The sequence below is a fragment of the Hylobates moloch genome, unplaced genomic scaffold (assembly GCF_009828535.3).
Source record: "Hylobates moloch isolate HMO894 unplaced genomic scaffold, HMol_V3 SCAFFOLD_17, whole genome shotgun sequence".
NCBI lineage: Eukaryota > Metazoa > Chordata > Mammalia > Primates > Hylobatidae > Hylobates > Hylobates moloch.
Genome location: NW_026652292.1, coordinates 33,270,772 through 33,398,341, shown reverse-complemented (window position 1 = coordinate 33,398,341; position 127,570 = coordinate 33,270,772). Strand labels below are relative to the sequence as shown.

The 127,570-nt window shown below is 34.7% G+C and overlaps 1 protein-coding gene across 2 annotated transcripts; it reads right to left on the bottom strand.

The window, feature by feature from the left end:
* Positions 1 to 6,052: 6,052 nt before the first annotated feature.
* Positions 6,053 to 119,248, bottom strand: NIPBL (NIPBL cohesin loading factor). Of its 2 annotated transcripts, XM_032135776.2 has the most exons (47): positions 118,374 to 119,248; positions 115,731 to 115,873; positions 113,859 to 114,024; positions 111,269 to 111,396; positions 107,922 to 108,021; positions 107,233 to 107,384; positions 98,451 to 98,611; positions 97,443 to 97,539; positions 93,080 to 93,706; positions 83,210 to 84,835; positions 73,175 to 73,357; positions 68,413 to 68,610; positions 68,090 to 68,161; positions 67,900 to 67,989; positions 66,378 to 66,481; positions 65,789 to 65,875; positions 62,262 to 62,493; positions 61,380 to 61,531; positions 60,764 to 60,844; positions 60,133 to 60,233; positions 58,647 to 58,785; positions 56,257 to 56,339; positions 54,840 to 54,972; positions 53,846 to 53,989; positions 51,609 to 51,698; positions 50,337 to 50,551; positions 50,134 to 50,236; positions 48,865 to 48,963; positions 48,624 to 48,770; positions 46,296 to 46,430; positions 44,686 to 44,784; positions 43,610 to 43,663; positions 35,702 to 35,810; positions 33,463 to 33,599; positions 27,731 to 27,871; positions 27,489 to 27,582; positions 26,615 to 26,769; positions 26,017 to 26,107; positions 23,552 to 23,725; positions 22,886 to 23,076; positions 20,297 to 20,404; positions 19,613 to 19,813; positions 14,858 to 15,004; positions 13,028 to 13,302; positions 11,179 to 11,353; positions 7,894 to 8,082; positions 6,053 to 7,347 (listed from the first exon to the last, which is right to left on the bottom strand). In XM_032135776.2, exons 2-47 carry the CDS (start codon positions 115,792 to 115,794, stop codon positions 6,982 to 6,984), a joined length of 8,415 nt encoding a protein of 2,804 aa, XP_031991667.1. In that variant the 5' UTR covers positions 115,795 to 115,873; positions 118,374 to 119,248; the 3' UTR covers positions 6,053 to 6,981. The 2 variants fall into 2 exon arrangements, with proteins under 2 accessions (XP_031991667.1, XP_031991670.1); XM_032135779.2 differs by lacking the exons at positions 107,233 to 107,384; positions 107,922 to 108,021; positions 111,269 to 111,396; ... (1 more) ...; positions 115,731 to 115,873; positions 118,374 to 119,248 and adding an exon at positions 97,632 to 97,734 and having other exon boundaries at positions 98,451 to 98,538.
* Between the last annotated feature and the right edge of the window lie 8,322 nt (positions 119,249 to 127,570).

The window sequence follows — 127,570 nt, the reverse complement described above, 5'->3', positions numbered from 1 at the left end:
TTGTTGGGAGCTGAGTACTACTGGAGAAAAACAATACAATCATGCAGTTTGACATCACCACAATTTCTCTACATTGTAGCCAATTAAAGATCTTTCTGAACTACGGCCCTTAGTATTATCTTACCCCATTTAAAGCTCTTCCAAATTCCTGAATGTGACATTTTAAATGCTTTATTATTTGCTTCCCTCCCCAGCTTCCCTTCTCAGAATTTCAGTACTCTATATAGTCATAACTTAGCCGTTGGTAGCCTCCAAGATCTTCCCCTTGCTCTGTGCTGCTCCTACTCTACAGCTTACATGCTGTTGACTCCAATAGGGTCCCCACCCTGGCTACCCTACTCAAGTGTCATGCTTGTGTATATTCCCACCTCTGGACATCACCCGAATGTCCCACAGGCACTATCAACATATTTAAAATTGAACCTGGTGACTTAAGCCAAAAAAATCTGATAGCTATCCTTGTCTTGATGTTTTTATTTCCTAAATACATTTGCAAATCACTCCAATCTTCATCCCTACTGCCATCATCATCCTAGTTCAGTCTCTATTTCTGAGACTATTGCATTAGTGTCCTCTTCTTGACATCCTTGTCTTTCCTCTATGTAGCAGAGTGAGCGTTCATCAATCCCTTGAGCCCTTCAATTGCCTATACATTAAAATGATCAAATTACATTACTAAAGTTATCAAAATTGCATACTTCTCCTTTCTATAGCTTCATCTTTTGACGTTGTACTACATGCACGCCAGCTCCTCTACTGACTATGCTGCTCCCACTTTCAGAATTCCATCCCCCATCTCCCCACTTAACCCAGCATTCTGATTCTCTCTCTCTACACAAAACATAAGTATAGATTTCTTTAAATAAGCTTCCACAAAATAAGCTAAGTGATTTTGTTTACATTTCATTTCACACTTGTTTCAGAAACCCATGGCTTTGTCTATGGCTATGACTGTCTTCTGACTTCAAAGTTAATACTCTTTTTCACTAACCTAAGTTTTAGTCTTCTGCATCAAGCCAGGTGATGTAGAAAACAATTAAAACACAATAAAATATCACATTTTCCCTTCTGTACCTAACAGGATGGTAGGCATCACAAAATCTGAGAACACAAAAAGTGGATCTTTTGAAAAGGTATAGAAAAAAAATCAGTAAAATTTAGTCATTAAGTCGCCTACATTCAAATCTTAACAGGAGACTGAATAAGAACTTCCCAAGATTAAATCTTCCTTATGGGAGATAAGAACCCAGTTTTGCTTTTGACTCTAGCATAAGTAGGTATGCAGCTTGGTGATATCAATTCACCTCTTTTGAGCCTTAATTTCACCTTCTTAAACCTGTAGTCAGTCCACAGATTCCCAAGATAGGCCAAAGACGGAAATGGGATGGGGATGTCCATGAACCCCTGGAAATTTTATGCACAATTCTGAATATGAACTTATTCTATTTTCTAAGGAGAGAGATTTCTCAGCTTTCATTATATTTTCAAAGGGGTTAGTAAATTCCAAAGTGATTAAAAACTTCAGATTATTTGTCATCTCTCATATGACTGTATAAATATTTTTAAAACTATGGAATTGGAGATCCATTATTGGTTTAAATTTTATAACAAACTTAGACCATAATGACCTTTTTCTGTTCTTTGCTCCAGGATCTAAATCTAGTAAGGTTAAGGCTAAATTACAATTCTAGGCATGTTATAATCAAGAAAAGCTTACTCTGCTATTTCTTAGCAGAAGAAAGGTCAATGTAAAGGGTGAGGCTACTATGTTTGATAAAGTAACACTAACTTTTCATTTCAAGTTCTATGTGATTGAGATTTAAACAATGACTGAAAAAAGTCACAAAAGGGCAAAATTCCATTCAACAAAAACTGTAACACCCTGAAAGATATATCATTAAAAAAAAATCATAGCCAGCAATCCACTTATTTCAAGCAGTATGTATTACAAAATTACTGACCAACAAAAGGAACTCTGATTATAGGGCATCCTCTGGCATCTAGTTCAACTTCCATTTCCTTACTTTAAATCTCTATCTCCAACTGCCTGCTTGGTTATTTGCCAACTCCAAATCAAAGGATTAAACAATGCTTATCACCATCTTCCTGAAAAGCGGACCTATCTCCGTACTTCATTATCTCTGTAGTGGTACTCTGTTCTAGTTATGCAGGCTCAAGCTACTTATGAATTTGAAAGAGATCCAGTATCTCTCAAGCCTACAATAACTTCAGGTAAGAAAACTGATTAAAAATCAGAAAACAACTAGACTCTCCATTCAGAATCAACTACTTTTTTTTTTTTTTTTGAGACGGAGTTTCGCTGTGTTGCCAGGCTGGAATGCAATGGCGAAATCTCGGCTCACTGCAATCTCCGCCTCCCGGGTTCATGTGATTCTCCTGCCTCAGCCTCCCAAGTAGCTGGGACTACAGGTGCGTGCCACCACACCCAGCTAATTTTTGTATTTTTAGTAGAGAGAGGGTTTCACCATGTTGGCCAGGCTGGTCTTGAACTCCTGACCTCTTGATCTGCCGGCCTAGGCCTCCCAAAATGCTGGGATTACAGGCGTGAGCCCCCAGCCCCTAGAATCTACTTAAGAACCCAAGGAAAAATACTTGTGTTTTCAATATAAAAAATTTGCAAGGAATAAAGACATGAGAAAGCCTACAGAAAGGACCTAAAAAATATGACATTTATGAGAAAATAAAAAATTTAAACACTTACTAGATATTTGATAGCAAGGAAGAATATTTAAAGATAACCTATTTATGGGGCTGGGCGTGGTGGCTCACGCCTGTAATCCCAGCACTTTGGGAGGCTGACGTGGGTAGATCATGAGGTCAGGAGATCAAGACCGTCCTGGCTAACATGGTGAAACTCCCGTCTCTACTAAAAATACAAAAAATTAGCCGGGCATGGTGGCAGGCGCCTGTAGTCCCAGCTACTCGGGAGGCTGAGGCAGGAGAATGGCGGGAACCTGGGAGGCAGAGCTTGCAGTGAGCTGAGATGGGGCCGCTGCACTCCAGCCTGGGTGACAGAGCAAGACTCCGTCTCAAAAAAAAAAAAAAGATAACCTATTTATGGATAAAATAAAATGATGCCTGTGCCTGAGACTTGTTTCAAAAAGAGTGGAAAGGGGTGCATGGAGTACAGCTCAAATAAGTTTGGTCAGAAACTCAGAATGACTGAAACAGAGGAATGGGTAAATGGAGATTCTCTTAAAAAAAAGTAAAAATAATTTACAAAATTCTTATAAGAAAAATAATTGTGTACACTGTACCACTCTCAGCAGTGAAGCCATATACAATTGGGGTCTTAAAAAGGAAGGGTGGGTTGGTGGTACTCACATCATCATGCAAAACACACAGGAACTTTATGACCACTTAGTCAACAGAGTACCAAACTGAATTTGTTTAGTCAGTGACTTTCTATTACACTAAATTTGCATGTAATTGTTTCTCGGCCAGCACCAATAGGACAGAGTGTTTTAAAATGAGCAAGGCAAACAGCAAAAGGTTCAAACACGCAGGATTTTTATGGGGCAAAAATTACTATCAAGTGTTTCAAATTACATTATTTCAAGTGGGTAATCTGATGAGTTTTATATTTGCAAAAGTAATCTTATTCCAATTATCCATATCCACAGTTCTGGAGATGCAGACCACCTGGACACAGGTAGTGACAAGGATGAATTTTTCTGTGCAACTAAAAGTGGTGTGTAAGGGAGGGAGAACCACATACTTCCCTGGTTAATTTATTTCTAAATAAAAATACGGTAAATTTGCTTGCTGATCATGAAATCTGTATTGAACAAACATCAGCTTGACTTACCTGTTTTCATGAGACAGACTATGGCCATAAAAATCACCTGTGTGCTTCAGTTACCTGAATAATTCAAATACTCAACCTATCAACAGAGTAAGCTATATATTTCTCTCTAAAAAAACTCTGCATTTCTTCCATTAGAGATTACTACATCTAGAAAATTCTAGAGATCACTGAATTTTCTGCCATGTGTATTTTGGTATGAATATATTTTTAAAACTAGCCATTCTTTCTTAATAAACAATTTCAATAAGGCTAAAATTTCATATTAATGTACTTAAAAAGTGAAGATACTTGAAAATTTTTATATCAAATATAACCTATTTTTTCAAGTCAATATAACAAGATTAATCTATAGTAATTAATCAACACACTATAGAGTAAGACTGAAGTTTCTAAATACTTAATAGAACTTTGTAAATCCCCAATATACTTAAAGTTTGATTTTGTATATTTGACTACCAAAGCTTTATTTTAATAGTGTTAAGACCTAAAAATTCATCTTGAAGAATCTTCAACTTTCTGAAAATTTTGATTTGTATATTTAAGAGTTAAGGCTTTTATTAACATTTGGCTATTAATAAAATAGGAGCTTAGAATATATAAAAAATTTCAAAACTGATTCCTAAAATTCCTGAATTTCTTTTTCTTTTTTGAGATGGAGTTTCGCTCTTGTTGCCCAGGGTGGAGTGCTATGGCATGATCTCGGCTCACTGCAACCTCTGCCTCCCGGGTTCAAGCGATTCTCCTGCCTCAGCCTCTCGAGTAGCTGGGATTACAGGTATGCACCACCACGCCCGGCTAATTTTGTATTTTTAGTAGAGACGGGGTTTCCCCATGTTGGTCAGGCTGGTCTTGAACTCCTGACCTCAGGTGATCTGCCCGCCTCGGCCTCCCAAAGTGTTGGGATTACAGGCGTGAGCCACCACGCCCTGCCTAAAATTCCTAAATTTCTAATGAATGGCAAACACAGAATTCCATCTATGGCCAACTGAGGCAACAGAAGACTTACTACTGTGTACCTACTTCCTAAAAATTACTCTAAACAGAATTCCCAAGTATGTATACTATAAGGATCCTTTAGGAACTGGTTTACTTCAATAAGGATCATCTCTCTTAATGTCTGATGTTCAATTAGCTTAGAGTAGTGAGACACAATTACTTCAATTCCAGATTTAAATCCCTATCAAGGTATTAGTAAATTACCAAATCCTTCTAAGCCTGCTATCCTCATCTACAAAATGATGATAAAATATATAACGAGAGTTTTTGTGAGAATTAAATGACAGCATGCATCATTGTCATGTAACTAGCATTCAAAACTGGCTTTTTACTCACATTTACATTCTTAGTACTCTCTCTGGGCTGGATTTTATTCTTATATTTTCTCTAACCAGTACTCTTTTTGATTTATTATTCTCAGAAGTGACCTCAAATCCTTTGTTGATATACATAAAACTCCAAGAACAACCAACCAACCAACCAACCAACCCAATCTACTTTTGTTCCAGAGTTCACAGTATAAGGAAAAGAGAAACATGTAAGTAAAGGGAAGAAAACGAAGAGTGAGAAAACATTTCCATGAAGAAAGCATTTGAAAGAATTCCACATAGGAAATAGATCCTGAAAAGTTATTTTCGTAGTGGTTTAATAGGTGTCACAAAAAGGTATTTTGTGGCAATGTCATTCTCCCTCAAAAATTGAATACCTTCATTTATTTGCCAATTTCATAAAACAGCATTCTGGAGGTCAGTTTTTTCAAAGTGATTTAAAAATAACTAAAACATTTTTAAAACGAATTAAACTTGAAACAGACCTCATCCACTGTAAATTTTAGGCATTACTATTCCTGAGTGTCAACTATACATATCAAATGATTAAACACCTCCCTCCTGATTTAGTCAAGATATCTGCAGTAAGTAATGTGTAAATGACAACTGTTCCCAAGACTTATGATAAAAGCTTTTAGTATAGAATTATTAGAAAATGAATAAACATCTCAACAAGTAAAATTACTCTTTTCAACATTAAAAAATAATTTGTGAAAAATGTAGTGAGTGTAATTATGAAGTGTCATACTCATCTCAACTCTAGTTCTAAAATAACAAGACATCATTTTAACTAAGAGAAATACTGGTTTTCCAAATAACAGGTTACCTTTACCAGAGGTTTAAAGAATAAATATCAGCATCATGACATCACTAGAAAGAAATTGAAGCATACAAGGAATAAACTATAGTTTCTTTTTATATCAAAATGTACTCTTGAAAATGTGTTTGGCACAGTGCTAAATCATATATAGTTAATACTAAATATTGCAGGATACAATAAAACCCTGGAGTTAATTGTTTACACCCTCTTATGGGAATGAAAATAATAGATACCAATTATTCAGAAGTCAGCCTATACAAACTGTATAAACAATATTTTATGTTTTGCTTTGAAAACCAGTGATATAATAAATTTTACATAAAAGACTGTAAAATAATATAAATGGATTTAAACAGATTTTTACAATAAGAAATTCAAATGGAAACAGACAAGTAACAAAGAGAAGTAAAAAAATTTATTGCAGTATTCGCTCCACCAGATTACCTGGGGATCCCTTTTCTTGTATTGTTTTCAGGGTGACCTAATACATCAAAATCTACATTTACAAAAACTCCTTCTGCAGATAGGTCATAGATACTGCATGCTTTTTTTTTTTTCAACAGAATAAATTATATATCCAGGAGATTCTGCCATTTTACAGCCTGGAAAAAACAATGCTTCCCTGGAAACTGGGCTAAGCTAAAGAAAGCCATCCGCTGCTAGGTTAAACTCCAAGAACACTTTATTAAGAACATTAACAGACTAATTTCCAACATTCACTTGTTTATTTTTTTAAACAGAAAGTTTTTTTCCAAGATATAAACAATTTTTGTTAAACTATAATACAGTGGGAGTAAAAATGAACTGAGAATCTGTTTCTGCTGCACAACAGCGAAGGGAGCTCCCACAAAAATGTTTGCCCAACATTTCCTTCTTTTGTTCCTGCATCCCAGGTTCCACTTACTCTTCATAAAACTGATTTTTTTTTTTTTGCCAGAATGTTGGTATTTCAAGTTTTTCTGCCTTTTAAAAAAATTCCTGTAAATTTGGCTGCATGTACAAATTCATTAGCTGGAAGTCCCATCCTTGGCGGCATACAGGGATCGTAAAGTCTGAACAACTTTATTAGTCAGCTTATTAGCACTCGTTAGAGCAATTTTTTTGTAAATAATGTCTGACTCTTTAATAGTGTCTACCCAAGGCACCAGTTTGCGGCCATCACGGCGCTTAGCCTCAGTCCAGGAGCCACTGTAGGAGCCTGCCATCCACTGAACACTGAAGCCACTGCTGGTTTTCTGTACTACTCTTGCAATTTGTGGTCGATCTTTGTACTTTGGACAGCAAATAGCGATGACATCCATGACGTCAACACTTTCATTCATCTGTGCTGCCAACTCCGTAGAGTCTGAATTTCGTTTTGACCTTCTCAATGACTAAAACATTGGGAGGGGGGAAAAAAGACCAAGTGTTACACAAAAGAATTTTAGTGAAATTATTGTTTTTATTGCTTTTAATCCCTTGACGCCGGGAGTTGGGATTTCCCAGCACACTTCCATTGCCGGCAATGAGACGCACCGTGACCGCCAGCGCCAAGGGGTTAACATATACTTGTAAAACCATATAACTCTTAATTTGTACCCGTGTCTGTACTCTTATTGATATATAAAATAATATATACATATGAACCATAAAGCTACATAAAACTTAGCAACAATAAAAATAACACACATTAATACAATTCAAAGAAAAATTAACCCTTTATGCTGAATAAATCTCATTTCTGTTTTTTTATTGTCTTTTATGTTAAACTTTCTACAAAAGGATGTATAAATGGGTAAGTAGACAATCTATCTACAAAATGTTTTCTCCTTTAAGTATTACATTACTTGGTGTACATTTAATAGACTGACATATATAAGCACATAAAAATCATTTTACGTAATACGCTGCGAAATACGTTGACTCCTCCTCCGCCTCACCCCTGAAGTGCCTCCTCCTCTATCCTCCCCATCACTTTCATCATCTTCTGTCTCTGCTGCTGTATTATTTTTAGGGCTGCCTCCTCCAAGCAGTGAGGTAATTGCTTTGTTCCGAGCATTTGTGCTAGCTGAAACCTCCCCTTCTTCTTCTTCTTCATCAGGGTCCAGATGTTCCATGAGAAGTTTGAACTACAAAAAACAGATATTATTTCAGAATTTTAAGTAAATATTTCAAGCAAGATTGTCAAATTCCTAAATGTTTTCTATGGCAGTAGTTTGGTGTGCGTGAAACAGACATTAGCCATCATCTAAGTTAGGGGCTAGTAAACATTTTCTGTAAACAGCCAGGTGGTAAATATTTCTCATTTTGAAGGCCAAATAGTCTGTCACAACTACCCAACTCTGCCACTGTAGTATGAAAGCAGCTACAGACAAATAAATGAGTGGGCATGAATGTTTTCAGTAAAACTTTGTTTGCAAAAACAGGCAATGGGTTAGATACAAAAACAGCCAGAGTTTTCAGACCCTTGGTCCAAGTCATCAAGCAACCAGGTGATAATTACTGATAGACATTTTCTAGTTATCTCCCCTTTGCTCTCTGCTAAGACGATCCAAGAGAAAGCAAAGAATGTTGAAAAATTTTAAATAAGAACTAAAATATTTTTAAATTTGAGTGTGTAAGGTTTGCAGTCCATGAATAATATGAAAAGCCACTGTGTAGATTATATTCTTAGTTCAAAAAACCTTATTTTTATGTTCAGCTACTTGCTTTAAAGTAGATTTTAAAAAATTTTTTAAGAAAAATAGAAATGGGGTTTTGCAATGTTGGCCAAACTGGTGTCAAACCTCTGGCCTCGAGTGATCTGCCCACCTCAGCCTCCCAAAGTGCTTGGGAGCCACTGCACCTGAAATTAAGTAGATTAAAATATAAAATTTTATTTTTATTTTTTAGGATAGTCCTCTAATTTCGAAAATATTTTTAAAAACTTTTATATTGTGGTAAAATAGAAATATCATAAAATTTGCCAGCTTAACCCTTTTTTTTTTTTCTTTTTAAATTGAGACAGGGTCTAACTCTGTCACTCAGGCTGAAGTGCAGTGGCGCGATCATGGCTCACTGTAGCCTCCACCTCCCAGGCTTAGGTGGTCCTCCCACCTCAGCCCTCCCAGTAGTTGGGACTACACGTGCACACCACCACGTCTGGCTAACGTTTGTACTTTTTGTAGAGACAGGGTCTTGCCCTGTTGCTCAGGCTGGCCTGGACTTCCTGGACTCAAGCAAACCTCCTACATAGGCCTCCCAAAGTGCTAAGATTACAGGTATAAGCCAGCATGCCCAGCCTACCAGTTTAACCATTTTAAATGTATAATTCGTTGGCATGTTGTACAACTATCACCACTATCCATTTCCAGAGCTGTTTCTTTTTTTTTTTTTAAATCACTGGAAACCGCAGCTCTGTCCTCATTAAACAGTAACTCCCGGTTCTTTCCTTCCCCGGTCCTTGGTAACCTCTAGTCTATTATCTGTCTCTATTTTAAAAGCACATTTTATAAACATACATTTGCATACTTGTTAAGTGAGAAAATCTACAAATATATATATTGGCATTACTCATATAAGAACATACGAAAAAGTAATAATACTGGTTATCAGAAAAGAAAGGAACAGAATGGCCAAACAGGGTAAGAGAATGACTGCTTGCAGTTTTACCTTTTATGACATATAAGCCATGTATTTTTCTGAATTAAAAACATAGCCCTCTGTATCCCCGGATTCCGCACCTGCGGATTCAACCCACAGTGGATCAAAAACTATTTGGAAAATGCCACAATAAAAAATAACAGCACTGGCTAGGTATGGTGGCTCATGCCTGTAATCCCAGCACTTTGGGAGGCCGGCGGATCACCTGAGGTCGGGAGTTTGAGACCAGCCTGGCCAACATGGTGAAACCCCATCTCTACTAAAAATACAAAAATTAGCCGGGCGTGGTGGCAGGCGCCTGTAATCCCAGCTATGCAGGAGGCTGAGGCAGGAGACTCGCTTGAACCCGGGAGGCAGAGGTTGCGGTGAGCCGAGATCGCGCCATTGCACTCCAGCCTGGGCAACAAGAGTGAAACTCCGTCTCAAAACAAAACAAAACAGGCTGGGCGCGGTGGCTCACGCCTGTAATCCCAGCACTTTGGGAGGCCGAGGCGGGCGGATCACAAGGTCAGGAGATTGAGACCATCCTGGCTAACACGGTGAAACCCCGTCTCTACTAAAAATACAAAAAATTAGCCGGGCGAGGTGGCGGGTGCCTGTAGTCCCAGCTACGCGGGAGGCTGAGGCAGGAGAATGGCGTGAACCCTGGAGGGGCAGAGCTTGCAGTGAGCCGAAATCGCGCCACTGCACTCCAGCCTGGGCGACAGAGCAAGACTCCATCTCAAAAAAAAAAAAAAAAACAAAACAAACAGCATTACAATAAAAAATAATACAACTTAAAAAAACAATGCAGTATAACAATTATGTATATAGCATTTACACTGTATTAGGTATTGTAAGTAATCTAGAAATGATTTAAAGTATATGGGAGGATGTATGTAGGTTATATGTAAATACTATGCTTTTTAAATAATTTTTTTTGAGACAGGGTTTCACTCCTGTCACCCAGTATGGGGTGTAATGGTGCAATCTCAGGTCACTGTAATCTCCGCCTCTCAGGCTCAAGCACTTCTCCTGCCTCAGCCTCCTGAGTAGCTGGGACTACAGGTGCACACCACTGCCCCCAGGTAATTTTTTGTATTTTTTATAGATATGGGGATTTGCCATGTTGCCCAGGCTGGTCTCAAACTCCTGAGCTCAAGTGATCCACATGCCATGGCCTCCCAAAGCGTTGGAATGACAGGTGTGAGCTCCCTCATGCAGCCTACTATGCCATTTTTTTATCAGGCCCTTGAATATTGGAGGATTTGGGTATCCATGGGGGGACTGGAACCAATTTCCCGCGGATACCAGGGGACAACTACAAAACACACACACAGGTTTTCCTATAATCTTTCATTTCTACTAAAATAAAATTATTCGTGGGCTGCTGTTTTCTAAGAAAAAATAATTAGGATGCCATGGGTGCAATGGGAAAGACAAGCTTAAAGTAACTCATTAAAACAACACAGAGAAAAATTATCTTGATAGTTCATGAAGCTTATATTCAGTGTGAAGGAGATAGTTATCTCCCCACCGGCCCCCCACATTTACCTTCAAAAAAGCCCTTATGAGAAGTAAAAACTTTTGGTTTTACTACTCACATCTAGATACTGTTTTACTATACTCCTTTTCACTTCTTCTGTGATTTTGGAATTAGCCATGTCACTCCGCAGGAAGTCCAGTGTTTGTTTTGGATGAAAATGAACTCCTGTTTTTCGGTTTATCGCTTTATCATATACTTTTGCAGATTCAGATGGAGAGTACTTCTGAATTTTACTGTTTTGGGAAAACAAAACCAAAAACTTTAAAACTATGGAAACAACATATTTGGAGAAATCCAATTATAGGTAGGAAGCACCATATTAATGAAATTAGTTTCTCATGTCTATTTTTAATACTATTGATCCTAGGACAGCTTCAATACAATTACTTAATACCACCTAACTGGTTTACCTCTTTCTACTAGTTGCTCCCCCACCCCCAACCTATCCATCCTCTATATAGTGGCCAGAATGATTGTTTATAAACCTGTTTCAGGTTATTAACAACTCTGCTTAAAAATCTTTCCAACTCTTTAGCATTGCCTCGAAACCTTACAAGATTTTAAATTATTTTGCATCTTGCCAACATTTAACATCAAGATATTCCTTATAAGGCCAGGAGCAGTGGCTCATGCCTATAATCTCAGAGTTTTGGGAGGCCAGTGTGGGAGGATCACTTGAGGCCAGGAGTTCAAGACCACCATAAGCAACACAACTAGACATCATCTCTACAATTAAAAAATAAAAAAAATTAGCTGGGTGTGGTGGCATGCATCTGTACTCCCAGCTACTCAGGTGGCTGAAGTAGGAGGATTACTCGAGCCCAGAATTATGATTACATAACTGGACTCCACCTGGGCATCAGAGTGAGACCCTGTTTCAAACAAATACAGACATTCCTCTTAAAAATCTGGATTTCTAGTGTCTCCTGAAAAAGTGGGAGCTCTGGCCACATTATGCCCACCCTCTCCTTTGGCAACAAGCTTATGGAAACTTGAGACAGGTCCACTTAAGTGACCTCTTTACATGAAACACACTCTTTCCAGTTGGCCATTGACCAGGTGGCCTATTAACATTTTATTTTGTGATTCCTAATCTTAGATTTCAATGAATGTAAAAAATGACCAAAATTCCATGGTTACAGGCAGAAAAGAGGTATCTTTAATGACTACTGGTGGGTAAAACTACAGGGTGTTTATAATAGCTGTACCTTTTCTATCTCTTACTTTATAGAGTACTTTAAATACTATTTGCGTTCTACTGGAGCTCAGTTTAGTTGGTTTACATCTGTTACTTCAGAGCTCTTTAAAAACTTAAATTTGTAATCTACTTTAAGGTTAGCTTGAGTCTTTTTAAGGAAATCAACAAAATAAGTCCTTCAATTTGCAATGCATTATCACCAAGTATAGGAAAATGTTTCTTCCCTTTAATAAAAATAAATTATGGCATATTACACAACAGAATACTATCCAGCAATAGAAGAGAATAAACTCCTTTTTAAAAAAGGAACATTTCTAACATTAAAGTAAGCATGCAAACAAAACTGGGTTTCATATTTATTATTTTTTTAGACGGAGTCTCGCTCTGTTGCCCAGGCTGGAGTGCAGTGGCGTAATCTCAGCTCACTGCAATGTCCGCCTCTCAGGTTTAAGTGATTTTCCTGCCTCAGTTTCCCGAGTAGCTGGGGTCACAGGCGTGCACCACCACACTCGGCTGATTTTTGTATTTTTAATAGAGATGGGGTTTCACCATGTTGGCCAGGCTGGTCTGGAACTCCTGACCTCAGGGGATCTGCCTGCCTCAGCCTCCCAAAATGTTGGGATTACAGGCATGAGCCACCACACCCAGCCCAAATATTTATTATTTGAACAGAGTGAAGTTTTTTCTCTCACTGCTTATGTAACCTTACCTATCAGAAAATCCACAAAGATTCTTCAAATGTTGTTTTAACATTAGAAGTAATAAAATACCCTGGGACACATTTGCAAATTCAATTAAAGGAGCTGAATTTTCTGGCAAACATTTCATCACTGAATTTATATCGTCTTCTGAATCTGAATCTGAATCTGAATCTACACGTTTCCGTGACTTCCGAGGCCTGGAAACTTCTTCTTCACTGTCGCTTGACTCATTTTCCTTACTAGGTGATGATTTTCTCTCTTTCCTTTTGTCCTTTACCATAGACTGAAAGAAAAAATTGTTTGATAAACAATAAAAACAAAATGCCACTAGTAAATATAAGTATGCTCCATTCAACAGCTTGAAAAAGCTTCCTTAAACTAATATTTTATAAACCTCTTGACTTTATATCAACAACTGGATATGTAATCTTAGGGGATAGTTTCTAAAACTATATAAAATTATATATAATATCCACCCCCTCCCCCACAACCACTCCTTCAAAAAAATCCTTCTGAAATATCAAAGGGAAATAATTTTCTTCTAAGGATAGTAATAAAAGATAGTTATAAAAGTATCAATTTGGTGCATAGGTAAGTCATTATAGAGGAAAAGCAGTAATTATAATTTAACTGAGGAGAATAAAGTAATCTTGGACATCCCAGCTTCTAGCAAACTCTCCTTTTCAAGAACATTTCGGCAAGATAATAAGCAATTTTCTCTGAAGACTTAAATCCTGTTTCTTCGTATTTTATGAAAATGTTAGCTCTTAGAAACAAAGTCAACTGGATTTAAGCAGGTTGTGTGGTGAGTGTATGTGGGGCATATTATAACAATATTTATTCAAAAGTGGAAGAAACATTTACAAAGATAGCCATACCAGTAAGTAGGTAAAATAAGAGAACATGAGGGCTAAAGCTCCTGGGAAATTATTAACTTCTCAAACTTAAATGTGCATATTAACATCTGTGGATTTTGTTGAAGATGCAGATTCTGTTTCAGCAAATCTGGGTGTGGCCTGAGGCTCTACGGCTTTAATAAGCTATCAGGTGAAACCACTGCTGCTGGTGTGTGGTCCACACTTCAAGTAGTAAGGGTTTAAGACACCTCTGTAATTCCGGCCCTCGGGAGGCATCTAAAATAATCTGTCTGATTTACTAGTCTGACAATGCTGAGTTGTGAGCAATACAATTTTATAAAAGGAGATCTACTTGGATCATTAGATACATGAGAATATTCAATTTGTAAATAATTTACTGAGTGCTTACTATATGCCTAGTGCTACACCAGGTACTTTTATAATTAAATAAATTATATTCCTCCTAAAAGTCAAGACAGAAACGATGGAAGGTTCAACAAGAAATTTAGTAAAGATTTTGGGCACACATATGCAAACTCTATTACAGTGCTGTAGTTGAGGAATAAGAAAGTCAATGGTGTCATAAATTTTCTGTAAAAGTGTAAATAAGCTATATATTTTCATGTGTAATGTTGTGATTACAGCATTACAAGATTTACAGAATAATGTTTTAAAATGGGGTTTAAATGAATGTATGAATGGAAGCAAACACTTAAGGTCAGTGCTTAAAGTGAGAGAAATAAATGTGATGGCTTATCAACAGAACACTCCATATATGTATTTTAGATGTTTCTAAATAGAAGTAAAGTGGCAACGTACATCCTCTCCCAAGTCAAGTACTGCCCAGATTTCATTAAGTTCACTTAGAAAGATTTTATATACTCGTGAAGAGGATAAAAAGAATAATGAGAAACAAAACAGTGAAAACAGCATGCCTGCACTTTGACAGATGGATTAAGAATAGTAATGTGTGTAACTTACCTCCTTGAATGACTGCAGTAGGTTACTACCAGAAACTGAGAGTGTAATGTCTATATGATGCATTATAAACAACGGCTCTTCCTGTGTCTGGTATGGAAAACAGGCTAGATTGTCTGCTATATACAAGAGCATAGTCACGTCTGTTTTCTGTAAATTTTAAGAAAAAGCACACATGTTTAGCAGATAATCTAGAAACCCAACCAAAAAACCTTTTTTAGAAAAAATACAGGGCGCTTTCCACCTCACTTAATGTTAGACAGAGATAAGCAGACACACACGGAGAGAGTGGGGAGAGACACAGAGAGACAGAGGGAGAGGAGGAGGGAGAGAAATATAGAGGGGGAAAAAGGGAAAGGGAGAGAGGTGTAAGAAAAAGGGAAAAGGGGGAACAGAAATGGAATTTTATAAAATAATCTTAGGCCCATTTTTTAAATTTTATAATGACTTACACTATGCTATCTCAAGAGAAGAGGTGAAATTTTTTATTGCATCCATGTGAAATTCCTTGAAGTTTTCTTAGAGTATATGGAATCTTTATGATAAATCCATACCATATCAGAAAGTATACATGAAAGTTCTAGTTATATCATTGTGCTACTAAGAGTTTAACCTATATGGAGATCAGTTACACACAGTTACTATTCTGCCCTCAAAATAACTAGTAATTATAGTACTAATACATAGGTTAAAAGAAAAAACCCAAATCCATGTACTCATAAACATTTGTCAGTTTCCTGTGTATATGTAATTCAGAATGTCAGAGTTGTTTTGACAACGCTATCGGTTTCACACTGTAAAAACTGTGAGGCAGGCAAAATTTAAGAGAAAAATTATGATTATTTAGTTGCTTGCTTTAAAAAGAAGTAACAGAGAATTCAAGCATGTCATGATCATAAACAGAAAGGCATATTAATATTCAAATTTCTTTTAAATATTTATAGCTCAAGGAAAAAAAAAGCTCACAACTAAAAAACACTCCCTCCTACCATCTACCCTCCCCTGCCATGGAAACAACATAAAACCCAACAGCAGCAGCACCAAGATCCCATAGCACAGATGGAATAACCTTGCTATTAATATTCATAAGAGTATCACTCTCATTCTATTTTTACTTTACAATATGTATCAACACCCACGTTACAGATGAAAAAATGTAGACATAAAACCCTACCTCATCTATTAGTTTTAACACTATAATTCATATATATATTTTCAAAACTCATATATATATTGAAGAAAATATATATATTTTCTTATCCATAAAAGCCCTGTATTTCTCTTTCCATTCAAAGTTCTTCAAAGAATAGTTTAGACTGCTCCTCCCATGTCTTCCCCACTATTTTTTTTTAAAGGAGACATGATACCGCTCACTGCCACCTTGAACTCCTGGGCTCAAGCAATCCCTTTGCCTCGGTCTCTTCAGTAGCTAGGTAGCTAGGAGTATAGGTGCATACCACCAGGCCTGGCTAAGTTTTTATTTCTTAATTTTTGTAGAGATAGGGTCTCACTATGTTGCCCAGGCTGGTATGGAACTCCTGGGCTCAAGCGATCATCTGGCTTGGCTGCTGGGATTACAAGCCTGAGTCATCTCACCTGGCCCTGCCTCTTTAATTACAATCTGCTTTTGTCCCTCACTGCTTGACTGTTTTTGTCCACGAAGTTCACCATTCTACTCTATTTTTCACTTCTTACTCTCCTTGACTTCTCAGTAGCATCTATTATCCACACTTTCCTTCATGAAATCTCTTCCTAAGTTTTCTCTTCCTAGCTCTTTGACTACTCCCTTTTTACGTACTCCTCAAGCCAACTCCTTTGCAATCTGACTTTGGCAACAATCCTATTATTCTTTCAGGTGCTCAAGATAAAAATATTCCAGTTGTCCACTGACTATTCTTTTCACACAGTCTCATTTAATTCTTTCCTCAACTTTCTTTTCTACTATCCATTCTTTTTTTTTTTTTATATTGAGATGGAGTCTTGCTCTGTCGCTCAGCTGGAGTGCAGTGGTGCGATCTCAGCTCACTGCCAATCTCTGCTGCCCAGGTTCAAGTGATTCTCATGCCTCAGCCTCCCAAGTAGCTGGGACTACAGGTGTGCGCCATCATGCCTGAATAATTTTTTTGTATTTTTAGTAGAGACGGGATTTTGCCATGTTGGCCAGGCTGTTCTCGAACTCCTGACCTCAGGTGATCCGTCCGCCTCGGACTCCCCAAATGCTGGGGTTACAGGCATGAGCCACCGCACCCAGCCTCTACTATCCATTCTTTTTCTCCCCTACTGTTATCATAATAGATTAATTTCTTTTTACCTCCAGTGTGACCACAATGCTAAAAAAATTCATCTTCCTAAACTACTCTTTGGCAATTGTCCTCATTATTTTATTCACACACTTCCAATGATTTTTTTTTGCCATCTACAGGATCCTCTATATACTATTCCTCATTATGACCTTTCTGCCCCAGTCAAATAACAAACTATTCATTATTTCCCACACGTTCTTATCTTTGTATTTTTAATTAATTTTTTGGCCCTGACTGGAACATCTTCCTTCCCTGGTTTATATAGCAGATCCCTCTCATTCTATCCCTCTGGGCCTTCAGGCATTTGTTCCTTCTCTGACATTCTTTGTTGGAGGTAGTCAGAAGAAAGCATTGCATTGTGAGAGCTGGGTTTCCAGTTTAGCATTTCAAATGCTGAGATGACAGAACATCTAGTCAATGACATAAAGCAGGCAGTGAAATCACATAGAAATGAAGTTCTTTTGGAAAGAAATAAGGACTGGAACAATATTATCAGTACAAACCATCAGGGCACTCAGGATATACTAACCATAATCACTATTAATTTTGTATCCTATCCACACAACTGGAGGGAAAATCCTTTCAGGGCAAAAGCACTACATTATATCATCTGGCACTCCTAGTATAGTGTCCTATACACAATGCAAACTTAATACTGATAATGATATGATGATAATGTTGATGATAAATTTCATGTAGTACTTAAAAAGAAGAGGTCTAGTAAGATATCTACACTATGGTAATTATAATTTTGCTTTATTGCAAAAATCTGCTGTCAGGCTAACAAGTAATTAAAGTATTTCTTTTGTTCTTTTCTTTTCTTTTCTTTTTTTGAGACAGAGTCTCGCTCTGTCGGCCAGGCTGGAATGCATGATCTTGGCTCACTGCAACCTCTGCCTCCTGGGTTCAAGCAATTCTCCTGCCTCAGCCTCCTGCGTAGCTGGGATTACAGGCGCGTGCCACCACGCCCGGCTAATTTTTATATTTTTAGTAGAGATGAGGTTTCACCATGTTGGTCAGGCTGGTCTCAAACTCCTGACCTTGTGATCCACCTGCCTTGGCCTCCTAAAGCGCTGGGATTACAGGCGTGAGTCACCACTCCTGGCCTCTTTTGTTCTTTTAAAAGTTGCTATACACATAGACTCACGTGTGCTCTGTGTGGGCAGAAACCATATCTGTCTTTACTATTTTATGCTTGTTAAACTTCTTAGCACAATGGCTGGTACATAGCAGATGCAGAATAAATATTATGTGAAATACATAAATTAAAAGGTAAACTTAAAAGAATATTTGGTTTTCTTGGCCTATGGTCCTGGCCAATGCAACTAGTGCAACAGCCAGAAGTGTCAAAATTGTAATTATGGTAATCCCCCCTTATTGCTGCTGTTTTGCTTTCCACAGTTTCAGTTACCCTTGGTCAACCATAGTCCAAAAATAGGTGAGTAAACTACAACAGGGTATTTTGAGAGAGAGAGAAAAGCAAGATCCCATTCACATAACTTTTATTACAGTATATTGTTTTAATTGTTCTATTTTATTATTATTGTTAATCTCTTACCGTAACTAATTTATAAATTAAAACTTTAACATAGGTTTGTATGTATTGGAAAAACCAGTACAGTTATGTGCCACATAACATGTTTCAGTCAATGACAAACCATATATATGATGATGGTCCCATAAGATTATCCTATCATATTTTTACTGTACCTTTTCTATGTTTAGGTATGTTTAGGTACATGAATACTTACCATTGTGTTATAGTTATCTACAGTATTCAGTACAGTAACATGCTGTACAGGTTTGTAGCCTAGGAACAATATAGCCTAGGTAGGCTACAACATCTAGGTTTGTATAAGTAAGTTGTTCACCCCACAAAGAAATCACCTAACTATGCATTTCTCCAAATGTATCCCTGTCATTAAGTGATGCATGACTGTATATATAATAATTAGTACTATCCATGGTTTCATGCATCCACTGGGGGTCATGAAATGTATCTTTAATGATAAGGGAGGACTACTATACACAAAAGTGGACTACTATACAGAAAAGTGACTTCCCTTCATTAAGGGAAATCAAGTTGAACAACTAGGGATCTCAATAGCCAAAAACCTAGAACAGTTATTCTCTAACAATATTTGAGGTAATCGATTCCCAAAGCGATTAGTTTAGTGATGTTGCTTATTTAAAGATATGCTTACAGAAATTGTTACCAAAGTTTATAGGATATTCAGTATGGAGGCAAAATTATACACTATTCCTCATTACACTTATACAAAATTTCCCCTTCACTTCTGACTGTGTACTTTGTAAATAACTTAGAAGATTAAGAAAACATTTAATGAAGTTACTATCATATACTAATAAAATGGTAATATTTAAAAAATGATGACTTTATCCATAAAATTTCTAGAGCATTTACTTTCTTAAAATAGTAAGTTTTTGTGCTTACTGCTGTGTCATCAAAGAGGTTGAGTAAAGAAATAAGAAAGGCTCGTCTGTGTTGGCGGTTTCCACGGATCATGGAGTAAAGGTGTGAACACAAAGCGCTAGAGGACTCGTCTTGTCTGAAACCCCTTACAGGATCTTTTAGGCATGTGTTGATTGCCTGTTGTACCTGGTAAGACATCTTCATACCAGCCACTGCTTTCATCTGAAATCAATAAAAGTCTCATTTTTGTCAGGGAAATTAAAAGACACAAATTAAAAATATACTTAGAGCATTACATTCTGAGGCTAGCTTCATTATTTGTTTTTTTTAATTAAAATAATACGAATCACAGAATGAAGTGCTAGAAGGAACATTAGAGATTATCTCTTACAATTCCCTCATTTCAAAGAAGAAAAAAAAAAATGAGGCCCAGGAGAGTCACTGCAGCCAAGTTCACATAGTAGGATATAAAATCCAGGTTTCCTGATTTTTAGTCTGGTGTGCTTGGTACTGTCACCTCTAGCCTGATCTTAACTTTAAACTAGAATAAACACCTTGGAAGACTAACTTAGTTGCATGTTTAGAAGATAGGTACTAAGTAAGACATTTTATTCCAATTATGAATGTGGGCAGGGCATTTATCAAAGAAATGCTTTACTCAAGAAAAATGTTTAAATTTAGGTTATAAAATGTTAAAATACATACATGAATGAATCCAGCATATTTTTTGTCTATTTCCACAAGTTGCTGATCAGCCTTGTTCCGCATAGCAGGTTCTGGGTCTGTGCCCATAGCAATTAAATATGGCACACACTGGAAATAAAAAAAAAATTATGAGATATCACGGTAGTAAAAACTCTCTATTCAGACATATGTCAAAACTTTTTGTATATCTGAGATATATGAATTTAACCTTATAGGCTTTCCTATAAAGTCTATGTTTTAGTGTTCTTTTTAAAATGACAGATCTTTTGAGATTCAGCTTCAATCCAGAAAGCACTGGAGCACCAGAAAAAAATACTGACGTGATAAAATTTAAACAATTTCATTGTAAATTTAAGGTTCTTTAAACATAAAGCATTCTCACACTAAGAATATCTATTTAAGATTATGATATAGACTGCAAATGTATAATCCAGTAGTTTTTAAAGCTTGACTGAATTTGCCTTGTAAAGATAATATAGGGCAAACAGTAATTTGTTTTCCATACTCATAGCTACGAAAATATAATTGTTTTTCAAAGTTGATTTCAGACGTCACTTTGAGGAAGAGATAGTTGATAACAGTCATATTCACTGAACTTCTAGAGTCAAAAAAACAGTACTACTATGTTAAGCGAGTCTGAATCAAAAAGCAATGTGGAGGCCAGAAAAACAACAACAAACATAACTTTAAAATACAGACATGGCACTAAATGAAAGAAATGATCATGTTAAATCTCGAATCAGAAAAGAAAAAAGGCTGTAAGGTGGATGCGGTGGCTCATGCCTGTAATCCCAGCACTTTGGGACACTGAGGCAGGCAGATCACTTGAGCTCAGAAGTTTGAGACCAGCCTGGCCAACATGGTAAAACCCCGTCTCTATAAAAATGCAAAAATTAGCCAGGTGGTGACGCACACCCATAGTCTCAGCTACTTGGGAGGCAGAGGTGGGAAGAGTGCTTGAATCCAGGAGGTGGAGGCTGCAGTAAGCCGAGACTGCGTCACTGCACTCCGGCCTGGGAAACAGAGCAAGATCTTGCCTCAAAAAAAAAAAGAAAAGAAAAAAGGCTATAGAGAATGCCCTTGGTTAACTAGCAGAATCTACAAATGGACTGTATATTAGATAATATTGTATCAGTGTTAAACTTCCCAAATTTAATGATTATGTTATGGTTTTGTAACAGAATGTCCTTGTTCTTAGAAAATATATGCTAAAGTGTTTAGTGGTAAAGAATCATAATTATCTGAAACTTCCTACCAAATGATTCAGAAAAAAGCAGATGCATAAAGGGAGAGAGAGAAAGCAATCGTGGCAAAATGTCAACAAATGGTGAATATAGGTGAAGAGAATAAAGGAATTCATTATATCACTTTTGCAATTTCTTTGTGTGAATTTTTTTTTTTTTTTTTTTGAGATGGAGTCTCCCTCTGTTGGCCAGGCTGGAGTGCAATGGCATGGTCTCAGCTCACTGCAACCTCTGCTTCCTGGGTTCTCTGCTTCCTGGGTTCAAGCAATTTTCCTGCCTCAGCCTCCCATGTAGCTGGGACTACAGGCATGTGCCACCACACCTGGTTAATTTTTGTATTTTTAGTAGAGATGGGGTTTTGCCATGTTGGCTATACTGGTTTTGAACTCCTGACCCAAGTGATCCGCCCACCTCCGCCTCCCAAAGTGCTGGGATTACACGTGTGAGCCACTGCACCTGACTTGTTTGTGTGAAATTAAAAAAAAAGTTTAAAAGGCATATATAATAAAAAGCACCCAACAAAGAACCCTCAGTAGTTTAAAAAGGTGACAGTCTCAATGTACTACTGTTACATTATAATGTATGATTCTTTATGGTAATAGCCCGGAGTCATGAAGAACAGGATAAATATTTGTTAACATGTTTTGTTTCAGGACATAGGGAAGACCACAGTATGTTTAAATATATCATACTTTTAAAAAGTTCCATGAAAAATACCGAAAATAAAAATCTCAAAGGGTATAGACTCTGCTTACTTAATACATACACTTTTGTAGCCTATGGTGCTCTCTTGACCATCAGATGGTATATACTACTACATCAGCATTGGCTGCCAATCTTCACTAATACTAATGTCTTTATTACATCGTTGTGTCCTCATATCAATGCTATGAGGTGTCGAGTAGTTGGTGTTATCCCCAACTTAAAGATGAAGGAATTGAGTTTATATAATTTACTTTCTGTGGACTAAGACTCCACCCTGTTGAACAGATTATACTTTTAAACCCAGTTAACTCTCTTCACATTATAGATTGCTGGATCTTAGGGACAAAAGTAAATATGAATTAAGACAAATATATCATCCCTACTTAGAAAAATAATTTGAGTTTATGTTCTGCCAATAGAAATTACAAGTTTGTTTATAACAGAGACAATATTATGAATATATGGGTATTTTGCAGTAATCATAACCCAAGAGATTATCTAAAACTGCCAGATTCTTAAGAGTTTAGTACAAAGAAGAGTAAGAAGAACAAAGAACTACTTATTCTCTATAATCACAATGTATCAAATTACAACTAATCTTGCTCTTTTAGTAAGTGCTGCTGCCATAAAACATGCTTACCTGAACTGGATGAATAAGACCTTGATTTAGAGTCAATGCAATGACATTTAGGGCAAAGTGGCGTACACTTGACTGGGTGTGAAAAAATGCCTCAAGCACCTGTTTGAGATAAAGCTGCATGATGGAACTACTCATCCCTGAGGAAACATCACCCATTTCTTTTAAGTCTTCCTGTTTTGCAACTTTCTTCCCTACAAAAGAAAGCAAAGGATAAACACACATTAAGAGCACCTATACTAACTTTACTAAATATTTCAAAATTAGGCCATAACCAAAACCACAAAATGTTAGAGCTAGTGTTCTGGCTCAATGGTTCTTAATGTGTGTGTGTGTGTGTGTGTGTGTGTGTGTGTGTGTGTGTGTGTGTGTGTGTGTGTGTGTGTGTGTGTGTGTGTGTGTGTGTGTGTGTGTGTCAGAGGCCCCTTTGAGAATTATAATCTCTTTCCTCCCTCAAAATGTTAATGTTTACACACATATACAATTTTAAAACTATTTTAGAGAATTTAAGAATATGTATGCTAAAGCCTAGCTATAGACCTCAGCATAAGGACTGCTATTTAACTGAATTTCTTCATCTAACAAATAAGGAAATTTAGATATTTAGATTAAAGAAGATAAAGCCATTATAACTGTAGCTATGAAATTTAAAAATATATTTTCACTTACAGTCTCTATCTGCCTGCTGCATACGTGTATCTTCTTCTTGTAGGTAGGTCTGGAGGTTTTTTAACACTTGTATTTTTAAATTGACTGAGGAGTTCTTATCAGATAAAATATTATTATATAGATTCTTCACTTCTTGCTCGAACATTAGACTTGGATGCTGAATAAAGGCAAATCCTATGGGAGAGGGGAAAAATCTCATATTCATATTAAAATTAAATAAAACATTTAATAAATATGTTAATAAATTATATAAACGGCTCCTTATTTCAAAAAATTAAAACTTAAAATGACTGGAAGAATATGCTGGTGGCCTTACCTAGAGAAGCATTAGAGCAGGTACTTCTTTCCCCATGAATTAAAAACAAGAAATTGCATTTCAAAGGAGAATTTCACACAAGAGGAAACCTTGAGGAGGGAGCAGGGCCTAGTGGCTAGGGGAGTGGATTAGGAGTCAGGAGTCTTGGGTTCTATTCCTGGCTCCATCACTGACTTGTAGTGTGACCTTGGGTGAGTCACATAATCTCTCTGTGCCTCAATTCTCCATCTGTAAAATGGGGATAATAATATTTACCACCCACCTACCTCACAGGGATGTTTTCAGGATTTAAGAAGTAATGTCTGCAAACATTTTTCAGATCCCCAGCAGAAGGTACTACATTGACATTATTTTTTAAAAAAAATTAAAATATATTCATTTGATGAAACAACATAATAAACCAGAGCTAAAAATATCTTCCATTTCTTTCTCATATGGCATTATAATAAGGCCACAATGCTGAATCCTATAACCACAGGTTAATAAGTAGTAATATATCATCCATGTTTATTTGTATATAATGTTTATTTGAAGAAAAAATGAAGATCTCTGATGATAGCAAGTATTATTGATAACAAACAACAAACTAAACTCAAAGCATAGAGTGATCAGATAACTAGCCCAAGGTCACTCAGGATAACTATGGCCCAGGCAAGATGTCTTTTATTAACTGGTCTAGAGGCAATATTTTCTGAATAGTGCTGCTTAAGTTAAAACTTCATCTTTTTGTACTCTGAAATACTTGTAACACTATTAGTTTTGCCACTCCATATAAATTATGTCCAGACTGAATATTTAAAGGTACGCATTGGCTTGAAGTTAATATCGCACCGATTTAACTCCTTAGTAAATGTCTGAATTTTTACTCTATGTACTATAAGTAATTTTCAAAAAGGGATGGAGGAGGAATAAAATGATAAGGTTTCAATTTATTTACAGAAATCATAAACATGATTTAAAAAGGTTTGGGTAACTTAGAATCTTTTCTTACTCATTTTTGTTCAAAAGACTAATATAAATAACTACTCACGCATATTAAAGTATAAACCTTAATCACAATACCACAATAAAATTTCCAAATAAGTTATTAATCTCATTGGGTAGCTTTACGTGTACAGTCATTGCTCGGTACCCATGGGGGACTGGCTCCAGAACTTCCCAGGGATACCGAAATCCGTGGATTCTCAAGTCCCTGATATAAAATGGGGTAGTATTTGCATATAATCTATTCACATCCTCTCGTATACTTTAAATCATCTCTAGATCATTTATATCTAATACAATGTAAATGCTATGTAAATTGCTATTGTATTGTTTAGAGAATAATGACAAAAAAAGTCTGTACATATTTAGTACAGGTGTAATTTATTTTTTCTCAGTATTTTTGATCCTTGTTGGTTAAATCCACAGATGTGAAACCCATGGATATGGAAGGCCAACTGTATTTGTACCAAAAAAAACAACAACAGAAACCAAAAACCTGGACAGACTGTTCTTGTATTTTTTTGAAGTGCATTCAATTCAGGTACTTTAATGCCATTGCCTATTTCCTCATATTCTAATTCCTTCCTAGCTATAAGCCACATAGACCTGCCTAACAATTACAAAACATGTTTTTATTACATCAATCCTTCCTGGAAAAATAATATAAAACAGGTATATATCCAAATTGTTCCTTCTGGGTTGCTTACTATTTGCTTTTATATAAATAAGTCAGTGTAGATTGATCATTGTTTTAACTAGATGTGGCAGCTTCCTGTAGTGACAAAGCTTTGCAATGAAAAAGAACAATTAAAAAAATGCAAAGAGCACAGAATTCTTCTACATCATTTTTCTTTATCAAAGGGCTTTAACAAATGTTCTTAAGATACCCTATGGAGGACGGGTAGAAGAAAGTATTGTTATTTCTATTTTACTAATGAAGAAACTGATGAACAGACAAATGGCTTGTTCAAGGTTACCCAGGAAGTCAATGGCCATGACAAGAATGGAACCCAGTTGTTTTAATCCTCAGACCTACATTCTATACACCAAATCCTACTGCTAAGAGAAACATATTAAAGTAAATCAACAATTTAGATTCACAATATTTAAAAATGTGCTCTATCCCTCTCAAATAGCTACAAATTATAAAGAAATTTAGACTTACCTAGACCAATGATAGCTTTTGTTTGTACTTCTTCATCTGAATGTTTTGTAAAATACATCAATAGTTCAAGTACTTTATCTTTTATGTTAACCTAAGGGGAGGAAAACACATTAAAGTATTCATGAACAGTAACTTCGATTAATTTTCAACTATAAAGGAAAAAAATACCTAAAGAGAATGAGAATTTGTGGGAACTTTATCAAAAAAATAAGTAACCAATTCCATTTATTTTAGAACAGTGGCATTCAAAGTATCAGTCTGTGACAAAGAAGCTTGTTTCGGAATGTAAATCAGTGCATTGTTTCCTTCATTGAAAAAAATTTAAAAAGTCAGCTGTTGATGTGAACAGTGTGCATACTGTTACAAAGCTGATATAACTTGTCAGGGAAATTTCATTATTTGGTTACACACCAGTAACAAAAAGTTGATGGATTAGCAGCCAGTCTGAGGACCATGCTTTGAGTAGCACTGTTTTCAGAATTTTCATTAAACCAGACTACTCTAATGTTGTCTTCATCCTGGGTCATTACTGTCATTCTCAGATCACAGTGCCATATAATTCTATGTTTTATAGCATTTTAAGTATTACTATCTTTACCTTGCTGTTGCCTTTAAAATCTTCCAGATCAAAATCAAAATGCCGACATAGTGCTCCAACGGTGAAAAGGGATCTAAGAAGTGCTGGTTTGTTTGTTAGAAGTGAAGTGTTATTTGGGTCCTCTTGGTGTTGACTTTTTAATTTTGAAATGGCACCTAATAAAGATAAGTAATATTTATTTATAATATTTATCTTTGAATTACTAAGTTCAAGTAATTACTACTAATGAATTACAATTTTTTTTTTTTGAGATGGAGTCTCACTCTGTCACCCAGGCTGGAATGCAGTGACGTGATCTTGGCTCACTGCAACCTCCGCCTCCCGTGTTCAAGTGATTCTCCTGCCTCAGCTTCCCAAGTAGCTGGGATTACAGTCATGTGCCACCACACCTGGCAAATTTTTGTATTTTTAGTAGAGAGACGGGGTTTCACCATGTTGGCCAGGCTGATCTCGAACTCCCAACCTCAGGTAATCCACCCGCCTTGGCCTCCCAAAGTGCTGGGATTACAGGCATGAGCCACTGTGCCCGGCCAATAATTTTTACTAATGGTTCTAAATATTAAATATGTCTAGAATTATGAGAGTGCTCTTCAGAGTCAAAACTAATTAATGTAAGAAAATTTAAATTTTACTTTTCACAGTGCGCAAAAAATTTACCAACCTTTACTTATCAGAAGATAAATTTCTGAAGTAATCACAGTGGGTTCTTAAGGAAATACAAAAGACACTAGAAAATATTGTTTCTGAGAGGACCACGGTGGATAATCACATCTCATAATTTCCTTGAGTCTAGCCTTTAATCAAATGTGTTTAAAATGAGCTGACCCCTGCAGGACCTAGCAGAATAATTTTAAAACCCTGGTATTGAACTTACCATAGTATCTATTGAAACAAGCCCACACAAATTTAAAATTTTGTGTCACTTTATTTACAACAGCTCCAAGACAGCTCACACAATGTTGCACTACCTAAAAGATATAGAAAATGTTTAGATAAAAGTTAAAAATATACTATTTTAAAAACTTAGCTTTTTACAAATATTTGCTTTAAAAATTTTAATAAAACACTTTAGAACTTTACACTAATGAATAAAGAAATGGTAAACTGAGTGCTTACAGTCATGCCATATTTGATGATGAGCTTCATTAGATCTTCCTCAATAGTGGCAAGAAAAGTTTCACTTGGATGCTCCATCAGTGGTACAACTAGCTCTAGGATTTTTGCAACATTGCAGATAACCATGAAATCATTTTGTGTCTATAAGAATAAAATAAATGCTTTATGAATATCCAAAACCTGAAAAGAAACTATATACAGCTTTACGTATTTGGGGGCGGAAATAGGGCATTTTGCATGTAAAGGTCCAGTTAAAAAAAAAAAGTCTAATAGAGTTTTTTTTTTCAAGGTATGGAAGGAGAAACACCAGCATGTCAGGAATATGGACTGACAACTAACTTACCAAAATGTGACTTTGGGGGTCACTTAATCACAATGTTAAAGTTATATTTTTTCCCTAAAATGTAACACAAGTCAATTCTAAACAAAAGTATTTACATATTGACAGCATTATACAAAGACTGGTACAGTTTTTACGATTAGTATTTTCCAAACTGTGTATGTTAACCCAGTAGTTCTCAATCAGGAATAAGCTTCTTCCCCCGTATCCTGACACAGGAGTATTTGGCAGTATCTGGAGACATTTTTGGTTGTCACAATGGGAGCCACTACTGGCATCTAGTGGCTAGAGGCCAGGGATGCTGCTAAACAACCTGCAATGCACAGAACAATCCCTGACAACAAAGAATCATCTAGTCCTGTCAATAGTGCTGAGGTTGAGAAACTCTGTGTTAAAATTTTCTATGACAGATAAACATGTAGAATCCCAGAACTAGGCAAAACGCTTCTTTATTTCTAAGAAACAGTCTTGCTCAATTGCCCAGGTTGGAGTGCAGTGGCACACTCATAGCTCAATACAATCCTGCTCCTGAGCTTGAGCGATTTTCCTGACAGTCTCTCAAGTAGCTAGGACTACAGGCGCATAATATCACACCCGGTTAATTTTTCAATTGTCTTTTTTTTTTTTTTTTTTTTGAGACGGAGTCTTGCTCTGTTGCCCAGGCTGGAGTGCAGTGGCGCGATCTTGGCTCACTGCAACCTCTGCCTCCCGGGTTCAAGCAACCCCCTGACTCAGCCACCCGAGTAGCTGGGATTACAGGCGCCCACCACCATGCCTGGCTAATGTTTGTATTTTTAGTAGAGATGGGGTTTCACCATCTTGGCCAGGCTGGTCTAGGACTCCTGACCTCGTGATCCACCTCCCTCGGCCTCCCAAAGTGCTGGGATTACAGGTGTGAGAAACTGCGTCCGGCCTTAATTTTCATTTTTGTAGAGACAAGGTCTCACTATGTTGCCCAGGCTGGTTTTGAATTCCTGGCCTCAAGTGATCCTCCTGCCTTGGCCACCCAAAGCACTGGGATTATAGGTGTGAGCCACCATGCTCAGCCTAGGACTTCTTTATTTTAAACTTAAATGTGTATTTCTTTGATTAGAAAAACTAATAAGCATGTTTAAAAAAACAGGTAGAGACTTTTTAAAAAAAACCAAAAGGTAGAAAAGGATTTACAATAAAAAGTCTTGTTTCTATCTATCCTCCAGCCACCCAGTTCATTTCCCCAAAGGCAATCAAATGTGTGTGTGTGTGTGTGTGTGTAGTAAGGCTTTCAATGCATGTTTTTAATCTAGTTTTTTTTTTTTCCTTTTTGAGACGGAGTCTCGCTCTGTCATCCAGGCTGGAGTGCAGTGGCGCAATCTTGGCTCACTGCAACCTCCGCCTCCTGGGTTCAAGTGATTCTCCTCAGCCTCCAGAGTAGCTGCAGGCATGGAAGGAGAAGCACCAGCATGTCAGGAATATGAACCAACAACTAGTCTGCCACCACGCCTGGCTAATTTTTGTATTTTTAGTAGAGATGGGGTTTCACCATATTGGCCAGGCTGGTCTTAAACTCCTCACTTTGTGATCTGCCTGCCTCGGCCTCCCAAAGTGCTGGGATTACAGGTGTGAGCCATCATGTCCAGCCTTAATCTAGTTTTTAAGCTACTAATCCTCATTGTTAGTAATGGATTACTGGCATAGATTTTGGACTTTTTTTTTTTGACACAGAGCCTCATTCTGTCACCCAGGTAGAAGTGCAGTGGCGCAATCTCGGCTCACTGCAACCTCCGCCTCCAAGGTTCAAGCAATTCTCCTGCTTTAGCCTTTCGAGTAGCTGGGACTACAGGTGTGCACTACCATGCTTGGCTAATTTTTGTATTTTTAGTAGACACAGGGTTTTACCATGCTGGCCAGGCTGGTCTTGAACTCCTGACCTTGTGATCCGCCCGCCTCGGCCTCCCAAAGTGCTGGGATTACAGGTGTGAGCCACTGTGCCCAGCCCATTTTGGACTTTTTGAGCGCATTAACACACTAGTTAAAAACATTCCCACCACTTGGCTTGTAAGAGTATTAATTACAAAAAAAAAACAAATTCCCACATCATATTCATCCTTCCTTTTAGGATCCCCACAGGATTAAAAAGATAAATTCTTTTTAAGTAGCATAGAAATCCTGTTGTTTCCCGTAATGAGTTAAAGTGGGTCTAGGGATAGAAGAATTTTTGTTGGGTAAGATAAATTCATTTGCGAACCAGTGCCAGCATTTTACTTAAAAAAAAAAAAAATGTAGTGGCTGGGCACAGTGGCTCATGCCTATAATCCCGGCTCTTTGGGAGGCCAAGATGGGCAGATTACTTGAGGCCAGGAGTTCAAGACCAGCCTGGCCAACATGGCAAAACTCTGTCTCTACTAAAAGTACAAAAATTAGCCGGGTGTGGTGGTGCACACCTGTAAAATCCCAGCTACTTGGGTGGCTAAGGCATGAGAATCGCTTGAACCTGGGAGGCGAAGGTTGCAGTCAGCCAAAACTGCAGGACTGTACTCCAGCCTGGGCAACAGAGCAAGACTGTGTCTTAAAAAAAAAAAGAAAAGAGTGGGCCGGGCAGTGGCTCATGCCTGTAATCCCAGTACTTTGGGAGGCCAAGGCGGGGCAGATCAATAAGGTCTGGAGTTCAACACCAGTCTGGCCAACATAGTGAAACCCCATCTCTACTAAAAATACAAAAAATTAGCCAGGTGTGGTGGTGTGCACCTGTAATCTCAGCTACTCGGGAGGCTGAGGAAGGAGAATCGCTTGAAGCCAGGAGGCAGAGGTTGCAGTGAGATCACACCATTGCACTCCAGCCTGGGAGACAGTGCGAGCCTCAGTCTCAAAAAAACAAAAACAAAAACAAAAACAAAAACAAAAACCACACAACAACAAAAAAGTAGCATTTTCTGAACCTTCCCTTAACATACTGGCCTGGAAAATCAAGTAAAAGAAATATCTTAAATTCTAGAAGAAAAATTTAAAGAAAGATGGAAACCATTAAGTAAAAGAGCAACAGAATAGAACAGGAAAAAATATTTGTAATGAATATACTATAAGATGGTTTAATATCTAAAATATTTAAAGAGCTCTCCTAAAAAAAAAAGCCTATAATTCAAAGGTAAAATGGATGAATGATACGAAAATGATATAGTGAATTAACAGGAAAGCAAGCCCTACTGGTCAGTACCATGAAAAGATGCTCAACCTTCTTTGCAGTCAGGGAAGGAAACTGAAGCAATAATGAATTACTCCTTACCACCTGTTAGACTGGCAAAGAATACTAAATAATGACAATGATTGTCACATACAGCTTTCCAAAAGGTTGTATAAAACACATCCACTGCAAAATGGCAAGATCAATTAAAAATGAAAACCAAAATAACCATTGTTTCAACCTTGCAAGTCCACTTCTCAGAAACTGTTCCAACAAAATAAAGTCACCAGTACTTAGGTATTTAAATTGGAAGGTTTACTTAAAAATTGTTTGTAGTGGTGATCAAAAGGAAATATGTAAACACCTGCCAAATAGGGAAATGATTAAATAAATCATAGGACATCCATAAAATGGATAATACATAGCCATCTAAAACAAGGAATTAGATATATACCAGGTAATGTGAGATTACCAAATATGCCTAACAAATATCTATATAATATGATTCAATTTTTACAAAACCCAGTCAACTATTTATATACACCTGTGTGTCCACAACTATAAAAGTATGTTAAGGATACTCTAAGATGTTTATTCTGAAGGGAAGATGAATAAAGATGGAGATAGGATATAAAAACAAAAACCAAAGCCACAAAACATTAAAAAAAGTTTACCATGTATGAGATACTCTTATTTATAAACAATTTTATATTTGTGTACATACATACATAAAAAATGTACAAGACATTTTAAAAGTGATTTTGTTTTAAAAAATTACTGGTTCAAAATTATGCAAGGACTATTTATAATATAAATAACATATAACAGGTTTCATCATAGTCCAGACTCTACTGGCAGACATGGGGCTGAATTCTAACTTTGGGACTGCTTAGCTATGTGACATTGGGCCAGTTATTTATATTCTTTAAGCTTTAATTTCCTTATCTGTAAAACTGAGATCATAATAGTATGTACTTCACAAAGTAAATGAGATAATACATGCAAAATTTTCACAGTGCTTGGTACTGTGCTAAAAAATTATTAGCTATTATTATTAGCCACAATATTAAACAATTCATTTCTGGATCTAATACAAACCCTAAAGATAGAATTAGTGTCTCAGAAGTAAATGCATGTTGTTTTTAGGTATTTATTATCCTTTACTACTCTCCTCAGTTCTTAAAGTTTTCTCAGGAAGTCCTGAGGTTTTCACCTAGAGCTTGTAATTTAGATAATCAAAAAACTGACTATAGCAGCAAAACAAATGCAGTAGAGAAAACAGTTAAAATTAGCTTCTTAGGAACATTAGGAACACAGTATGTGAGAAACCTTTATATTTGTTAAGTTTTTAGAGTATTTTAAAGTTTTGAATTTTTAGCAGTTACTTATACTCTAAGCTTCAGTTTCCTTATCTGTAAAACAGAGATAATAGTACCTACTTCATAAAGTAAATGAGATTATACATGTAAACCACATAACTCACTATGCTGTCATATATACTTTAAAATCTTTATTTGCTGGATAATTTTACTTAAGCAATGTCTTACTACTCACACCTTATTTTAGAAAAACATAGTGTATGTTAATATTAACAGCCTAACATCTCTGGTATGATATTATAGATTTTCCATATTTAATATATTGTTCTATTCTAAAAAATAAAATATATTTATAAAATATAAATAAAAAATTAAAAGACTGTATGAAAAATATAAAGCATATCAACAATTTCCTTAGGTGCCATAAATGGACCTCTGTTAGAGGCTACTGGCTCTCAATTTTGGAGAATGACCGAGGTTGATTACTATTCCTTATTAATGTGCATTAGATGGGAAGTAATACTAGTCTTTGTGTGCTTCAAGCAACGGGTATCAATTTTTATATTTATTGTATTATAAATGACAGACAAATGAAAAGTAAATTCAGGACCCAAAAGATAGTAAATTTCTCAAAGAGAGGAACTCTGCTTCATTCATTTTGAGATCTTAACAATAGCTATACCATTTAGTAAGCATCTATTGAGAGTTTGGCTTGAGGAGTTTACAGCAAAATGGAACCTGAACTTTACGTCAGACTTGATGTTTATAGATCACTTGCTACAAATAGAACATATATCTAAGTAAATGACACAGTTGATCTGTCAGTGAGAATGTGGTTGACGCATGTGAACTCTAAATTTAAAGCACTTAATGTTTTATGTAAGATACAAGAATAAGACAGCTCTATACTTACACTACATTTAGTGGTAAGGTATGGTTGCATAGTCATTGCATGTTTAACCATGAGCTGGGGTCTTATTTTGCTGAATAAGAACAAAGTGGTTATGCAAGCTACCAATCTTCCAGAATTCACACCTTTATTGTCAGAGTCTGGAAAAACAAACAGAGAAATAAGACACTAAAATATGACAAGGCAGTGGAAATTATACAGAATATTATTTAAATTACTTAATATTATCCCCTAAATAGGTCCAGTATAGGCCTCAATATAATGAATTAGTAGTTCTTATGATACTAGACTTTCTCCATCTCATTTTTTCTTTGATATAGAAATCACATATACTCAAGATAAAGAACAAGAGGCCATGCTCTCTATAGAAGGCAAGTTTTATACTAATGGAAATTGGGAAGCTTAGGAATGGGCTTTTGGGAATAAATGTCGTATTGGTTATATCTAAAATCAATGGGCTGGGTGTGATGGCTCACACCCGTAATCCCAGCACTTTGGGAGGCCATCACAGGAAGAAGGCTTGAGTCTAGGAATCTGAGATCAGCCTGGACAACACGCAAAAACTGCATCTCTACAGAAAAATGAAAAATTAGCCCGGTGTGGTGATGTGCTCTTGTAGTCTCAGTTACTCGGAAGGGCGAGGTGGGAGGATTGCTTCAGCCCAGGAGTTCTAGGCTGCATTGAGCTATGATTGCACCACTATACCCCAGCCTGGGTGACAGAGTGAGACCCTGTCTTTAAAAAAAAAAAAAAAAAAAAGGAAGTGAATATGGGAAAAAAAGTTAGCAATTTAGCTGAGGTGAAACTGTGTTTAAGGGTACTGGTACAAAAAGAGACGTTGCTGCGGTAGAAGAATGTTAAAAAATGGGAGCAACAAACAGAAATTGGAACAATGCTATAAGACAGCTCTAAACAAAATGCTGTTCAGGTGGGAAGAAAATGTTGCTAATCAGGAAATACACTGGTTCTTAGGAAACAAGTTTTTAGAGGAAATTAGTAACTTTTTAACATTAAGGGACATCAGTATCACCCCTAAATTCCAGGACGGGGAAAAATAAAAAAACGGAACAAGGAGATAAAAAGAAAAAAAAAGAGGTACACATGGAAAAAAAAAGACTGCGTAAAAAATATAAAGCATATCAACAACTTCCGTAGCTGCCATAAATGGACGGCTGTTAGAGGCTATTGGCTCCCAATTTTGGAGAACAACTGAGGCTGACGTTCCTCACTAATGTGCATTAGATGGGAAGTAATGCTAGTCTTTGTGCGCTTCAAGCAATGGGTATCTATATCTATATATGTATGTATGTATGTATGTATCTATCTCTTTTTTTTTTTTTTTTTGAGATGGAGTCTCACTCTGTCGCCCAGGCTGGAGTGTAGTGGCGTGATTTTGGCTCACTGCAAGCTCTGCCTCCTGGGTTCGTGCCATTCTCCCACCTCAGCCTCCCGAGTAGCTAGGATTACAGGTGCCCGAAACCATGCCTTGGCTAATTTTTTTGTATTTTCAGTAGAGACGGGGTTTCATCGTGTTAGCCAGGATGGTCTTGATCTCCTGACCTCATGATCCGCCCGCCTCGGCCTCCCAAAGTGCTGGGATTACAAGCGTGAGTCACCACGCCTGGCCCAATTTTTATATTTCTTAAGTAATCATTTATTTATAATCGATTAAAAAATTTCAGATTTGTGATTGGTAAATAACGTGAGATAATATAAAATATTAAGTACTTAATTTGTGGTTTTAAACATTTTAATAAATTTCTAGCTCAAGATTAAGCAAACTTTATGTAACAATTATAAATAATAAATATTAGGAATGTAATACAAATCTTCAAAAAACATTTTTATAATAGCTAAAACAATTTCATTTTGAGAGATAATTTTATATGACTTAGAAGATATCAGTTTTGTGATGACTATCATTAGCTAGATACATATTAGCCCCTGGATTTTTACTCCTATGCAATATGACATCTAAAATTATAATATGCTATTAAAAGATATGTGGAAGACTTGAGGCCCATGCTTTTACTACAATGCTCTAGATAAACTTAGTCAATCTTAATATAATCTAGGATGCAACATCAAACAGATATCTATATAACAAAAATGTTATTTCATTTAAAAGTGAAGTAATGATTAGACAAGCAGAGCCAGAGGCAAAAATGAGAAATTTGCTCAAAATATTTAAAAATATCTTATAAAATCAACTAAAGATCAATATATATATAAAATGTCTTACCAGCTAGAGATTCCTCATATTTAAGAATGTGCTCAACTAGGTTATCAACAAGTTGAGTACAAGCTTTCTTCACAGGTTTATATGAGGAATCCTCTTCGGACTTCAACAACTATATATATATATATATACATATACACAAAAAAGAAAAAAAAATCCCGGTATAATTATTCATTAGGCAATAATATTATAAACACATTAAAAGTGTCCATAAGTAATATACTTTTCAATTTGTCATTAACAATTTAATACTCAAAGTGCAAATTAATAAAACAAAAACATATATGTTTAAAAATATCTTATAAACCAGTACTTTACCAATACTTTCAAACAATTTTACTACAAAGTACTTAAATTGCTGTGTAAGACCTAAGGTAATATGTGAAAGATGCAGAAAAGATGACCTTCCCTTTCTCCCTATTCCAATCAAAAACACAGTATCACATAATACTAGTTGAATTATTTTAAATAATTAATAACTGCATCTGAATTGCACCTTAAAAGGCAATTATAAAACATAAGGGCAGATTTCTTTTCTGCATTATCCTTTGCAAAATCACAAACAATGCTACAAAAGTGTTATGAATAATGAGATGAGGATAGAGATCATCCTAAATATAGCTAAAAAGTAAAACCAATCTTTCATAATCAAAGGTCAACAGAAAAGTCATAAGGTATATCTGTTTTGCTAAGAAAAGCTAGCTAATCTAATTCTGGGGATATTGAAGGAATCTAAATGTGTATTTGATTTCTGTGAAGAGTTCCACTGCTGTTAAATACAACTTTCTCTGCAATAATGGAAATGTTCTATATCTTTGCTGTCCAATATGGTTTCCAAGAGTCACATGCAGTTATTAAGCACTTGCAATGTACCTACTGTGACTGAGGAATTAAAATTAAATTAAATAAAAATTGAAATTAAGTTAACATTTAAAAAAAAAATGCATGTGGCCTATAGTTGGGCACAAGCTTGGGCATCACAAGCTTAAACTTTCCCCACAAGATGCATAAATGATTAAAACAACTGACAGCAACCAGAGTAACCTAACACACACACTGCCCCTTTTCCTCCAATTTGAATAAATAAATAAAGCAGATAGCTTCAATGTACTAGGTTTCAACTATGAACCGCAAATTCTTCCTGCCCCACTCTCTAATTTCCTTAAAGCAGCTATTAATATCACATTCTAGTTTGATCTTTTCTGAGACAGGGTCTCATTGTCACTCAGGCTGGAGTGCAGTGGCACAATCAAAGCTCACTGCAGCCTTGACCTCCCAGGCTCAGCCTCCCACACAGCTGGGACCACAGGCATGAGCCATCATGCCCGGCTTATTTTTGTACAGTTTGTAGAGATGGGGTTCTCTATGTTGCCCAAGCTGGTCTCAAACTCTTGGGCTCAAGCGATCCGCCTGCCTTAGCCTCCCAAAGTGCTGGGATTATAGGCATGAGCCACCATGCCCGGCCTAGCTTGGTCTTTTATTTAACGGCAGGAGTAGAAAACTATCCTCTCTCATCCTTGGTTTTCCTTTTTCATTTCCAAGGCTTCAGGTACACACAAAAGAATTAATCATAAATTTTGATTCATGACACACCATTGCCACTCGTATATGCCCTTTTAATTTACTAATAAATAATGGCATACTTTGAATCCAAATCAAGAACACAAATAATTTTAATATCTTGTATCTCCCAATGTGCTCCTTCCCTTATCCCATTTTCCTGTTTCACACTTAAGGTAACCACTATCAGAAATTTATCATCTCCTTGTTTTTTAAAAAAGTATAAGCTGTATGCTATTTATATTTTTCTTTGATTTTCCACTTTCTAAAAAGGTAGTATACTTGATGTAGTCCTCTGAGATTTGCTTTTTTCACTCAACATTATGCCACTATGATCTAGGTTGTTGCATACAGCTGTATTTTACTGATTTTCACTGCTGTACAACACCCCACTGTGTGCCTATACCTTAGTTCATTTATCCACTCTTTTGTAGATAGGTTAATCCCAATTTTAGTACAATAAGCACTCTTGTATATGCCTCCTGATGCAAATATGCAAATTCTTTTGTGTGTGTATATACTTGAAGTCGAATTGCTGAGTCATTGGATATATGCATTGTTCAACTTCACAAGATAATGCTTTTATAATTTTATGAAATCATTTTTCAAAGTGGCTGTAATACTTTCTCAATTATTGTCTGTGTTAAAAGATCCTATCTGATCCTTCTTTTCCATCACTTGTGATTGTCTGACTTCTCCATTTTTGTCAATAAAATGGTATAGAATGTGGTCTTGATTTGTATTTCTTACTTTACTAATGGGGTTGAACACAGTATAGGCCCTATATGCTATTTTCTCCATGAAATGCCTATTAATGAACTTTACCTATTTTTCTACTGGGACTCTTGACTTACACTGGTTTTGTAAGAGAGGAGTTCTTATGTATTTATTCTCGGTATTAATTGTTGGTTATATATGTGCCAAATATCTTTTCCCATTTTGTGACTTGTATTTTCACTTTCTTCAATCTTTTAAGGTTAATGGTTTTTGTGACTTGTTTAAGGCATCCTTTCCTATCCAGAGATCAAAAATATATTCAGGCTGGGCATGGTGGTGCATGCTTGTAGTCCCAGCTGCTCAAGAGGCTGAGGTAGGAGGATCACTTGAGCCTAGGAGTTTGAGTCCAGCCTGGGCAACACAACAAGACCACACCATTAAAAAAAAAAAAAAAAATATATATATATATATATATACACACATACACACATACACACATATGTAATTAAAAAATTTTTCTCCTATATTTTCTAAAAGTTTTAAAGTTCTCCTTTAATCTATATGGAGTTGATTTTTAAGCTAAGTAGGAATCTTTTTTTTTTTTTAATTCTTATGGACAGTCAAATATCCCAACCCCATTTACTAAACAGTCTATCTTTTCTCCATCATCTGCAGTGCCACTTCTGTTTTATAGCAAGCATATTCTATATGTGTAAGCCTGTTTTCTGGGATCTCCATCTTGTTCCATTGTTCTATTTAGTACTAATCCACTTATTACTGCTCTTAATTATGTAATGTATCTTTGAAAATAAGTCCCAATATTTTGTAAGGCAAGTCAGTGCTTCAGCTTTTTTCAGAAATTTAGTTATTTTTACCTTTTCTCTGCTTTTCCATATACATTTTACAATCACCTTGATATATTTAAATTTTTTTATTCATGATTTTGAAGAAAGCTCACAGTTTCCCATTTTGCATTATTTTCATTTTAGGTTTTGTAGTTTTATCTGTCAGATTAAGGAATTTACATTGTATCCTTGTTTATTGTAAGTAATCATTCAAGGATATTGAATTTTATCAAAATTTTTTCTTGCCTACTCTGAAATGATTTCTTCTACTTTAACGGTAACCTACACACAAATATTAGCCATGCACTCATAATATAAATAAGAACTAATCAAGGTGCATAAAATTTTTTTAAAGTATAATTTAGTTTGCTCATTTAAAAAATATCTTTTAAAGGTACCAACATTCTCAGTGATGTAGGTACATTTTTTACACCATCTTAATATTATGAAAAATTTCAGCCAAACAAAAGAGTTGAAAAAAGTTTTATCATGAACACTCTCTAACGACCATCATCTAGATTCTACCATTAAAACATTTTTGGCGTGTGAGACAGAGTCTCACTCTGTTCCCCAGAAGAAAGTGCAGTGGCACAATCATAGTTCACTGCAGCCTATAACTCCTGCGCTCAAGTGATCCTCCTGCCTCTGCCTCCCACGTAGCTGAATCTACAGGCACAGGCCACAATGCCCAGCTAATTTTATTTATTTATGGTTTTCAGAGATGGAGTCTCAGTACGTTGTCCAGGTTGGTCTAAAACTCCAGGCTTCAAATGATCCTCCTGCCTCAACCTTCTGAGAGGCTGGGATTCTGGGTGCAAGCTACTGAGTGTGGCTCCTGGATCCTACCTTTAAGATTTTATTCTGCTGGGATGAACACACACACACACACACACACACACACACACACACACACCTATATCCATTTTACTTTCAATGCATTTCAAAGTAAACTGGAGACTTCAGTATACTCCCCGTTTTTTCCTTGAGATAAAATGTACATGCAATAAAATGCACAAATTTTTAGTGTACATTTGCTCAGTTTTGTCAAATGCATTCACCACTGTAACTCAAGTCCCTACACCAATATACAGAACAGTTGTTCTCAATCGTTAACCTATATCTGAATCATCTGGAGAGAGACTGTTAAAATACAGAATGATGGGCTCTACCCTCAGAGTTACTGATGAGTTAAGTCTGGAGTAGGGCCTAAGAATTTGCATTTCTAATAAAACCCCAGGTAATGCTGGTAACTTTTAGAACAACTGATAGGAACCATTACTATCATCCCTGAAAGTTCCCTCATGTCCTTTCCCAGTCAATCCCCAGCTCCCTGCAGCTACTCTTCTGTTTTTTTTCCAGTACAGATTAGTTTGACCTCTCCTAGAATTTTGTATAAATGGAATTATAATATGTACTCTTCTATGTAAGGCTTCTTTTACTCTGCACAATGTTTTCATTATTTATCTATGTTGCTGTATGTATTAATAGTCTGTTCCTTTTTGATGTGGAGTACTATTAAATTGCATGGGATTGTCATAGTTTATTTATCCACTCACTGGTTGATAGAGATAAAATATTTTATTGTAAACTCAGAAAGATCTTGCTCTGGATTACAAAGGACAGGAAAAGATGAAACAGGTTACTCTTAACTGTTTTTTCATTGCCTGTATTTTCCTTACAAACTAAAAAAGGGTCAGTCTTAGATCTTAAGTAATTAAAATGAATGGCATTGTAAAATCTATTTAATTTTTGTGTACCCATCACAGGGCTATCAATGTGTTTTTTGAAGAAGACTGTCATAAAGGGCTACTCAATTTATGGTAGTGGTTTAAACTAACTGGAGTACATTTTAGAAATAAAAAAAATGTAAGGAACTTCAGGACAGCAGTTGTTCTTCCACATGCTACTGAAAAATGCCAAAAAACTATGAATTGTTAAAGGTTATAAAGGAATGATAGCACCATACATTTAAAAATGACATACTGGCCAGGCACGGTGGCTTGTGCCTGTAATCCCAGCACTTTGGGAGGCCAAGGCGGGCAGATCACCTGAGGTCAGGAGTTTAAGATCAGCCTGGCCAACATGGTGAAACCTCGTCTCTACTAAAAATATAAAAAAATTAGCCAGGCGCGGTGGGTGCCTGTAATTCCAGCTACTCGGGAGGCTGAGGCAAGAGAATCACTTGAACCCAGGAGGCGGAGGTTGCAGTGAGCGGAGATCACGCCACTGCACTCCACCCTGGGTGACAAGAGTGAAACTCCACCTCAAAAACAAAAACAAAAGATATACTAAAAGCTTGAGTAATACAGTGACATCCTGTCTCAAAAAAAAAAAAAAAAAAAAAAAAGGCTAAACATGGTGGTGCATGCCTGTGGTTCCAGCTACTTGGGAGGCTGAGGAAAGAGGACCGCTTGAGCCAGGGAGGTTGAGGCCACAGTGGGCCATGATGGTGCCACTGCACTCCAGCCTGCACAACACAGCGAGACCTTGTCTCCAAAAAAAAGAAAAAAGACATACTAACATAATTATTTAGACAATGAACAGAGTTTAGTACATGTGGGAATACACTGATGGTGGAAATGAAAAATGGTTTAGCAATTTTGGAAAAACATTTTGGCAGTTTCTCACTCACCATATGACCCCGTAATCACATTCCTGGGAGTTTACCCAAGATAAATGAAAACATACATCTACACAAAACCTTACACACTAATATTCACAGAAGCATTATTCATAACACCCCAAACTGGAAAGAACCCCAAAGTCCACAAAATGGAGAATGACAAAGAAATTATGATATATCCACACTACTGAAACGACTCAGTAATAAAAAGATATGTTAATATATTAGCAACAAGAATGAATCAACATTCTAAGTTTAAAAAGTCAAACACAAGATTACATACTGTATGATTCCATTGAAAGGAACAATGTACATGAAAAGGTACAACTATAGTGACAAAAAGTAGATCAATAGTTTTCTAGGGCCAGGAAGAGGATCAACTGCAAAAAGGCACGAGGAAGTTTTTTAGGGTGATATCCTGTATGTTCATTGTGTTGGAGGTTACATGACTGTATATCATCACTTAAATTCATCAAAGATCAATCACTGAAAATGAGACAACTAGACATGTGCTTCCTGCTGTGAAGCAGTAACATTCAACACCACCTATGAGGTATTTGTCTCCTAGATTAAAAATTGAACTTTAATCATATTAAGCCTCTAGATTTCACTAAGAGTTTACTTGAAAACTGGTGGATAGAGGAACAACTTAAATGACACCAGAAAAAAAGTGAACTATTAAATCCAGAATGTGGGAGATTCTATAGAAAAACATACAAGTCTCATGAGAAAAGGGAGGTAAGGGGCAAACTAACATAAGAGACTTAAGAGTATATCAACCAAAGCAACTGCAAACCAACTATAAAAATACATTTTTGAGACAGGAAAATATGAACACTGAATAGGTATTAGTTATGGAATAATGCATTATTATTTTGATATAAATGATAATATATATTTTTTTAAGTCATCTGCTACAGATAGATAGATGCTAAAGTATTTATGAGTGAGATAATATAAAGTTTGGCATTTAAGTATTACAGGCTGGGCATGGTGGCCCACGCCTGTAATCTCAGCACTTTGGGAGGCCGAGGTGGGCAGATCACCTGAGGTCAGGAGTTTGAGACTAGCCTGGCCAACATGGCGAAACTTCATCTCTACTAAAAATACAAAAATTAGCTGGGTGTGGTGGCAAGTGCCTGTAACCCCAGCTACTTGGGAGGCTGACGTAGGAGAAACCCTTGAACCCAGGAGGTGGAGGTTGCAGTGAGCCGGCCGAGATGGCGCCACTGCACTCCAGTTTGGGCGACAGAGTGAGACTGTCTCAAAAAAAAAAAAAAAAAAAAAAAAAAAAAAAGAAAGTATTACTAAAAATGAAAGAAAAGGAGAAAACCAGATAGGGGAAGGATAGCTATAACAAGACTGGGAAAATGCTGATAATTTTTGAAGCTGGGTGATGGATATTTCTGCCTATGTGAAATTTTCTAAAATAAAAAAATTAACAATTCATAGGGAGATAAACATTTCTATTTATGAAACTTAAAAAAAAAACCACTAGTTGTGGTTTGATTCTGTACTACTAAAGGAAATTCTATGCATAACATACTAAATCATGTAATTATATTTTTAATGCAATATACTGATCCATTTATAAATCTTGTATCTATTAATCACAGAGATTAAAGAAAAATATAATTATCTGGAAAGAAAGTAAGATAGAATTTTAGTTAATGATTCAGAGAACTTACTTCTATAATAGACAACTGAAGGCCAGGCGCAGGTCACCTGAGGTCAGGAGTTTGAGACCAGCCTGGCTAACATGGTAAAACCCCGTCTCTACTAAAAATACAAAAATTAGCCGGGTGTGGTGGTGGACACCTGTAATCCTAGCTACTCTGGTGGTGAGGCAGGAGAATTGCTTGAACCCAGGAGGTGGAGGTTGAAGTGAACCAAGATTGTGCCACCACACCCCAGCTGGGGTGACAGAGAGAGCGAGACTCCGTCTCAAAAAACAACAACACCACCACAACCAGGCAACTGAATTAATTATAGAAATTAACAAAATCATCCAGCCTAACATATTGAAATAAATTTTCCCTACCAAAAGAACTAAAAAGGTTCTTTTAAATCACACAGTCAAAAAAAAAACAACAAAAAAAAAACAAACACACAACAAAAAATGAACCTATTAAATTTTAGGTTATCAGGAGTCAAAAGAACACTCACGTTTTGAAGGAGTTGCTCAAACCAGTCATATCCAGTATCTCTGCATGCTGCAACCTAAGGGGTGATGAAAACATCAAAGTTAGAAGTATATTTAAAAATCTGAATAAAATATACTTTTGTTATGCTTTAGCCTGAAACATGTTTCAATTTTCTCAGTTCAAAAGTTTATTTTTAAAGTAAACTATTTTTTCAGTAACACAACCATTTACCAGCGTTACAGAACCTTATTCTAAAAATATCTTGGAAAACATTGAAGAAATTAGTTTAATGTATTGAGGTTTAATATGGCACTAAATGTTTAAAGTGGCATAAGTTTAAAATGGCACAATACCTTGAACTACGCTCTGTGAGGAAAATCTGTAATATCTTAAACATTAAGAACAAAAATATTTGTTTCTTATCACTCTTCTAGATGGCACATTTTAAAGACATCAATAGAAATGTAGAAGATGATGTAATTGAATATACAGAATTTTTCTTTTTTTTTTTGAGAAGGGATCTTGTTATTATATTGCCCAGGCTGGAGTGTAGTGCCTATTAACAAGCATGATTACAGTATACTGCAGCTTTGAACTCCTGGTTCAAAGATCTCTTGATCCCCCATCTCAGACTCCTGAGCAGCTGGGATTATAGGCATATGCCACTGTGACTGGCAAAAATTTCTTATATTAAAAACACAAAATGCATAGCTTATGCATAATAAAAAATGTAGCTAATCCATATTCATAATTTCTGAAAAAAGTAGGCATTACTATCTTTGCAGATTATTACCCTTGGGCGATTGTATCTGTTCTTCCATTTCTCCTTTCCCTCCCTGTTTTTAATTGCTGGAGGAATAGGAAAATCTCAGTATCAGTGTTTACATCAATTAATGCCAAGAAGTAGGGCTATATGGAAACATCAACGTCATGTTACTTGCATCCCTTCAGCATCTCCAGAAATATAAAGTAAAGGCAGCAGTACGAAATGTCAAGATTAATGAAATATCTCATTATTGTCTCTTCCTTCATAAGAAATGTAGGCCTCAATTAGGTCTGAATCAACAGTGACCACACCCTTGTTCCAGTCCTTCTTACCACATCGGTAATGTTTAAAATTTTCCTTGTCATTGCTTCTTTGTCATTGTGTGGAGTTGGAGTAAACCAGAGTTTCTGGAATGTTTCATTTACTAATTTCTAGAAGAAAGAGAAATTTCAAATTAACTAATTATAACAAATACGGCAATTTCACAATTCCAAATTCTCATCAGGCCCAACACAAAGCTATAAATAACTCATCAAAACACAAATTGCCAGGAATTTCTGGTATTAATTTCCTCTGTTTTTTCTAAAACTACTAATTTCTCAAAACTATAAAAATTTTCAATTTGGTAAAGATTTTAAACAATACGAATGGGTGATACTATCCCTAGCCTAGAACTTCTTCATACTATACACTCAAATGTTTACGATCAAACTAAAAAATATATTTACTGCTTTTGGAGAAGAAGTTATTACAGTGTTTGCTAAACTTAAAAAAAAAGGGACAATTATATATATTATTATATATAAATGTAAATTTACTAATGAATTTAGGACTAAACTTAAAATTTTTTTATGGATACATAATAGCTGTACACATTTATGAAGTATATTTGAACTTTTGATACAAGCATACAATGTATAATGATCAAATCAGGGTAACCGGGGTATCCGTCGCCTCAAGCACTTAGCATTTCTTTGCGTTAGGAACATCCCATTTCCATTCTTCTAGTTATTTTGAAATGTACAATAAATTATTGTTAACTATAGTCACCCTATTGTGCTACTGAACACTAAATTTTATTCCTTCTAGGTGTATTTTTGATAACTGTGAACCAACCCCTCTTTATTCAACCCCTCACAATCCTTCCCTCCCTCTGCTAACCATCTTTCTATTCTCTATCTCTATGAGATAAATTTTTTTTAAGCTTCCACACGAGTGAAAATATGTGCTATTTTCTGTGTCTGGCTTATTTCACTTAACATAATGAAACAAAGTATTTATTTAATAATTTAGAAAAGTAAAAACATAACATTTGAAAATCAAAATAATCCCATGAGAAACCTTTGAATATAATGCAATCTCTTATAATAACAATCAATAAATCGGTCAACACAGACATGCACATTTTTTGAGATGGAGTCTCACTCTTGCCTGGGCAGGAGTGCTGTGGCAAGATTATAGCTCACTGCAGCCTTGAATTCCTGGGCTCAAGTAATCTTCCTGTGTCAGTCTCTAGAGTAGCTGGAACTATAGGCATGCTCTACTATGTTTGGTGAAATTTTTAAACATTATTTTCATCATTTTATTTTTTATAGAATTAGGATTCTTACTATGTTGCCCAGGCTGATCTCCAACTCCCAGCCTCAAGCCATTCTCCTGCCTTGGCCTCCCAAAGTGCTTGGATTATAGGCATGAGCTACTATGGCCAGTCTTAAATAAATATTACCACTGAGGAATTGGTTGGTTAAAATCAGATTATAATAATTAATACAAAAATCTAGAAACAAAAAAGTATTAAAGTATGTATTTTTCTTAAGTTTATAAACTAAAAACGATTCATTGTAAAGTTTTTGGATATATTTAAAATCAACATTTAGGTGCAATAAACATTTAACTTATTTTAAACATTAATGAAAAATAAATTTAAAACAGTCAACACTACCTTAATGCCCTCTTCATCGTTGACTCTGCGAATCATTTTTACACACATTTCTGTGATTTTTGGAAATGTTGGTTGTTCAATACAAATGTCTCTGAGAATCTTTATTACTCTTTTCCTGACACTGATACCAGTATCCTAAAAATAGAAAGGTATTTTTAAGTGTCAGAAAAATTGAGATGCCTTGTGTGTGAAATTAGAAAATAAGTATCCATACACAGTATATTCGCTATTTGTTAACATGATAAACACGTTTGACATATTTGCTTTTTACATGCTTTCTTACTGCTACTATAAATGTGTTATTTTATTATATTGTCTTTACTTTTAAAGTATGATATCTAAGACATAGAAACATATTTTATAGTTAAGCCCTGGACACAAGACTAGAAGTATACACTTGTCAAAATTAAATGAGCAAACAAACATAAGCTTTAGAATAGTGTCTGGCACTTAAACAGCACATGAAGTATCACTTAAAAGTAGACTTCATAAAAATGTTTAAACCTGAATCTAATCAAACCTTTGGCACAATCTTATGGTTACTTTTTTTTTTTTTTTTTTTGAGACAGAGTTTCGCTCTTCTCGCCCAGGTTGGGGTACAATGATGCGATCTCAGCTCACTGCAACCTCTGCCTCCCAGGCTCAAGCAATTCTCCTGTCTCAGCCTCCTGAGTAGCTGGGATTACAGGTGCATACCACCACGCCTGGCTAATTTTTGTATTTTTAGTAGAAACAGTGTTTCACCATGTTGTCAGGCTGGTCTCAAGCTCCTTGGGTGATTCACCCGCCTCAGCCTCCCAAAGTGCTGGAATTACAGGCGTGAGGCACTGAGCCTGGCCTATCTTAGGGTTTATAAGAGATACAAAACACAAGTTAGATTAAACCAAGCATGGGAAGATAACAAAACTGGTAAGACCTTTTTAATCAGTCAATGTCATATGGGATGTAAAAAAAAAAAAAAAAAAGAATTAAGAAAATAGTCTTCAATTTTAAGACATTACCCCCAAATGCAATGTATTACCTTTGACTGAATTCTGATTCTTAAAAAAGAAGAATGAAAAAACATTTTTAGGACAATGGAGGATCTAAGAACTAGTATTCAGATGATACTAGAGTGTTAATTTGGGTGAGATAATGGTTTTGTTTATACAGCAAAGTATCTTTTCTTGGTGTTACAAACTGAAGTGTTCACAAGAAAAGTAGTAAAAAATGTTTGACTTAAAATAATTTAGCAGAAAATACAGATGAAGTATGGAGGTAGGTACAAGGGTGTTCACTGTACTATTTTTCTGTAACAAACTCTCATATTAAAGAGTTTTAAAAATAAAAAGCATCGGATATGAAGTGTGCAAAATTATTAATCTCCATTATGTGATTTTAGCAATCCCCAAAATATTTTAGGATATTTTACTAGGGTTACCAATATCAGAGTTTATTAGATATTTGGGAATCCTGTTGATTTTACCCTTCAAAAGATGGAAGCCCTAAGAAGGAAAAAAATTTTTCCAGCTTTTCTTTAAATTATTTGTTTCTCAACCAAGATTTATGCCTAGTTGAAGCTAAAAATTATTCTATACTTCTGTCACACAATGTTCTGATACTAGGCCAAGGGTGACAAAATAAACTCTTGTCATTGAGGTAGTACTTAATTTTGTGCACTACTGCATCTATGTTGAGTTCTACAATAAGTCATATGTCTGCAATGGGTAGTATGGAGATTCCACAGATATTTCCTAATGCCAATGTTTCCTTTCATTTTTCAGAAAAATGCTTCAGAGCCAGAGAATTCCATGATGTATGTAGAACCTCTTTAGTTTGCTCTTAAACCTCAACGAACTTTTGGGCTTAACTTGTAGGTATCTGAGCTCATCATTACTCAGTTTTAAGGAAACAAGAAGATGCACATAAAGGATCCAAAAATATTGTTAGATACCAACGTTCTGTACGTGTCTCTCACTGAAATAATTCTTCCTGTTTATATATATACGTACATAAATATATACATAAAATCACTCTAGATTCTTGTTCAAAAACATTTAACTATCCCATGTGGTTCCTATCATCTACTCATTGTAAACTGGTACAATGAAAAAGAAACAGCAACTGAAAAAAGGAATCCAATTATTACCAATGATTTGTTTTATGATATTGCAAGGGCTATTCCTGAAAATATGTACTTGTTTAGAAAGTGGCAATAGTTCATAAATTAGACAATATAAATATATAATTGGTACATTTATTTTGCTAGCTTAACACTTTAAAACAAAACATGATGCTTGAAAGGCAAAATTATATTCATGAATCATTACAAAAAAATGACAAACATACCAATATTCTTTCAATCAGCATATCATAATACTGTTCAGCAAGCTGAGGTCGACAAAGGACAAATCGACCTAGTAATTCTACTGCTGCTTCTCGGACACTAGTCGAATTATCCATCAATCGTCCATGAACACCTCGTTGCATATCAAGCTAAAGAAAAATGAAGAGAAAAAAACAATTTATACCTAAATAGAGTGAATATTCCAATTCGAATAGAAAAGAAAGAATCATTTTTGCTCTTTACCCTTGCTAGAATACTGGGGTCTACAGCAACAACCTCAGACAAACACTTCATGGCTTTTGTTCGAACAGCAATTGCATTTTCACCAAGAACTCGTAGGATCTGCCAAGCAAACGTTGACATTTTTGTAAATTTTAAAATACATAAAATTTAATTAAAAATAGCATGAAAACATGCAAAAGAAAACAAATCTATTATTTACCTCTCTTTAATCTGTATATAAATGAGTAAAGGATCTTTCCTACTGATTCAAAGTTTAACTTAAAGATCAGTACAGGTGTTAAGCGTACAGTCCATACTTTGGAGACTTTCCTTTATCCAATTAAACCTGTTTTTTAATTGTTATGCTTCATTTGCAGAACCTGTAGCCCCACTAAAACCTTGCTATGTGTAACTTCAATCAAAGATATTTAGTATCATTTAAATCATAATTTGGTAGTTGAATGTTTTGTATTTTATTACTTTATTTTTTGGGATGGAGTCTCTCTCTGTCGCCCAGGCTGGAGTGCAGTGGCGCAATCTCAGCTCCCTGCAACCTCCATCTCCCAGGTTCAAGCGATTCTCCTCCCTCAGCCTCCTGAGTAGCTGGGACTACATGCACGTGCCACCATGGCAGCTAATTTTTTGTATTTTTAGTAGAGATGGGGTTTCACTGTGTTAGCCAGGACGGCCTTGATCTCCTGACCTCGTAACCTGCCCGCCTTGGCTTCCCAAAGTGCTGGGATTTAGTTGAATGTTTTTATAATGTCACTTACTCTACTGATACCGTATGTGTGTGCATTCATACAAATATATATTTGTAAAACAATAATATGTAAAAGGGATGTAGAACAAGGACTTTTTTTTTTTTGAGATGGAGTTTCCCTCTTGTCGCCCAGGCTGGAGTGCAATGGCATGATCTCGGCTCACTGCAACTTCCACCTCCCAGGTTCAAGCGATTCTCCAGCCTCAGCCTCCCAAGCAGCTGGGATTACAGGTGTGTGCCACCATGCATGGCTAATTTTTGTATTTTTAGTAGAGACGGGGTTTCACCATGTTGGTCAGGCTGGTCTCGAACTCCTGACCTCAGGTGATCCACCTGCCTTGGCTTCCCAAAGTGTTGGGATTACAGGCGTGAGTCACTGCACCCGGCCGGAGAACCTAAAAACAAATACTACGTCTATGATCTTTTAAGTATCTGTACTCAACAATGAATGATATTATATACTGCTGACAAGCATCCAGAATCAGAAAAATCAATATCACTGTATAAGGAATTCTTATCCAGTTTACCTGTGTCAAATAAATATCAAAGCTCTGGGCAAACGGCCTCATGGAGGCCAAGTATCGAACAATCAAGCAAGCATCATCATAGTCCACAGTATCAGAGTTCATCCTGCAACAAAAAGTCATTAAAAATTTATTTTTATTTTTTGTAACTTAGGTAAATAGATATCAAGGAGATAAATGTAAACTGTTTTCTCCTTGGATCTTACTTTAACGTGCTAAACTGAGAAGGTGTGGTTTTGATAATGCTTCTAAGAAACTTTTTTCGGTTTTCAGCTCGATGCATAATTTGGCCAGTTGTCTCAATTTCCTTTGCATGATGTGTTCCTTCAGATGATTCTTCATCTTTTTGTGATTTCATTGCTTTTTCTGTTTCCAGAGTCGTGTCTCGAAACCACTGGGCTATATAGAATTTACGAGAAAACTGGAAAGAAATTAGATAGACTTGAGCTTGATGAAATTAGCAACAAGATTTCCAAGTTAAGTAATAAAGTTAGAGTGCTCACATTACAGGAATACAAATATTAAAGTTTACTTTAAAACAACTTCCATGTGATAAAAACAGATTTTAAGAAAGCCAGAAAATATAGAATATCCTAAATGTTAGAAAACTTATTATTTTACTATGTTCCAATACTTACATTAATGAAGTCAAGATAATTTGATAAACACAACTGTATTAAATATAGAATACTATTATCAACTACTTAATCAAGGACAATATCATGACAAAGTTAAACAGATGATGGGTCAACTAGGAAAGTTTGTAACAAATGGATAAAATGCTGAAGGTAGAAGACTTCCTCTGTTTTCAAATTTTGCCTTAGTTCTCCAAGGAACACACAAGACAATTGTCACTGAAATAGTTTAACACTGAGACACACCTGTAAATCTGTTCCTTTGAATACAAACTGAAAACCTGCAGTATATGGCTGAAGAGCTTAGTAGTATCCCATTTCTTTCAATTGCATATCCCAGCAGTTAAAAAATAAAATAAAATATCTCTACGTATAATGTTCTCAAATAATAGTTTATAAATTTTGTACATGAACCTCTTATACTAATATTTTGGTTACGCTGTGTAACATAAATAAAATAGAAGTAAAATTATATTTAAAAATACACATATAAAAATCCAATAGTTTATTTTTACAGGCTTATAGATCATCTCATGTACCACTCGGCCCATACTCACTCTGAGAACCAAGGACCTAGCCTAGTCTCAAAGATCACTTATGGAGAGACTTCCAAATATTTCTCTTGTCACACAATTTTAGTACAGTACAGTATCTGTAACCAGAATTCCATATAAGACAAATCAACCCAAAGCATTCTTTTCTGTTTAGATTATCAGGTATCCCTTTGTTTCGAAAATCAATATTCCAAACAAGTTTTCCTCTTCATCATGCTACCTCCCAATTTTCTGAAACCCAATTTAAATAAACATGTAGTATCTCCAAAACAGGGGAAAAGAATCCTACCACTAGTGAAGGATCAGTCTCAGTGTTTTCATCCAAGTAATCAAGCAATGCTTTTTGTAATTGTTGGATTTCATCTTCCCCTCCTGAAACCTATAGAATAAACCAAATAAGAACAAAAAAGTTATTACTGTTGTGCTTTAATAAATCATCTAATTGTAAACACAAATCTGAAGGAAAAACTGATATTAAAAATGAAAATACAACCACAGTAACTAAAAGGAAAAAACAGAAAAATATTATTTCTGAAAAATATTATATATTGATAGATGAAGTTTGCCTTTTTTGTTTTACTTTTTTTGAGATGGAGTTTCACTCTGTTGCCCAGGCTGGAGTCCAGTGGCACTATCTCGGCTCACTGCAACCTTTGCCTCCTGGGTTCAAGCAATTCTCCTGCCTCAGCCTCCCTAGTAGCTGGGACTACAGGCGTGGTCCACCATGCCTGGCTAATTTTTGTATTTTTAGTAGAGACAGGGTTTCACCATGTTGGCCAAGCTGATCTCGAGCTCCTGACCTCAAATAATCCACCCTCCTGAGATTACAGCTGTAAGCCACTGCGCCCGGCCATTATTTTTATGAACCATATGTCATTTTTTAAAAAAACAGCTCATAGGTAGTTGACATAAAAATGATCAGAAAAATGTGTTAAATCTTCAGAGGTAGGAAGAATTTCCTTTTGGAAATATGTGTTGAGAGCCATAAAAATTTACAAATGATCCTTCCCCTTGAGTTGCACAATGTATAATCAACATAGCCATACATGGCAATAAGAGGTTCCAGGCCCCCTTTAAGAAATACAGAAAGTCATCCAGTAACTAGATCTTGGTTTCTACATTACAATTCACCAATAAAAGGAACCAAGATTCCTAGGAGAAACAACTGATCCCAGGGCAGGGGTAGGGAAGGTAAAAGATCTGCCTGAAACACCTTTTTGTTCTAGAAAGCCCTCAAATTATGATGGGAATATATCAAAAGGAAATGAAAGCCAGCTTCAAAGGGTTCTCATTGATCAAATCTAGGATGATTTGAGCATTAAAATAATGATGGCAACAAATTATAATTTACCAGAGTAGGTAATGTAGTATTATATTAGATGTTAATATTATATTAATGATAATTTTTTGCTTTTGATAATCGTACTACAGATATTTAAGTGAGAGCTCTTGTTTGCAGAAATATACACTAAGCAGTGGCTCCCAAGCTTCAGCATTCATTCATTAGAATCACCTGGAGGGCTTGTTAAACCAAGAGTTTTTGATTCAGTAGGTCCAGGGAGGGTCCTAAGAATTTGTACTTTTGTTAGAAATGTACTTGTTAGTTCCCAGATGATTTCAATGTTGGTGCTACTTGTCAAGGGGATCACACTTTGAAAGTCCCTGCATTAGAGAATTCAGGGGTAATGAGGGAATCATGTCTGCAACTTAACTTCAAGTGGTTCGAAACAAAATTAAAAAAAAAATGCATACACAGACACACATACATCTATATTTTGAAAGATGATAAAGGAAATTTTGTAAATTGTCAATAATTGAGGAATTTGCAAGAAGATTTTATGGGAGTTCTTTGTACTATTCCTACAATTTTTCTCTAAGGTTGAAATTATTTCAAAACACAAACTACAGCTAAAAAAAAATTAGAGGCATTTCTACCAACATGGATATGATTATAAGCATAAAAAAAGACTAGAAAAAAATGAAAACAGAAGTTGTATATAGTAGGATTAGAAATCATTTCCTCACCAATTTTCTCACGTAACTTTATTACTACCACTTCATCCACATTTAAAAAAAAAAAAAGCAATAAAACACTTTTTCCCCCAAGGTGAAAACTCTCTAATACAATAAAGTATAAAAAAGCTCTCCTCACATCTCCTTAGTATGAGAAGATACATAACATTCAAAAGTACAAAACAATCTTATTGGGTGTGCTAAATCACCATTCAGTAAATTAAAAACTTAAATAAAATTTATGTTAAATCAAATATAAAACAGCATTATACATTATTAAGAGTACTTCACAAAAAGAAAGTAAATGATTTATATGAACCATTCAGAAGTCCCTATTAGACTAAATAATTCATTCTCAGGTCTTAAAATTTCTCACTGGGGCTTTGAAAAGCCCACTTTTAGAAGTAAAAATCTTATTTTGAATCCACAAAATGAAATGCAAAACTAATGAAAGGACATGCAAAGAAAATAACTATTATTCATTCCCATAATTTTAATTCTTTATCTTAGTACCTGTTTTAAAATGCGTTCTATAGATCCTTGATCCATTTTGCTTGTAACAGCATCTTTTCTCAGCCGTGCAGCAACAGTTCCAAGGTAATCAAGAGATGCTACTCTTAAAGCCATCTCTGTTGACTTGTTACTGAACTGATGAACCTAAATATCAAAATAGTTTTTGATTGAATAGATTTACAACAATATATTTTAAATAGCAATTTATCATATAAATTCCCAATCTAAATTGTATAATTTAAAATTTAAACTTTTTTTTTTCCTGTGATACTGTCTCATAAAGTCATTTTTGCCTTTTGATTTTCTGGAATCTGAACATTTTCATGTGACTAAAAAAAATTACAGATTAAACTTCCTTAAGAACAACATAACTCATTAAATATGCAGGCTCAACTGTATTATTTGCACAAAATGTGGTATTACTGAGTAAGAATTTCTTAGGGTGGAATTCTGATGCCTATGAAAAGTTATTATAGTTTCCGAATAATATTAACATATTTTCCCATTCACAAAAAGGTCCCAGAAGCTTTGCAACAATGTGTATTGTGCAAGTTCAAATGTAGTTTAAAAATAAAGAGAGTCGCAACATTTCTTTCCATTTACCTACTGCATTACATGAGGACTACAAAATGCCATATATTTGTAGAAATACTCTTAAAGATGATAAGGAGTCTATATTAATCATTTTCTTGCTTTGAAATGAGTAACTTATGACTCAGTGTTGAGATGCTTTTAACAATATAACATTTCCAAAAAAAAAACTGTTAAAGCACTGTTATCTTATGTAATGAAATGAAAGCACCAAACTTCACAACATTTGAAAATTTTCTACAAGGTACTGACAATATTGTGTACAGTTATGCACATGCAAAAAGAGATGCAATGTTCATATTTCCTTACACATTTTTAAAGAATTCATCATCTGTGAATCAGAGTACATCCTCATTATGTTGTCTTCTAGTAATCTAATAATCTTTAAATGCTATACTCTTACCAACAGTCTCCCTAACAAACTAAGGAGGAGTTCAGCAGCTGGCCATTCAGGCTTATTGACTGTTGAAAGAAGGTCTTGAACAAAATTTTCAAACAGTGGCCTGTAATCTTCTTCACCTTGCTTACTACCACATCTGCTCAAAGACAAATAATGAAAAGGATGTCAATTTAGGTGACACATGTCAGTCATCTGTCTACCAACATGATTGAAATTGTTAGCTAAGTTTTCTTTTTTCTGTTTAGTAACAAGATATATAAGTGTACATTAAATAAAATATGGTTTAAAATGAGTCTATTTCACAAACTCCATTTTCTCCTTAATTATAGGGAATTCATTTATTAAGCAATACTAATACTACTTTCTTGCAAGTGAAACACATTTAAAAAAATGATCACTGTTTTTCTACCTAAAAGATCACCATAAATTCTTTATTTTTTTGAGATGGAGTCTCACCCTGTCACCCAGGCTGGAGTGCAGTGGCATGATCTTGGCTTACGGCAACCCTCCACCTCCCGGGTTCCAGCGATTCTCTTGCTTCAGCCTCTCAAGTAGCTGGGACTACAGGCGTGCACCACCATGCCTGGCTAATTTTTGTATTTTTAGTAGAGATGGGGTTTCACCACGTTGGTCAGGCTGGTCTCGAACTCCTGACCTTGTAATCCACCTGACTTGGCCTCCCAAAGTGCTGGAATTACAGGTGTGAGCCACCACGCCTGGCCAAGGTCATCATAAATTCTTATGGAGGCTGGGCTGGGCTGGGCGCAGTGGCTCACGCCTGTAATCCCAGCACTTTGGGAGGTCAGGGCAGGCGGATCACCGGAGGTCGGGAGTTCGAGACCAGCCTGACCAACATGGGGGAAACCCCGTCTCTACTAAAAATACAAAAATTAGCTGGGCATGGTGGTACATGCCTGTAATCCCAGCTACTTGGGAGGCTGAGGCAGGAGAATCGCTTGAAGCTGGGAGGCGGAGGTTGTGGTTAGCTGAGATCGCGCCATTGCACTCCAGCCTGGGCAACAAGAGTGAAACTCTGTCTCATTAAAAAAAAAAAAAAAAAAAATCCTTATGGAGGCTAAATAACATCTCTTCACAAACTTTCCTATTCAGGTACAATAGGAAAATTCTCCAAAATTTACTGAAGACAAATTACAGAATTTCAATCTTGTACTTTAATTTCTGGAGTCTAACATATAAGCAAATTCACAAAATTTTAGATTTTTTTCCCCCATGTAGTCCCATCCCAATTTTAGATTTTTAATACTCCAGTTGTCTCATTTTAAAGATCAAGAAACCAAGTGTCAGGAAGATGTATTCAAGGTTCAGATTATGGCAGGAAATAGGATTCATCTTTTTAAAAAAATGAACTATTCTCTATACTGTGGAAAAGAAAAACCAGATTTATATTAATTTTACTCACTTTTTAAGGAAGATGGAGAGGAAGTTTTGGGCTGTTCGCATAGCTGTTTCATAAGAGTTAGTAATGACAACATCCTGGTCAATCTAGAATGAAAAAAATGAGTTTATAAAGATACAAGAAATAATAAGTTAGCCCTGTTGCTATTGTCATATTATTACTGAAGAGGGGGTAATACATTTCAATACTAAAATGCTTAAACTATTCCATTATATATAATGAGAGAAGCCAAAATTAGCACACTGAGCATATTTTAAAACTTTATAGAAACAAATAAAAATACAGATAGACTGTTATTAAAATAATGTAAGAGTAACATATGTGGTTAACAAATTTAATATCAATAGTTGTTTACCATAATCCTGGTCAGAACAGAAAGAAATGGATTGAAAATAAAAAAACAATTAAGAAAAAATATATCAATCTCAAAGTTTAAGAAACACATAATCCATACAATCAAAAAAAAAAAAATTCAACGCCTTCATCAGAAATTTAAAGATTACGATATAAACAGTCAATTCACAGTTATAAAAATACAACAGACAAATAACTATAGGAAAAGGGGCTCGAGCTCACTAATAATCAGGAAAATGCAAAATAAGATGGGTATTTCTCAATGACCATAATTTTAAGTAAGAAGTAGGGCTATAAACTGAAACACCACTTTAGTAAGCAAATTAACAACTTCCAGTAAATTTAATGCATGTATACTATCTTAATTCTACTCCTAAGTACATCTAGAGAAACTTTTGCTTTAAGTTGTGATTCTATGATATGGTGTTTTTAACTCAAGTAAAAAACAATCTAGTATGAGTTGTATGTATTAAAAGTGATGTTGAGTGAAAAAATTAGCTGTAAATATGTCACTGTCCTTTACGTAAAAATGAAATAATTGTATATCAAATTTACATAAAAATCATTAAAAGAAAGAAACATGTTCATCATACTTGTCACCAGTGGTTAGGAAAGGAAGACTACAAACAATGGGATTGGGATGGGAGAAATAAAGAGGATCTGAACTTTTCAGATAGTATTTGACTTACTTTCTTTCATTCATTCATTTTTAGACAGGGTCTCATTCTGTCATCCAGGCCAGGGTGCAGTAGCACAATCTTGGCTCACTGAGTCTTGATCTCTCAAGGCTCGATCGACCCTCCTGTTTCAGCCTCCTGAGTAGCTGGGATGACAGGCGCACAACACCATGACCAGCTAATTTGTGTATTTTTTGTAGAGACAGAGTTTTGTCATGCTGCCCAACTGGTCTTGAACTCCTGGCCTCAAGCAATCTGCCCACCTTGACCTTGCAAAGTGCTGGGATTATGAGCATGAGCCAAAGTGCCTGTCCAGTTATTAATAATTATTATATATTTATTATTATTCCCAAAAAGGTACACACATATGCTTGGCTCTAACAGTAGATAAACAAAATTATTTGTTTCTCTTAAACTTTTGTCGAGGTAAAAGTATACACTTGGAAAAATTCTAAACATCTCCAAAAGCTATAAAACCAAAAGCAAAACATCCCCATGAGCTACCTATTAGGGAGGGAATAAACTCATTTTCCACATGAATTTAATGTTAATTATAATCCTATGTTATGTATTTATATATGGGTTCAGTACCCCTAATCTGAAAATCTGAAATGCAAAATGCCCTAATGAATATTTCCTTTGAATATCATTTTGGTACTCAAAAAGTTTCAGATTTTGGAGCATTTCCAATTTTAGATTTTTGGATCAGGGATACTCAACATGCATATATATTACATATTGTATTATTCACTTTCACATTTAATATCTCACTGACCCTTACAACCTGGTATAGCAGTTTTGACAAGTATTATCACCTCCATTTTACAGCTGAAGAATAAACTCAGAAAGATTAAAATGATTTATATGTTTTATGACTGGTAGATACAACAGAACCAGAACTCAACTCTTCCAACACCATGTCTAGTGCTCTAAAAGGACCTTAAAGCCCAGCCATGAACGTCTAATTAAGAACATCAGCTCTGGCCAGGCGCAGTGGCTCCCACCTGTAACCCCAGCACTTTGGGAGGCTGAGCAGGGTGGATCACAAGGTCAGGAGTTCGAGACCAGCCTGACCAACATGGTGAAACCCCACCTCTACTAAAAATACAAAAATTAGCCAGGCACGGTGATGTGTGCTTGTAATCCCAGCTACTCAGCAGGCCGAGGCAGGAGAATCACTTCAACCCGGGAGGCGGAGGTTGCAGTGAGCCGAGATCGCGCCACTGCACTCCAGCCTGGGTGACAGAGCGGGACTCCGTCTCAAAAAAAAAAAGAAAAAAAAAAAGAACTTCAGTTGTTTAAGAATGACAGGTATTTCCTTCAATAAAAGTGCAGTTGTAAAACCTTTAATAGATTCCTTACTTTTTTATTTGAATCTTCTTCTGCATTAGAGTCTTTCTCTGATGATGGTAAGTGTACCACACATTGAATAAGTTGTAAAACCAGTGCTGTAACCATCTGAATATACATAGGTTCTCCATCCATATCACTACTGTTTAACCTTTAATGAAGAAAAAAAATTTGTATGGAGTATCAAGATAATCTCATTTAAACGTCATCTATTGTCTGAAAGTTTCACGATACTTCCAATATTTCTAGGCATGATCTTAGTGCTTATAGTGTTCTTACGTGTAATTATTTGTGATAAGTTAGCAAAAACAAGTAAAGCCTATGCATGCTCAGATAATTAAAATAGTCAAAGGAAAAATACAGTATTTAATACAAATTTCTATGCTTTACATACATTGCAGATAAAAATTCATAATATTAAACATTTCTCAAAATGATTTCGAAAATGATAAAAGTCTTCAAAGTTTCCAAATGCCCATATATTTTGCTATTCATCTGCTGAATCTGTTATTCATTTGGTATTAAAATCTGCTACACAGCTGTTGATCATCTGTGCTAGTATTGGTAGCACAGATTACAAAAAATCAATTTCCACATCTTCTGTTCTATAGATATTGTAAAAATCTAAGGATTCTTTTATATGTTGATAGTTTTTCTTCAGGTTTAACAGACAATAAATGTTTATCAGTATACAATTAGTCCAAAAAATGATTAAGATAAAATAATTATTTTAGAGAAGAAAGAAGCCTTCAAAGCAATCTTAAAAACAATCCTATATGCCACGTCAACACTTTTAATCACTCAGGAATATTAAGAAAATTCTGGTGATTATCTATGATGGCAAAGACAATAATGCTGACCATAGCAGTGGGTTACATTCCTTATTAACAGTGTGCTTAGTGATTAAAGAACATTTAATCCCCATGTTTATTCTCCATACTGCCATTAGAGTAATCTTTCTGTTTTTTATTTTTTTTTTTTGAGACACAAAAATCTTATAAAATCCTCTTCGAACTGATATGATTATTTTGAGCCATATTTCCAACAGGATCAACAAGATCTTCTCACTGACTAGTGGTTCATAATAAGGAATGATTTTGCTCTCCAGTGCCTGGAGATAATTTTGGTTGTCACAACTGGAAGGAGGAAGGGTGTCTATTGGCATCTAATGGGTAGAGGTCAGGGATGCTGCTGAGCATCCTATATTGCACTAGACAGCTATGCATAACAAAGTGTCATATGGCCTAAAATGTCAACAGTACCAAGACTGAAAAACCCTGCCACAGATCTTTACCTTTGAGAATCAGTGAAGTTTTCTAAGCCCCCTAAATATGTCATGTTATTTCACACATCTCAGCTATTCTTCATGCTGTTCTGATGTAACTGCCTAGTTTTCAATTATTAAAATATAAATCAGACAGAAATGAAGAATAAATGTATGACGGTTCAATATAATGGCGGTTCTTCATTATACTTGACCTCTGTTATAATTAATTACCTGAAGTTCCTTAAACTCCTCTTGCTGGTTGGTAATCTTGCAAGTGAAGTAAAAATTTCTTCCAAAATTAACTGCCTATGTTTTTCATATCTTGAGAATACCTGTTTAATTATAAGATTCCAAGTTAAACTTATAATAGAAAACAAACCAAAAAATAATATCATGTGATTAAAAAAATTACCTGCCGTTTAGAATGAAAATGTTTTCAGTATCTAAGGTAAGTTGCTCTATTTTCCTATGATTAATTATAACATTCTTATAGAAGTCAAAGAGTACACTAGTTTCATTTAAAGGACTATGAAATCTTGGCTATAGGCAGTCAGACAAGATTTAAATGATTTTAAACCATTCTAACTTTATTATAAATATCAAGGAATTATTAGCTGAAATATTTGCAAATATTTAGAAGTGTTTTAAATGTGACAAAAACAGAATAACCCAATAAATTAACAAAACTGAAAAAGAAATCCTCAATTAATAAAGTCTAATAAGACTTAGTAAAATAGTCCTTAGATTGAAATGAATGTACTAAAAACCAGGTATCTTCATTATTTTTTGGAAGTTTGGATTAAATGACATCAATATTGTTTTATTTGTGGGGTAACTAAAAATACAAATTGATTATACTTACTGCAGTGACTAACTTAATGGCACACAACTGTAGTTCACTGACATTTTCCACAAAAAATGGTGTTATTCCCATAGATGAAACCTGTTTAAAAAAGAAGAGAGTAAGTAGTATACATCTTTAGTTGATTTCAGTAAAATTCTATCTTACTAAATTCCAATACATTCATAAGCTTACTGGAAAACACTAAGAAGGCATTTTTTCTTTCCCCCACCTAATCAGCATCTATTCTTTTCTCTGTTCCCCTTCATCCTCAAAGCACGTTAGCACATACAACAGGCACATTGTTTCATAGCTATCAGTCCTCTAATCTCTACTTTTTGAGTTTACAAATGTCACCGGAATATAAAGAAATAACAAACATTTAATATCTGCATGAAAATATAACCTATCTTTCAAAGAATTTAGAGTTTGGAATTTACACTACATTTGTCTGTCTCCTGACAAAATGTCTTTTTAAAACTCCTGAAGTTTTATTTCTTCAATTTAGATATAACATACTCTTAACAGGAAAAATTCTTGATAACATAGTGCTGGTCTTATTATTGAGTGAGCTAGGTTGTACTGGACTTAATCATTTAGTTTAGAAATGTACAAAATGCTTACCAAAAAAACTTACCTGAAGAATTGTTGTGTCTGTAAGAAGTTGTATCTCTAGCAATTCTGATAAGCTGCTAACAATGTCACAAACTTTGTTATAAAGCATTACTATTACTCTCTGCTTATGGGTAGAACATTTAGCCCGTTTTGCTTTTGAACTTAATAAGCCTCCTAAAATGAAACAAATTCAAGATAAGGAAAACATCAACTTTTAATAATTTTTAATAAACAGTACCCAAACTGTTTTTTGAATTAAGAGAACACAATTTTTTAGCTACAGAACCTGGAAGATAAAGCTTTTTATTTATTAAAATAGAAAATTACTCTCTAGAGATATTCTATTAGAAACATTCTTGCATCAGATAATCTTCAGCAGCTATTAAATCCTTGTATCTAAAATATTATTTTATCTTGATTTCTACTTTTCTCCATTGGAGCAGGATAGTAAGATTATATTTCCCTTTAAATTAATTTGCAATTATACAATAGATCATCAAGTTCATTATTCAGGAACCTAAGTATGACCTTACTCCCTTCAAATGTATACATTTCATTGCTCATTTATAAAGGTTAAGAACAAGAGAAAGAGTATTTATCTTAAATCAATCCATTTTGTAGACAACTACTATTCTGGGTAAAATTAGGGCGAAGTGATAAATGAAACCAGAAGGTAGTATTTTCTGAGATTTTCCCTGACAAGTAGAAATAACTTCTATTATATATAAATAGTTCCTAAAGAAATTATAATTGAACAAGTACTATATTCTAGTCAAATCCATAATCAAAATCAGTGTTTATTACAAGTTATATGATTCAAAAATTTTGGTGCCATTTTAAGTCCTATTTTGACTCATCTAACATGGCAAAAATTTACAATAATTTTGATATTATACGAACTAACCTCCATGAGGATCTAATCTGTAAACAGGATCATATTGAGGATAAAGTGTATTCTGCAAATGAAATTTAGTGTACTGTATAACTCTTTCAATTACATCCTCAATGTACACAGCTTTTGGCATGTTAGGGGATGTCATAATGTTGATAGTTGTAAGACAAGCATCCGCTGATTTTGTAACTCTCTCCATAATAAGGTCTCTCCATAACCTTTCTTCTTCTTCAGTATCGTTGTTCTGTAAAACAGTATTGTTAATGAAATGGAAATAAACACATTTATAGGTTTAAAATATACATTAATGTTATGATTTATTTGATTTTCACTGGTGGAAAAGTGTTATGATGTGTGTTAATTCTTTTAAGAATATCCAGAATGAGGTACAAATACTGATACTACTTTGAGCACGATTTGTGTTTCAATGTTTTCAAACGTGATATACTCTACCTCATTTCACCACTAGATGACACCCTACTGAAAAAGTTATAATTATCTTCATATCCTTTGTGTGCTTTATCCAAATCTAAGATTTAGCTTATGACTTTAAATGTATATAAATTAATTTTGTGTTTTGGGTATAAACATTATGATAGTTTAAAAACTTTATAAATTCTGCTTGCTGCTGTGATAACAAAGCAAAAATTAATGACAAAGGGCAAAGTCTTACTTAGTACTAAAATGTTATTGACAATCATTCCTAACACCTGCTTTTCAACAACACAGTTACCGAAACTGAGATTAAAAAGTAGTAATATGCAGACTAACGAAGACTTTTTTTAAACGGATAATTTAAGAACTGACAGAAGACTTTATTTTAATTTACACATCAGCAACTCGACATTGCAATTAGGAGTAATCTCACTGTTAAAGTAAAAATCCTTCTATCACATCTTTGGTTATGAAATATAAACTATATTATAGGACTACTTCCAATTCAAAGCTTATACCCTAGAAAATGAACAAAAACACAATATATAATATGTAAAGCAGACAGGGCTTTCTGTTCAGTAATGCCTAAAAACTCACAAAGGAAAGATAAAGTAGCTTGTCTTTGATACGAACATTGCTGTTTGTTTGGAAGAGTCAGTTAAGGAGGTTCATGATTCATGCCAAACGTTAAGGCTATCCACAATATATTAAATACTGTTAACGGTTTTTAGGGATGAAAGTAATTTCCTTAAGACTGAGTCAGCCAGTTCTCCAGAACTCTAGATTTCTGATGATGATTATCACAATTTCTTGGTGAAGTATTTAAGTAACTTGTAGACTAACAATGGAGTAGATTGTTACTTTAGGTTTCTCTAAGCCTTTGTTTCTGTGATGCAAAAAGTAAAGAGAGGGCACTTAAAAATATAAATATATTTAATAATCCAGAAAACTACCACCTGAGATTATTTTTCTACATATTTTATTCCAGAAGTGTTCAATCTTTTGGCTTCCCTGGACCACAATGGAAGAATAATTGTCTTGGACTACATATAAAATACGCTAACAGTTACGAAAGCTGCTGAGCTTAAAAAGAAATTGCAAAAAATCCTCATGTTTCAAGAAAGTTTACAAATTTGTGTTGGGCTGCATTCAAATCTGTCCTGGGCCACATGGGCCAGCGGGTCACAGGTTGGACAAGCTTGTTTTATTCCATGTAGATCCCCTAGCAATCCTGTGGCTTTTGTAAACACCAAGAGCATTTCCCTCAAAAGATAAAATAAAATCTAGTGCTTGTATATTAAATATATATACTACATATGTATACATGAGAAGTATATATATCAAAAGTGTTCAAAATGGTTATTGCTGGATTAGAATATAGCTTTTTTGGTGCTTCCTGTGTTTTGGAAATTTTCTACAATAAATATGTTACTTTTATAATCAGGCTTTTAAAAATAAAGAAAATTTGGCCAGGTGTAGTGCCTCACATCTGTGGTCCCAGAGCTTTGGGAGGACAAGGCAGGAGGATTGTTTGTTGCCAGCAGTTTGAGACCAGTCTGAGCAACAGAGTGAGACCTTGGCTCTACAAAATATTTTAAATAATTAGCCAGGCATTGTGGTGCATGCCTGTAGTCCCAGCAGCTTGGGAGGCTGAGGTGGGAGGATCACCTGAGCCCAGTAGTTCCAGACTACAATGAGCTATGACTGTGGCACTGCACTCCAGCCCAGGTGACAGAGCAAGACCCTGGCTCTATCAGGGGACAAAAAAAAAAAAAGAGAGAAAGAAAATTTATCAACTCAGAACTTATTAAATGCCTATAATCATTAGTGTCTGCATTCATTAATGTCAGAGATATCAAGATCAATTTGAATGCACATATAATTTATAGTCCACTGCAATGCTAGGAAGACAAATCCCAGGAAATTTGCTTCACTCAATTAATAAACCATTGCAACCATGTTGCTACTGCTTTTGATATAAGCATATTAAAATATAGTAACAGCTGGAGTTAACATTTACTGAGAAGTTGAAGTGTGCACTGTTATAAGTGCTTTACATGAATTAATTCTTTTTTTTTTTTTTTTTTTTTTTGAGACGGAGTCTCGCTTGTCGCCCAGGCTGGAGTGCAGTGGCGCAATCTCGGCTCACTGCAAGCTCCACCTCCCGGGTTCACGCCATTCTCCTGCCTCAGCCTCTCCGAGTAGCTCGGACTACAGGCGCCCACCACCACGCCCGGCTAATTTTTTTTTGTATTTTTAGTAGAGACAGGGTTTCACCGTGGTCTCGATCTCCTGACCTCGTGATCCGCCCTCCTCGGCCTCCCAAAGTGCTGGGATTAATTCTTCAATCCTTTGAACAACCCTTTGAGGTAGGTATAAAAATGGTATATAAGGAGTAATGTATATTAATTAGTATATATTAGGAAATCATAAGATTTCTAACTATGTTATTTCTTCAGGGAAGCTCAAGAAAAAGAATTACTACCTACTATCTCCTCATAAATCAAAAACAAAATTTAAACATTCATACACTTAAATAAGGAAGAGCATAAACTAAAGAACTGCCCCTTAAATTGACAAAAATGTTCACGTCTTTATTATTCTTACTTTATGGCAAAGCTGTGAATTGACAATGTGTAACATTAATTCTGAATTACTAAAAGTGAAGTTCTATTAGCAATGCTAATGAATGTAACTAGTAATTCATGGTAACATGCTCAAATTAACGAAATGTGAAATTTCCCCTACACATGAAAGTCATTTGTGAAAAAATTCACATTAGTCCCTCCCTAATGCACAGATGATAGATTCCAAGACCTCAAGTGCATGCCACGGATAGTATCAAACCTGATATACACTATTTTTTTCCTATATATACATACATACCTAAGATAAAATTTAATTTATAAATTAGGCATGGGAAGAGATTAATGACAGTAACAAACAGAACAATAGACTATAATAAAAATTATTCACCTACTTTCAGATTGCAGTTGACTGTAGGTAACTGAGAACATGGAAAATGAAACAATAGAGAAGTGGGGGACTACTATAGATCTTAATAACATTAAGGGTAAAATTAACAGTATGGATCTTAAACTTACATGATTTAACAAAGTGGAAAGCTTTGACCCATCCTGAATATTCTTCTCCAAGATATTTAAGACTTTCACAGTTTTGTCAGTTGAAAGCTAAAATAGCAACATAAATTCTTTATCAATCATTGGTAAAAGTTATATATTATTCAAGAAACAATCTGTACAATTATTCCCTTTGAACTATGGAGGAAATAGCATTGTCACCCTCTTAAAGAGTACAAAAACTTTCCCACTTAGAACTTCTACTCAATGACCCTAAACGACTAAAGCAAATGTCAAAGAAAAATTTAATGTATTTCTGCATTTAAATAATCTAAATATTTGAGAAAATGAAAAAAAAAAAAAAAACTGGAAAAAATTAAAGTCCATGCCTCTTTCAATGCAGTAATATGATTCTCTTTAGAATAATCTGCAGAATACTTCTTTTATTCTTTTGTAAAAAAGCAAAAAAACTCATTTAGACTCTCAGAAGTCAACAATGAGTTTTCTTTTTACTATTTACTTTACATAAATTTTATAATTTACCCTGAAAACCTTAAATTGATTTCAAATGTTTCTATGAAGTAAATTTATAAATTTTACTTTGGTGAGCTACCTTATCCATTATACCCATTGCTTTTATTTTAGCAGATTCACTGCCAAGTTCATTAAGCTGATGTTTTCCTAAGAGCAGTTCCTGAGGAATTTCATCATCATCACCTGCAAAATCAAGCCAAACAAACACAAAGTTTAGGTAAATGAAATAGCTCAAAATGTCAAGCTTAACTTTCTAATAAAATTTTTAGACACGCAAACTAAACAAATAACAACCTAAGACGCCTCTATATATAAACCTCAAGTAAACCCTGAGTGAAAAAGGACAGAAATTGAAGTCAGATTTATGACTAAAATGGGAAGATGAGATAGAGATCTTATCTTTACTACTTTAGATATACTCTTGACTGTTCTCAACCACACTCTCTGCCTCAGGAGGCTGACCTGAATGGACTACATCAAGAGTCTCCCATGCCCTCTGCTTTTGTTTGGGTTTGGCCAGTAGGGTGCCCTGTTAGAAGATCAAAGAGGAGTGTAAGGTCAAGGTATTTATATCTCTTACTCTTTGCTTACAAGGTCTCCTCAGGCTGGCTCTGTCTCCTGACCAAAAGGTATTGCTCCTTTCAAGGCAGCCTACTCTACAACTTTTTTTCCTGCAGAATGAGTTCTGGTGACTTTTCTGTATCCTCACTCTTTTGGTTTAAGGCTGTTAACCCTGGGTTCTGGTACTATTTTGCCTCCATCTTTTTAACTGGTCTCTTTGTAAATAACTCCTCCTCATATTATTCTAATTTGAGAGTGCCCTTTGTACTTTTGGGACCCTAAATGATACAGAAGACAATTTCTCAGCACAGAATTGTAAAGTTTTAAAAGAGATGAAACTGACATTCTAAATAATCAGCAAACACAATGATACTCAGGCAAGCAATTCTCACAAAACAAATACTTATTTTACCAGATGAAGGTGGCATAAGATTGTTAAGAATAGCTCTATACATTGTAGGCAGTGTTTTCATAAACATATTTTAATATTTATAGATATAATCTTTATGTCATTGTAAAAGTAATACATGAATATAACATTAATCCTACTGTATTCTAACTGGTTTACTATTTTGTTTTCCATATTAGCATCTGTATTCCCTAAAGCCAGGTGTTTGGGTTTTAGTTATTTTTGCATCTCTAGCACTTAACATCCTACTGGCATACGATAAGTATTCAATAAATATTGGTCATTAGAATAAATGAACAGAAGAATAGATGCTTATTTCTGCATATTTGCTCCTATCAGTACCTTCATTATACAGGGCCTTTTCAAGCCTCCTCACCTGCATAAAGACTTTTTTAATTACTCTGACTTACTCATGAGTAAGATACTATCCAGACTTGATTAATTTATACTTGAGTTTTGTACTAAAGTTTTTAATTTCTTGGTAACAGACTAGATTTGACTTTCCAACTAGATTTCAAGTTTTTTGATAGCACAGAGCATGCCTCCGTATCCTCTAGAGTAACTGAGTTACTCTAGAGGATACAGTTAAGACACTTAGAGTACGTGTAAATGTATTTTAAGTTGATTTTACCAAATGCAGTAAAATCCATATCTTCCAAATTATCCAAAATATTCTCTATTGAGGCTGTGAATCTCTTAAAAGTTGAAGAGTCCATCATTTCTGCAAGAGAGAAAAATACATTCATTATTCTCACATTCCAAGTAGACATGTGATGCTGAAGAATATGAATAAAGATAAATTAAATAAACTAAAGTGTTACCTTCAGGTGTTAGTTTTGGTTCATATGCTTTCCTTTTCTTCTGTTTTTCTTTTTTCTTCATTTTCCTAGCAACTAAAACGAACAAAAAGAAGTACTGAAATGTAGGACTAACAACTTAAAATAATTCCATTTTTGTTTCTAGTTTTTTTTCCTGAATGTTAAAGACTTAAACAATAATCACTGCACATAGAAACTAAGTATTTTTGTCTTAATTGAAAATTAGTTATTAATTAACTCATAAAAAGATACAAAATATTCTTCAAAGTTAAAGCCCTAAATTTAAATTGGTTTATGTAAGAAATCCGTTGACACTGATGAATTACCCTCACTAAGGCTGGGAGGAGGAGAATAATCTTCCATGTCAGAATCTGACGGACTTCGGTTTCGATAACGACCACCACCTGAACTCCTTCTTCCTTCATGAGAGTGGCCACTTCTCCTATGATCCCCAGAGCTTCTTCTGTCACGCTCTTCATATTCCCAAGCTTTATCATCATCTTTTTTATGTCGTTTCCTAGAGGCTAGAAGCAAATCCCCATGACAAATAATTTACCTCATTTAAAAAGATGATTAAAACTTGTACTTTACAAATGAATCACATGGGGAAAAAAATCTTCATTCCATAGGGTCTAGGAAATTCAGTGATTTTGTCTATCCAGAAGTTTAAGTTATGATATAGAAAAAGTATCACTAATTTTAGCACAATCTACCCAGATTTAAAGATCTTTACATGAACTCAGTATTTACTGCTAATAAATACAGATAGGAAGGTTCTTGAAATTAAACTACAGTGTTCCCTTCAAGGACAGTTATTCAGTAAGTCAGTAAGGGTTATACCTAAACTTCAAGATTAATTGAGGCTGTAAAACAAACTATATTTAAGAATTAGATGAAAAACAGAACCACCTTAAAGCACTCAGATTACTGATGGGGAGCAGGGTTTGGAGGAAAAGTCAACTTTTGAGAAAGTGTTACAGAATATGGGTAACCACGTACACCATCAATTAATAGCTAAGTTAAACCCATAACTCAGCGATAAATTCCATAAGCCCTGGTGACCTAACATGACAAGCCTACCGAGACAGAATAAACCTGTACAGTTGTAAATACTCACATAATGAATTCAGTTCTTCAACAAAAGTCTTGCTTAAACCCAAGAAAAGTTTCTAAGCTCATGCACGCTTCATAAGCATGATTATATATGTTACCTTCAATCTTTTCCCCATCATTTTAGCATTCTGCTAAAATCACCCGTACTGACAGGACCCTTTAGGCAGACCTGGCAAACAGATTTCATCTAACACATCAACTCTCATCAACTGGCAATAGCTGCCTAGAACATTATGTTGAAAATAACTCCAAGCCCTGAGAAAGCATCATAGTTCAGCAAGAAAGACTGATTAGAAATGTCTGCAGTAAGAGCTGGGGGGCACTATAAGTGACAAATATTTACCATGTCTGTTCTAGGATGCAGCAGGTACCACCAAGTTAAAACCAGGGTAGAGAAGTGATGTGTCCTACCTTGAAATCATATACTGGTTGTTGTTGTGATCACTTGTTGCTGACAATGATAAACTTTCTAGTCTGTTATTTGACTAGCAACTGCTCTTTTCTGAATCCCTAACTATGATAAATACACGAATACTTAAGACAAATGTTTTGCTTAAGTTCCCTAATTGGCTTCGATGTACGGATGCCAACCTCTGGCCCAGGCACTCTATGCTTGTGCCAGTGTCTTCATGTGTGGGTAATAAATGTCTATACTCTGTCTAATCTTATTCTTAAATGCTACCCTAACTACTCCTGTTCAAGAATCTAGGTTGGTTTCTGGTTCTGGACTCTTTTAGCCAATCTATGGACAACATGGCAGGAAAAGGTCATTTTGTTTCCTCTTCTTTACAGTCACAGGCTTGGATAGCAAAAAGGTTCATATAAAGCACAAATGTAAATGGATATAAATATCTGAGATTTTCTTCATAATTAGGTATGAATTTGGTTATGAGGTATGTGAAGAGTGATAGGACTGTTCCTCTTTTATGATTACAGTATGCTCTAGTACATTCCTTTAGTGACAACTTGTTTCATACACTAATATAAGTAGGGTGTGTGTATGTATTTGTGACAGAGAAACAGGTCATTTCTATATAGAATTCCTTAGATGTTTTTTTCACAAGTACTGAAATGCCTACATTACAAGGGATGACGACTAATAAGCAAACTTCTTCAGAAAGCACTATTTTCTTATGGGGGCAGAGAAGGGGTCTTGCTATGTTGCTCAGGCTGGTCTCAAACTCCTGGGCTCAAACAATCCTCCCACCTCGGCCTCCCAAAGTGTTGACATTACACGCATGAGCTACCGCGCCAGAAATTAGTATTTTACAACCTCAAATATGACCTGCTTTAGTCTTTGTACATTTTAATTAATTTCATAACAAATCCGTTTCAAGCATTCAATCCTATGAGTAGAAAATGCTTGAAAAATCTTATAGTGGTTTCTAATTACATAGAATATGCTGTATTGGTGGTAACTATCCACAAATCTTGTAAATCTTTATTTCACATTCATCAAATTTTAGACAATTTAGATAAAAATGGGGTGACAAATTAAAAAAAAACAACTTCCATAACACATTGTGTTATAATGAGGTTATTAGGATACCAACTCATTGTGGTTAGCTTATTCTTTCTCCATTTCTCTCATTACCCTGGAATAAGCAGGGGAGGGGAAAGGACTCAAAAGAGAGGTACGTAAAATATGACTTGGGTGTTCTCTATCCTCTCTTTCCAAATTTCACCTATATATCTCTTGAGCTTCTTACATCGCCCCTCTCTCCATTTTCCCCAGGCACCCAGTGACTATATTTGTGCTATGGCCATCCAAATCTGTGTAGCCCAACTTTCAAAATTATCCTTCAACATCTTCTCCTGATCTTCAACAAAACTATTTCCTTGGTTTTAGATTTTGAGAAACCAATTTGATTAAACTGCTAAGTTTCAAAAATTTCTCTCTCTCTCAGCAGCATAATGCTTGCGACTTAACGTTCTCATAATAGTTTCATATTTTGTATTGTGCTATATTTTCACTACACTGTTTCTGTTGTGGTGTAACAATTTGGTTGTTTATGTGAACAATCATTTGGACTTCTTTTACCATTCAAATCAGTGGCTCCAGTGTCCACTTTTCTATAGTTACTTGTATAGAAATAAGCGAAGAAAAACAGGAAGCTACTCTTGACATCTCTTTAAAAATCCAGAGAAACTTTCCTTTCTTCTAGCAGCGGGTGAAGCTTAGGTTCTTTAAAATAAATATTACCTTTTGATATAGTTGGGCATAGATATAACAGGATCCATGGCTTTACAACAAAGCTATGCGCCTCCATACAATGAGACAATAGCTTTCATGACAGAAAGCAAGGGGAAAAGAATGGTGGCTGCATTGGTGACAAACATGAGGGAGGTGTGGCTCTACTCTCCACTATTTTACACTTGGTGGAGATTTTTGATTATGTTATCCTTTCCACTTAACTGTGAGACAGCTTCAGAAATCTTTGCAATTTAGTAATGGAGGCAGCCACTTTCAGTCAACTGGATTTGAAATGTCATTTGAAATCAAACTGGAATTCAGGGACTCCTCCTTCTCGGCTATTCTAGATATGGGTGATATGTTTATTAGAGGGAAAGAGGCAGAGTGGTAAGGCATGTATATTAAAGGGAATGAGTTCCTGGGCCCCATGTTTCTTTTATCTTCTCACCTTCCAGAGCTAACCACGTCCCCATGTGACCAAAATATTTGATTGTAATAAAAAAAATTAACTTTAGCCATTTTAATATACTGTGTGTCAATACATTTCATAATACAATTATAACAATTATACATGATTAAATGTTAAGTTTGCTGTATATTTTATTTCAATGTTAAAACTTTTTTCAGATTTGTTCAGTATTCATAGTCTACTGCTCATAGCTCAAGAGCTCACAATAAAAAAAAATCAGTAAATTAACATTAAAAACTTTGGAGGAGGTGAAGGGCTTCCATCAGCAATATACATTTAAAAATGGCAGCATGCATCTGTCCTTCCTGCCCTTGCTTGTCACACCTCAATCTATGGACACTAGGTGGAAAAAGTAGAACACTGGTGGTCTTCCCACTTCTTTTGGTCATTATGACTAAGTCAGTTGGCACACAAGTGAAGATCTCCCATAGTCTGTTTCCACTGAATGCCGTTTAAGTCAAACAAGGTTGCTGACCCCTCTTGGCTAGGCTCAATTCTCTTGCTCCAGAAGAAGGAAGATAGGGATAAAAGAGAAGAACTTTTTCAGTGGACCAGTAGGAAGACAGGCGAGGTATAGCAAGTCTAGTGCAAAGACAGGTGATCACAGTGTTGTAGAGAGGTAGCTGTGTAGTGAAGAAGCCAGCTCTGGAAAACAGTGAAACAAGGGAGGAATTCCAGGACACAGCTGGGCAAAAAGGAGAAGCCAGGTCCAAACCACAGAGATAATCTGCAATGTGGCTAATCCATTCATAATTTAGTGATAGTATGATTTTAAATATTTCTTCATCTGGCTATCTCCTACGTGTCCTTCAAGACTCAACTCAAGTGTCACCTCTTCCAGTAAGCATTCCCTGAGCCCCCACTCTGATTTTGATGCCAATCCAATGTGTTCCCATAGCACCCTGGATTTACTGTTATCATTGTACTTTTATCAGCATACTGCAATTATTTATTTACATATTTCCCCCATTAGACTGAAGGCTCTTTGAAGACAGGGGCCATATCTTATTTATATTTTTACTCTCAGTGTCTAGCATATAATAGGAGCTCAATAAATGTTTGCTGAATGCATACAGACACATACCTACCTGTGTTTTAAAATTAACTGTAGCTCATTTAATATTGTTTTCTTGGTGCCAACTGATCTCATCTTTCACGCATTTTTAAAGTATAGAGAAAAAAACTTACTATACTGTGTTATTAAGAATTAAGGTGACTGTGCTCTTGCTAAACCCCCAAATTATAAATGAGAAAAACACATCAACCTGCTTTTAAACTCTAAAATAATAACAAAGAGTTCTGTGATACTTACATTCAAAAGCTTCATCACTATCATTATCTTCATCTGAACTGATTTCAGCATATTTTGGCTTTTCATTAACTGTGCTACGCTTGCGTTTGTTCATTTTCACACGTTCACAAAGTGGCATGGTGGACTCAATTTCTGCCAGGAGTTCAGGGGGTAATTCTTTTAACACTGATTGATCTATACTACCTATTAATGAAAGGTAAATAAAAAAAATGTAAATCTGAAGATAAAAGGAAAATTTTAACTAAGTTAACATAATAAAAATAAAATATTAGTATTTGTTTTCTAAATCACCTGTTTATTTTAATAAAACACAACTATAATACTCTTAACCCTAAAGTGACAATATAGTTAATATATATGTATGTGTACATATATACATCTAATTATGTAATGACTTTTAAAACATGACACTTACCACCATAAAAATGAAGGGTAATTATATAATAAATTTTGGATATAATGCCTTCAATTTCTCTGCACTGACTAAAAACTTTCTGAAACTAGAGATTCACTGACATTAGCAAGTGGATTTGTGGTAAGAGGTACACTTGACATTCTTTGTAGTACATAAATTTTGTTTTGTGTAGGTCTGAAGTAGTTTGAATCTAATGTTACCCGTCAATACAAGTGAGAAGTGTTGGAAGACACTTACCACTCCTCCTCCTTCTCTATGATCTTGGCAGTTGTGTGTGGTGGCTGAGACAAGAGCTTTACATATGCTTTTACCTATTACTGTCTATTTTAGGGCATGGTAATGCCTTTAGCATTATGGAGAACTTCTTCAAACAGACAAATCAATATATACAATTTAACTGAAGACAAGAGAAACATGTACCACAGGATAAATAGATGACAAATATTTTAAAATATAAATGTCTGTAACTGAAAAGTACATTTCAAGTTAGAAATTCAAGTTCATATCTCCCCATGAAACAGTCAAGACAACAAAAAAGAAGACAAGACAGTAAGAGCCATTATACTACTTAATCCTACACACACACACACACAAACACATACACAAATAGTTCTTATGAAGAAATAAACTGGGACTATCTTCCTGATAGTTTAAAAAATAAAGTAGAAGTAGCAAAAGCTACTTATTCAGGATAATTTGTCCTTAATGATTACTAAACATGGCAATTTTAGCTTCCTTTACTTACTTTGAGTGGAAGTATAAAAAGAAAAATCTTACCTGATACATTTTATGAATTGGAAGCAAAGAGTACCTTTGTGGTTTATAGCAGGAAATATTAGTAACTTACAATCAACATTAACACTATCCTTTATAACGATGCAAATGATAATAGTGCTTACGTAAAGAATAAAAATCATGACAGAAAAGTAAATAGCTATCAAGAATATTAAGACGATACAATCAAATAACTCAAGATGGAGATATAAAATATTAATCTTAATGGAAGAATAACCCTTTTTTTATTCTTCTGAAACTTTTATTCAGTATCACAAAGGAGTTATTTCAGTAACTTTCAGGCTTCTGTTCTTCTAAGGACATGCATAGCAACAATTTCACCCAACAAACATGAAATACTCATGACTGGTAATATCCCAAAGACTTCATTGCTAAGAATTCTAACTAACGTTGCGTTTAACTTCTGTGTCATTTTGAAATCAGGTAATATTTCTCTGTATTGGCTTTCTTTTTTTTTTTTTTTTTTTTTTTGAGACGGAGTCTCGCTCTGTCGCCCAGGCCCAGGCTGGAGTGCAGTGGCGCAATCTCGGCTCACTGCAAGCTCCGCCTCCCGGGTTCACGCCATTCTCCTGCCTCAGCCTCTCCGAGTAGCTGGGACTACAGGCGCCCGCCACCACGCCCAGCTAATTTTTTGTATTTTTTAGTAGAGGCGGGGTTTCACCGTGGTCTCGATCTCCTGACCTCGTGATCCGCCCCCCTCGGCCTCCCAAAGTGCTGGGATTACAAGCGTGAGCCACCGTGCCTGGCTTTCTTAATTTAACTAGTTAAGTTTTATCAGTGAGGGCCTTCTTTTTTAGAATACTGGTAGAAGTAAAAGAAGTCAACTTTAGCTTTACATTGCGTATCTTCAGCCCCAAACTGAACACATTCTGCACCTCACTATAAAGTCTTTGAATATCTCTACTTTAATATGTGTCTTTTTGATGGAAAATCATGTTTTAGAGTATACATCTTCCCTTTTCCACATGACCTACATAATATTAGGTACATACACATGGATAGTCAATAGATGCTTCCTGATTACCTAACTCTGTGGTTCACGATTTCTCATGTTCACTTACAGATGTACTTCCTGGATAGTTCCTGAGTTGCTGTATTTGATAGACAAATGAGTACATTTCCAAAATTTCTAAGAATAGAAATTTTTTTTGCAGTATTGGAAACATTATAATCTTTATGGGTTTATAAATACAGATAACCCAAAGTATTTGGCCTTTCATCCATCACGGGACTATTTTTTTTAAAGCAAATGTACCTAAGTGTTTTGCTTGGATTAAGTTCACATCACAGACACACTGACTCAATACTAATATCCCAGAATTAATATTTTCCTTGTTAATTAACACAATAATCAAAGGTTAAAATATGTACTAGTTCTTGTGCTCTCTCTGCAATGGATTATTGTGTTCCCAGAGCAAGGACTCTGCTCTTTTTCTTTTTAAAAAAATTCCTCACAATAGCCAAACACAGACAACCTGTGCCTTATATCCAATAAAGCAGGTATCAACATTTATCAACAGCAGTTTACCCTTTCTTATTCCCTACATTAACAAGAATACTATCAATTAAGACCTCTCTAGTATTCTCTAGATCATTTTAACTTCTGTAAAACTTTGAAAGTTTAAACAATATAATTCAAAAGCCAAATGTTTTATTTCTGAAGGTGCCCCAACTTTAAAGAAAAAAAATCCAGGAATCAATGTCTCTACACGTATCATCCTCCAAAAGTGAACCCTGTTTCATTTTGAACAGAATTGTCTATTCCACAGGTTTCACACATTTTCTGAATTAACCACATCCTTTCTTCCATTTCATGAAGCTCTTTATAAATGGACGCTGCCAGGTTCCTTGATTACAAAGATAAGAAATAAAGGGGCCGGGCGTGGTGGCTCACACCTGTAATCCCAGCACTTTGGGAGGCCGAGGTGGGTGGATCACGAGGTCAGGAGATCGAGACCATCCTGGCTAATACAGTGAAACCCCGTCTCTACTAAAAATACAAAAATTAGCCAGGCGTGGTGGCGGGCACCTGTAGTCCCAGCTAATCGGGAGGCTGAGGCAGGAGAATGGCGTGAGCCCGGCAGGCAGAGCTTGCAGTGAGCCAAGATCACGCCACTGCACTCCAGCCTGGGCAACAGAGTGAGACTCCATCTCAAAAAATAAATAAATAAATAAATAAATAAATAAATAAATAAATAAATAAAATGCATGACTTTCCCATATTCAGGCCTGATATCTTTAATATGACATCAAGGATCTGGATAACTCAGCCATTTGGAGGCTGAGATGGGAGGATCATTTGAGCTCAGGAGTTCCAGGTTGCAGTGAGCTATATTAGCACCACCGTACTCCAGCCTGGGCAAGAGAATGAGACCCTGTCTTTAAAAAAACAAAAGGATCCTGATCTGGATAACTAACTCAGTTTAACAGAAATGAATAAACAGCAAGTACTTAAAATTATCTGTATGACATACTTGGTTATGTTATTTCCCATGAATTAGTTAATAATCCATTAAATACAAACATACAGTCTTGCCATCTCTTAATATATGATGATGTATTTTAGGGATTGATGATTTTAGGGATTATTGTTGCTTGCCAAGTTATTTGTTCCTAAAACTTCAGATTACTAGTGCTTTATGACTGTCTCTCACCTAATTTCTTTTGTCCTACTTTATTCTTTAAATCAGATGTCTGAATTCCCATAAAACTTTATCAGCTTGATGAATAATGTCATTTAGTCACAATTTTGTGAGATATCAAATTTTCAGCTTCTGTACATATATTCCATTAGATACAGTGCACTCTATACTCTGGCTTTAATATGGCTAAAGAATACATTTACTCCTAGATATGCTACATTTAAGCAATCTTTGATTTCTATTATAAATCACTCAAATTAGCACTTGCCAGATTAAAACCAGAAATCATCAACTTAAAAGAATCATTGATATAACTAACGATGTGTTCTGTTTTCTTTTTAAAACAGGAAAACAATTCTGAGATAGAAATACATCACGTAAACTAATAAAATCTTCGGGACTGAAGCTTTGGTCAATGGAAACAAGCCACATTCAGAAACAAAACTAAGAGCCTCACATAAACCTCCAAATTTTATAAATCCTAAAAAAAAAAAAAAAAAAAAAAAAAAAAAAAAAAAAAAAAAAAAAAAAAAAAAAAAAAAAAAAAAAACCTTGGGCAGGCATAATGGAACAGTTCAGTGACAATTCTTCCACTAACCTACCCATATAACACAGAAGCACCAAATGGATCTTTAACTTCAATTAGAGGTAAGCGGGGGCAAAAAAAAAAAAAAAAAAAAAATTCAATACTGCATGTAAATGACAATTTACTACTCATTCTGTAAGTAACAACTTACTACTCATTACAGAAAAGTAGGGGCAGGGATCAAATGATCCTTTCCTTGATATGTATACACGGTGAGAAAAATAAATTGTGGCAGTAATATCTTTAAATCTACACTGAATATAAAGTACAGATACATAAAAATATTTATTTTAAAAAATTACTTTCTTCATTAGATAAATTAAATTAGAAATTGAATGACTGTACATTCCTTTATATAAAAAAATCAGACAGACTTTAGCTTTTACTATAACAACATTCATTTTCATCTTTATAACTGTATAAAGTAGGACGGAAATTGGTTTATTTTAAAAGTGAATGAACCAAGCTTTGAAAGGTTAAGACTTATTCAGGGTTTTGATACTAGTTCTCTTTGTACTATAATTTGTAATAAGTTTAAAAGAGAATTTTTAAAAATGATAAATTAGAAGCCAGAAAATGCTAATATTTTTATAGGCAAGACAGAGAGATCCATATTAAAAAACCCATTTTATTGATGGTGTAATACTAGTAAGTATTCATACTCTTAACTTCACATCAGGCCCTTGTAAAGGAGGGTTTCATTAAATTTTTTTTTTTTAGAATATAAGAGGGAATTTAGCATGTCAAAGATTATTTCTTCATAAATAGGCACAGGGTCTTACAGAATTAATATTTACTAGCTCCTTGGCTGTTAATCATAACCTATTTCTACAGACACAAGAACCCTATAGAAACTATGTTTTTGGCTGGCTTAAGAGACGGAATGGAAAGGAGAGAGAATACCTCCAGCAAACTGTAGTTTTTATAAAAAGGTTTCTACGTAATGCATTTCTTTTAAGCAATATTTGTATGAACAATCTATTAAGCATACTTTGGAAAATTGCTACAAATGGAAATCATGAGTACAAATTTTCAAAATACTGCTCTAAAGTCACAAGAGCTACATACAGATTATGCCAACTTCTGTAATAAACTTTCTCCAAACATTTCCTAAAGATATCACTGATATCAGTATCTTTACAGAAACTGAAAATTTGAGTTATTTTTTTTTTATGCTTGTAATTTTTTTTTTATTATTATACTTTAGGTTTTAGGGTACATGTGCACAATGTGCAGGTTTGTTACATATGTATCCATGCGCCATGTTGTTTTGCTGCACCCATTAACTCGTCATTTAGCATTAGGTAAACTGTACAAATGAAATAAAATAAATTTCCACTGCAGCATCATTAAATATTATTCGATATTACAATCTACTTTAAAGAAAACACACTGAAAATTCCTCAGTTTAGAAATTAATAAACTGTGCTATAAATTCACTCTCAGAAACAATACTTTAAAACTTGTAGAAGCTGAGGATCCTAAACACCATCTAACTAGACTGGTTCAGTGCTAAGTAAAAGGCAACCAGCTGATGATAGTTATCGGCATTTAGTAGTGTAACTGTAACAGTAGATAACTGAAGTGCGATCACTGTCGCTAGCAAGGCCTGCAATCATTAGCTCATCAAGTGAGCAATACAGGCTAATCACTATTGACTATTAAAGCTGCTAGATACATTCCCAGTGAAGACTACTTTCAGAAACTGCTTTAGTCTTCAGTTTAAAGGATGATGTCAAATAACAAATAATACGGGTATTTCTTGAAAGCACTGAGTCCACACAATGCAGAATGATATACTAGTTGGAAAGAAGGCGGGAGAGAAGAAAAAATGGTTTCCTTAGACATAAAGCTATTTTGAGACACTCTGGAGTTAAAAAAACAAAACAAAACAAAATCAAATATGTTTGTAATTACTGATAATAAGCTGTTAATAACACTGGAGGCATGTGTTAGTTGATAATTATGCCAATTTTTTTTTAGACAGAGGCTCGCTCTGTCACCCAGGCTGAAGTGCAGTGGCACGATCTCAGCTCACTGTAACCTCCTCCTCCTGGGTTCAAGCGATTCTCCTGCTTCAGCCTCCTGAGTAGCTGGGACTACCAAGTGCCTGCCACAGTGCCTAACTAATTTTTGTATTTTTAGTAGAGGTGGGGTTTCACCATGCTGGCCAGGCTGGTCTCTAATTCTTGACCTCAAATGATCCACCCACCTTGGCCTCCCAAAATGCTGGGAGATTATGGCAATCTTAAAGGATCTCATAGCTTTATTATTTTAACTTGGAGACACTATACATTAGGGTAATAGTCTAATAAAATTTTTAACAAAATATTTTTTGGCATGTAACATACTGATTGAAGTATATTTTAGTAGAAGATATTTGAAGAACTTAAAAAGAATTCTACAAACAGTTACGTTGCCTGACTGCCCCCTCCACCCCTCCCAGGCGAGGAATAAAGATGGTGATGGAAAGATAAGGAAGTTAAAAAAGCAGGATAAGAATGGGAATAATATTAATCCCATGTTGTAACTGCTGTAGATCAAAATAAGTGTGACAGAAAAATTAAACACATATTACTATAAGCAGGTTTTCTTTGGATCTTAACAAAAAAATTAGGTAGTTGACAGGGTGAAGAGTTATTACAACGTTTAGGAAGCAGGATTTGAAAAATAAGTAGCTCCTGAGCTAGGGTATTGATGGGAACATAAAAGACAATTATCTAATTTTAATCTGTACACAAAAGCTTTTCTTGAAAATGGTGGCAACATCGTCTCCATTCAATAGGCATTAAATATAATTTATTATGTATGAAGTATTTTGTTAGGTACTAGGGATATAGACATATTGCCACAGAAATCAAATCAAATGTAACAATGCCACTTTACATTTATCATGCTCATACAAAAGACAAAAATAAGTAATCTAAATTAGGAGTAATAAATCTATACCTCTTATCACACAATCAAAATTTATCAGCTTAAAATATATCCTAAAGAATGAATATTTTCTACATGAACATCAGGTAGAATATTTAAAAGATAGAAATTTATGGCTCTTCAATTTTGGCCCTAGGAACCAACCATAAAAGTATCCCAGCAGTATTCAGACTAACTCCTTTACGCAGAAAATCATCAACACATCAAAATGTGATTTTCTGTGAATATCCAAAGAAAATACCAATATATACTACAAAGTGTCAGTAATCTACAACTGTGCTTCATATACATGCAATTTAAAAAAATCCACAATTACCCAACTCTGCTATTTAAACTGAGTAGCAAAAATCTAAAATAAAACCAAAATCAGAACATTACTAAAAAAAAAAAAGATATGGATCCTAAGACATAAATAAATTAATCCAAAAGATAGCTACACGGCATCCTGAAATGAATCTAAGCACTGACATAGTATTTTTTGATGAAAAGGACTGTTATTGTAATTGCAGTTACATTAATATATGTGTATATATACACAAACATGCACATGTACACATACACACACATCACTCTAATAGGCAGACACCCAGATAGCTTGCTTACATACTAACATGACTATATCAGGTATATACATCTGCATTAAAAGTATACTATCAGAAACACATTTTGGTGCTAAAAACATATTCATAGGCAATATTATTGTATGTGAAAAAACCAGGTGAAATAATATACCAATTACTAACTAAAAGCTATATTCACTTCTGGATGTTCTTTAAGGAGTTTTAAAAGACTCTTTGTTAGAACAGAGTTTAGAAAGCAAGCTAGGGTAAGCTGAGAGGGGAGGGAGAGAAAGATGGTCCAGATCAAAGGAACAAGAGGGTACCACTTTCCATCTTTCACCTGACTCTTCTAAAATTGTATAGCCATACTCTTTAGTTTATAAATATAAGCTACTCCCAAACTTTCACTAAAAAATTTTAAAGAAAATCTTTACCTAAAAGAAAACAATTCTGGTGTTAACCCCCACATTCTACAACCTCTTTTATCTTCACAAGTAACTCTGAAAAGATGCATTCAAGTTAAATTAAAAAGCCTACTTGTTAATTAAGGCTGATGTCTTAATTGATTTTTGGTAAGTCTAATTGCCATAATTTAAAATTTAAAAGCTTCACTCAAAGAACACAAATATTAGCGACTCAGAAGGCAATCTTTTTTCATTTTTGTAAGACAAAATGAAATAAATTAGCAGTGAAAAAATGAATGTTGACGAAGACCAAGCAAGAATAACAACAGATTAGCCACAAGTCATTCTTTGAATAAAGAGTTCTTTATAATATGTTTTCAAAGAGCTTTCTTGGTAGACAAGCTACAACAGCATGTTATATGAAAAACAATAACCACACAGTTTTTATATCTCCTAATACACTGCAGTGCTATACAACTTTCTGTGATGATGCAAATGTTCTATTTTGTCCAATATGGTAGCCAACAGCCACATGTGACTACTGATGAAATGAACTTCCAATTTTAGTTAATTTAAATTTAAATAGCCAAAAAAGTCAATGGCTACCCTCTTGGCCAATGCAATTCCAGATTTCATATACTTGGTTATATTTAAGTATAAATCTAAATTCTTAATAATTCTCTTTCACAGAAGGAAAACTTAAAATCAAATAAACTCTCAGTTCTATTGCCTTCACTACACCTCAGTATATTTAGACGGTATGGACACGGTGGCTCACGCCTGTAATCCCAGCACTTTGGGAGGCTGAGAGGAGAGGATCGCTTGAGGCCAGGAGTTCGAAACCAGCCTGGTCAACAAAGCAAGACCCCATCTCTATTTAAAAATAAAAAAAGTTATTTTAAATACTTGTGTACAAAGGGATACAGAAGTATATCTTCTGCACAAATGGCCATTATCTTTTGGCACTTAAGACATTCTTCTCCCTTTGGAAATAATTGTACTCGAGTAACCAGAGAATTTAATTCAGAAACCATGCAAAAATAACACCAGTCCTCCGCCTCCCACAAACTTACAATTTAACCAAATTTAAAAAGTAAGTACCATTCCCTATTACCTCTGCATAAACAAGGACAAAAAGATATGTTTTAAAAATATAAAACATATTTAACTAACCATCTCCCCAACAAAATGAACACATATTACTATATAACTTTTATATAACTTTCTAAACTATACAAACTATTGATCAATAATTGGCTCAGACACAGGACTGTAAGAATGTAGACCTGTAAGAATGTAGACACAGGTCTGTAAAAATGTACAGACACGGGTCTGTAGGACACTTTTAAATAGTTTTTAAAGACAGCTATTTTAATACAACATTCACTTAAGCATATTTCAGAAATACAAGAAATAACTAAACAGCAAAATAACTTATCTCTGTGTAACCAACCAAATAGCAGTAAAATTCATAACTACCTTGAGTAGTGGGTGGGAAGAAAAAGACTGTGGGGAAAAAAAAATCATTGGAAACTTTTTATCTATACTCCTGAAAAAAATTTCCTGTTGTTTGACATAAATGTTATATTTTCATATAGTAGCTTTCTAATTTTTGTAAATTTCCTTTTTAATACTTAGTAACCTTAACACTTAAAATCGATTATATTATAAATGACATCAGTAGAAGTATTCTTACCTTTATTTGTCTTTGATGGTTTATTCTTGATAGGTTTAAGGGAACTTCTTGATTTGTCCTCTCTATCTTTAATAAGTTTCTGAACATCATCCAAAGACAGTTTTTGTAGCACAACTACAGGCTTAGCTCCTTTATTTAGATCTTCAACTAATCCTATTTTTTCTACTTTGTCTTTCGGCTCTCCTTTCATTTCCATTTTCTTTGTCTCCTGAGTAACATTGCCATCTTTATCCCTCTTGATTTTTGGAATGACAAAATTTTTCAACGCACCAGACCTGCCCCCCAACAAATAACTTGGAAATTCTGCCTTATTGTCAGGGTGTGCTTTATTAGTGTCTACTTTACTCTTGTTACCCTCTGTCCTTTTGTCATCTTTACTATTTGGTGATTTAAAACCAGGTTTATCAGATCTTGATTTATTAGACTCTCCTTGTTTAACACGAGGACTGTCAGGTCTTGATTTTTGTTCCCCAGAAGATGGTCTTTCCCTTGAGTCCCCTGATTCATGCCTGTGTTTTCGTTCTAGTTTATCAGTTTTTGAACTATCAGATTTAATGCCATGTTCATTTCTACTAGAGGATCTCAATGTTTCTGGTCTTCGAACCCTAGACTGATCCCCTCGATGTCGCTCTGATTCACCCCTGTCATCTGATTTTTGTTTATTATCATGGTCACGTCTTAGTGACTCTGAAACAGATCGCCCATCAGGTCTCTGCTTTAAGGCTTCAGCTCGTTCTGATTTTAACCGAGGTGAGTCAGATTTAATATCTTGTTTATGTTTAGATACTTCAGGTTTTTTCTCTGTAGATGGCTTTCCAGAATCCCTCCTATTGTCATGCCTGTGTTTTGGTGTTTCAGGTCGCCCTTCATTTTTTTGCTTTGGAGTTTCAGGGCGGCCCTCACCTTTTTGCTTTGGAGTTTCAGGCCTTCCATCACCCTTCTGTTTTGGGGTTTCAAGATGCCCATCACTCTTTTGTTTTGGAGTCTCAGGCCGGCTTTCACCCTTTTGCTTTGGGGTTTCAGGCCTTGATTTTGTTGTTTCCGATCTGCCATTATTTTGTTTGTTGTCATTTGGTTTTGTGTCAGACAGTCTATTTTCATTTTGTTTAGGCTCAACTATGGTGCTCTCATTTTGTTTGCATTCAGTTGTTCTGCTATCATTCTGTTTAAGTTCTTCTGTTTGGGTCTCAACTTTAGTTTCTAACTTATTTTCACTTGATTTTGTCTCCACCAATCGGTTTTCATTTGGTTTAGATTCTGCTAATCTACTTTCACTTTGTTTCATTTCACTCTTTGAAAGCTCAGGATCAGACTTTTTTTTAGGTGTCTCAGGATGGTTTTCTGGTGTAGATTTAAGACTTCCAATAATATCTTCCTGAAGAACAGAAATAGGTGCATCATTACATTGTTTGATTTCTTCAGGCTTTTTTATGGAGTCTGAATCCTGAGTTATAGAAGCCTGAGAGTCCACTCTTCCTGCCTGATGAAGATCAATGCTAACCATTAATGCTGGCCTTGACCCATTTCCCGTAGAACCCGTCTCCTGAGAAGCTGGTCTATTACCTCCTGTAGCACCCCCAGCCTCCTGTGGGTAAGAATCTTGTTTTCTTTTTTTCAAAGGCTTATCTGAAATTTAAAGATAAATATCAATATCAGTAATAGACATGTATTCTTATCTTATTAAAAACCCTATGGATGTTGTTTATCTTTCTAAGGTTATGTTATTTAAAATGGAGCAAAATGCAAATGCAAATATGTACACATAAAATAGTAAGCATGAATGACACAATACTTTGAAAACCAAGGTTTGAAGAAATATGCTTGAGAGATCTCAATAAATATAGTAAAAAGAATTTAACCGCATACTCTTTAAGGATATAAATAAGTGTAAGAATATAAAATGAATAGAACTTATAATGTACCAAATACAAACATATATTTATGTTCATAGATGTCAAGGATAAATCAGATTCTTTTACTAGTAATAAAGCAACCAGTTATAAATCATAAAGTCTCACTCAGGTTAATTTTAACTGTTTGCCAAAAACTATAAAGAGCTCCAAATCTGCCAATATACCAAACAGGAAATATAAGCTTTTACTGTATCTAAGATAAGTATGGAAAAAAAAGAAAGAAAATATATACCATGCCACTGGGAAAAAATGAGTTTAAAAAAAGAATTTAATAATTTGTCACTTAACTTTAATCAATAATTCAAATTCTTTAAAGTGTTAAAAGTGCAAAAGAGTTTAAAACCTAACCACAATGTTAGATAGAAGTAAATTTAAAATAAGGAAGCAACAGGTATCATAGGTATAGAAAATTTAAAATCAGGGAGCAATAGGTATAAATTAGAATCCTGTCTTAAGCAACTTCCACTGAAGAAAACAGTTCCTACTCTTCAACATAAAGTTATAATGTTCTAGGGGTCTATTCTGGTCTCAGAAATAATTTACAGTATCATGAAATGTAAAGACAAACACACACACAAACACAAATTCACCATTACAATAAAATGTGAAGGTATTTTTAACATCTATATATTTCTGTGTATGATTCCATTTTTGACTTAAGAGGGAGCTAGGTCATTTTCTATAAATTAAATCTCCAGTTAGGTCTTGGGAATGGTTACATTATAGCACCTTGAGGTTTGGCTTCCTTTTGTTTATTTGCTGAATTGCTTGAGTATGTTTTAAAAGTCAGTCTTAGTTATTTTAACAAGACAATCTCTAGATTCTCTTGCAATATTCACTAATGTGATATATCATATAAGGAAGATGGTATCACAAGGTTAAAAGTCAAACTGACAACTGAAAAATGGCTCCTTATTGTTAGAGAACCAAGTTGTGATTTTTTTTTTCCTAATGGTAATGCTTCTTTTATACAGCACCAAGTTCCACTGTTTTCTTTTTAAAGTGGGAAGTAGCAGTTCTTGCCAGTTTAAAATCTAATCAAATATAACTGCAATTTACTTAAGATATTTGTTAGTTACATTTTGTAAAACTAAGTCCTTCTGCTCCTTCAGTTATCCAGTCAAATCTATCACCACACATGCTCCATTTGCAAAACACTACCATAATAATTCTAAAGTATAATATATTATCATTAGATTGTTTCCACCAGTTAAAACTAACATGGTAAGAATTTATAGGAAGTTGTCTACATCAATACCTTAAAAAAGAAATCAGAATACTAAATTTATGTTTATAGAATCCTCTTTTAAAATGTTCTGCCATTCAAAAATCATCTATGTTTTGACACAGGGCAAACCAATTGATATCTCATGAATAAGATGCTTTATCAATTTATACTTATCCCTTAAACTTTTATAAGAATCTATAAATTCGAAGAGTATAACCTAATATTTCTATATTTTCGATGAAATATGCTTTGTAAAAATAATTAAAATGGTAGCCTAATCATACTTAAGATATACAACGACATAGGTCTCAGGCATCTGAAGATTTAAGATATCTATGGCTCAACTCTTTTATGCAGTCCTCAGAAAAACATTAACATAGCTTAGAGGGCTGATTTTTAAAGGATTACAAAATACTCAAGAGTTTATATATTATTAACCTCAATCCAATTTACCTTAAGACATTAAAATGAAAATTTAGCAAATACAATAAGTTAATTTCAAAGAAATGATACATTTTATTTAAACTATGAATCCTATGATTATTTATAATAAAAAATGTATGAAAGTGCTTGCACACAAATAAGATTGGGAAACATCTTACCATTGTTTTTCAGTATATATAAAATGCTGTTAAATACAAAATTTTAATCGTTCAACTACTGAAAAGTACTTTACTCCTGCAAAACCTGGAAATTTTTCATTACTGTGGCAAGGATTCTTAGGTATCTTAAGAGCATGCATGTTCTGATTCACTTGGTCTGATTCAATCCCACCATGAACTTACTCCTTATAAAGCAGCTCTGAATCTGTACAGGTCACTTTTGTCCACCCACTTTTGTTATGAGTCTAATAATCATGGAAAGCCATCTCTATGAAGAATCATTTCGGTATTTAGGACAGTGATTACCTGTAAGCCCTCTTCAGCACTGGCAACCATAAGATTAGCTATCAGAGTACATATATTCCTAAAGAAAATGCATACAAAAGGATTATCGTAATCTCAAAACCAACACTTGTCATCCAGATGCTGATATTCTCAAAATAAGATGCAGCCCTTACAGAAATTCTGAACTCAATTATGCTTACAAGAAAAACAAACTATACCACTTACTTAAATCTACAAGTGATAAATGAAAACACTTAAAGCAGAAAGCACAGTAATTGTGTATACATGGTAGCCAATTATGTAAAATGAAAACACACCACCCCTCAACCACAATACAGGCTGAGTGGCTGATTGTCCTATTCCTTGTACCAAATCCCAGTCTCTTATTCCAAATGACAGTAGGTAATCATTGACTTTTAACAAGGGCTATAGTACAAGAATATTGTAACATTATAAAAACATTAGTGAAGCTGAGCCACTCCTTATACTTGCTAACATGGAAAGTGGACCTTGGGAAAAGATGAAATAGGCAAAGATGAACAAAGGAACCCCTCTTTGACAAAAGAAAGCAGAAATTTTCAGCACATGAGAAAGGTATTAATATCTAATGACAGGTCATCCCAGAAGCAAAGAAAGATGAATAGCCTTTTAAAATTAATTTATGTAATTAGAGACACTAAAAGTATGAGCAAAAAGATTGAGAAAAGGGTCCTTTTGGAATATTATAAAATATTAGGTTACAAAGTTGCCTTATCAATGTATATACAGAACTGCTCAAAGAAGAGAGAACAGGACAAAGGGACATAAATACCTAACAGCTAGAAAAATGTCTTTCTTGTGCGGAACAAGGGTACAATAGGGTCTACCACAGCCTAGGTAAAACATTTTTTAAGATTATTCTATCCCTTTACTTGAATTCCACAAATATTCTACATTTGTTGAACTTTCTAATCTTACTTATAAGGTATAGTGTTTTTGATTCCTGGTTATTGAGTGGAATATTTCTCTCATAGTAAACGAATATATTGGCAAACAAACTCATATCCTAAAGTACAACTGGTAGGCCAGACAAATAGTTCTGCCTGCTCCATATCACCAGTAATACAGCAGTTGTAAAAAAGTCCTCAGTGCCAAATGTTTGAATATATTAAATGTCAACTTTAACATTTAGTCTTTAATAAGTAAAAATAATGGTAACTAGGGACAAATTAATTTCAAGGAAGTATTTCATCTCTTAAGGGCTCTAAAACTACCACTTCAGAAGAATTTTGCTTTTATTTATGACCTCACCTACACCCTTAGGCCAATATACACACCTTTTAATCATCTCAAAATCTCAAGGTAACTTCTTACGCAACAAATACCATCCCATCACACAATGCAGAAACTGAATGCAATATGCCAAGTTCAAATCAAAAGGGTTAGGTGGCATCTAAGTTCCAAAAGTTTTCAAATACGGTCATGTATTTCATGTATTGCTTAACAACAGGATACATTCTGCGAAATGCATTGTTAGATTTCTCTGTTACGTGAACATCATATAGTATATTCACATAAACCTAGATGATATAGCCTACTATGTACCTAGGCTATATGGTATAGCTTATTGCTCCCAGGCTATAAACCTGTACAGCATGTTACTATACTGAATACTGTAGGCAACTGTAACACAATGGTAAGCATTTGTGTATCTAAAACATATCTAAACATAAAAAAGGTAGAGTAAATATACAATATTATATTTTTATGGACCGCCATTGTATATAAAGTCTGGTGTGAAATGAAACATCATTATGTGATACATGACTATAAATCCATGAAATAAGAGGAAAGTGGCTTTCAGAAAACAAGTTAGAAATGACAACAATAATATGAAATCAGCAAAACCTACTTTAATCCTCAGGATATCACCACATACCTGTATTTTCACCAAAACTGAATGCCAACTCTGCTCATTCAACTTTTCAGTTATCTGTTAACTATGCCATCACAGATTACAGAAAAAACTATTTAGATAATTGAAAATAAAATATACAAGTTTCTACAAGAACAGTATGTTGTATCTGTTGACTTTGTTGTATTTTTCCAAAGGAAAGTTCACAGTATAAAATAAGTTTGCTAATATGCAATTAGAACTATATATGACCCTTATTTTAATTCCATTTTTATAAGTAGAAACTTTGGATTCAACAAACATGATACATAAAAAAAGGTCACCATTCCTCCTCTGTTTTTGTTACTATCAACAACTATTAAAATTCACTTAAAAAGTACATTCTTTTTCAAGAACACATTTTTCCATAATACAGATTTAATGTCATGAAAAAATTCAGTTATCAAGGCAACTAATATTTCTTGGTCAGGGAACTGTGATATTGTATGTTTCCTGCAAAATTGGCTATCCTAAGATTCAGGAATTTTGAACAGGTTAATAAGAAAAGCTGAGTAATATTACTTTTTTCATTTGATATGCATATACTTTTATAACAGGTTAGAGGAAGAGATATAATTTGGAACCTATGTATTTATTTCCTGAACCTCATACTGCAAACTAAAGAGAAAAGGTACAAGCAACATTTCACCCTTAACACCAAAACTTTACCAGTTTAAAAAAAATTCCAGAAGTCCTACCCAGAGCAATCAGGCAAGATAAAGGAATATTAGGCATCCAAATAGGAAAGGAGGAAGTCAAATTATCTCTGTTCACTAATGACATGATCCCATACTTAGAAAACCCTAAAAATTCCTCCAAAAGATTCATAGACCTGATAACTTCAATAAAGCTTTAGGATACAAAATAAATGTACCAAAATCAGTAGCATGTCTATACACCAATAACGTTCGAGCTGAGAACCAAATCAAGAACTCAATCTCATTTACGATAGCCACACACACAAAACAAAATACCTAGGAATACATTTAAACAAGGAGTTGCAAGAGCTTTACAAGGACAACTACAAAACACTGATAAAATAAATCACAGATAACACAAACAAATCAAAAACATTCCATGCTCATGGATAGGAAGAATCAATATTGCTAAAAGTGACTATACTGCCCAAAGTAATCTACAGATTCAACACTATTCCTATCAAACTACCAATGTAATTTTTCAAAGAATTGGAAAAACTATCCTAAAATTTATATAAAACCAGCAAATAACCTGAATAGTCAAAGCAATCCTCAGCAAAAAGATTAAAGCTGGTGGCATCATATTAGGAAACTTCAAACTACACTGCAAGACTACAGTAAGCAAAACAGCATGGTACTGGTACAGTAAGCAAAACAGCATGGTACTGGTATAAAAATAGGCACACAGATCAATGAACAGAACAGAGAACCCAGAAATAAAGCCACATACCTAAAAACAACTGATCTCCAACAAAGTTGACAAAAATAAACAATGGAAAAAGTACACGCTATTCAATAAATGGTGCTGGGAAAACTGGCTAGCCATATGCAGAAGAATGAGATGGGACTCCTGCCTCTCACCTATACAAAAATTAACTCAAGATGAATTAAATATGTAACTGTAAGACCTCAAACAATAAAAATCCTAGAAGAAAACCTGCAAAAAACTCTTTTGGGACATTGTCCTAATTAAAGAATTTATGACTAAAAAGCAAAAACAACACAAAGAAAAATTGACAAATGGGACTTAATTAAACTAAAGTGCTTCTGTACAGCAAAAGAAACCATAGCAAACAGACAACCTAGAGAATGAGAGAAAATATTTACAAACTATGCATCCAACAAAGGTCTAATACTGAGAATCTATAAAGAACTCAAACAAATCAACAAGAAAAAAACCCACTAAAAAGTGGGCAAAAGACATGAACAGACACTTCTCAAAAGAAGACATACACGCAGCCAACAAACATTTAAAAACATGCTCAATATCATTAATCATCAGAGAAATGCAAATTGAACCACAATGAGATACAATCTTACACCAGTCAGAATGGCTATTATTAAAAAGTCAAAAAATAACAGAGGTTGCAGAGAAAAGGGAACACTTACACACTGTTGGTGGGAATGTAAATTAGTTCAACCCTGATGAAAAACAGTATGGAGATTTCTCAAAGAACAAAAAATAGAACTACCATTTGACCTAGTAATCCCACTACTGGGTTTCTATCCATAGAGAAAAAAATTACTTTATAAAAAAGACACCTGCACTCATGTGTTTATCACAGCACTATTTACAATAGCAAAGTTACAGAATCAACCTAAGTGTCCATCAGGAGTGGACTGGATAAACAAAATGTGGTATATATACACCATGGTACACAATCATAAAGAAGAATGAAATCATGTCCTCTGCAGCAACATGGATGCAGTTTGAGGCCATTATCTACCCTAAGTGAAATAATGCAGAAACAGAAAATGAAACACTACAGGTTCTCACTTATAAGTGGGAATTCAACAATGGGTACACATGGACATAAAGTTGGAAACAACAGACACAGGGGACTCAAAAATGGGGGAAAGAGGGATGAAGCCAAGGTTGAAAAACTATCTAATGGGTATTATGATCACTATTTGGGTGACGGGTTCACTAGAAGCCCAAACCTCACCATCACACAATATACCCATGTAATAAACCTGTACATATATCCCCTGAATCTATATTTAAAAAAAAAAAAAGACAAAGAAAAAAAAAATCCCAGCTCCCTAGCCAGTAAAATGAAGACTTCTAGCAATCTCTTTATTTGCATCTATTTCTGATTTACATATGTTGCAAACATTGTAGTACAACAATTACTAAATACAGTCCCTTTTTTTTTCAATAACATTAAAATGAGCCATCATGACAGGCAGGTGATATAATACTAATCTTCAGCATGTTTCTTAGCATAGAAACACAATTGTCTAGTCATGATCCTGTCAAACACTGAACACATCATATATAAAAATCAGCTCTACCCAATATCGAGAAGTTTTATCATTACCAAGAAATAAAATATAAGAACTGAAAATCAACCCAGAATATTTTAATCATAAAATTAAATCATAAAGCATGTTTTGGTCTGATCAAACGTATATATGCATTTATATAGCAATCAAATTAATCAATTATATTGCTAATTTCAATCACTGATTCATCAGTCTCTTATGACAGAAATTTTGTATACAGTGTATACCAAATTACTAAGAACTTACTAGGAATTTATTTTTGTTTGATTATGAATCACAAGGAAAGCTCATAAACTCATAGACCAGGTATGTCTTGAAACTCCATCCTAACATACTAGTCAGACAAAAGGGAACAAACACTTCACTGTAATTACCACCAAAAGACTCTTAATTTCTAAGGTTTGCTATTTAATATTAACTCTTTCCATGATTTGTTTACTAAAAAAATTTGACATTATTAGGCCCGTAGGATCATAAACCAAGTGAAATATCTAACTGCCTAATAAGCATACACATGAGCTTTTCTTAAATGTACCTGTTCAAAATAATTCTACAGTGGTTAACCTTGTTTCAGCAGAAAAAAATTTGAAAGTGCACAACAATATTAACATAACTTGTGAAATACACGTCATATAGAAATGCTAATGTTCATTTTAGCAGAAAAGCACAAATAAGTAAAATCATATAGTACATAATGAGTAACAGACATGTAGTAGAGAATCACCAAATCTCATATAGTTGTTTCAGACAATAAATGAAATTGTTACGAATTTAACTTCTGCATTATGAGTATTAGTAATAAAAATATGTACTTGAGTAGACATAAATTACACAAAATATTCGGAAAATAATGTGAAAAAAATTTTTGACACTGTAATTACATATTTGCCCAGATGATGAAGTGGTAATAATGAGATTATTTTACCTTTATCTTGAACTTCTTTTGAGAAGCGCTCCCTTTCAATAGCTGATTCTCTCTCTATTCGCTCAATTTCAGCCAATGCATCCAATTCCACTTCATCATATATAGGTCCCTGTTGTGATACCTGTTGTTGATTCTGTACCACAGAAGTCTGGGGTTGTTTTGCAGCAACTGAAGTGTTCTGTTGTAAAACAGGCACTTGATTTGCTGGAAGGAATGCTGTTTGTTCTTGCTGCGACAAACACTGAGCAGCATTTAGTGGGCGGTTTACATCTTGTGGAGTAATGGGTGTTTTTGAAGTCTGTCCTGGGTACTGCACATTAAAAGGAATATCATTTTCTGAAACATTGCTATTTTCCACACCAGAAATCATATCCTCTTGCTGGTCCATGTCTGAAGACCTTACACGAGAAAGTCTTAATGTAAGTTTAGTAGAGTCCTTGGATGGAGAACTAATTATATCATACATTGCCGCTTTCTCACTCTGCTCTTTTTCATCCTTGCCTAATTTCATTTTCTTTTGCTTCTTCTGTTTTCTCTCTGGAGAATCTAGCAAGATATCTGGTGGAACATCTCGAGGTGATGAACAAGGTAGAGACTGAGATTGTAGGATTAAAGGTGGTCTTGAGCCTAGAAAAATAATACAATAGAAATAACAGTTGTGCTGGTTTCACATTTTCTTACAATGTGATAGAAATATTAATAAGTGACAATACAGTAATGCTAGAAAAAAATAAGAAATTATATAATCCAAGCTACTTATTTACAAAAGATGAAAAGAAAGCTTAAAGACTTGTCTCACACAGTTGTTTAGCTTGCTAGTAGATAATCTAAAATCTAGGTTTGAATCTAAGTATGAGTATTCGATTTTTCAGACCAGTATTATTTCTATATTTTTGTGCCTATAAAGTATACATATTTAGCTTTATAGGGGTAAAAAGTTCATTGCTTCTAAAGATGATACAACACAAATATTTTGGGCATGACCATCTCTGTTCTTTCATGGACTATCTGGGAAAACGGATATATCCTGATTAAAGTAAGAATAAGTACGCTTTTGTTAAATTACACAAAAATAACAATTTAATCCTAGAGACTATCTTACATGAATACTACTGGGATGATAACGAAAAGCAAGTGGTCACTTTACAATTACTAGAGCCTTTACTTACTTCAAAAACTGGTGGTAAAATATTGATTTATACTTTTATGTGGTCTTCTCTTTCTCCCTTAACATCATTCACATACTCTCTTCAGCTTGCTAATCCTCTTTTTATTAGAAAAATAAATAAGTTCAGTAAATTTCAAGGCCTAATAAAATATATTGAGCCCAGAGTCCATTAAATCAACCAATGTTATATGAAACAGGAAAGTGTTAAAAATAATCAGATGGAAAAATTATCCTAGCTAATAAGCCTTCAGACAAAAATTCTCCTTCAGACATGAAGGAAAAAGTGCATTGATATGCTTCAGAAATAATAGTATAACTGCATCTGAATAATGTATATATTTCTTATCATTAAACTATAAAATATTTAAAAACTTGTAAGAAATTGTAAAAATTGGTCAAGATAAAAGTTTTTTTACAGACAGAACTTAAACCTAGAACTGCCTTAAATTAAGCTTTCAGTCTTTTTCCGTGATACATAAATCTGGACTTTCAATTAGCAAGGTTAATGTATTTTAAATGTTATATATAAACATCCAACTTTATTTATTGAATCAAGTGTGATAAAGATGATATGGGAGCAATTAACTATAAATGTTAGTCTAACATTTTGTGTCAGAGTTGTGAAAGGTGCTTTATGTATCAATTCACTTGATTTTTACAACATTCTTGAGTATTATCTTTAAAATTTTTCAGAAATGGAACACGAAGCCTACAGAGGTTAAGAAATTTGCCCAAGGTTATGTAGTTAACAAACCTGAAGATTTAAAACAAGATTTGTCTAAGTCTGAATTGTAATATACCATTATGCCTTTGTATTTAAATTCTATGTGGCAAATTATATACACTTTAGAACAAACTTCAAGTTCTAATAATTAATCTAAAAATCAAGATAGACTGACAATGCACTTACCCTTCAAAACTAGTTAGAAAACAACTTCATGACAGAAGTTCAAGCTTTTGGTGAATAATATATTAGTGAGGTTATTTGTTTTCAAGTTTTCCATTTCTATCTAAAGTTCATCTACTATTTATCTATCTAATCTCAAGAGTCAGAAGATAAAAAGCTAGTTATCTAGATCAATCGCCTATCTCCCTGTTCTCTTTCCCCGGCAATCTAAATAACTTCTCACCTTGACAACACTTGTGGGATATGTATCTAACCTACAAATAGTTACTCTGGAAGTTTTTCTCTCTTTCAGAAGCTGGGTTTTTATCCCTGAAAATTCATACAATTTACAGAATTGAAATGGCTCATAACAGCTCAACTTTCACCCTATGAAAAATGTCCTTGACAGAAAACCAAACACCACATGTTCTCACTCATAAGTGGGAGTTGAACAATGAAAACACATGGACCCAGGGAGGGGAACATCACACACCAGGGCCTGTTGGGAGGGTAGGGGGCAAGAGGGAGAGCATTAGGACAAATACCTAATGCAAGCAGGGCTTAAAACCTAGACCATAAGCCTGGTGTGGTGGCTGACGCCTGTAACCCCAGCACTTCGGGAGGCCGAGGCGGGCGGATCACGAGGTCAGGAGTTCGAGATCAGCCTGACCAACATGGTGAAACCCTGTCTCTACTAAAAATACAAAAAAAATCACCCAGGCATGGTGGCATGCACCTGTAATCCCAGCTACTCAGGAGGCTGAGGCAGGAGAATCGCTTGAACCCGGGAGGCGGAGACTGCAGTGAGCCGAGATCATGCCACTGCACTCCAGCCTGGGTGACAGAGCAAGACTCTGTCTCAAAAGAAAGAAAGAAAAAAAACCTAGACGACAGGTTGATAGATGCAGCAAATCACTATGGCACATGTATACCTATGTAACAAACCTGCACATTCTGCACATGTATCCCAGAACTTAAAGTAAAATAAAATAAAATTTTTTAAAAAATTAAAAAAAAAAAGAAAAATGTCCTTGATAAATAGTAGGAATACAATCAGTGTAAAAAAGATCTTTACCATATGAAGCAGATATGAGGTAAAATATCTTTATGTTTTAGATGGCTATAATTAGAAATTCTCATTACTTGAGAGAATATATTACCAGCTATGTTAAATTATAAGCTAATTTTAAAAAGTAGAAGACAGTATTCTCTTCCAACAAACTGATAACTAAAACTATTTGACTACAATTTTCAGTATTTTAAAAAATGGCTCAAACCTGGACTTAAATTCACAATTTTGTGAATCTGTTACAGATAGAAGACCACGCAAGGTTCTTTGAAAATTCAAAGATAAACAAACTGAAATTCAGGTACATAAAGTAGTAAAAGTTCTTACAAAAAATATAAACTAATAGCTTGAGGAGATTAGGGGAGGGCCCATGGAAGATCACCCATTTAACTTAGACCTGGAATAAAAGATAGAATTTTAAAAGGCAGAGATAAAAGTAGATGTGAGAGATTTAAGAATGTAACATAGAACAGGTTAGATCTGATAAATGACTAAATAGTTGAGAAGAGACTTTATGATAACTTAAAATTTTTAAGTTACAATGATTCAGGACTGGAACAGCATTAAGACAGATGGGATGGCAGAAAGAACAGTGAAAACCATTTTGAACATGAATTTGAAATATCCGCTAGGTATGAAGGAAGTTTTGTCTGGAAATGAAGAATTACAACTTGGGAGACAAGACTGGAGCCAAAGATTGATTTAGGAGTTTTATGCATGAAAATAATCAATGCTGTTAATGAAACTTAATAAAACAGCCGGGGAAAAAAGTGCAATGAGTGATAAAAGGTCTAATAATAGAAATCTTGAGAAGAATAAGAATAAGGAGAAGAGCTAATGAAGAAAAAAAGTATCAATGAAAGGAGTGGGAGAAAAACAGACGGGCTCATGTGAAATAAGTTTTTTGGAGGAAAAAGGAAAGCTGATCAAAAATTTCAAATGTTTAAGAGAAGAACGTTGTGGTTTGAAAAGACCACTGGATTTATCAAAGAGAATGGATACTGGATGTATCCGAGAATATTATCAACAGATTACTGGGTAAGTGGAAGATGAATGAATCAATGAATAGGGACAGATTTAAATCCCATGATCCAGACCTGCTTGTACAGGTTTATTTTTTTTTTTCTACGATGAAAAAAAAATACAGAATAACTTTTTAATATCTACTTTAGGAAGTTTGAGTTCTTTATTCAACTTCAAATATAAAATAAACAGAAGGAAATTTTAGTTACAGTAGTACCTTTAGGAGTTCCTTCACTTCCAGCAGGGGAGCACACTGGCTGTGGAGATCTCAAGGGAAAAGATGCAGCATTTCTCATTGTTGAAGAATCTCCATCCTAAAAACAGAGTATACAATTTATCTTTTGAATGACAGGAGAGGCTTTATAGAAATCTTAAAGAGAACCAATAAGAGACATAAATTACTGACAGGTAAAGTGTTGGAATTCAAAAGCATAATTCTTCTGCACTTTCCTGTTTTCTTCTTGGTATATCTTAGAAGAATTGAAATTGTATCCAAAAGAATCAACAGCCTAAGCATGGCAATGAATAAGAAAATTTGTATTACTAGTATGCTCCATTTTTGTTTGCTTTTTTCTACAAAAGGAGCTATGAATACTCTACCAGGTGGTAAATGCCTTGAGGGCAGAGTTTATTGTCATCTGTGTTATCCTTAGACACATGCAGCTTACATAAAATACAAGCAAATCAATAACAAGGCAAATTTCCAGAATGTAGAATATTTTAATAACATCAAGGCAACATTAAATTTCAGATACAAAACTTCGTACAAGTATTAGAGGGAAAAAGAGTCAAGTACTAATAAATACAGGCTCATTATCTAAAAAAAAAAAAATTTTAGTGTGAGCAGTATTAACCTAAAACTGAAATATTTCATTAAGAACCTAAACCTCGAGGTCAGGGGTCAGCCAACTTTTCATTATAGAGGAATAGAGAATAAATATTTTAGGCTCTGTGGGCCACATACAGTCTCTGTCACATATATATATATATATTTAAATAACTCTTTATAAATGTAAAAGCCAGTCTCACTTTGTGGTTCGGGCTACTGGTCACACTTGACCAATCCTGCTCTAGACTAAGCTCTGTATGTGCAGGAGCCATGTTGTACTCAGTACCTAGTATAATGATATACAGTAGGTATCATTCACATTTTGAAATGGAAATACTAGGTTATATGACAAATATTAGAACTATTTTATCACCTTAATGATAATATATTACATACGTCACTACTTAGCCTGTGCACCATGTGTAGGTAGTCCTCACTTGAACCATGTCTAGGATTATCAGCATGATGATTAGCTGAATTGCCAGACAACGGACCAGAAACTTTATTATCATGTATGTTTCTCAAACCACCTGCAACAATGGGACTTGATACCGACGCTGAAATTAATAAGAATAAAAAAAAAGGTTTACTAAAAGATTCTTAACATTCTTGGAGAATAGTAATTATTCACAAAAATTTTAAGCCTATAGAAATCACAGAGAATAATATAACAGATACTCATGTACTGACTACTTAGTTTGATCAAATCTTAACACTGCCAGATTCCCATCTGTTTTTGAAAAGAACTAAAACATTACAAATATAGTTGAAGATCTCCATTTATCTGTTATTTCTCTCCTCTATTCCTTTCCTTTTACTCCCTAGAGGTAACCACTATTTTGATCTGAGTTTATTCTGCCTATGTGTTATCTTTATACCTTTGCTATACATGAATATATTCCTAAGTAATTCATTGTGTTGTTTTTACATTATAATTTTATATAGATGATATACGTATCTATCCTTATATAACTTGTTTTTCCATTTAATATTATACTGAGATTATATATATATATATATATATAGTTTTAAATTCTTTTATTTATTTATTTTTTTAACAGACAGCTCTGTTGCCTAGACTGGAGTTCACTGGCATGATCATAGCTCACTGTAACCTCAAACTCCTGGGTCCTCTTGCCTTAGCCTTCTGAGTAGCTAGGACTACAGGAACCTGCCACCACATCTGGCTTTTTCTGTTTTTGGTAGAGATGGGGTCTTGCCACGTTGCCCAGGCTGGTCTCAAACTCCTGGCTTCAAATGATCCTTCTGTCTTAGCCTCCCAAAGCACTGGGATTACAGGTAGATATGAGCCACCGTGCCTGGCCTAAATTCATTTATTTTAAATAATTACATATACTCTGCTGTATGATGTACACTATTTATTTGTTCATTCTTATGTGGATGTTCAAATTGCTTAAAATGCTTGCTGCCATAAACAATGCTGCAATGTATGTTCTTGTACATGAGGACTGTTTTTATAAATGTGTAAGAGCTCTAGGTGCCAATACCTAGGAGTGAAATTGCCAGATATGCATATTTTTAAAGCTTACTAAATAACAGATTACTTATGACCATTTGTATTCATTGGTAGCGTATCAGAGTTCCCACTGTTCTATAGCCTTGCCAATAATTTTTATCATTCTAAGGGTAGGAAATGTTTCTGACAGTCACTTTAATTTGGATTTCCTTGATTACTGGTGAAGCCAAGCATCTTCTCTTGTGTACTGGCCATTCAGATCCCCTCCTTTACACAAAGTCATAAAAAGACAGCCTCCTGTATCTTCTGAAAGCCTTACGGTTTTGGTTTTTCAGTTAGGTCTTTAACCCATGTAAAATTTTTAAGTGTGAGATAGGGATCCAACGTTACTTGTTTCCATATGAATAACTGCATCATTAATTAAAGAAATCATTCTTTCCCCCATTAAGATATAATGCCATATGCACCAAGTTTACATTTGTCCATGGGTATGTTCCTAAGCTCTTCATCATGTTCCACTTCACTATATGTTATTTTTCCATGCCTACACCAATATTACAATAAATCTTGACTGCTGTTAGACTGAGCTGCTACACTTCATTCCTTATTATTTTGTCTATTCTTGAACTTCTTCTATATGAATTTTTAGAAGCAGGTTAAATTTCACAAAAACCTTTCTTGAGTTTTTTTTATCAATGTTATACCGAATTTATAGATATGGGTGTAATAATAATCTTTACCCTATTGGGTCTTCCTATCCATGAAGATGGCATAACTCTTTATTTTCTTAAGTTTTCTTCTATCTCTTTCAAAGTTTTGTAATTTGCTCCACAAAAGTCTTTTACATCTTTTATTAAATTTATTCCTAGGTATCTTGTGGTGTTCTTTTAAATTGTTAATGCTATCAAAAAAGATTATAATCATACCTGTTTATTTCTGTATATAAAAATGCAATTGATTTCATTATAATGATATTGGATCCGGTAACTAAGTGGAATGCTTTTATTAATTCTGGTATCTTGTCTGTAGCTTATCTCGGATTTTCTATGAAGACAATTATGTCACCTGAAAATGACACTTTTTTTTCTTCCTTACCAATAATTATACATAGTTTAACGCTTCTCATCTTCCTGTATTGGCTGGGACACCCACTAAATAAATCTCATTATAGGCATTCATGTCCTGTTCCTGAATTGAAACAAAATGTTTCTAATTTTTTCTACCACTAGGTAAGATTAAATCAACCTCTTCTCCTTTTTTTTCCATACAGATGGGGTCTGGCTGTATTGCACAGGCTAGACTCAAACTCCTGGGCTTAAGTGATCCTCTTGCCTTGGCCACTTGAGTAGCTGGGACTACAGATGTGCACCATCACACCCAGCTTAATGTATTTTTCTTCTTTTTTTTGAGACGGAGTCTTGCTCAGTTGCCCAGGCGATCTCAGCTCACTGCAAGCTCCGCCTCCCAGGCTAACGCCATTCTCCTGCCTCAGCCTCTGGAGTAGCTGGGACTACAGGCGTCCGCCACTCCCCCTGGCTAATTTTTTTGTATTTTTAGTAGACACGGGGTTTCACTATGTTAGCCAGGATAGTCTCGATCTGCTGACCTCGTGATCCGCCAGTCTCGGCCTCCCAAAGTGCTTAATGTATTCTTATTCAGTGAAAAGTTTTAAATGTCATGAATGGAAGTTAAATCTTTCTGAATGCTCTTTTGAGACCTATTAAAAGGCTCACAGGACCCCAGCCCCATAATCTGAATTATATTAATTGTCTTCTACTAACCAATTCATATATATATCCAATTTTGTCATAATAGGTGGATAACACTGTTTATTCAGTTTCTTTTTTTGAGACAGAGTCTCACTCTGTTGCCCAGGCTAGACTGCAGAGGCATGATCTCAGCTCACTGCAACCTCTGCCTCCCAGGCTCAAGCCATCCTCCCACCTCAGCCTCCAAATAACTGGGACTACAGGCACACAGCACCATGCCTGGCTAATTTTTTGTGGAGACAGATGGAGTTTCACCATGTTGCCCAGGCTGGTCTTGAGTTCCTAAGCTTCAAGCAATCTGCCCGTTCTGGCCTCCCAAAGTGCTAGGATTACAAGAGTGAGCAATCATGCCTGGCCTGGTTTCTTAATATTTATTTAAAAAATTTGTTTCACCTTAAGGCTTAAGGATCACTCAAGCCCAGGAGTTTGAGTTTAGCCTGTGCAATACAGCAAGACCCCATCTGCATGGGAAAAAAAAAAAAGAGAGATTGATTTAATCTTACCTAGTGGTAGAAAAAATTAGAAACATTTTGCTTCAATTCGGGAACAGGACATGAATGTCCACATATGATGATTGATTGATAATTTTCCTTTCTCATACTCCCCTCACTTCACCTGATTTTGGTATCCAGATTGTAATTTAACTTTATAAAAAGTTGAGAAAGTGTTGCTGTTTTTCTTTTTTCTGGAATGGATTAAGATTAGAGTATCTCTTCATTTAATGTTTGGTAGAACTTGTTAGAACAGTCTGAGTATGTTTTTATCCCTTTCCCCTTCTTTTAAGGGAGGTAGATTTTGGACTACTGAGTGAGGTATATGAATTTTAAATTATATGATAGATACTGTCAAACAAACAGTTCTCTAAAAAAGTTGCACCAATTTATATCACTATGAATACTGAAATGTTTATCAATCTGATATAAAATTTTATTTCATCTTAATTTTGAATGCATCTCTATGAGCTAAGGTGACCACAATTTCATATATTTATTAAATCTTTCTGTATCGACTTGGCTATTCTTTTCCAGTAAATTGCCTGTTTACTTCTTTAGTTCATTTTTGTCTTGTTCTTATCGATCTGTATGAGATTTCGGTATATTAAATCAATACTTTGTGTTTATAATAAATGTTGCATATTTCCCCCATATTTGTTTTATATTTATGTAATTTATATATTTATGTTCTCTTATATACAAATTTATAATTAATCTTTTTTTTCATTTCTACAATCCAGGTTTTCGGTCTGCTTAGAAATAATGCCTTCTCAACTCTTAGAATACCAAAAATTTGCCCACGTTTTTCTTATAATTTTATGACTGAAAAAATATAAACAGCTTATTAATCTAGAACACTTTTGCTTTCAGGGATCCAGGAATCCAGCTAAAATTGCAAAATACCTAGACAATCACCAACATCATTTATTAAACAATCCATTCTTACATGCTGATTTTAAAATGTAATCTTTAGAATGATAAAATTTTTAAAAATCATTGTTTTTCCAATGACTTTGTAAAAACTGATAAAATGAGATTCACTGAATGCTACCCCCTTTAAGTAAAAGACTCATGGGAAATTGTATATTTACATGATCTCAAAGTATCATCCCACAGATTTACTGACTGCAAAGGGAAAAATATGTACTTTTACAGTAAAGAGAGGTTCACCACCTAAACACCACTGATACTCAGACCATTTTATGATGATAAGATACAATGTAAAGTGCACAACATTGCTTATCAAGTACTCCTGCCAAAAATGTGTAACTGGAAACTAGTAAAACCTTAAAGCTAACTTCTACTTGATAGGAAATACAGAAAACAAATTAAACAACACCAGCAGAAAAGAGTAGAGTTTAGAATATGAAATATTCTACAACAAAAGTGGTCAAACTCTTCAAAAACCAAAAATTAGTGTCATGGGGCGAAAAAGGTGTAAGACTGCTCTAGATTAAAAGAGCCTCCATAAGAGATGCAAAAATCAAATGCAATGTGTGAAAAGCTAGATTTGAACATGCTTTGAAAAGATATTAAAAATATATTTAGGACAACTGGATTGGTAAAAGTCAAATGTATTCTGGATATGAGATGACACCATAGAACTGATCTTAATTTTTTATATAGGAGAATATTCTTAGCAGATGTACTTAAGGACAAAGTGGCAGGATACCTGTTGGTGAAGGGGTTCATTGTGCTAATCTTAGAACTTTTCTGCATAAATTTTTGTAATATAAAGTTGAAAAAAATGCAACCTTTCTCAATAGTCTAAACTGTCTTACGTCTGCAATTCTCTCTGTCCTACTGACCTATCCACTTCTTCCCTGCCAGACTAATTTTTTTCTTTTTCAAAGAAAATTATGTTTTATTATTGATAGATAATAGAGACACATATTTCTGGGATACATGTGATAATTAAATACATTCATATAATTTGTAAAGATTGCATCAGTGTAATTCAGATATCTGCCACCTTAATATTTGTCTTTTCTGTATGGTAAAAACATTCAAATTATCTTCTTCCAGCTATTTTGAAATGTAAAATAGATTGCTGTCAACTATAGTCACCCTACTGAGCTATCAAACACTATGTGTTATTTCTCCTATCAAACAGTATATTTGTCCCCATTAATCAAGCTCTCTTCATCGCCTCCCTCCTCTACCCTTCCCAGCCTCTGGTAACCACCAATCTATTCTCTATCTTCTTAAAATCCACTTTATTTGCCACATATGAGTGAGAACATATAATATTTGTCTGTGTTTTGCTTATTTCACTTAACATAATGACCTCCAGTTCCCTCTATGTTGCTGAAAAATGACAGGACTTTATTTTTTTTATGGCTGAGTAATATTCCATTGTGTATACATACACCTTTTCTTTATTCATCCACTGATGGGGGACTTAGGTTAATCCCATATTTTGGGTATTTTGTGAATAGTACTGCAATAAACATGGGCGTGCATCTCTTCAGTATACTGATTCCCTTTCTTTTGGATACATACCTACTAGTGGAATTGCTGGATCATACAGTAGCTCTGTTTTTAGTATTCTGAGAAACCACCATACACTGTTCCATAAAGGCTGTAGTAATTTACATTCCCACCAACAGTATATGAGGGTTCCCTTTTCTTCACATCCTTACCAGTATTCACTATTACCTGTCTTTTTGAAAAAGGCCATTTTAATTAAGGAAAGATAATATTTCACTGTGCTTTTTGTTTGTATTTCTCTGATGGTGAGCGATGTTCAGCATTTTTTGCTGTTATCTGCTGGCCATTTACATGTCTTCATTTGAGAATGTCTACTCACATCTTTTGGCTATCTTTTAATGAGTTTTTGTTGTTATTGTTTTTGTTTTGCTATTGAGTTCCTTATATATTCCTGATATTCTAGTTATTAATCACTTGTCAAACAGATAGTTTGCAAATATTTTCTCCCATCCTGTAGGTTGTCTCTTCACTTTGCTGATTGTTTCTTTTGCTGTACAGAAGCTTTTTAGCTTGACGTAATCCCATTTGTCTATTTCTTCCTTTGGTTGCCTATGGTTTGAAATCTTAAACAAAAAGTATTTTGCATAGACCAACATCCTGGAGTGTTTCTTCAATGTTTTCTTCTAGTAGTTTCATGTCTCAGATTTAAGTATTTAATCCATTTTGAGTTTATTTTTCACAGCATTATTTACTGAAGAGACTGTCCTTTCCTCATTTTATGTTCTTGGTGCCTTTGTCAAAAGTAAGTTGTCTGTAAATATCTGTATTTATATCTGGATTCTCTATCCTGGGATTGGTCTATGTGTTTTTATGCTAGTATCAAGCTGATTTGGTTACTACAGCTTTGTAATGTATTTTTAAGTCAGGTAGTGTGATGGCTCCAGCTTTGTTTGTTCTTTTTCCTCAGGATTGCTTTGGAAATTTGGGGTCTTTTTTGTTTCCATATAAATTTTTTCTATTTATGTGAAGAATGTCATTGGTATTTTGATAGGGATTACATTGAATATACAAACTGTTTTGGGTAGTACTGACTACATTTTTTTATTTAGAATAACTTTAATAACTGGGTGAGGCTAATCCCCGAGTATGGTTTTTAGTTCTTTATCTGAGCATTTCTAAGAAATGACACAATACTGAATAGGTCCTCAAACTATATTAAAAAGCTAAGTTAATTTTGTGAAAAAACATCACATTTCTTAGAGATAAAATTTACATTCTTTTTTACACACATTCACGTGTATATGGATATTTACACAAGAAACGGATGTGCTCTTTTGACATTTTTCCTCCATTACATGTAAAATGTCCCTCAGACTTTTGTGTACCTGAGTATACTAGTATTTTACAAATATTAAGAATCTACATATACACATAGATATGTATGTTTGGCACTCACACTCAATTCAGTAATTTTCTACGTGTCTATTTCTTTTCTTTGAGATAGGTCTCAATCTGTCACCCAGGCTGGACTGCAATGGTGTGATCATGACTCACTGCAGTCTTGACCTTCTGGGTTCAAGCAATCCTCCTACCCCAGCCTCCTGAGTAGCTGGGACTACAAGTAAGTGCCACTATGCCTGGCTAATTTTTTTTTTTTTTGTAGAGACAGGGTCCCACTATGTTGCCCAGGCTGGTCTTGACCTCCTGGGCTTAACTGATTACTCTGCCCCAGCCTCCTACAGTGCTGGGATTACAGGTGCGTACCACCGCACCTGGCTGTGTCTGTTTCAAATGTGTCAAATTTGCTTCCCAGTTTCTCCCTGAGTTCGTGTGTAAAAAAGCTCCACCTAATATTTCATTATCTGGTTCTGGGAAACCAGAGTTAGCTGTTTTGATGGATGACAAAGTTAAAAGTTTATACATTAATAAGTTTATTAATGAATAAAGTTTCAACTTCATGCATAATAAACAAGAATACACATGTAGAAACTAGTAACTGAAAGCAAATTTTTAAAATTTGCTGTTAATTAAGGGGGACAAAAATAAAGATGTTTTATATTATCCTTTGCACTTTTCTGCTTTAAAACATTTCTTTAAAACATACAATTTATAGTAATAATGAATCATTTAGTAACCATGAAATATATCTCAAGGTAATATAACCTTAAAAAGACATCATAATATCAACATTATGACATTAAGAACTAGTAATCAAGTGAGAACTGGTAATTTAATCTCAAATTTTTGCATCTAATTTTCCTTTACTGTACTATGGTAAATTTTTACTACAAATTATTTCAGTATAGTAAATTTTTCATAGTAGTCATCCCTCAGTATCCATAAGGGATTAGTTCCAGTACCTTCTGTGGATACCAAAATCTGCAAATGCTCAAAAGTCCCTGATATAAAATGCATAGTACCTGCATATAGCCCTATGCACTATACAGTACTTTAAATCATCTCTAGATTACTTACAATGCCTATACAATGTAAGTGCTATGTAAACAGTTGCTATACTGTATTGTTTATGTAATAATGACACGAAAACATGTCTGTACATGTTCAGTACAGACTCAATTTTTTTTCCAAATATTTTCACTCCATGTTTGGTTGAATCCATGATGCAGAACCCATGTATGTGAAAGGCTGACTGTATCTACTTTACCAATTAAAATGTAATTGTCCCTTGGCTTAGTGCTAATGTAAGAAGAAGGAGCAATTTTTAAAAATGCAGTTCTTCTTAATTTCACACCTAAATATACTTAGTTATAAAATAACTGAATCCAAAAAGCCAAAATGACACTGCTTTCACCTCCTAAAATGACAAATTTTCAAATGGTAAGTGTAACATTGTTTTAATGATTTAAGCCATATCTTTAAAAAGGTTCACTGACAAGTATACAGTACAGTATTTTAGTTTGTGTTTAATAATTATATTTAAAAAAACAAATTTGCTTGGAATTAAAGCACTTAGACATTCCCAGTAAAGTTACAAACAATTTTCTTACCTTGCTGCATCTGTGGATGTGTTGTGTAACTTGAAGGATGGGAATATGGCATGTATCCTGCAGGGCTTTGTGGGGCGTATGGACTAGGCACTGGGCTATTTTGCTGTGGCATAAATCTGTTCCCAGAGCTTGTCTGTGGTGGCACAAACCGGCTAAAACCCAAAACCCAAATAAAAAATATAAGGAAATAAATAAACATGCTATTCCTTGAAATTTGACTGTCACAAAGTCCTCTGAACTCTTAGTTTATATATGTAAAATCTATGCAAACAGAAGAATCTTGCAAAATAGTCAAATAACATACAAAAATTGTTCACAATTCATAATCAAAGAGTTACAATAAAAAAGTCTTTAAAAACAGGTAATTTGTTTACTTATATAAAAGTACCAATCTGTTTAAGGTACTTAAAGCCATGCTCCCTAAATCTTCTTATCTCAAACACATTAGTTATTTTAACATTTTTTGTCTGTATGAAATTACATTACTAAGATGGTAGCTACTTCAATTAGCATATCAGACTATTTCCATATACAACATTTTACGGCAAATGCAAAGTGGATTACTATTTAAGTATTTCAACTATTTAAACTCTAAATAATCCACCATTACCTAAATGTATGAACCATATATTCACCAGCATATTCACTATACAAGACAATATTTAATAAATGATATATACATATATTACCTGGAGGGGCTATGTGAGATAGTGGTTTGTTGATAATTGGAAGATGCAGGACTACTGTGCATGGAATTCTGAGAAAGTTTATACTGAGACATCATCATTCCTATGCAAAACACGAAAATACAGAACGTTATTTTCTTCTAACAGTAAAGTGTCCTTTAAATAACTGAAATCAGTTATTCTTTCTCAAACATTGCAGAGATTCTTTTTGATCAATGTTTTCATTTCAAAGAGCAAAATACAGACACTGCAAAACTGTAAATTTCAAGAACAATTTCATTACAACATCATTTTCCATAAAACTAATCCAGGACTAGAAACAGAGATTATAATATTTTTTAAAATTTACCTGCTTACTCAATATTCTATTATTTAGCCTTGGAATTGAAAAGATTTTTTTAAAAGTTGTTTTATCTACCCTCGCACCTAACACAATACACTTCCTTCTACAACAGGACTCAGGGTAGTTTTTATTACATGAATATTTTATCATATATATCTCTCACGCTTGGGAACTTAATTTCACAAAGCTATTTGTATTATCATGGTACAGACATAGGTTTTGAAAAGTACTTTATTTATGGGCCAAAAGTTTGAATTCCTGTAATTTTCATCTGAATGTCTTTTGAAGCAAAACAGAATGTACCTATTCCTTCTTTCACAATAACTCTTTGTCACATCGTAGGAATTAACGGAATATTTGATTAAAAAATAAAAACCTGAGAATAGCATTCTGGTTCTTACACTTATTTCCAAGCTACACATTATTTCTCAATTATTCACATGACATTTCATTATATAGGAGACACAGAAAAATTCACTTATTTAGACATTTCAAAATCAGATAAAAATCTACAAATAACACCCTGAATTTTCTTATGATTTCTACAGCCAATCTCTTTTTTGGGAGCTGCAAGCATCAAATTATATTTCCAAATTTCATTTCCTGCTGTTGTTATAAAAAGTGCCTTTCACTAGAAATATTCAAACAGAAGTTCATTTGCTAAGAGTACTACAAAAGAGATTGTAGCTGAGTGAAATTAGGTTTCAAAATCGCCTCTAAGTCTACCATTGACGGGTGTTTTCTTAAGTATGTAGTCTAAATTTCAACTTCTGACTTTTCTTTTCCAACTCAAACTCAGCACAAAATTGTTTTGCTCCATGGCTTAATAGCTTAATTACTATAATTATTGTTGCTGGAGGTTTTTTTTTTTTTCTTTTGGAGGGAGATGAACACTCAATGGGACAGGAGTTAAAAAGCTTTTCCCCCCTGAATTAACAGTCATCACAGGGACAAACTGGAATTACTAGTTTGAAAGCAATGGCTTTCTAAATAAAACAGGTAAATGAAATTCTAACAGTCCTTTTCAATTAGCTCTAAGTTCCAAAGAACTATGATTAAAGTGATTTGCATTTTATTAAATTTTCTCCATATGCGTGACTCATATTTAAACTTACCAACCCCAAAATCAACTTTTTAAATTTCTATTTTATTTTTAATTTTATTTTTCAATGAGACAGGGTCTCTCTGTGTTGCCCAGGCTGGTCTTGAACTCCTGGGCTCAAGCAATCCTCCTACCTTGGCCTCCCAAGTGCTGGGATTACAGGCGTGAGCCACCATGCCCAGCCAACTTTTAAAATTTCAAAGCCATATATCACTGGGAAAATGCTTTAAAAAAAAAAAAATAACATGCAATTAATCGATTAATTTTAAATGCTAGTTTATGCTTTTACAAAGTAGGGTATATAGAAATCAAACAATATTTTGGACTAAAAAACAAGTATATGTAGTATAAAACACAAAATATGTGACTGAGAGGTGAACACTCTAAAAGTTTTTATCAGAGTGATTTACTACCCCAATACTCAAAAATGTAAGTTGCAAAAATGTAGTATTAGTAGCCTTAGATTCATTTATCCAACATTAGATTTACTCACATTCTCATATAACTAATACTCCTACTCTATTAGCCTTTCTTCCACTCAACTTTCTTTCCATATTTTCTTTCAATTCCAACATTTTTCCAGAAAGCATTCATAACTCTAGCTTCCTTCATTATTTATATCTGTCTCCTACTATTGCAATCTAACTTATTAGTTCTGGTGAAGTCAAAGCCCTGTCCTGCATACCTACCTTCAACTTGCTAAAAGGCAAGTCGGTCAGAAGCAACCCCATTATGCATTTTGAGGAATCAACAGTAACTATGCAATTGCTTTCAAAATACCATTCAAACAACACAAATACACAGAATCAGCAAAGCAATATTATTTAAAGGAAACGGAATGGGAAGCATCATGGAAGTGCTGCCAACAAAGTAAACCAAAATGAATTTGGCAAAATTATTTTATTTATTTTTTCTTTTTTTTGGAGACAGGGTCTCGCTCTGTCGCCCAGGCTGGAGGGCAATGGTACAATCTCAGCTCACTGCAGCCTTGACCTCCTGAGCTCAAGCGATCCTCCCACTTCAGCCTCCCAAGTAGCTAGGACTACAGGCGCACGCCATAACGCCTGGCTAGTTGTTGTATTTTCTTGTAGAGACAGGGTTTCACCATGTTGCCCAGGCTGGTCTTGAACTCCTGGCCTGAGGCAATCCACCTGCCTCAGCTTCCGAAAGTGCTGGGATTACAGGTGTGAGTCACCATGCCCGGCTGGTAAAGTTCTTAAACACAGTTATTTGATTAACAAAGTTGAACTTTCTGAAGTTGTCCAAGCTATTCCCGCCCTGATTATTTTAATCTTGAGAGCCAAACAGGCACTTGGGCTTGTCAATTCGGTAAGCTTGAACAGAACAATGCTCTTAACCCAAAGGTACTCCATGACTACATAAAAATTGTATCTGTGTTGGATGTAATATTTTCATTATTTTATAATACTATGAATCAATTTTTCTTTAATAATAATACCTAACCAATTTTTCTGTTGCTAAGGCAACAGGAGTATTAAATCAATTGCTAGAAAACCATGAATATAATCACAATCAGTATTAAAACTCTATATACCTGCTACAATGTACATGTTCAAAAGCTTTGCAAATATTTATTTAATTAATGAAAGGCTTATTTCAAATTAATTCTGATTTTCTAAAACAAAAAAAAATTTTTAAGCTGAGTAAACTGATATATTCCAAAATATTTAACAAAATACACTTAAAGCTTTGTCTAATTCTCAAGGAATTCAGTTACATATTAAACTACAAGAATCTTATCAGTTTAGTTTCCTTCTTGTTCTTGGCTTGACTGAAGGCATAAACATGGCATTCCTGATAGGCCAGCTTGTTAAAGAAGACACCTGGATTTAAATATATATAAAACAAGTTCTGATATGGGAATTCAGTTATTAAGAAACTCACCACTTTGTACATATCTGTTCTGCATGCTTTTCTCCCTGAAAACATTAGGACTCCTTGCCAGGACGGCCTGCAACAAGACTGGCATGTCACCTTCTGGGTCATCACTGCCAAGGTTATCTTTCAACTCTCTGGCATTGAGAAAATAAATGTCAAAAATTAAAATGGTGACTGATTCTTAAGAAGACTTATCATATAAAAGCAAATCACACATAATGGTATGGCCAACGATACGAATTTTCCTTTTTCTTTTTTTTTTTTTTTTTGAGAGGAAGTCTCACTCTTGTCCCCCAGGCTGGAGTGCAATCTCGGCTCACTGCAACCTCCGTCTTCCAGGTTCAAGTGATTCTCTTGCCTCAGCCTCCCAAGTAGCTGGAATTACAGGTGCCTGCCACCACGCCCAGCTAATTTTTGTAGTTTTAGTAGAGACAGGGTTTCACCATGTTGGCCAGGCCGGTCTCTAAGTCCTGACCTCTGGTGATCCGCCCGCTTCGGCCTCCCAAAGTGCTGGGATTACAGGCGTGAGCCACCGTGCCTGGCCCAACAGTTATGAATTTTCAAATATGCTATCCCTGGGAGAAATATAATTATCAAAAATAACAGAGAGGGATTCTTCTAAGGACAATCTTTTTTCTTCATTTTACTTTACACAGTCAGGAGAAAAAAAGCCCAAAACACTATTTTATTGAACTATGAGTTTAATAATTTCCAAGTAGTTTTAAAATAGAAAAGAAATACATTCTATTCTAAACTACTCAAAATAATGGAAGGGTAGAGAAGTGATAGTTACACAAAAAGTTGATATTTGGTATTGGAATATATTTTCTTACATCTGAATATGAGTGAGTCTGACTTTCTGGGAATGTCTTACAAATAAGATACTGTTGCCACACTGATTAAGACAAGACCCAGAGGTTATGTAATTTTTCCATCTTACATTGTTTTCTCAAATAATGTCATGGTGCGGGAGAAGCGGAACCCAAACAGCAAATTTCAATACACTTCACAGCAGCAATTTTCAATAAACTTCAATGTAAATAGCAAATTAAATTCATAACCATGGGAGATGATGATAAAATTAAGTATAGGCAGTGTTTTAATTTTACATTATACATGTCAATGTTCTACTCATTGGATCTAACCATGAAGACCTATAAAGATGGTGTCCAATGATATGACTCACTACATTTCCAGGGAAATCTTACGGGAGCTCTCCATAAAATAAGTCCTTATTATATGTGTGCTACTTCCTTTACATCATTAAATATTTGGTGAAAACTACTGAATAAGTATGTACAAGCATAAGAAGTGATTTAGAGGCTGGGCGCAGTGGCTCACGCCTGTAATCCTAGCACTTTGGGAGGCCGAGGTGGGTGGATCACCTGAAGTCGGGAATTGGAGACCAGCCTGGCCAGTATGGTGAAAACCTGTCTCTACTAAAAATACAAAAATTAGCCAGGCGTGGTGGTGGGGGCCTGTAATCCCAGCTACTCAGAAGGTTGAGACAGAACAATCACTTGAACCCAGGAGGTGGAGGTTGCAGTGAGCCGAGATCGCACCACTGCACTCCAGCCTGGGCAACACAGCAGGACTCCGTCTCAAAAAAAAAAAAAAAGAGAAGTGATTTAGATATTGCTGAATTTTGGGAGTGACAAAATATTAGTAGTATTATACTTCTTTCTGATTTTAACCAATCATTTCTTTAGCTTCTCCATTAGAAAATCCATTTAGTAAGTATCTCACCTTAGAGTCATCAGCTTTAAAAATGCCCCCAAAATATGTACTGCATCTAAGGCAAATATCTCTCCATTATAATGTGTTTATCCTCATTCCCCTACATGATAAATTTTTAAAATAAAAACAAAAACAATGCGAGGTTACATGAGTAACATTGTGTGGTGGAATATGAAGGGATAAGAATGAGAGATTTTACTTTTTACGCATTTTTGTGTTGTTGTTATAAATATGTATTGGTTTTGTAGTGAAAAATAATTTTTTTTTTTCCCCAGACAGAGTCTTACTCTGTTGCCAGGCTGGAGTGCAGTGGCGTGATCTCGGCTCACTGCAACCTCTGCCTCCCAGGTTCAAGTGATTCTCCTGCCTCAGCCTCCCGAGTAGCTGGGACTACAGGTGCCTGCCACCACGCCCGGCTAATTTTTTTTTTTTGTATTTTTAGTAGAGACGGGGTTTCACCATGTTGGCCAGGATGGTCTCAATCTCTTGATCTTGTGGTCTGCCTGCCTTGGCCTCCTAAAGTGCTGGGATTACAGATGTGAGCCACCGTGCCCGGACAGGGATATAGTTTCATGACCAGATCTCTGCACAAATGATGGATCCCCCAAGATAAGTTCAAAAGAGCTGAAAAAATATCCACGGAGCTACATGGGTCAGAATTATTATCTAAAAAAAAATTGCCTATTTAAATCTCATTAATCTATTATTGCAATAAGACTATATTCTCCCTCGGATACTGATATATTTTAAAAAAAAAACTATGCATCTAAAAATTTTTGAAATAAAACCAGGAATACGGCTTCTCTTAGTAAGGCCAAAACTTTTCATTTATATTAGATATAAAATTGATCATACTTACATGTGATCTGTTGATACCTGGTTGAGGCTATGGACAAGCTGTGAAACCAAATTGTCATCCCTACAAGCCAAAAGGCAGTTCACCTCTTCTGCTATTCGTGCATTAAAGAGAAGGCTCTTTGTAGTTGTAGCAGGTAAAGGAGATGGAAGAGGCAGCTGGTTCAGGACTATTTGGAATAAAATCAGATTATTAGAAATTAAGTGACTGTAGCAGTCTCTTTAGTGCTCATCTGTATTTTGGGATTAAAAGTAAGTTATAAATATCAATGTGACAAATTATTAAAACGCATTCCTCCCCTTCCTAACAAACCTCAATCAACCCTACGAAACTTCCAAAACATCACTTGGACCATAATAGATTATACTAGTCTCTAGGAATAAAATTCAGCTCCCTTATATTCATCCTTGCTTTTCATTTCTTAAATTTTATTAACAAATGACTAGCGAAAAGGGCATGGTTACAAACTAACTTCCAAAGTAGCAATTCATTAATCTCATTTGTTCTTGTTTATAAGATTTTTCAGAATCAATAGTATGCTCATACAAATAAATCAAATAACAATATCTGTTCATAAAGTAGACAAGTAACGTTTTTTAAAAGCTTAAGAATATACAAATAAATACCTCACTTTAGCAAGAAAGCATTCAGAGCATAGAATTCTGTAAGAATATTAAAATATTCTTCTAAATTCCAAATTCCTAGTTATCTCCTATTTATTCTCTTCTAATAGCAAACAAAAGAACATAAATGTTTTATAGTAGCTTAAATTCAGCCGTTTAATCTCTGTTTACCTAACAAATTTGTTCATTTGTCTAAAGGTTAAGAAAGCTCACTAAAATATCAGGTGTCTTTGTTTTTGGCTTAATTTCTAATCACCTATACAGTATAATTATCATGGTGCTCAGCCCCAACAGGTACCAACAGGATTTTCATTAATAAAAACACAGAAAATAAATTATTACTTAATAAACAGGGCTTCCTGGAAAGACAAAATATTTAAGTATAGCAAAGATCATGGGGAGAAAAACCAAAAAGAAATTCCTGACAGTATATCTGATTTTGAACTCCTATTTATGCCTTACCTACAACAAAGTGATAATAAAAACTAATGCCAGTTTCAAAAAGTTTTCTTACCTGAGTAATGCTGACCCAATCACCTACAGCACTTTCCTGTTAATCTAGACCTCATAAACTAGTTATGCTAATTTCCTAAGCTCAAAGCTAATAGGCTGTTATCTATTTTACCCCACTAAAACCAAATTCACAAAACAAAACAAAAGCCAGAAAAATTGTATTTGGAGGATACTGAACATGGACAAAAACATTTCTTGAAGATACTTTCTCCTAGCTCCCTTATTATGAAGTTCCAAATCTTGCACAATGCTATACAAAGAAAAGTATGCCATCCTCTCACTTTCTACCTTTCCCTCTCATATCTTTTTCCTCTTATTTATTCAGGTAGGATGACACAGTAACTAAAACTGTAGGTAGCTTTTTGTATCATTATTCAAGGACTAAGAATTATAGTTACAAATGCCTAACAAAAGAATAAATCTCTGAAAAATTGAGTTACATTAAATAAATCTCAAAAGACTAGCAATGTTCTTTAAAATTCTTAAGTCCTTAGAGTAAAATAGGCTGCTGATACCTCCAACAAGCTCCAACAGATTACTGAACATGACAACCAAAATAAACATCACTAAGAAGTTAGATAAATTAGGCTGTCAATTTTTTTTTTCTTTAAAGGGCAGTTTCAGTTGCTATTTCTGTAGATGTGTTTTAAAGAACCTATAATAATTTTTAGAACAGTCACTGTAAAAATTATTGTTAAGACACAGTAGAAATTAAATTAGATAAATTAGCCAAACTTACGGTCTGTGAGACTAGCAATCCCCGCAAGAGTAGTAATGGGGACATGGGGCATATCCCCATTCATCCTGAATTTCTGGAATGGTGTTGCCTATAAAAGTACTTAGTTCAGGTGCCAGCTGTCATTACTTCCCATTTCCCAAACACTGCAACACACAAAACAGACAATTATTTGTAGAAATATGTCAGATATATTACTATCAGGAAAATGCTTAATCACTATAAAAAAAAGTTACTGCTTTCGTTTGTTCAATCTATGTAATAATCATTTTTACATACCACTTACTATATGTTAAGCAATTGCAAAGTGCTTTGCACACATTAATTCAGTTCTCACAACAACCCAGTACAGTAGCTACTATTGTTTTTTGCATTTTACTAAGAGGAAATTAATTTACAGTGAGTTTAAAGTAACTAGTGGAGCAAGAATTAGAACCAAAGCAATCTGGTTCCAGAGTTTGTTTCTTAACTGCTAGGCTGGATTGCTAGAAAGGAATACTTGATCAACCTCGACAAGCACTGTAATTCATTTCCACACTATAAGCACCTTAAACATTTAACTTCACAATCTAGCTTCAACTTGCCTTTCTAGCTGTGTCCTTTATCACTATCCTACATAAACCACCCTCTCCAATCAACCTGATCTAATCAGATTCTCCCAAATCTCCCCTGTGTATTCCCATCTTTATACATTTCCTTAAGACATTCTTCCTACCTAGGAAGCCCATTCCTACTTTGGTCCAAATCCTATAATTCTTCAAGATCCAAGGCATGTTCCCACGATTTCATGAAACCTCAAATTCACCCAAATGAGTATCTTAATCTACTCTGAACTTATGACATTTATTGCCCAATATTATTTGGTAAATAATTATATATTCCTTTGTGACATCTTCTGAAACTTGTCTTGTTTCAATCTTGCATGATTACTTAATGTTCACGTACTTAGCTTGTCTTTCCAACTATCACTACATGTTTCTCATAAGTCACACAACCAATATGCAACGACATAAAGGACAAAGACATGTGTTAGCATTTTTAATGTTCCCCATACAAATGACTTAATTGACTTTAATGTTTAGTATTTATCATGATGGAATTCTCTCTCTTCACACACAGAAAAATATATGAAGACATTCTGTAAAACTGAACACTTTGTTATTCTGTTCAAAGCCCCCACATTTTTCTCTTATTTTCAACATATGGCTTGTAAAAAATTTATCTTTCCTTTAACAGTACTTGGTAAGTCCTTTTTTGTAAGCAGATCATATTTTAACAATGTACACATTAATCAAAGATAAGCTTTCATTAAGTTACTTTTACTTTATAAATTAATCAGCAAATGGAAGTCTATATCGACTAAACCATAGAGCTAAGATTAAAAACTGAATTGTAATTTCCAGTTTAAAAAGCTTAAATATTTATCTTTTTAAGGTTGTATTTGCTAGTCAGTCACTTTTAAGAGAACCTCTTAAGTTTTTGAGTTGTAAATGTCAAACATTCAAATGACATAATACTAATAATTTCCCTTACTCATATGTCTGAATGCAACATTGCAAATAGAACTATTTAATGTATAATTATATGGGTAGTTAAAATTAAAAATTTCCTTCACCCCAAATATTATTATTGTAAGACCTATTGCACAAAGGTACATTAAACAGGTACACACACACATGCACACACACACACACACACACACACACACACACACACACACACACACAGTTTAACAGAGTTATAAAGTAAGCATCCATAGAATCATCATCCAAAAGGCTAGCATTCTGGTTCCTTCTAGGGGTATTAACTATTTTGTCTTTGTGGTAATCATTTCCTCTTTTTTCTTTACAGTTTAAAGACCTTTATATGTACATTCATTACTAATTGCCAGCTAAGGGAAAAAACATTACTTTCCTTTGGTGAATGACTGACAAAATTTCTAGCAGAAGCCCACTGAAAGGAAAAGGCACAGGAAATAATATAGGAAAGCTATAATCACTACTAGCTATTCTGTATTTGTCCATTTGCTACACTGTGAAATTACTAATTTGATTATTTAACAATTACTAAAGAAATTTAATGCAACATTGCATAGTTAGTAGTCACATCAAGCACTTTAAAAAGTTGGTTGGAATTTAAAATCTGATAAAGGTCACCAAAACACAATGAATTTTTCATAAATTTATCCTAATAAAAAAGTTCCAACTTATGCTTAGTAATTAATGGAAAGAAATCATTGAACAAAAATTATTTACAGATCACAAAAATATCTTGTTATTCATATACAACTCACTGTTGTATATGTACACTGCCATATTCAAGCAGATTAAGTAACAAATGACTGTATTTAATTATTTAACTCAGAGGATAGGAACCTAAAGAGAGTAATATGCTAGAGGATTCTACTGTGGGCTACCTGACTGTTTTCTTAAGTCCTAGGTGAGTAACAAATAGAGCAGATCCAACCCCAGGCTAGGATTTTTAGCCTAAAAATGACTACGTATTTAGTTACCCATATATGAACTAGAAGATTAATAAACCTAACCACAAGATTGTGCTTTTCACAGTGACATAAAAATGCACTGAAATGATGTCAACTAAATACTGGGAGTAAAGGGGAAAGGGCGGGAGACCAACAATACTTACTTGGTTTAAAGTGCTTTAATCACACGTTGATAGATGATTATTGACAAAAATATTTGATCTTCACTGCTCAACTATGGCTAATTCCACTGGAATCCAAGATTTTGAAGAACAGCAGAGGAATTTGGTAGAAATGAGGTTACAATGTTAGCTAGTCACAGCTTTTAATAAATGTATCTGTGGAAATGTTGCTACTTTATGTTGGAAGGTGACCAGGGTCCATCAAGAAATAGTGTTCCTAGGATTCTAAACATGAACAAACACACGCCTAACTAACTAACAAAAAAACTAACATTTTTGGCTATGGATTGAATAATGTTTTGGACTGCTTGGCTCTGTGAAAGTATATTGCTTTTTGTAAAACTGAAGCTGACATGTGTCCAGAACGAAACTGCAACCAAACTGTAAAGAAGATTTTAATGAGGGCTTTAGAACTGTCACTTAAGGTAGTACTTTACAATCTGTGACTGGTGACTGATTAGTAGATTATAAAATAAATTTAGTGGGTTGAACACTGAAAGGGATGGAGGAAATAGAACTATAAGGGTATACTGCACAGTGCTTTGTGAGTCCAGGTAAAATGTCTTTAAAATTCTGGGTAAATTTTAAGCCAGGCAAAGCCATCTGAGAGCTGCTGATTTGAAAAAATGGAAGAGTGAGGAAAGTAGCCCACCTCATAAGTGGTGATGAGAATAAAATAAAATAATGCACATATATCATTTGACAAACCACCTGGCACATAGTAAGTGATCCAGGAAGTTAACAGCATTACTAAACAGATTTGGGAGAACAGAGGAAGAACAGGAGTCTTTTCAAAACAAATAGAGAGAAAGGCATCTTTTCAATACAAATAATTCCTACTTCTGAAAGATCTATTGTAAATAATTATTTGGCATTCCAGTATATATTTCACCACAGTATTACAAGTCATAGTCTTGGGCCTGCTCACCTACAATTATTTAAATCATAAGGTAGGAGAAATAAATACTGGCGACAGAAAGCAGAAAAAAATTTAACTGTTGTAATACTAAGAACTAAATCAAACAAAATACATTGAGAAATCATTTATAAACTAAATTTAAGAATGGACTGAGGTTTAATTAAAAGAATGCTTAATTACGGGAAGATATTATAGTAAATTATCAATTTAGCCCATTCTAATGAGTCTGAAGGGAACTTTTAAGCATTTGCCAAGATTTTTAAAGACTCCACTTCTTCATTTTATTTCACAACAAAATTTACAACTTCCTCAAGCAAACAAAAGAAATGCAAATAAAACAGTACCAGTAGGGATTATAACAATACTAAAATTGGGACAGATTTGGCATAAAAGGCATTCTTATTATCTGATGGTAGATAAACTTTCTGGAGGGCCATTTTGCACCCTATAACCAAAGCCTTAAAAAAATGCATCATTTTTTCTCAAGAATTTCACTTTTAGAAATATACCCTGAAGAAATAATCATATACATGTTGAAAAACATACACATGTAGATATTCCCACAACATTTTTACATTTTAGTGATTAAAAAATAGAAATGGTAACTCATGTTTGCTCAGCACTTACTATGTAATAAATTTAATCCTCATATGAACCTGAGGTGCTAATATTACAGTTCTATTTGATGAAGAATGTGATGTACAGAGAAGACAAATAATTTGCCTAAGGCCATACAGCTGGAGTCAAAATCAGGCTATCTGGCACATGGACACTTAAACTAACAGCTAAAATTTATAACAATATTATTAGTATAACAAATGACGGTACATCCATGAGAGATTACTATGCATACACAATCAATGTACGCAAAATATATAGCCAAGGAGAAAGAGATTAATTAGGCTGTGTGTTTGAATCCAAGCTCCCCCACTTACTACATAACCTTGGACAACTTATTTAATCTCTGCACCTCAGTTTCCTCATCTCTGATATAAGAGGTAGGTAATTATTATTAAATTTTGTTGTGAGGATGAAATAATATGTGTAAAGTTCTTAGAATTGTGCTGGGCATGTACTAAGTGTTCGTTAAATGCAAGCTATTATTTGTTATATATTCTTCTGCATCTTGCTTTTGCCATGTATATTATCTTAGAAATCTTTCATTTGTACAGATCTGTCTTATTCTTTTTTAAATATTATTTTACGGGTTGATTGAAACATCCAGTTTAAAAGTCTGTTAGTATACTATACCATGTGACAGTGAAGTATGGTGACTCTGGCTTTATGGAGTTAGGCTCCTTACTTTATAACCACATTTAGTATGTGATTCACATTTCTATGGCACTTCAATTACTCTTACTTTCTTCTTGATCTGAACTATTGAGCAGAAAGCAAAATTCACTTTGAGGAAAATCAGTTTTGGATACAAGATTACAATGAGTAAGTAAACACCATGATATTTTTTATGCTAAGTTCATAACCTTTCTTTTCAAAATCTGCACAATGACATTTTAACAAATGAATCTTAACCAAGCACAAACCCCTTATTTCCTCCATCTTTGAATACACTAATAATGAGCTAAATACACGATGGATGTAAGAAACGATTTTGGTAACTTTTCTCATAATAACTATTCAATCTGTCTTAGTAATTTAATAATTGAAATTGCTTTAAACTCTACTTTGTGTTGTTTTCCAGAAAAATCTGCTTCATCTTGTCTTTAACATAACTAAAGCATTTTCCTTTTACTATGCTTAATAGTTAACAGTTTAAAATGCCATATCAGGTTACATAACAGTTCATTCAAACCTGTAAGTACCTCCTGAGTTATAAGTGGCACCCAACACAACATACTATTTCTAAAATATTTAGTCCTTCATGACGCATCCAATGAATATTTATCTTATGTTACTATGTCAGACACTATGCTAGGCAAGCAAAGTACAATGGCTAAGAAGATGGAACATCCTCTGCCCTTTAAAATTTGAGTTTGGCCACAAGAATGTGGTAAAGGGGGGTACATATTTTAGAGGGAGAAAAGAGAATCATTGAATTAAAGCCTGAAACAACTTAACAGTGATGATTCTATATTTTAATCTCTCCACAAATTGGCACTAAAATAAAGAAGAATGGCAAAGATTCTTAAAATTCATGAAAAGATATTAAAGATATATTGCTAACCAAAAATATCAATGTGCACATCATAAGCTCATCAACCAAGCTAAATACTTTTGCTTAAAACACATTTTCATAAAAACGATGGTCTAGGCATGAAAAAAAAGAACATTACTAAACCTTTAACAATGATTAGGGGTCGGGTATATGCTGAGATGCTGGGGAATTCTTATTTTGGTGGTATTTCTATCTGTACTCCTTGGACTTTTATTATGATTAGAATATTACTTTATGATTCAGGAAAATAGTAATATAAACTGATAAAATAAAAAAATTAGTAAGTCTCCTGTTGCTGCTATATGTACATAGATTTCTCTGAATATTTAAATAATTACCTATGTTAAGCATCTTCTATGAAGTATACTGAGCTAGCTGCTGAAGACTAATATAATATGCAAGGTATATTCATAAACACTTTAGACAGAGCATATGGCCAGAGAGGTCAATTGGAGCCTGCAAGGGAGTTTCTTACACAATGTTGATATCTTTTTCCACATCCTTAAGCTTTCAGTTAAGACTAATTTAATAGTGATAAGGAAGACAGGGTGGGGGAGAAAGAGACAGACAGAGGATGGAAGCAGAAAGTTCTGTTAGAATACTGCAGTACTTACATGTAACCATGGTGTGATTTTGGACTTGTTCAGATTAAAATGCCAGGGCAATATCTAGTTGGAGATGTCTAAAGTAGGAAGCTGGAAATTCACAATCTGACAAAAGTAGTCTGAACTATAGCTATAGTTATGGAAGCCACTTATTGAGGGTTGATAAGTTACATTATAATAGATCAGATAGGCAAGAAATAAAGTAACGCTGTAGGGGAAATTTTTTTGGCACTTCTTATGTGTCAGATATTTGTATATCCCTTTCCTTAATCATTCCAATATCAAAGGATTGTAAAGATTATCACTATTTCACAGATGCAAAAATTAAGTTTCAGGGCGTAAATACTGTGTCTACAGCTAAACAGGCAGCATGCGGCAGAAATAGGATTTGAACTCAGGTGTTTCTAACCAAATCTTATATTCTTATGTTTGTCTAAAGGACATAAAACTGAGAAACATCTACACTGCTATGGAAAAAAGATAAACCTACAGCAAACAGTAAAAGCTCTTCAAAGAAGGTAAATGTCTGTTCAAGGTCTCTGAGCTAGTAATTCACTAGCCAAGACTAGAATATAAGTGTTTGATCTCTAGGTCAGTATTCTTTATACTATATTGTCACCTTGTGTGATTATAACATTATTTTGAATAAAATGAAATTTCATATATGTGGAATATTTAGCTAATTAACACCTTCTTTGCTAATGTTAATTTTTTTGGTGGTGGGGGAAAGGCTTAAAACTAAGTGTGTATATATATATATATATACACACACACACACACACACATACACACAGATATATGTATATATATATATACACACACACATGCACACACTGTTTTTGAGCAGGAAAAATTTAATATATAGAATTATCAAGTAGTAAAAAAATGGTTAACTAGAAGCTATAAAAAGGATTCTACAAAATACAGGAATGGCAAATACAGGAAACAGCTACCATCCACACGTTTAAGGGAGGAAAATATCTGAGGAAAATAAGAATTTGGAAAAGCATACTCATCTCACAAGGCGAGATTCAGACCTTGTTATAGTGTGGCTGCAGCCCAGCCTGTCGGGCAACAGAAAGTCTGCTGGAGTCTTGGTGGGCCAGGAAACTAAGGGTAAATCTGTTAACATACTATGCTAAGAACTAAGGTCAGACCTTAGAATTGCCCTGCCACCACTTGGAGAGATGATTGAAAGCTTTAGTAAAAGAGGAGCATGATTTCTGGGGGGAGAATGAAAAGGTTCTCCTTGCCCTTTGCTCAGCCTTCTCACATTAAAGAATTTTTAAAAAAGTTTAAACTAGTATATTTTTATTGTCCTGGTTTATATTACATTTAACATTATAAACCACCTAAAATCCTTCCAGGAAATAGGTGGGATATAAATGCTAAATAGCTACACAGGTTAAGTAAATCAATCAATCAATCTGTGTGGTACTACTTACTATTTTAAATAGGTCAGTGAGTCCCTAGAGAGTGGCACCTCTCCAGCAGAATCCTTTCACTTCAGTCAAGCCACCTTCAGATTCCTTTTCCCTGCCTGCTATTCAAGAACAGATTTTTCATATGCTATTTCAGATACTTCTGAAAGGATCTTCCTCAAATCCTAGCTCAAAAACAAAAAGTTCCCAATAAGCTGCACTGTAAAAATTCTCACTTTCTTTAAAATATTTCTGCTTTTCTAAAGTTTCAAATTACTTCCAATAAATTTTTAAAATGCAAAATAAAGCTAAGTTCTAAAACTCTCTTGAGACACTTGCTTTGCTTCTGGAACCCTGAGCTCTCTGCAGCCACCATGCTGGATACCAATGATGTATATGCATGTCCCAATAGTGTAGCTATATCACATATTTATAACGTGTATTAGAAGGATATATTTATACTACTGAGTACTATTATGCAGAGAAAGAAAAGTTACCACTAGGTAAATAAGGTTGAGATTTAGGGTTTCTCAAAAGCAGTTTATAAAAGATGTGTATGTTTGCTGAGAAATAAAACGAGTAAAACTATATACATCTATGAACTGACTTTAATAAAACTTCACATAACTTTAAATAGTCCCAGTTTGTTATACAGTTAAATGGATTTGCAGAGGCCTGTAGTTAGTTACACAAAGTTTAATCGTACCAAACTATACAAAACTACAAACTACCTCAGGAAAAAAATGGTCCTGTGTCCTGGAATTTGATTATTAAAAATTTATTTTTACATAGAGGCTATGGAGGAAATTTCCAACCGTGTCTATGAATTGTTTGGATTCCTAGTCCACCCCCAACACACCAAAACAAAATTTGTTTCTCATCTTCTTTTATACTGCAAAAGAAATAGCCTGTCTCCAAGTCCCTTATATAGGTTGAAACTGTTGTAAGACTGTTTCATACACAGTCGTATTAGAAATGCAAAATCAAACTGTTTATTTCCAAATGAGGTTTAGGTTTTAAAGAACTAGAACATTAAGATCTAGATCTCAACTTTTGACCAAAACATATGTGATGATATACAATTAATTTAGTCTGCAATACACAAGGAAGGCTTTTATGTGAAAATTACTGAATAGTCCACAAGAGGGCACACTTTCAACTAATGTAAATAAGTGAGATAATTAAAAATTCAGCTTTGGTTTTTTTTTTTTTACTAGCACATCAAAGATTGGCCAGATTCTTCTGAATTGATTATTCAACAATATTAGAAAGCAAAAGATCCTGAAGTGTGTGGTTTGTTGTTTAAATACCGAAATGGAAACTTTTTGAGATGTATGTGAAATATAAGAAAAACTTGTGAACAAGACTTCTATATTAATATTAAATTATAAAAGTATGTAATAGTCTTTGCCATTTTGGTTCTGTTAGCCATTTGGAATTTGGCTGCCTTAAGAATATTTTCAAGAAACTCTGGCTACTTTGATTTTTGATCCTCAGTTCAAGACAATCCAGTATGAGAACATGGAATATGCTTCAGATACTTTAGGAAACTCTCCCAATAGGTAAGATCATTAATAAAGCACATGAAAGAGCAATCAAGGAAGGGTATACATGGAAGAGGTGCAAAAAATCATGGATTACTTATGTGTAATCTGCATACTGATCTCTATCCTGCTCTAACTCATTCAAAAATACCGTTTCAGCAATTCTCCTCTCTCCTGCATCATCAATTTTTCCATATATTGAATAATTCCAATCAGCATAAAACATATATATACAAATAATTCTCCCTACACCCAATAAAAACAAAACCCCAAAAAACCCCGCCCTTTATCTTGACCCCTATGATCTCTCTCCAACAATGGCTTAATTTTTCTGTTCCCTTTCACAGCAAAATTCCCTCAGTTGTTTATATTCATCCCTAATTCTTCTCCTACTTTCTCTTGGAACCCATAACCGTATGTGTTTTTATTCTCCATTCCACCAAATATCTTGCCACAGTTAGCAATAACACTAAAATTGCTAGATTCAGTGGGCAAGCCTCTCACCTAGTATGATTTGACTTAGTAATCAACAAAGTTCATCACTCTCTCCTCCTTGAATAATTCTTTACTTGTCTTCCAGAACAACACATTCTCCTAGTTTTTCTGCTGACTTAACTGGCCACTCCAGGATCCTCTTCTGGTTCTTTTGATCTTCCTCTCCGTACTCTACTGTTGATCTCATGCAGTGGAATGATTTTAAAATAGTGCTTCTGTGCTTATGGCTACCAAATTTGTATCTCTAAATCTGACTTTTCTCTCATATACTAGACTCATATCCAACTATCTAATCAATATCTCTGCTTTAGTACAAATTTATTCCCTCTCCCCAAACTGTTCTGATGCTAGGGTTTTTTTTTATAGTTACATATGGATTTTAGAACCATCTTGTCAGTTTCTACAAAGCTGCTTGGAATATGATAGATATAGCATTCAATCTATGTAACAATTTGGGTAGAACTAACAACCATATTGAGCATTATGATCTACAAACAGTTTATATGTCTCCACTAATTTAGATATTCTTTAATTTCACTCAGCAATGTTTACTGGTTTTTGGTCTACGGTGCTTTCACATACTTTTTCAGATTTATTCCTAAGTAGTTCACATTTTTGATGTTATTATACTTGACAAGTTTTTGATTTCCAATTGTTAATTGTTAGGATGCAGAAATACAACAGAATATTGTATATTAATTCTGTATCCCGAAAACTTACTAACCTTACTTAATAATTCTGGGATCTTTTTTGTACAGTTGGCCTTCCGTATTCACAGGTTCCACATCCATGGATTCAACAAATTGTGGACTGAAAATATTTGAGAAAAAACAATAACAATATGACAATAAAAAATACAACAAAAATTTGAAGGTACAGTATAACAACTATATAGTTTTCTGTAATAGAAGGGTTTTTTTAAACTAAAGATTACTACGGAAAATTTTTTGTTAGGTACAAAATACTACAGTCTCACAGTAGCAAGAATTAAAACTTTTTTTCAGTCCCACTACTGCTAAACCATGTTTCCCTCGGGCTGTATTTCTGCAATTGGTTTCAAAAACTCAGAAAACAGTTCAAGAGAACCAAATATAACCACTAAATAATATAACTAATGAATGTGAAAAAAGATACTGGAATAGCTTTTTAGGGAGGATAATTTGTTTGTTTGTTTGTTTGTTTTTTTTGAGACAGAGTCTCACTGTCACCCAGGCTGAAGTGCAGTGGTGCGATCTCGGCTCACTACAGCCTCTGCCGCCAAGGTTCATGTGATTCTCGTGCCTCAGCCCCCCAAGTAGCTGGGGCTACAGGTGTGTGCCACCACCCCCCAGCTAATTTTTTTATTTTTAGTAGAGACAGGGTTTCACCATCTTGGCCAGACTGGTCTCGAACTCCTGACCTCAAGTGATCCGCCTGCTTTGGCCTCCCAAAGTGCCGGATTTCAAGGCATTAGCCACCGCACTCGGCCATTTTTTTTTTTAAAGACAGAGTCTCACTCTGTCACCCAGGCTGGCATGCAGTGGCACGATCTTAGCTCACTGCAACCTCCGACTCCTGGGTTCAAGTGACTCTTGTGCCTCAGCCTCCTGAGTAGCTGGGATTATAGGCATGCACCACCCCACCGGGCTAATTTTTGTATTTTTAGTAGAGACGGGCTTTCACCATGTTGGCCAGGCTAGTCTCAAACTTCTGACCTGAGGTGATCTGCCCCCCTCCGCCTCCCAAACTGCTGGGATTATAGGCATGAGCCACTGCGCCTGGCCAGGGAAAATAAATTTTTAAAAAGTCAACTTAGACCAATAAAAAACAGCTTTTTACTAAGGATCTAAGTTTCTAATTATTTTAAATAGTTCGATTTACAGAAAAAGAAGCTATCAAGGGAGAAAAGTGACTTGTGACTCATTACCTACAGTAACCTTTCTATGATTTCCACTGGACCCCTGCACTATATGGCTAGTATACAAATTAAGGATGATGTATATTAGGGATGTATTTTTTTCTAAATTAATATATTCATGGTCA

Excerpts from the sequence above, each read along its gene's own strand:
- NIPBL (XM_032135776.2), bottom strand. The coding sequence starts at position 115,794 with ATGAATGGGGATATGCCCCATGTCCCCATTACTACTCTTGCGGGGATT. Across the intron at positions 53,990-54,839 it reads GTTTGTTAGGGAGACTGTTG|GTTCATCAGTTCAGTAACAA; the intron begins GTAAGAGTATAG and ends TTTGATATTTAG. Across the intron at positions 15,005-19,612 it reads ACCTCTTTGATGACACAGCA|AAAACAGACGTGACTATGCT; the intron begins GTAAGCACAAAA and ends TAAAATTTACAG.